The sequence below is a fragment of the Euprymna scolopes genome, chromosome 13, assembly GCF_053919585.1.
Source record: "Euprymna scolopes isolate OS-2025 chromosome 13, ASM5391958v1, whole genome shotgun sequence".
NCBI classification, from domain to species: domain Eukaryota; kingdom Metazoa; phylum Mollusca; class Cephalopoda; order Sepiida; family Sepiolidae; genus Euprymna; species Euprymna scolopes.
The window spans coordinates 21,184,019-21,328,197 of NC_136494.1; positions in this window are offsets into that span (position 1 = coordinate 21,184,019).

Here is a 144,179-nt window from a genome sequence, read left to right on the forward strand (position 1 = left end):
TTAATCCAATTGAAAATTTATGGAGAACATTAAAATTGAGGGTAATGCAAAGGAAGCCTAAGAATCTTATTCAATTGGAGGATTATTGTCAGGAAGAGTGGGCTAAAATTATTACTGAAGAGTGCAACAACTTGGTTGTAAACTATGAAAAGCGACTGAGGAAGGTAATCAAGGCCAAAGGCTATACAATTGATTATTAAATAAATCGTGCCAATAATTTTGAACAAGGGTTTTTTGCAATTATGTTTGTTGTTTCTTTGTTATTTATTTTTTTTAAATCCGATTGCTGCATCGGAAAGGCCAGTTAAAAATACATAATATATTTTGTTATTTTCTTTAATTTAATCCCTTTTTTAGAATTTATTAGACAAAATTTAACTTTTATTTTACCGTGCCAATAAATATGATCATCACTGTATATATATATATATATATATATATATATATATATATATATATATATATATATATATATATATTATGGAAAAATGCGCGCATGAAAAGTAATATTCTTAAGTAAAGAACAATATATTCTAGTAAAGTAAAAAATAAGAGTTCTTTAGACTTAAAATATTGCAGCTAAAAAGTAAAATTTGAATATTGATAAATATTTTATTTATTATTTGCATATGTTGTTGTTTATTGTTGAGTTAGAAAGGGTGTCAGTCGCTTGATTGAACTTATTTTCCCCTATTATTTGCATATATTTATGTAGTGAAAATGGTTTGAATAAAATTAATTCATTAGTTAGTTAGTTAGTAGATGGAATTAATAATTTTATAATTTACATAAAAATTAATAATTTTATTATATCATAATTAGGATCATTTAATTCTTTCTAACTCTGACTGTTCATTTATAAAGCGTAGAAATGTATTCCAGATTGTGAGAATTATATGACCTCAGCAAACCAGTTTTGCAATTTAAAAATAGAAAACTGTAAATATTATTTTAGGTATGTGTATTTTTAAGCCATTTACGGGCGGATAAATCACAGAATATGTGGAAAATTTAGAATTCTATTACGTGAAAACTGATAGTAGTCGTAGGACTAAATATTTTGAGAGACACACAGGGATTCTTCCCTATAAAAATGTAGCGATTGTGATAATGTTGCTCTTAGGATGCAATGTAGTATTTTTATATCACGGCGAAATGTGGAGAAAATGATGTTCGAAAGCTACATAATATAGTGGCTAATAGTCTATATATATTGAATTTTCAAGTGGCATTATTTGTTGCAAACCTATGATATTTAATCAAGAGAGTAATTTCTGCGGTCATTTCATATATATATATATATATATATATATATATATATATATATATATATATATATATGTATACAAGTAAAACGGTAGCTAAACACATTTAGAATAAATTTATTTTGATTAGAATTTAAAGGTACATTAGAAAATCTTTTATGTCAGGAAAAAGATAAAATCATTTTTATTTGCTTTTGTTGGAGTTATAAGTCCAGTATTTCGCTAAAAATAACTGCATCAGGGTAATAAGTGCTTCCGTATTATTTTCATATATTTATATATATATAATAAGGGAATAATAGGGTCATTGATTGATATAATAATGAAATCATTGATTTTGCGCTACGAAACAGATATAGTTAAGAATTATATAAGTCAACTGAGTTAAAGGAATAAATTATAAGAGGGTCAACATCATGAATTATTTAATATAACGTTTTGTCATTTATTCTCTTCTTTCCTCTTCTCTCTCTCTCTCTCTCTCTCTCTCTCTCTCTATCCATCTCTCTATCTATCTGACTATCTGACTACGCCCCAAAACATTATTTTTGCTCCAAACTAATGAATAAAAACTTCGGTGAGTATATAGGCTGAAACTGTCCTCACTTTCACATTCTTTGTTGTATGGATATATAGATGTATAAAACAAAGTGAGTGAGAATGTGAAGTATATGTCTGTAATGTTCAGCTAAAGATACACATAGATAGAAAGAGCGAAAGACGTGAGTGTTAGATGTCGACATGTGAATAAAATTTGGCGCACCTGTTCTTACATGAATGATCGCCGCAGGCGAACGCATCTCTTTTCAAAATGGCAGACATCACGAAAATCGTGTCGATTCCCTTGGCGAACATTCGCAGACAAGTATTCCTCGTCGTCGTTAATGAGTGTATCATTTCCGGTGAGATCTACGAATTCAGTCAACGGAAATCTCAGATTATCTACCATGTAAATATGATTTACAAACCGTCCTCCCCGCTACATCAACATATTCGAGAAGGTTACCAAATTATCTCGGGAAACAAAGTTTTCTATACTTACACTGTTTTAATTAGATAAAGCCTCGCCAAATACCATCAGTTTTCCATTAACTGAGTTAGATCGTGTTTCAATTCATATATATATATATATATATATATATATATATATATATATATATGTATATATATGTATATATATATACATATATATATGTATATATATATGTATATATAGTCGGTCGGCCTGCTAGTATATATATATATATATATATATATATATATATATATATATATATATATATATATATATATACTAGCAGGCCGACCGACCTTGCCTGGTCGATAATACGGTTAGATATGTTCTGATTCATGCATATTTCGTAGTTATTATTCTATTATATTTAACCAAATATATTAATGATTAAAACAGTAAAAAAAAACAACTCGTGCTTCACTGCCAAGAATCAGAACCAACACGTTTAACTTGCAATTTATTTTTCCTTTGTCTTTAACTATGAAGTCATGTTTGCTGCGAAGCTTAAAATTAAAACATGAACCAATAGCTATTATGTTATGCCTGCATATTCGTAATGCCGTCGTTCGACCTTCACCTGTCAAGTTCCACTTTTTTATATTTCTACACGTTTGCATAGATATATGATTGGACAAACTTCTTCACAATCTAACACATCTCCGTAAAAGTGCCGTAGAGCATTCCCGAATTATTAAATTCCAACTGCCCATCCGAACATACGTTTTGTGTTTACCTCTTCCTCCTCTCGTAACGATTTGCGAGGTTATAAAAAAGGAAACAACGCAAACTGGCAGGTAGAATATCAGCACATCTTGTATGAACCAACTCTGCCAAGAATGTAAGTGATAAAAGCTACCCAAACGTTTACGCCATCATTTTACTTAAGGTTCTGTGTATCAAATAATACCCAGTTCAGATTATGTGTTTGTGAGGGCCATCACTGTAGTACAGCGAAATTATCTCATATTTTGTTTTAATAACTTCTGACCGATCTTTTGCGAGCCGTAGACACACGCCAATCGTCGTAAACCGGAGATTATCGAAGCAAACTCACAAATATATGTTACTCATGATCGGAAATCTCATGTGCGATTTTATTTTTAGTCACTGGCATATATGGTTAATAGAAACCGACACCCATTCACAGCATTGCAGTCGCTTTTGATTGATTATTCATCTTCCCTCAGGATATTCATTCAATTTCTTATGTAAGCGTTGGAAACTCATTTCAGATCATGTCTTTCTTTCTCTCAACAATAAATCACTTCCTGACATTCCACAACGTCCCGGCTCTAGAAGATCGCGTACAAAGTATCACAACTGCAGCAGTCGTAAAATCTTACTGAAAAATCAAGGCATCTTATGGTAGGTGGTTCAATAAGTATATGTGAGGCATCGTCAGGAAAGCCTCTAACGGTAAGAACACAAGTGCGTATGAATATAAATATTTGTCTCTCTGTTCATGCGCTACAATTCGTCTATTGCCAGAGTTAGTTAACACGTATGAAGTGAATTACAGAATTTGTTCTAAAAAAGCAAATTAGATAGACTATAACTTTTTGGGAGAAATGGTAAATATTGCATTAATAGTATTGAATAAAAATACGCAGATTGCATGACATGAAATCGAAACATAATATTTTATATCTTCACACTATTAGTAATTTCTTATGAATATAACTTAGTATTGCGTTATAGACTCATAATTGTAGTGTATTGTAAACCATGATGCAAACGATAAATGTAAACAATGCTACTACTACTAGTACAACTAATATAGCCAATATATATATATATATATATTATATACATATTTATATATATATATATACATATATATATATACATATATATATATATATATATATATATATATATATATATATATTATAACATTTTCACCCCAAATAAGGAACATTGTCATTTTGGTGTAAAGGGGCTACTATCAGGGGCATTAGCAACTGGGACACTGTGTAGGGAGTTGGGCAGCATGATGTTGGTTCAGGTAACACTTGCACTACTGCATGTAAGTACAGTTCGGGAAGCAGGGACCCGGAATGGAATTCCAAAGGCTAGCGGTTCTGGGGAAGAAACTACTGGAGTAGAAGGCTCTCTTACATCTAGGGACCTCTACTGTGTAGGGGTGGGATTTAAGTGCTTTTCAGGTTTATTAAGGATATTTACGTCGTGGGGGAACAGAGCATTCACCATTAAAATACTTGTAGAACCGGCAGAGGGGTACAATATTTTGTAAGTATTACAGAGGCTTAAGCTTAGATGTATACTCTTATTTTGACCTTGTCTAGGAGCGGGAGACTAGTAGCAGATTCACCAGCCTAAATATGACAATAATACTACATACATGAGCGAATGGTGGCCTTATAGAGATGCAGGATACTTTCGGGCGTTAGTTGCTTTTTAGCACGGTAGAGTGAGCCTACCTTCCTCGCAGCGGTCCGGCAATGCTTTCAATGTAATTGGTCAAACTCATGTTTCCTGTGAACATTAGGTCGAGGAGTTGAAAAGAAGTACTTTCAGATAATTAATCCTTGGCCATTGCTATTTGTGTTATAGAAAGTTTCTTGTAATTATTGACAGAAACAAGTTTATTCTTGACAGCATTTAACCCATTCCACTACAGTTAGAGGTCACCCTCTAGCGTGCCTGCCATTTCTTTAGATATGTGTTCAATTGTTTTCCTGTCGTTTCTGTCATAGAGCGTAGTGTCGTCAGCATATATATCCATCACAGAGGCAATTTTGTCGGGGAGGTCATTTTTTTAATATTAGGAATAATAAAAGTTCAAGGATGTACCCCTGAGGCACTCCCGCATTTATATCATATTGTTTATATGTACGATCGTCAGGAACAACCTGTATTTTTCTCTTAACTAAGAAGGATTTAATTATGTTAAGCATTCGTCTAGTGATACCGCATGGTCTAATATTCCTGAGAAGACCTTCACTCCATACCCTGCTTAGATATATCAAGATATACCGCTCTACCATCGTCTGCTTTGTCCAGTGAATGGTATATACAGAGATTACAGTTCGGCTGTCTGCTGCGGAACGGGCTTGCCTAAATTCATATTATTGGTCAGTAAGACGTTTTGCATCTGTAAGGTGATGGACTAGAGCTTGATTAATTATGGACTCAGATGGTTTAACGAAAAGTTAAAGGAGGCTAATTTGTCGATAATTAAATGGGTCTATTCTTTCGCCAGAATTCTTGAAAAGTGGTACCAGACAAGCAGTTCTCCAGCAGCCCAGAAAGCAAGATACATTTAGGCATTTATCGTAAAGCTTGGAGAAAATTGGAGTTAATTTGTCGAAGCATTTTTTTAATAGCACAGCCGGGATGAGATCAGGTCCACATGGTTTTGAAGTGTCAAGTGGTTTATGATAGCATGTACCTGGAAGGGGTGATTTTCAAACCATCTACCATGGCGTCTGCCCGCAAGGAAAGTCAAGGAGGGGGTGGTTAGCAGGTTTCCCTATGGAGTTGGGGAAAACCGAGTGGCGAGCATGTTAGCCTTCCCCCTAGTGAGCAAACAACCTCGTCATTGCTGATTAGTGGGGGAATTGTTGATTGCCCATAATTTACTATACTATTGTAGATTTTTCAGAAATCACGGGATCCTAATTTTTGTGTTTCGATGCGTTTTTTGGTGGTTTCAGTAAATTCTCTCTTAGCTGTCACTATTTGTTTCTTACAGTTAATTCTAGCTTCTATATACTTCTGTCTGTTTGAACTGCATTTATGTCGGTTAAATTTGCGGTACGCATGATGTATTTTCTCAATGGCAGTTGCACAAGTATAAATAAACCATTGGGGAGAATGGGTTGTCTATAAAATTTCCGCGTGGGAACATGTGCTTCAATTGCCGTTTTGAACCATTCAGTGGTTCTCATTTGCGCACTGTTCAGCAGGAAGTAAAGATATTCCCCGATACGGCATCTCTGATGAGAGACCTGATGGCTTCCCAGTCAGCCTTTTTATAGTATCTCGTTGTTTTGACCAATGGCTATTCAGTTTATGTTCTAGAGTTTATGGTGATTCCGACCATTATCACTGCATGGTCAGCGTTCCCAAGTGGGCGGTTCGCATTCGTTATGCAATCATTGGGAACTGTGATCAGAAACAAATCTAGAAGTAATGTGTGTTGTTCCTGTTGGCTTGGGAAACGGATTGGAAACGTGATATGGACTGAGATGTAGAGAAGCTGTGTTGTGTTATCAGCGGCGTCTGTGTGCGTAGAGAATCCACGCCAGAATCTGTGGTGGACAGTAAAGTCACCAAATATATGTACTTGTGCACTAGTGTCGAGGGAGAGGGCTGTATCTATACTTTCAGAGACTTTGTTTATTAGAGTGCCGAACTAAGCTGAGGGAGAGGAGATCGGTAGAGAAAATAAAAGTAGCAAATGTTATGTTATATGTTAAGTCTAAAGTATATAAAAGCTTGATCGTCCGATACTAGTTTTTTTGGGAGGAAGATGAATATAGACTCCAAGTCCGTTATATGTCTGTCAGCGTCGTTCCGGCAGAGGGAGAGATATCCAGGCATGTTAAAGTAATTAAGGGGGATGGAGGAGTGTAGGTTAGTCTCACTTGAGGCTAAGATATCCGGGGTGTTTTTTTAGGAGAAACGCTTCAACATCATCTAATGTGTTCTAAGCCCACGGATATTCGTAAATGCAAGTCTCAAGGGAGAAGGCAAGTTGGTTTTGTTTGAGTTTGGACCTGGTTTTAGCGTAAATTTTATTGTACTGTAATTTTTAGAGAGATCCAGTTTAGGTAAGGGACGCTGAACAAGTGGATATGCAGAATACGAGACATGCAACACAAGCAGACCATCAGTTGTCCTGCCATCTACTAGGATTGTGGCCTCGGGATAGCCCACCAGAGATGAGTGCAGAGTCCTTTCCCATGCGATACGTGGTACTACAAACAACCCGATATTATACAACTGTTAATGAAGCAGCCGCTTTCAGCGCTACCAACGAGTTAGGGCACCTGTACTACCAGTCGGAGACAGCAGTCAGGAACTGTCTATCCGGTACCCTCAACCCATCAGACGAAGGCCAACTCAATCTAATTACACTGGCATATGTGGCACTCAAGCATTCGCAAGTGCCCAGTTTAGAGGGATGGGATGTGTCTAGAGTGGGGAAACGGCGTTCATTGCCCTATCAAGGAAACAAGATCTACCACTGAATGTTTCAGCCGAATTCCTATGATAGGACCTCTGCGTCTGGCTAATAGGCAAAGAAGGAGTATAGAAACCGGGCGATATACAGAGCTTGTCTCCCCCTTAAGCAGTTTAGGTTTGCAAATCGGTAATTTGTTTGAGTCACCAAATCTAGGAAGGGTGCCATCCAAGACATGAGATGCCTCCCTCTCCTTAGGTTTAGTCTCAGAGTTTTCCTTCTCCTAGACAGATGATATCGGAAGATCTACTGGATCCATCAGCACCAAGAGGGTTTCTCCGCGCCTGGTTTCTAATCCGTGGCTAGTTAATGTTTCTGGGTTAGTTTGTAATTGTTATATATCTACTAAATTGTTATACTCCTCAAAGTTATTAAGGGACATTGCTATTTCTTTGTTACTAGAAGAAAGGTGAGCAAAGTTCATGCAGTGGAATCAAGTATATTTGCAAGCAGGCTTGTTTTAAAAGTGTTAATATGTGGGGGAAGATTGTTTTCTTTAGATTTAGTATTTTTCTATATATTTATATGTTAGCTTAGGAATAGGATAACGTTACCGTAAGACTAACTATTAAGAATTAAAAGATAAAAAATTGCCCAGACTCTGTATATTTTAAATTAAGAGTTAAGATGTAAGTGCGATGTAGTACGGGTATAACTGGAGGTAAATTATGAGTTATGGTGTATTTCATATGTAAGTAAATAGATATATGTGCAAATTTTCAGTAGATGCGAATAAATAGAAGTCGTAGGTATTAAGTATGTTTCCACTTCTAATAAATGACGATAATATCAGCTTTCATTTAAGAGTCAGGGAGTATTTTGTATAACAAAGAGTATCGGTTCAGTGTTGTATGTATCGTTGCAAGACTATCTAAGAAAGAGACATATTGTTATGTACTGTAGATCGCTTTAAATTAGTACAGATTATGACTATTAAGTACCTAACAGGATAAGAATGACCTCTAATGCATTTCTTAGAGGTAGAAGTATATATATGCTTAGTGATGATTTTCTAAGTAGTCAGCATGCGAAGGTTAAGGGCAGGAAACTAAAGACCACATTACAAAGGCGTGTGTAATGTAGTAGTTTTAGTGGCAGCTTGGGGAAAATGGCACTCAAGATGAGGACAGCAGTTCAAAGATCAAAATAATACAACTGACAGTCACCGGATTTTGAACAACGTAACCACTTTTAAACGCATATTGAAATCCCGATTTATTTCAAAAGTCTATTTTCTCTAAGATTTTACTTTACTGGAATCTTGCATATATTTAAAACTGATCTTTATTCTTCAATCAAATAAAGCCAAGTATTCATAAAAATGTACGTAAATTCTACTAGTGTGCGATTCAAAGTACGTTGATTTCCTCATTTCCGATATTTCAGACAGTCAGTGGATTGTCGGAAATGGCTTTTGCTTTCTGGTGTTAGTGGATGACTCGCTTCTGACAAATATCAACTCTCTGCCGCGCAAATAGGTTTTGCCATAATGCTCTCAAGTAAAACGATTTAGCATCATTCAAAACGCATCAAACGTTGTCCTCGTCCAACGGTGTCTCTCTGGAGACGCGTGTTATTGACTTTCTTGAGAAATGGTTCTTTAAGTCAATTTGAGAAATTGTTGTGGAATCGAACATCTAAGGTTGGCTGACACGGCAGGCGGAATGCATCATATGCTTCTGGGGCGTTTCTTAGTAAAAAGTACTATAAGCCAACCCACTTTTTCTTGATGAATAATTCTATGGACGTAACAGCGTTACAGTAATGTGAAAATCTGAAAGCAAATCACCGTAGAAAAAAAGAAATAGGTCGACATTTTAAATCTTAATTAAATAGTTAAATCAAAACACACCCTCACAATGCTTTTAAAATGTCAAATAAAATAAACAAAATAAATATTTTTAATGATCTAAAATATAAATTATGTTAGCCAAGAGTTGGTTTGGCGAGAAGACGTATTGTATATTCGTAAATTGGAGAATTAATAAAGTTATATACGTTTATATTATATAGGTAAATTATTTTACTAGTATATAGTAATATTTATATATCACTTTATTAGTAAATTAATATATTAGTATACTACTATGCGTTATCAGCTAGCGGAGAAAATTTCTTCATAAGTTATCTTGCGTGCGTTTACTCGTGTGATTGCGTAAGTATGATAATTAAATTGGTGCATTAGTAAATAGTATATTTATGAATTGTTTTACAGTTGTATTGACATATAAGGAAATTGGTATATTAATAACTGATTATATTAGTAAATAGATGCACTAGTATATTCCTACGTACTAAATTGTTATATTTCATAGTAGCACATTAGTTTATTAATATATTAGTAAATTTATATTTTATTTTAATATGATTGAAATTATTTTTTCTCCCAGGATGGAATTCCTATTACTAAGATAATGTTCTATAAATATATAACTACTACACTACTTAGTAAGTTATTATCAGTAAAATAATATAATGAAAAAATTGAACATTAAGCGAGTCTGAAATTAAAAGTGGTAAAATCTTAAAATAATATATATATATATATATATATATATATATATATGTGTGTGTGTGTGTGTGTGTGTATGTGTGTGTGTCTGTGGGTGGGGGAGTGGGCGTGTGTATATATGCCCAGGAAAACACAAAATGTATATCTATATTTGTAGCTATATATATATAAATATATATATGTGTGTGTGTTTGTGTGTGTGTGGGTGGGGAAGAGGGCGTGTGCATATATGCCCAGGAAAACACAAAATGTATATCCATATTTGAAACTAGCTTAATGCCTAAGAGGAAAACAGAGAGAGTCCATTACCACAAGAGTAGACTTATCTGGATAATGTCAAGCTCAACAATTATCATTGGAGCTTATACAATAGAACAACAAGAGTATCAAATGAAATCACAAAATTATATATTGGTTGATATAGATTGGTCCATTTATTGAATAATGGAATACAAGCAAAATGTGGGGGATATAAGGAACTCTTTATGCCAAGGCAAAATTATACGCGGTTTTATAGCTGCTATTGCCGTATCGGTTGCACCTGTACAAAATACCACTCCATAGAGAATAAACACCCCACACACCGTTAAAATAGAATCAACACGCAGCCACAGTATACCTTCAATTAAACACTAAAACATATACCCCTTAAATTTAAAAATAAACTCAAACTGTTAAAGACCATATACACTTTTTTTTTACATAATACTATGTATTTACATAATACTATATATAACAGGCTTCTCCTTTATTTAGAATTCAATAAACCTCCCCCAAACATTCTATAATTCCACTTAGTCTTGTTCGCTCCTAATGAATACTACGCTAGACGCTGTATCTCCACCATGCTACCTAGGACCTTCTATACTCTTCTGATGAGAAGCCTTAGGCTTCGAAATGCCTTGGCATAAAGACTCCCTTCTATCCCCCAAATTTTGCTTGTATTCAATTATTCATTAAATGAACCAATCTATATCCACCACTATATAGTTTTGTGACTTCATTTCATACTCCTGTTGTTATATATATATATATATATATATATATATATATATATATATATATATATATATATATATATATATATATATATTCAAGCACATCTGATTGAACATGGCATAGTTATTTTTCCGACGTTTATTTTGGATATCTTTTCGATTCGCCGAGCGGTCTTTTTTTAATTCAGTCGGCATGTTGTACAAAATAGCACCGAAAAGTTATTGTTCAGCCATATTGTACCCAAGCGCTTTTTGTCAGTGCGTCCCATTATCACCGGGAGCGGTTGTTGTTTTGTATTGTTTTTGTTTTTTGTTTTTCCTTTTAGGCTTAGTGTATTTGGAGTTTTTTAAAAATTATTTTTTATTGGTTGAAGTTCGCTACAGGAGACGTATTATGTATATTTTTAATTTCTTTTTTTACAGTTTATTCATTTAGTTTCTTGTTATTTATTAAATACTGTTAACTGAGATCCGATTAAAAAGGGGTGTAGTTTTTCTATAAGTTTGTCTTCTTGTAATTTTAGTTGTCGTGTGCAATTGTTAAGATATCGAATTTTAGTATTGTTAGTAAAGATATTGATAATTTTGATGGCTGTAAGGTTTTATCATGCGATCTTATTGTCAGTTAAATGATAGGTTAATCATCGGGAGAGTGTTTTTTTGGTGTGGCCTAATATGTGTTGTATGAATTTTAAGAATGGGTTCGGAGAAATTCTTTGAAAAGAAAAATAAATTCATACGCTACATTAGTTTAGTCTAGTGTGGTCATATTATTATTATTATTATTATTATTATTATTATTATTATTATTATTATTATTGTTTATAATTATTGAATTGGAGGTTTTCAATTTCGTATAATATGTTATTAGTTTGATATTTTTGTTATGGTCAGTAAGTCTCGTGTATTTCCTTATTAGGATTGTTATTATTTTTTAATTTGTTTTGTAATTAGTGTGTAGTTTGTTTTTATAGTATACTTGATAGAGTCGTTTTTGTTGTTGGGTGAGTTTAACTAGAGTTTTATGGTCTTTTCAATGATTTTCTTGGGGAACTTATTTTTTATAAGGGTTTATTTTATATTTGCTCTTTGTAAAATATTTGTCGGGTTGATATTATATTGTGTGAGCGGTAAATCAAATTTTTTACACGGGCAGTTTTATATTTTTCTGGGCATTCTCTATGATAATTAAAGAGCATTGCATTTTTGCTGGTAGGTTTTTATACGTCGATGTTATGCATTCGGTGGGGTCCCTTAAATCTACAAATACGTCAGTTAATGGTATTATATTTTTTATGTTAAGTTCGTGTGAAAATTTGAGGAATGGGTGTGTTTCTGGGTATAGTCTGAGTTTTTTAAATATTTACATAGATTCGGCTGCAATTAATATGCCGACAACATATCGGGCATAGACAGTAAATTTATTTTTTTAACTCAGAAAACTGTGTTTTCGAAGTGTCTTAGATAGTATTCTGCGAGTGCAAGCCTAGATCTTATCCCATTGAAACACCATCACTTGTTGATGTATGTTTTCCCACAGTGTAGTGAAGGGGACTTGTGTTGTTTATGTTAATATTAACTTTTTTAAGGGTTTGTGTTTTATAGCAGAAGAGGATATTGTATTGTAGTTGCATACTTAATTAAGAATTATCATCATTGTGTCATTTATATAGACATCGGTAAAAAGATTTTTCGCGTCGAGGATGCGGTTTGCATTTGTAGTGGGAAGTTTAGTTTTAGGAGGTCGATGAAGTCAGTGGAAGATTTTCTGCAGACTTAAAACAGTGTCCAATGAAGAGTGCTTGAATAATGACTTGCTGCCAACAATATATATATATATATATATATATATATATATATATATATATATATATATACACTTACGAAAATTAAGAAAAAAATCCGGAAAGCTGACCTCAAATAAAATAATTTTTACTTGTGGTTTAAGTCTCTCTGACTATTGACTGCACATGCCTGCTGACTAAACATATATAGATAAAATCTTTTTGTAAAATTGAGCTCAAATTCCTAAAAATCCAGGTTAACTGCTTGCCTGTTTTAGAATCTCTCGATTAACAATGTTACATCTACAAAATTATTTAATGAGAAGAAACCATTACCTAATTCACGTATATGGTGATATTAAAAATAATACTTTTCCCCCTCTCACTCTCTCTCTCTCTCTATTTCGGTCTCTCTCTTTATCTCTATCTCTATCTCTCTCTATCTCTCTCTCTCTGTATATATATATATATATATATATATGCATATATATGTATATATATATGTGTGTGTATATATATAAATATAAATATATATATAAATACATATATATATATATTTACATATATATATTTTTATATATATATTCATATACATATTTATATATATATATAAGTATTAATATATATTTATACAAATATTTATATATATATACATACTTATATATATATATATATATTTATACATATTTATATATATATGTACACATATATATTCATAGACATATACATATATATATATATTTATATACATTTATATATATTTATATATAAAATCAAATATATATTTCTATATATTTGTATATATATATGCATATATAATTATGTATATATATTCATATATATATATATTAATATATATATATATATATATATATATATATATATATATATACGAGATGCCTTCAATAATGGTCCTGACTTTTAAAATGGCCGCAGACTTTTGAAACTTCAGTATGTTAGAGCTATACACCTTAAGAGATGGCTGGCCCATTTCTGCGATTCAATGTTAAAATATACAGCCACATGAGATTTTTGAATACACCCTACTAAAGCCTGATTCTTACCGTTGATGATTTTCAAAAACGCAATCTGAACGTGAAAACACTTTCGAAGAACGATAAGTAATTATATATATATATATATATGTATATATATAAATATATACATATATATATATAAATACATCAGATAAAACTTACTGTAGGATAGCGATACAAAATAGTATTACAACTAACAAAAATGATAGAAAATAACCAAATAAATTAATCAAATAAATATGAATATACATAAACGATTCACACATATTTGTATGTGTGTATATATATATTTATTTATGTATATATATATATATATATATATAAACATATATGTATGTACATATATATGTTTTTATATAAACTAACATAAAAATCAAAAAAATCAAAAAAACAACCCTAACCTAGATTTAAATAGATCAAGAAACTAGATATCCAGACTAAATAGAGCACACACAAAATACAAGTCAACCAGAGGTCAAATAGGCCTTTGTCCGATAAGTGCATACCCATTGGCTTATAGGAAGGGCGCGGTGGGGACTAGATAGCTGATTGGCTAACTAAAATCTCAATAGAAGGTGCGTATATAAAAACGACAGACAACCACAGAATTCGCGCGTGAGTCTGAAGAGTTCTAGAGTGGATGAAACGCGGAATATTCAGTGCAGCTTAATTGTCATATATATTTTATAACTTACTACTATCGGTACACACATATTATATACATATATATATAAATACATACACACATAAATATATATATATATATATATATATTGTGTACAGAAAGTTGTTAGCTGAGACAGGTCATTGGTACCGTCGGTTTCAAGCCCGATAATAAGGCCCGTTTAAGGTATCCTTATCAAACTCTCTTCATATTGGCTGAAGAGAGCTTGATAAGGATACCTTAAACGTACACAAAATATAAGTACGCTCTTAAAATTTGGATTCCTTTTAATTGATCACTCTGCTGGAATTCTTTTTCCAAAAAAAAAACTAATCAAAATTATATATATATATATATATATATATATATATAACACAGAAACCTATTGTTTGCTTCAGACTGCTTGGAACCATTTTGCATTAATCGAGCATAAGTTGTTGAGTGACGTAAGTGATTCAAGGTAGGCAGTATGTTTGTAAGGAAAAATGAGATGTTTGGTAAGACAACAGAAGTCAGAACACCAGAGTTGATTTGTCAAATAATGAACTTTATGGTTAAGAGCAGTCGTGTGTCTGTAGAGACAATAAGTGCACAGTTTGGTTTCGCTTATTTTTGAGAAAGTAAAGATGCGAAAGATTTGTTCGCACGCACCCTTACAACTACATCATTTTAACAGACTATTTGTCCAAGTTGTGCATCAGGTGCTTCCATCTCCTTATAGTCCAAATCTTGCTCCATGAGACTTTTGGTTATTAAATCTTAAAGGCTGTGCATCTAAGACAATTGCGGAGATGAAAGAGACTGTAACGACACGTTTAGAAAAGAAAACTTTCATGGTATCTTCCAGAAGTTGTTGGAATGGTGTAACAAGTACATTTCAATCAGAGGGGCAAGAGTTTTATATGTGTACAAACTAAAAGAGTGCCCATACGAAAAAACCCTAGAAATTAATTGGATTCACCTCGTATATATATATATATATATATATATATATATATATATATATATATATATATATATATATATATATATATATAGTACCGCCTAATAAAACTGGCGAAAATCTGGCTGCCTAGAGGTTAAGGTTGAAAGAGTTAACTTTTGAAGACTCTACTAATATCCTCCGCCAATTGTGGGTCGACGCACTTGAAATTCTGATGATGAAATGCAAGCTTTCCTCGTTTTGACACAGCGCAATTAGTAAAGCCCTTGTCGGGAAAATCTTATAGTATCCGAGATCATCTCGGGAGAGCTTCTCAGAATAAGTGACACTGCAAAATTTATGATCAGGAGATAGAAAAAGGGTAATAAATGGGAGAAAATCTAGAGCGGATGATTATTTTATTATAAGCGAAAAACTGAAGTAGGCGAAATCATGTGTTCGATATTCCTCCATCAGTTATAATTTATTATTCGGTTTACACGCCACACTGATCAGATTCTCATGTTCGACAGTTTTCCGAGTTTGACAGATTTAAGAGTTCAACGGAATACCCAGTTCGACGAGATCCGCCTTCAAACGTCGAAACTTTGAGGAAATAATAAAATATATATGAACAATAATCTTCAAAATCCGAAGAATACAAATAATTCCTCCTTATCTTTATTTAAAGGCATAAAATATCGCAATTTGATGTTTAATGTATTTGTTCTCTGTATTATTATAAAAACATATTTTGGTTTTACATATCTTTCCCTGGGATGTTGAAACATTTATCTCTTGATAATAATTTGTCGCTGGAATTACATGAGAGAGGTGGAAATATATACTAGCAAAATACCCGGTGTCGCACGGGATTGGATGAGATAGGTTGGAATATATACTAGCGGAATATCCGGCATCGTTCGGGATTAAATTAGATACGTGGAAATATATACTAGTAGAATATCCTACTTCACGCTTGTTTGAACGAGATTGATAGTAAAATATACTATCAGAATACTATACAAAATGTCACTGCATATTTGCTCACCAAATACCTTTATTACTCTCACTGCTGGATAATTCGTGATTACTAAGATATATTGCATTAAATTTTTATGCATACGTTTTCTTCGTAGTGGCTTTAAACATGTTAGCGAATGTCTTTTGAATAACGATATTACCCCTATGGAGCAGGTAAATTGATCTTTGTACAAATACTAAATTAAATAGGCTAAAGTAGTCCAATATGTCCAGAGAGAGAGAGAGAGAGAGAGAGAAACAGAGAGAGAGAGAGGTTTGTCTTATATGGGCATGGCTTATTTATACTTTATTTCGGCTAACGTATAAACATTTAATTCTTATGCGGGCTTCCAGCGAAAGACCATCGATTGGAGATTGTTTATTTTTGTTTTTATATCTTTGAACGGACGGAACAGCCGCCTAATTTATCACCTTTTGCTTTAAAGGTTTTCCAGTATTTTTCGCAGAAGGGTACATTTGGACCATTGTATGCGCTCCGTATACATCACATCCTGTTTACATCAAGTCGATCAGAGAAAATCGTTTATAATAAAGTCCATTTATTATATATATCACTAAATATGTTGACAAAGCTATATACTATTCAATTGTTTAAACCACATTAAATCAACTGCAACAGTGATGATAAAAAAATCCAATTTATATTACAGTATAATTTTATGTTATTTTATAAGGACGAGTCAACAGAAACTTATTCACGTTAGACTTTTAAAAGGGGCATATTTAAGTAAGTTGCGAAACAGTGCTGCAGAATTGAGTTTCACAAAAGAGCTGTTAAATGTTGCAATATTGTTGAAGAAGGTAATGTATGAACATTGATAATTATAACAATAAGGTATTGTCGATGCAAAATATTTTACCCGTTATACCTAATCAAAAAATGAAATCCTAGATGCAACTGATGAGCTGAAATGAAGATAGAATGAAAGATATATGTAATAGGGTGATTAAAGATATATGCCATTATAATATAAAAATGCATTGCAAGCAAATTGTGTTTTCTATTGATTAAAATGAGATCAATGTATGTCTGTGTTTATATGTATCAAGGTACTCTACGTTTCAGCGGATATGTGCAATACGTGATGCGCCTGACCCGCTTCCCATAGCAGTAGAGCAACAAAAAGCTATAGAGTTACGAAAATGGAGGTGGTATATTTAAAATCAGCATTATTTTCTGCTCCAGAATTTATTTTTCAATGACACATCATTGTTTCGACGCGTGTCGCTGGCAAAGTTGCTTTATTTAAGTCTCACGTCGCCAATATCTTCAACAGAGACATAAAACTTTTGGTTATGAATACGTAAGTTTACTAGTCAAAACAATGCGATTTGCAGTACGTGTGATCCATTTAGGTGGAAATAATATATAGGTGACATTACTTTTAGAACACTCCTCATCTCTTAATTATTATAAGACATATTACTCTATATAAAATAAATTTAATGAGTAGCAAATTAAAAAATGCTTTCATATTTAGACGTTTAAAAAACTCTAACATTGGTTAGTTTGACAATAATCTCAGGTCCATTATCGGCCAAACTTTAAAGAAGTATCGTACAACTCTTAAAGAATCTATTAAGAATCCAATATGCGCCTTAAATATATCCTGCGGCTAGTCTTTCCCTACATAGGAACCAGCCAGAGTTATGCATTTCAATATATAAAAAAACTAACACGATATATGATCAATGTTTATTCTCATTAAAGGTGGGCTGTTGATCCTATGAAAACCCTACTTAAATTATCAAAGCATTATTTATTTATATTTCACTGTATTCGTTAATACTTGATTGCGTAGAGTATGAGTTACTTCCCTGCGATCACCTATTCAAACCTTCAAAAAATAATACTCGCGTAGTTGAAACCACTAGAAACTAATTCCCCTGCACTCCACATGCGTTAAATGTAAATGTGGGTTCAATGAACAATGCTATGACCCAAGACTGCTAGCCTGTGCAACTTGGCTTCGCTGGCTATTATGCATTCCCAAGTAACAGTGAGCCATTCTGCTATGTCGTTAAATAGAATATACAAAAAAAAACTAATACGATATATGATCAATGTTTATTCTCATTAAAGATGGACTATTGATCTTATGAAAACCCTGTTCCCCGTAAAACTACTGGGAAATATCCGCTTCTCCCAGCTGAATCAAGGTGCGCTTTTTCACAACTACCTTTAAATAAGTTATTCGCTTTTTTTTTAACAGGTTCGATGGATAGTTGTTTGTTTTATACAATTTGTAATGATCGCAGAAAAATAAATAACTGACGTGTTTCTTATATGAGTACATGTGATTGATGAGAGGTTCAAAAGAGAGTCCCCAACCTGATAGGTCCTGAACTGTCATCTAAGCTTCAGCCTCTGTCCCATCGACGAAATGTTGCATCCCTCTGCCTGGTTTACAAGTAATTTAACGGTGAATGCTCCGACGAACTGAAAAAACTTGTACCCCTCGACGTAAATACCCCCGACAAACCCAACAAGCAGCAAAATCCCACCCGTTCACAGTTGAGATCCCTAAATGTAAAAGCGACTTTTACTTCAGTAGTTTCTTCCCTATAACCGCTAGATTTTGAAATTCCCTTGCGGGTTCCTGCTTCCCCAACTGTACTCACATGCAGAAGTTCAAGAGTAACGTGTTCCGACATCTTGCTGCACAACTCCCCACATAGTACCTATGTAGTGTTTGTCCTTGGTAGTAGCCCCCTACATCAAAGTGGCAATGTGTCTTGTTTGGGGTGGAAATGTAATTTAAAAAAAAAACAAAAAAAAAACTAATGCTATGTGCAATCAAGAATTAGTGACTACTGTGGAAAATAACTAACTAACGCTTTACTAATTTAAATATTATTAATTCGAAGGAGGAAACCCCATGTCTTACTTACGCAAGTAGTTGTAATCGCAGAGGGGGATACCTACTGCTATATAAATTACCGTGGCATGTCTGCTATCCCATCTCTCTTTTTCATGGGCTTTATGCCATTTCATCTTCTAAGGATAAGCTGCTCTCTGTTCTCGTCTTTTTGCTAACACTTTTTCAATTGATATTTCTGAGGCTGTTCTCCTATATTTTCATTGCGATTTCCTTATACAGATAAAGATTAATAAGTGTTAGGTAGCAATTCGGACAACAGCGTAGTACTCGGTAGTAGTACAGATTTTATATAATCTGATTATTTAAGGGAACGGCTCAGCAAGAACTGGTTTTCATTGGACGAAATGCTGCCCATATTGTAGTCAGCCGGAATGCATGTTAGTGGAACAGATTTCCGCAGGCTGGCAATTCTATGAAAGATGCCTTTTTCGGTGATTGTGCGTTTAGATTTATGCAAAGATAGATAGATAGATAGATAGAGAGAGAGAGAGAGAGAGAGAGAGAAAGAGGGAACATGTTGATAGTGGTGCTAGACGAGTGTATTTTTTGTGAAAGTTTCGCAAGGTGATCGCCGTGAGGTAACACATACACAACTTAATCTGGTGCTCGCGATTACATCGAAAAATAATAAACTTTTTACTAATTTAAGTAATTCTGAAGTAAAAGAGGATAACTCATGTCTTCCCAATAATAATAAAAGTAGTTCTAGGTATAGTGGAAAGTAGCTAATGCTTTTAAAATTTATGTAGTTCCTATCGATCGCAGGTAGAAATTTCTAACACTTTATGAATTAAAAAAGTAATTATCTATTCTTGGAAGAAATAAATTAAGTTTACTTATTACAGTAGCTGTTATAACAGGGGAATATATTATGATTCACTAATCTAAGTAGTAATGATTGCAGGGGAGATAATTCATGTTATACTATTCTAAACAGCCATAATCACAGGCGTTATACATCAAGTTATAATTATTCAAGTAATAGTGATCGCAGATGTACTTAATTTACGTTTTACTTAATTAAGTAATAGTGTGTGCAGGGGAATATAAGTTAATATCTATTTCTCCAATACTAGTGACAAGGTAGGTGTACTTATGCTTTATTCATTAAAAAAAGGTGAACGAACACCATACTTCTAGATACTTTTGCTTTTCTATTTTCAGCTAATGGGTGAGTGATGCTTTGCTATAGACTCCACGACACGGACGCGCAAGCAGAGGACGACCTAGATTCACGTACATCCAACAAATAGCACACGACGCCAACTGTGAACCTGAAGATCTGAGGCAACTGATTGAAGACAGGAAACTCTGGAGAGGAAGAGTCACATTGGTCCGGGCAAGGAGCCCGTCATGATGATGATGATGATGATGATGATGATTTCAAGCTATGGACGCTTTAAACTTGGCTATGACGCACATGTTCTTAACGCACGGACTAAATCAACAGATATTGTTTAGGATAAGTTTTAGTGTTTCTATGAATCTATCTCTCCATCGGTTCGCCCTTACTAATCTCGCGAATAAAAGGTTTGCTCATTTTCATCATATACAGATATATGGCATTCTTCATTATAAATGCAGGTTCTCGTTATATCATTGAGTCCAGCAATAATCATTATGAGAGCACAAAACTGTTTAAATAATAACAAACGTTGCATAAGCAATGATAAATGTCTATCATTTCTCGCAACATTCGTATACCCTGTTGATACACATGTATTCACCCAATAAAAAACTACATATGTTGATATATTATTTTAAAGAACATGTAGCGAAGCTCGTAAACGAGAGCATGTACTTGTCTATATTTATTTTGCTCTATAATTCAATAGATGCAAATACGTAACATCCTGTTTTCTTCTGCGTGTGCACCGGGAGAGAACATACGGCATACTCACGCTGACACACCGGTTCCTGTCAGATCAGCGAAGTTAAGCAACGTTGGTCATTACTAAAATGGGTGACCAATTTGGGAAGTCCAGGTGCTGTATGAAGGGGGACACCTCCCTGCAAAAAGTTGTAAAAACGTAACGTCATCAACTCTCCTAACGGGGATATACATGCGACTGGGGACCGCTTGTGAATTTCATAATCCCATGAAACTTCCTCCGAAGGAGGAAGCCGTGTAAAACCTGAATAGGGTTGGTGCTGACTGCACAAACACTATGAGGACGCTTTACATAGCAGCTCACAATGGTTTAGTCCACAATATATAGTAATCTAACCTGTGGATTTTATGAATTTATTTTAATACATTATTGCTTAATTAAAGTTTAAAATACAAATCCAAGTACCATGCTTCAATTGTGTTATGAACAGAAACTTTCATTTCGAACGTGTCGCTGTCATATAAAAGAACCTACAATTCATCTTATATGTCTGGTCTTACTGCCTTTTCAATGATAATGACTTGAATTTACGTTTAAAATGAAAAAAGTCAAGTATAATGGCACTATTATGATTTAAACAAAACATTTATTTCGACCGCACCTCTGCCATATCAATGAACCTACTGTGGATATTATATGTTTCACCTTTGGGCTTGTGAACCAATAAAGCTTCCGAAATTCAAGTGTGATGTAAGGCTGTATAGGGTTTTAACTTTGGTCAAAACTGCCTGCTCCTTATTTCATCGGATTATTTCGATTATCGAATTATATAGAAAATATTCGGATCCCAGCCATATCTAAAAGCACTGCTAGGCGTATAATAATATGTCCAGTCATTTTCCAGCCTATGGGTAACGAACTCACACACACAGACACACCACAAATATAGACAACATTACTCTGATATAATAACACACATATATATATATATATATTGTTGCACATACATCATTTTAACTTTAAATTTTCGATCAGATTTTATACGATGGAAAAAGAGTTTACATGTAACAAAACCATAATGTATTGTATTATCTGTCTTATCTATAGAGGTCTTAGAAAATATCCTTTTATCAAATAGGTTACGATTGAATGCGTTTTGAAACATATTTTTTCTTGTTTCCATGCTTTTTCTGCATCTTTTTTAACAATTATTCTTAAATGTAAAACAGGGTGTATTGAGCGTTCTTTATATATTTACGCCTAACCTGTAAACTCATGCACATTTCATTTCCTGTTTTTAATCAGGAATATTTTTTACAAAACCAAATTAATTAGTCTTTAAATCTATTCTTCGTAGCCGCAGCATATCTTTAAGCCGCATATTGGATTCTTAATAGATTCTTTAAGAGTTGTACGATATTTCTTTAAAGTTTGGCCGATAATGGACCTGAGATTATTGTCAAACTAACCAATGTTAGAGTTTTTTAAACGTCTAAATATGAAAGCATTTTTTTATTTGCTACTCATTAAATTTATTTTATATAGAGTAATATGTCTTATAATAATTAAGAGATGAGGAGTGTTCTAAAAGTAATGTCACCTATATATTATTTCCACGTAAATGGATCACACGTATTGCAACTTGCATTGTTTTGATTAGTAAACTTACGTATTCATAACCAAAAGTTTCATCTCTCTGTTGAAGATATTGGCGACGTGAGACTTAAATAAAGCAACTTTGCCAGCGACACTCGTCGAAAGCAATGATGTGTCATTGAAAAATAAATTCTGGAGCAGAAAATAATGCTGATTTTAAATATACCATCTCCATTTTCGTAACTCTATAGCATTGTTAGTTCAAACAATAGGAAACTTACCTGCAAAATACCGCAATCCGCATCCCCATGCAAGGTCATCGTTTACATCTCAGCAATAAAAAATGGAAATTAGTTGTTGCTTTGTAGAAAAAGAAATTGTGGCACAAAAAGTCCTACTGAGGTCTTCATGAATCTAATTTTTTGTAGGTACCCTGTAGGTGGCTTTATCTTATAGATACCTTAGTATTCATCAATTATATATATATATATATATATATATATATATATATATATATATATATATGATTGCAGCATCTTCACAGACGGTTGCCTTCTCAATTTAATGTACTGTATTACGTATCCTCTCCTTTGCCTGGGTCCTGAGGTGACTTTAAAGGACTGTTGTTGAGTTACAGGGACGATAACACACTAAGTTCGATGTCTTAACGAGGTTAATTGGATCCGTATGATGAATATTGTCTTTGTGCATAACACTGTGCTTCTCAGTCCAGGCGTCGAGCTGCATATCTTACTGCATATTACACGTACTGCGCTGTGGAACATTGAACGGCGAGGGTCAGTGTTGTAGGACTATAGGTAGGTCACATACTAGGATTTTGAAAGAGAACGCGACTACATGTTTCACATATCCAATTTGCATGGTTGTCTGGTCCAAAATTCTAGATCTCCCCTTCGAAGTGCCCTTTTCAGTTTTACACGCTCTATCATCTACACATGAAGAGAACCACATCCGTTCTTTTACCAATTTCCGCCAACCGTTACGATCAACTACATTTTCGTCCCAGGTGTCAGTATCAATATCTATATGCCTTAGAATGCTTTTGAGGCCATCCTTGTAGCGCTTTCTTGGCTTGTGTTGTGGACGCTTACCACTGGCACGTTCTCCAAGGAAAAGTCGCTTTCGGAGACTATAATCATCCATACATACAATTTTACCTGCCCAGCGCAAATGCGCATTATTAACCATTATTTCAAGACTCGGGAACCGTGCTTATTCTAGTACCTCTGTGTCCGGTATGTGCACTTGCCACTTGATATTCAAGATTCTTCCAAGTCAATCTATATCGAAAAGTTCTAGAACCGTAATTTGTCTCTTGTGGTTCGTCCAATTTTCTGCAGCATATAAAAGCACTGTGACAACATACGGCATATACATATTGACCTTGACCTTTATGGTGAGTCCACGATCATTCCACATCCTTTTCTCACAAATGCAACAGAAGCCTTTTGAATGCGGGCCTATATCTCAACATCCAAGGAGCAAGCCCCGGATAATACACTTCAATTATAGACAAAAAGATCCACCAGTTCAACCCTACTTCAATTACCCAAGATATTTGACTCAATGTACTCCTCTAAATGAGGGAGGCGTGTACATCATCTTATTTTTCTTCAAGCTAATTTTGAGCCCGAATGTTCTACAGGTTTGTGAAAAGCCGTCCATAATCATCTGCATGTCATACTTAGTGTGAGCGAGAAAATTTGCATCGTTTGCATTACGAAGTTCCCTGGTCTTGGAACACTTTTAATCTTGCATTGAATCTTCTAATGTTAAAAACCGTTGCAGATATCCTGAAGCGCCGTAACTTGAGAATGTATACTTCAACAGAACAGCAAAAAAGGTAGAAAACGTGTCGCGGCAGGAATATCTCCTTGCTTTAAACAATTGTTAACTCTAGCTTTCATATCTCGATGACATTCCCTAAACATATGCACAAATGTCGGTGGACGAACAAGCTTACCTACACAAGCATCTCTATTAAGTGTGTTGAACGATTTTTGTCGATTTACAAAGAACGTTGCTCAACACGTTTCTCTCGTATCTGGCGAGCGAAAAATATATCCACACAGCCTTTTCCTTATCTAAAGCCGCACTGACTTCCAGACCTTTTGTAATCGGTTCAATAAAATTCGTGCAAGAACTTTACCAACAGACACAAGAAAAGTAATTCCAATGTGATTATAACATACTGTTTTTTTCTCCTTTTTTCTTGTATATAAAAATCAGAATTCCATTGATCCAGTCTTGTGGAATGATGACACACAAGTTTCTCACATTAGATAAAAACTCGCCCGACGCACATTCTTATTACCAGTTTTTATGTGTAGTGGTGCTTTTCGCGTTTTGATTTGTGTCACAACTTTATCAACTTCCTTCATTGTTGAAATATAATCCATTGATTGCTTCATCACTAATTAGGTGAAACCTTCAACCACAACCTCATCAACAAAAGATGGATTATAGAAGAGGTCACGGAAGCGCTCCAAAATGTTGAAAATGTATTTGATGAGTGCCATATAATTTTTATTTTTATTTTCTACGTTTATTCATCTGTAAAATAATTTGTGAAATACATCATCATCGTCTTCAGCAAATGCCTGAGTCTTGTAAACAAACAGTTTATTTCTAAGAGCTTCACATTATAAATGACATTATAGATATATGAAGAAAAAAAAACTATATTTATAAATACTAGCAGGACACTCATCATTCCCCGGTCGTAAAATACGCTTAAATATATTTGCTTTAATGCGGATTTCCTATAGCATATTATATTATATTAGCCCCATTAGATAGTTATGATTTAAAATGTGTTTAAACAATGAAGCTTGCGCCACCACCGAGAATTGAAAACTAATCGCTTAGCTTACGATTTACTTCATCCTTTGATGTTGATACGTGAGCTATGAAGACATGTTTGCTGCAAGGATAACATTAAAACATTAACCAATAGCTATTACGTTAAGCATGCATGTTGGTAATGCCGTCGTCTAACGTTAACCAGCCAAATTCTATTTGTTTTTTTATACACTTTTGCACAGATTTTCCCTGGCTAAAACCCGAAATAAAGTTTTGCATGGGTGTACATACCCTATATATTATGTGTTGTGTATGTAGACACATAAAAATAGGTTTCTGTTTAATATAACATTTCAAGCACATATTACACGAGTATAAATCATGTAGAATACTTGCATGAATTATTATCATTGCATGTAATAGTGAACTAAAGGTTATCATCCCATAGGAAAACCGAAAAATTAATAGGAGTATATGCAAATTAGTAAGATCATTTGCTAGTGAATGCAATTCCACGACTCATATATAACAAAGTAGCATTTTATTTTTTTATAAATAGCAAAAAATGTTTTTATTATGAATATCAATACACACACAAAAATAGGATTACATATTTGAGTCGATTCCCATATTACTTTTAGAGAAGGCAATCTTTGTTATGTATAATCTTTGTTACTCAAGCGTATTCATTTAATTTCCTGTTACTGCAAGCACATCTACCAAATATCCGTCGTCTGCTAAGAACATTTTGCGTGTATTGAACTTCATAATAATATACTTTGAACAATGTGAGATCGGATTCGATTCACAGTGGAGAGTTCTATACGCCACAAAAATGTGATCATTCGGATCTTTTCTAATATGAAACGGTAAAACACACTCTACATGCTTTTTACATAAAATTCGTCAGTATTATACTACAAATGCCTATAAAATTATAGATTCTATGAAACAGTATATAGACGAACAGAAAACGAATTGAATCTTGAGATGAAGTAAATATGTAAAAGTTCAATTGATATTAAGATTTAAAAACAAAACATTTACAAGACTGGACATTATTTCAATATTTCTTGACGAATTAAAAAAAATAATTAGATTCATTTAATGTAACTTTACTGCTCTTTTGTGAACAAAAGCTAATAGATTCAATACTATTTAAGAAATGTGTATGTATATGTGTGTGTAGGAGTTTATTATTCGATAGACTCCACAACGACTGGTCTTACTTTTAACGCATTTCGCACAAATATACATTATATGCTTAGCAGTGTTCTCAGATCCTAAATAGGACCTGTTGGAAATCCATTTTAATGCAATTCTGTGTCCAAGCAATATGTATTTCCCTATGTTGTTTGCTCAATGGAGGCATTGGAAGAGGTTTGATGTTCCTTGCAATCTCATTCCACACATAATATCGGGCATGCCTAGATCTTGGAACGATTCCAGCTTTTTCAAAAACGAAAGCACTGATGCTGTTTGTGTTTAGGTTGACTCCCCTACGAATTTTTCGAATATCACGATCTGAAAAGTTTTTCCCGCTACCCTTATTTTTCTGGATTTGGTGTTCGGGTTGTTTAAGAATGAGGCCAACGTCGTTGGATCTCTTTCCAGCTCCCTGGCTTAATATTTGATGGACAATCCTTCTGCAATCTGGCAACTATCCTTTGCTTTTCACTAACCTTTGAAACATCTGTCGCCTGTTTTTTTGGCATTTTAAGAGATCTACAATAAAGCGATGGACAGTATAATTTTCGTTGAGTATCAATAAAATGTCCTAACTTCGTGAATATAGTATACATTTGAATAAAATGTTGGGAAATCACTAACCTTAAAGCAGCCATTGGATGGTACGATTTTCGTTTTTTCTGACGTATATTTACTAAAATATTGATAGTGTATAAATATGCAATAAGGAGATTGACACATTTTATATGTTTATATATATATATATATATATATATATATATATATATAAGAGCATAGAGTTAATAAAACATGTTAAAACCCTTTGAAAACGATTTAAAAACATATTTAATCTGAAAAGGAAACACTTGATAAGTGGGTAGTCCTTAATCCGCGAAGTTTCGAAGAAATACTTTTCCTTCTCATCATACGGGATCGGATTTTGCATACAAAAGTATTTGATTAAATTGCAAGTAAGTCAAAGATCTTACTTGACAACAAAAAGTGAAGCAGAGGGAATATGGTGAAGAAAAATGTGATTACACGTGATTGATAATCTGGTGAAAGGTAAATAATCCAATGACATTAAAATCCAAAAATATGACCCCCAAAAAGTAAATTGAGTTTTCATTTGCACAAGTAAAATCCAAATTAATTGATATTAATTGATTTTTTTAAATTATATATATATATATATATATATATATATATATATATATATATATATATATTTATATATGTATATAGTAAATGTATCTGATTAGGATTTAATTTTTAACAAAACAATTTTATCAAGATACTAACAGCTATACACAGGTGAGAGGAGCAATACATATAAAAAATAAAAGGTTACAAACAATGTTTATATTATTTAGCTTCGAATATATGAATTGAAATGTTTTTTGTGTTTCTTCCTTTCTTTTTTATTGATCGATTTCCATACAATCGTAAAAAATGTTCTGATTGGTCTATTACAAAATAATTTAAAACTGTTCTTGATTTGAAAAAGAAAACATTAATCTAAAGAAAACAAACATAAAAATAATGGACTTTGTTAGATGCTATCACCTCCTTCTTATTCAAATAATATCTATTCACAACATTGTCTTTACAATTAATAAGATTTTCATGATTTTAATCATAATTAACTCAGTTTCGTAAACTTTTTCTAATAATTTTTCAACAATATTTATATTATATTTTAATTAATTTGACATTGCATTTTTTTCTATTTTACTGTTAAGATTTTATTTAATAAGCTTCGTATGGAGAGAAAGAATGTATTAATCATTGACCCAAAAAATTACCAGAGATTGCGCTAAAAAAATCTACGAAACTTTTGGCCGGTACTTTTCGGCATTGTTCGATACTCGCCATTATAGGCGTCCTTATATAAGTATTCAAAAGTAATCAAACGTTTATCAGCGGCACATCTGCGAACTCGCTAACTGAACATTGTGCCGAATTTATTAATAAAGACCCAATTTATATATATATATATATATATATATATATATATATATAAGTAGTTTTTTTTTACTTACAAAACTTTTATAACTACCATAATCAAAAATTGCGCTACCCATTAAAATTAGATGTTTATCCATCTATTCCTTTGTCTAACGCTTCTCTCCTCTGACGAGAGGAGCCTATCTTGAAAACTCCAAGAAATATGGAATATTTCTCACTTTTCCTCGTATTCGTTTTTTCGAATAAAATATTGTGAATTTAATTCTGAAATATCGTTACATCTATTACTTATCTCTTTCTCTCTCTCTCTATATATATATATATATATATATACATATATATATATATATATATATATATATATATATATGTAATTATATATATAATTATATATATATGTGGGTGTGTGCGCGTGCACGCTCGCGCGCGCGTGTGTGTTTAATAGTGACGCGCGGCGTTTTCGGTCGTAAAGTACGCATAAAAATTCTATTTTTTATTCATGAAGTTTACTTATTTATTATAAAAAATATCGTGGTAATTTAACGTAACCTTAAATTCCTTTAACATTATGAAGCCAAGAACAAAGAAGAAAAAAACCTCATGTGCAATCGGTAATTATGTTTTTTTAAACGATTTTTTTTTTGCAAGTAAAAAAAATGATACCGAAACTAAATTTGAAGACAGCGTGTAAAATATCTATGAAACAAGCTTGCTCCTACTTAAAAAAAAGTATTTTAAAACGTATTGATTCTTTATATAAGGAAGCTGCTATGTTTTACGACTGCGCATGCACACCCGTGAAATATTTGATAAACATAAATCAGAGAACTCCAACGTATCAATTTTTTCTTAAGTATTTACACCTTAGCAAACGTTTGTTCCTGATAAAAACCGATTAAAAGTTTTCTACATGTCTGAATATCCTACATTTCAAATTTTTTGTGGATCAAAATTGTTTAACTATACCTCTAGAGAGTGTCATCACACACAACTTCTCATTTCTAAAGATACATTAATATATATATATATATATATATATATATATATATATATATATATATATACATATAACTACTTAATTTGCTCACATAAAATTAATATACGAACATATAGATTTATGTGTAAATTTGAAGTATTTACTTCCAAAGTGCTCAATACCTAGGTAGAGCTAGTTAGTGATTTATAAAATATATATGGTGATTAAGCTACACTGAATATTCCGCGTTTCATCCACTCTAGGACTCTTCAGGCTTATGCTTATTCAGTGTAGCTTAATCGCCATATATATTTTATTAATTACTATATACATATACATATACACACATATATATATACACAATTATATGTATAATTGGCCTAACGGAATGAAATGAGAGAGAGACGTGACGGCAGGCAGAAAGAGTGCATAAGGCAATATACTTTTCGTTAACAGTTGACAGCTCTGTCAAAAAGGTATGTAATATTCAAAGAACGGACAGGAAATAAAAGTCTCTCTGAAAAAGTGAGTTCAAAGTATTTCCCGTATTTGTTTGGAACATGGAATTGACAAACGAGAGGAAGAACGAAATCACTACGCAAGTTACAATGTAAACAGGAGTTTAAAGTTCATAGGTTAAATATTTTCACAAAAACACACACAACTCCATATATATGGCCCAACGACGTGAACACCCTCGACAGACCCGACAAGCTGCAAAATCCCACCCCACACTGTAGAGATCCCTAGATGTAAAAGATCTTTCTACTCCAGTAGTTTCTTCCCCAGAACTGCTAGACTTTGGAATTCCATTCCAGGTCACTGCTTCCCCAACTGTACTGGCATGCATAAGTTCAAGTGCAACGTGAACCAACATCTCGCTGCCCTAATCCCTACATAGTACCCCAGTAGATGTTTCCCCTAATAGTAGCCCCCTACACCAAAGTGGCAATGTGCCTTGTTTGGGGTGAAAATGTAATTAAAAAAAATATTCGCTTGTATTTATATATATGAATTTATGCATAATAAAGGTGGGTTCGTATACCAAGATCAATACGTTTTAACATATGTAAATTAATATAATAAAAATATTAGGTGGTTATACAAAAATTGCTTTTCATAATTAAAATACACACACCATATATTTTCCTAATACACTTTGTTACCGTTAAACCTTTGCTTTTTACTCTTATCGTCACACCCATCCATCATCATTTTACTCTAAATGACATGAATAGAAAATACATTATCGAAGGATAAAATACCTACATAGTTTTAATTATACGCTCGTCACAAGCTAGCATCCATACGTATCCCACATTTTGTCCTTTCATCTCGGCAGGGAGTGACGCTTGCGTGTCGTTACGAAATTGTTGTTTTGTCAACCAGAACTAATCAGGCATTAGGCGAGTCGATTTGAACTAATACGGTGCAGGGTTATCCCTTTTAATTAAATGTTTTTGTCGCATTCTTTATAAAGAGGGGTGGGACCTCGTTAAAGCCATGCAGAATAAATGTTTTCTTTTGAGTGTAGCTTTTTATCTCCATTTTATGAGGTGACAATTCGACTGTGACTTTTTCAGTTACTTCCTATTTTGTGCACTTATTCACTGAAGACTCCCCTGCAATTGGCATGGGAATAAGCCGGATCATATTAGCGTTAAATAACTTTACAGCTACAATCCACTGCAGACTTTATCGGAGTTTTTTGAAACCGCCTTGAATATGTATATGTTCAACACACTCTCGTTGTGTCATCGGTAAATATGCCCATATTGAAAACAATTTTCTCCGAGAGATCGTAAATGAGTGTCAGAAATAATAAACGACCAATAATCGATCATAGAGTAAGACACCATGAATATCTTATTTGGACGTGCATATATCAAGGAGAACTTGAATTTTACTCTTGTCTACAAGAGCGCATGTGAAACACAGAACCGTGTGCGAATTGACGCCACGGTAAAGAAAAAGGAAAAAAAAAACTATAAAAAGAAGTGTTCACGGAGAGGAGACCGTTCGAAAGAACAGAGGTCAGAGAGAAGTAGCACGGTCACGTATTATGCGGAAAATTAACCAGAAATAAATGCCGTTGTTAAGAATACGGAGTGGAGTTATTACTTGCCGTATGTTTGTTGCGACGGAGGCTACAATATCGTGTTGGGTACCGATTGTCTACGTGTGTAAACGTGTACAGCGTTACATGCTGCCGATCGTTTCATGGGACAAATGTTTCTACACATGAATTCTGGTTGTCATAATGAACTAGTTAATATCTGTATTAAGACGGGTGAATTTTATTTACTGAACAGACCACTTTGGCACCATGTTCATGATTGATTGTCTACTTAGTTCGTTTTTAAATGGATATCAATCGCATTAGGGTATTGATGCTATGCAGGTTATTTATTATTCACTGTTAAGTATCGGTTATTTAAAGTAGTATGTGGTGGTATGTTTTTGTAACGTACAGTATTAGAATTATTTTTGTCTCCCTGAGACAATTAAGGTAGATATATAATTAAACATAATCTTCTGACAGTAATCGTTTGACAACCCATAACATTACCATTATTCTATAATATGTAAAAACTATAACGATTAATCTTGAGAAGTCTTCAGAAAAATGAAACGGTACGAGCTTATTAAGCCGACGTCTAATAAGGATGGATCTAATACTTCAGTATTAAATATTTGAATGGACAGTTTAGAAATCCAGTAAAAGTCAGACTTTTTCTTAATTTTTTTTTATAATCTAAGGGTGTACTCGACGATGCCTGGGTGTGCATAGGTGGTGTAGTAAGGAGTCTATACAACAAGTAAAAAACTAAACGCCGTCTAGATGGAGAGAGGTGTGAAAAATGTTTAAGTGGACGATTAAATGATTCAGTTTTTGTTTTAAAAAGTAAAGTTCCCATTACGTAAACCTTGAAATAAAAAAAAATGAAGGAGGCGATTAGGTAGGCTCGAACCTGTAACGCGAAGGAAGAAGACAAAGTACAGAAAAGCAAACCCCTGATCCCCCCTACAACCATGACATACGACTTCGCTACCGTTCAAATTAGGGCCAGTCATTTCAAGCGCGTATGATGATTTAACAAAAATGTTGACGAAAACGTGACACCCTCTTGTTCAAAACTGCCGAGTTGAGGGTGAAGAAATGAATGTTTTGGGCCAATTTCTCGATTTTTCTGGTTCGCCCGATCGAGGTTTAAATCGATACCCATCCTGTGAGGATTTTCCAGTTGGTGGAAAGTTTTTTTTGCGAGACATACACACGCACACTTTGCATTTTATATATTAGATTAAATTTCGTCGATATAACGCCTCTATCAGAAAAATCAATATGTACATAGACTTTGTTTTTCTAGTGATAACATATAACGGAAAAATAAAAAGAAAGCCACAAATAACACAAACTTATTGTCATAATTACGATGATATATCGCCGACAATTTTATTATAATTATAATAGCGTTGTAATTGTTTTCTAAACTGTATAATTGTAAGTTGCACCACGATTATACCGAGAAAAACATCACTAAATCATTTTACTTGAGCCACGCATTTCTCCTGATGAGAACATATGAAAATATCATCGTTAAAAACACACGGGTATGACTTTTCAAGTGACAACATTTTTTGAGGAATGGAAAAGCTATGAGAAAAGACGAACTGAATATATTCCAGATGATACCGTAATATCGCCTGAAATTATCGATTATAAAAAAATATATGTAAAAATATATGCGTTGTATTTGAAAATATCGACTCAACTTTAAATAATGCATACAGCAAGAAAAATTAATAGTCCCATTCAATATGGACATTTTCAAATTAAAAAATGTGTTATTTATATGTACCCTAAAACAATACTTATTACTGTAATGAAGTAGAAATTAATTAGTTTCTAATAAAAGCTGTATAATTTCCCCCCCAAGTCATACACATGGAAATTTATAAAGATGTACAGAAACTTTACTTTAAATAAACACGATGTATATTCGATAATTGCATACCAAATTTCTACTTTTCATACTTAAACAGAATACCATATTAAATGTTAAAAATAGAGAAATATTGCATAAAAGTATATTAAAAATAATATACAAAGATAAATATTATAATTGTCTAAAAGAGGATTATACTAAAGTGGTAACACGATTATGTACGGGGAGAGAAGACTCCATTGTAATGGAGTAAAACTATTACCTCTTTTCTTTTTTGCCCGCGCCAAATTCGGCTTTTTAAAAGATACAGAAAGGGTGTGACAATTTATTTATTTAAATATGGCAATGCCAGAATATAAAGGTCTAAAAATCCTTTATTAAATCTGTCAACATAAAACAGATCCTAAGTATGAGATAAAAGGATGAGAAAAAAGATAGTTTAAGCAGCAAGATCATGATTGTAAAAGGACACATAACATTTCTAAATAATTGGAGCTAAAAGTAATGGAAAAAAGAAAAATACAGAATTAGAGAAGGCAGACTTAGGACGCAATGAACGATCGAGCAATACTATAAAAAAGTGAGTTTTGGTGGACAATATACCGACCCCATTGACTGAGTAATTCACAGTGATTTAGATCGCGAGTTTTTTTGAAGTTCGGTATACAAACGAATTATGCACGGAAATACACATTGTAATAAATCTCTAACCATCTAGAATAAAGTAAATATTAGCTGTCAATAACACTTATATATATATATATATATATATATATATATATGTGTGTGTGTGTGTGTGTGTGTGTGTGTGCGTGTGTCTGTGTAAAAATCTAGTATTTAACATGGTGATTATCTATATATACAGGGTGTTTCAAAAGTCTTGGGAACATAACGATTTTTAATAACTCAAAAGGTTCCCAAGACTTTTGAAACACCCTGTATAAAAGCGAAAATGTATATATGTATGTTTGTGTGTATGTTTGGATGTCTACTAAAAACTTTCGACCGACGCGACCAAAATTCAGAAACTCGGTATTACATCAAAGCTCCATCCTTTGCTCGAAAAATACGAAAAATTGGCCAAAAAAGTTAACTTTTTCACCATGAAATCGACAACTTTCGACAGGGGGGGGAGTCAACAAAGACGGCCCTCTCGAGACAATGGCCGATTCTACGCATGCGTCCTGGCTATGATGAAAAAAAAAAACAGAAACGGAGACAAAGGAGCGGAAATGAATCGCAAGAAGTTGCGTCGAACGCAGAGATAAAGTGAGAATTATAGGTCGGAAATAACACATAAAATCAAACCTAAAATGCATATAAAAGACAACAAAAGAAACAAATTAAAATCATCCGTATTCGTATTTACGTCTGCTACTCATATGTTATTTATAAGAACATATTATGCGTCAAGCATTGATTTTTGGGGATTAAGGTTGTCAACTTGGATCGTGTTTGTACAATATTTCGGCCGATGTAACCTCCGAATTTCTTCAGCTGCATCTTGTCGAGCTGGGGTGTTTTTTTTAAAACGTACACTTCCGAAACTTTAACTTATTTAACGTTTTACTGTGTTAACTGCACGATAATTTCCGATAATCATCATTATCGTCAACATCATGCAGTCCGTCAGTCATGACAATGACTAGTCGGGGCCTCGCTGCTTCATACCTCGGTGTAGGCGTAGCCCTCTTTCACTGTGAAACGTCCTGTCACGTGCACCGCATATGTGGGTGCCGATGTTGTGTCGTCGATAGTGTCTTAGCTGTAAGTCTTCTCCAAACTTCCTCGCTATTTCTTCCTTCCCTTTGTGGAGACTGTTCCGCCAGCTACGTTTTGTGTTGGCTTATTCCTCCCAACTCTTGATATTCATGTTCATAGCCTTCAAGTATCGCATTTTTACATCTTTGTAGCGAAGCATCTGGCCTTCTATCTTATGGGTTCTATTTTCGCTCCCCGTAGAATATTATCTTTGGGGTTCGTGTATTCAATTCTGGTAATGTGACCGGTCCATCGTAGTTGCATAGTAGCGAAGGTAGCTTTCACACTGACGGGCGTTGGACTACTGAGAACATCCTCGTTTGATACGTACTCACTATGTTTGATCTTCAGGATCCTTCCCCGGTGTCTCTGCTGAACAGCTTCCAGTCTCCTTGTTTTTTCTCTATACAAGATGCCGTTCTATGCTGAATACAACAAGTCTGGCAGGACGACGGCTTTATAAACTGCATTTTGTCTCTAGTCGAATGCCGGTTCTTTTTCAGAGCCGATTTTCTAGCTTACCAAAGGAGGCACATGCGATTTTGATTCGGCAGCTTATTACTTTGTTAGCAGGCTTGTCAGTGTTTACAGAGCTTCCAAGATATTAGAAGTTTTACCACCTCGCTATTGATTGATTTTACTAAGCATTAATTTATTGTGCTGTGATGATTTACGATTTGCCTTCGCTAACCTTTATATAAGTTATTTAAGTGTTTATAATTTGCGAAATGGTATGTTCAACTTGAGAATATGCACGGTATTTGAAACGGAAGCCATTAATTTCATAATCCTTGTTGGATTCCTATTGTTCGCTAAATCTGACAGGATGGAATAGTAATTAAATAATGATTGTATCTGCAATTGCCCCTAGTTTATCGAATAAAAGGTCTAAGTATTAACAATCATCACTTTACAATCTCTGGATGGGTAAATAATCAATCTACCGTACCGTCGGTACAAAAATACGATACTAAAGAACCTACCCGAGTTTGGCTAACGAAACGAACACATTATCCTCCATTGCCTTAAATAAGTAAAAGTTCCGGAATTCGACGCTTAAAAAACAGACTGGGCTCGACAAGAAACGGCTGAAGAATTCGGAGGTTACATCGGCCGAAATATTGTACAAACACGATCCAAGTTGACAACATTAATCCCCAAAAATCAATGCTTGACGCATAATATGTTCTTATAAATAACATATGAGTAGCAGACGAAAATACGAATACGGATGATCTTAATTTGTTTCTTTTGATGACTTTTATATGGGTTTTAGGTTTGATTCTATGTGTTATTTTCGACCTAAAATTCTCATTTTATCTCTGCGTTCGACGCGACTTCTTGCGATTCTTTTCCGCTCCTTTGTCCACGTCTCTGATTTTTTTTATTATAGCCAGGATAGGTCACTATACAATTGTTTATTTCAATTCAACATGCTACGATTTCGTAGTTTCCTGCGATGAATATAATATAATAATATAATTTATTTCAGATGAAGTTTCCGCCTCTGACAATCTTATTCGTAATATTTTTTTTTCATTTTATTACTCATGGCGTACTTTAATTGTTACTGTACCAGATTCTGTAAACGTCTATATTAGATCTATTGTGCGCTTACCTATTAAAAGGAACTGTGTATTTAAAGTATATATATCCGGCAAGTTGTATTGGTCCCAACGTAAATAAATAATAGTAATAAGCAAGGAGAAAACTATAGAACAAAAAGTATTTAACAAAACATTCTGAAGTTTTTAAAAATTATTTTTATATTTTTCTTTTATAAAACTTTGTCAATGAACGTATTTTTAAACCCTATCAGATCAGATATAAAATGTGGGGAAAATACTAATTAAACTCATATATTTCTCATAAACCCATCATCTATATAGCTATAAAAGTGAAAGTGTCTGTCCATCTCTGTGTGTCTGTCTGTGCACATTTACCTACATGATATCTCTGTCAATTTTCAGTCTACTGACTCGAAATTCTATATACAGGGTACTGAGATTTGTAGAAAATCTTTGTAATCCATTTTCGGTCAGAGATGTGGCTGTTAAGGGGTCAAAGTTAAATGGTTTGACCTTTGAAAACTCTACCAACCTCCCCGACACTTGAGATTTTAGATATATGTTACTTGTACTGTGATCTAACTTGATTTGAGCCTAAAACAATAAATGTTCATTGGTCATAATAGGTGTCAAACGTACACCTCCAAACGCACGGGCACACCGTGCTCCCAGTCTAGTATTTTATAATACTACATATTCAGATTGCATTCAACTTTACTTTCGTCACGACCCTAACAATATATGTATCGTTAAAAATATGCCATTAATACCTCCTTTGTTCGATTTCAAAATTAATGTATATCTACATTAACATTATTCATTTCATAAAATACTTGCCAACATAAAAATCTGAATTTTATCTGCTGTAAGACATATATATGATTTACCTATGCCTGCCAGCTCTTCATATCATAATTGTTCTTATTTTATTTAAGTAAAAGTGTCATTTAAACAGGTTTTTATAAAAAAAACTGTTGGACTCATCCCAAGCCAAAATACCACATCTACTTTGTGCCTTATTTTACGTTGATGGATTTTCCTTAATTTCTTTCCAAAAGGATTCCTTTATAAAACAAAATGGTAGCATAGGGGCCAACATTTACAGATATCAAAAAGAGTGTTAAACTATTGTAAGGTAGTAAAGACATCTCAACCAGTAGTTAAGTATCAGACCACTCACTATTTTCTATGTGCTCCGATAGAGCAAGGAGTTGGTTTCTAGATTGGATGCTTTCAAAGCAAGACGTCAAACGGAAAACAAATTGTGAAAAATAGAGGAATACGTGTTATCAATTAAGAGAGCATGACACAGGTTAAGGGTGAACGCAGAGCAAAAATAAATGTTTTTGTGGATCTTTACTGCCAAAAACAATAAAGAAAAAATAATTCACCACGTGTCTCACAAATTATTCAGGTTGGTCTTCCACAGATACTTTTATTAAAAAAGCATATAATAACTTAAGGTATTACTATAAAAATCATAGAAGTGTTTAGTATTATCCTCACAACGTGCGACTACTGTAATCGTTTTAGACTAACTTCCAGTGAATTTCTTCAGTTTTTATTTGTCCTAATCAAATCAATAGTGCATATACATATTAAAGTTATAAAATAATGCGTGTATAAAGCTCTGGTATATAATTAGTTGGAAACTGTTATTTAGGTTGTATTTCTTTTTAAAAACCTGCGACTACTGTAATCAAGTAGATAGCGACACGCACTGATTACGTGGGCATTCCATTTTCTAATCTATTTCATTCAACAAATTCACTTTCACCAAAGATGTTGGTAATCTTCACGTGGTCCTTTCCGTTTGTGCTCAATGTTTTCTAAAAATAATTTTAACTAGAAAAATATCGAGAAAAGAAATGCAAACAGGAGAATCTTCGAATTCATACGATAAAATAATGATCTCCACAAGGTTTCGGCCGTTTTACTCTCCGCCCTACCCCAGGTCTTCATTGTTGTAGTCAATGCATAGCAAACACATTTACAGGGTGTCTGAAAATAAGCCATATTTTTTTTAATAAAATCCTTAATTATTTCAAATATTCGTTTTCGAAATTCGTTCACATTGTTAAAAAATGTTGTTTCCAAATGCTGTTATCTTTTATCCCAGGAAAGTGTTTAAACACATTAGAAAATGCAATTTATCCGACGTATGCACCGTTTGTTTTTCTAAAATTCTCTAATCTATCCTGAATAGTACTAAAAACACTAAGAAACATTTTCGGTGTAATTTCCTTTATGTGCTCATTTAGTTCAGGTAACTTATAATTTTATTTTTTGTATTTTAACTCTAAAACAATGACTGACATAACACCATTCAATGATTTATGTTATTATCTACATGTAATATTCAGCCATTTACGTACCTACTGTTTTTATATATATATATTCTGTTTTATTAAAAGTAAACATAATTAAATATGAGTGTTTACAATAAATCTAAAAAATAGGTTAGATAAATATATTTTAGTACAATAACCATGTTAATATAGTTGATGCTTAAAAGTTATCGTGGAATCAATGTAATTGCATAGTAAATGATAGCAAAGCGCACGTTAATTTCATGGCTGGGCCTGTTTATCGCCAAATGATTACAATGCTGATGACCGCTCTCTAGTTATATAGTTGTTGTTTAATTTTTCCCGTAAAGTGTATTGAATTATTGTCGTGTAGAAACTTAAATCGAACTCAAGACTATGATTTGCCAACTTCGCATGTGTATTCGGATTTTTTTTTCATCTGTGCCTAAATCATAACGTAAATTCCATGAACAAAGTTTCTTTCTTAGAAGTGCACGCCTGTGGAACTCTCTTTGGTTTGCCTGTTTCCCACCTAATTACAACTTGGATGTCTTCAAGTCATACATAAACAAATTCCTGATGAACTACCACCTTAAGTAACACACTTTATAAAATCTCCAATATTAGCGCTTACTACGATACTATCCAATTGAGTACTGTACACGTAATAACCCTTATCCCCGAGCGGCTTCCCGGTCTTGATATATGGTGATCTCCACGTAAAAAAAGATAAAAAGTCCGTTGAGTATATAGTTTTGGAATTATGCTCACACACACCTTTTCACGTTTATGCATGTATAGATTTGTGGTAATATATATTCAAGAAACGAAGGAAACACTTTTTCCGGGTGAAATAATTGGTATTTAATTGTTCGTATGAATACAGTCGTGTGCTTACGAAAGCCGGCGTATATTTCGATACAATACGATTTGGAGTCTATATGTTTCTTTCAAGAAGTCTTGACATTTAAAGGCAACATAAGTGCGGGATAAGATATACTTTCTTTTGACTCATACATGCCATCAATATTTGAATCGTTATAAGGAATAGCGTAAAAAATACGCACGTGCAGATGATTTTGTTTTCCTCTTCAAATTGCGATTCGTTTTATTAAGCACACGTTTATGGTATTTTCATGCTTAGCTAAATTGTCGCCGGTTTTTCGAAGGAACTTAACGCTTGACTAAAATGCAATGCGGAACATTTTGGAATGATGTTCTTTTAGTGAAGTGCTTTACAGCAATGACAATATAAAACCCAGTTACGGGATAAAAATACATATTCGAAATCAATTTGTCGCTTAACTTAGGGTGCATAGAATATTATCTGCATTATATAGCCTTTTATGCATGTGGAAAATAACCAAATGTATAATTTCATAAAGCAATACCAAAACCGCTAAAAATAACAAAAAAACAAGAAGTCGGATCATAAGTAGCGTAAAATATTTATATACGCTATCAGTGTTGTCCGGAAGAATTGAATAACCCGAGAAACTAGTACTCACTGTCAAAACGCAATACATATATGTTAATTTAATCTTGTTAATTAGCTATAATAATATTGCGGTTGTCAATTTAATGGCGTATTATTGCCACATCTTTGTTGGCGCATTGACTACTCGTATGCCCTTCTTAGAATAGGATGTTAAAAAAGCACCCCCTATTTTTAGGTAAAACGTTCCAAATAAGATATGAAGTAAGGAACTAAGAAATGCTATTTCTCAGTCATAAACACGCCAACAATAAAGAACTAAGCAACACTACCTCAAGTTTATAAAGAAGCCAATCATAAGAAACTAACCAATACTACCTCAAGTTCATGACAATAAGGAACTAAGCAATACTACCACAAGTTCATGAACAAGCCAACGATAAGGGGCTAAGCAATGCTTTCTCAAGTTCATAAACAAATCAACGATAAAGAACTTAGCAATACTACCTAAATTCATTAATAAGCCAAGGATAACGAACTAGGCAATACTACTTCAAGTACATGAAAAAGTCAATGATAAGGAACTAAGCAATCCTTCCTAAATTCATCAGTAAGCAACCGATAAGGAACTAATTAATACTACCTCAAGTTCATAAACAAGCCAGCCATAAAGATCTAAGCAATACTACTTCAGGTTCATGAACAAGCCAACTAAAAGGAATTAAGCAGTATTTTTATTTTTTTTCTAAACAAATCCTAAATGTTTTGTTACATTGTCTTTAAATTTGCTTTTCGTGTTTTATGTATTTTGTCTGTATTTCTCCTGTCTTTTTGTCTGTATTCCGTCTTATCCGTCCCCTCCTCCTGCTACAAAGCTGAACGATAAAAACAAACAAAATGCCGGCAACTAACGATAAAAAAAACGCCGGAAATTATTCTCTAGAGTAGATAAACTTAGGACTTTATTTAAGTAGTATACTTAATATATACTATTACTTCAAGCTTGCCTGTATTGAAAATACTTCCTTCTTGCTGGCGAATCATACTATCTTATATAGTTAGCCTTATGTTCAAGTACGTTCCAAATATAATACAGTGCAAAGAAACAGTCACTCATGAAAACAAACCTCCTAAATTAAAACCTTGAATAATTATTTAAACTCTAATGTAAATTAATATTAAGCAGACTTTACAAATTGATAATAGTTAATTATTGGATTTTAATTAAGTATAAGATGAAACTTTAATGATTCAAACTAGATAGATAACGACAAACTTCCACCCATTACTATGGGAGGGGAGATTATCACCAAAAGTGTCATGAATTATTAACTTCGCACCGGACTTACTACTTAGATATAAATAAGTCACTTGTACCCATTCCCCTCCCCCCTTTTTTAATGGAGAGTAGATAATACAGTTGATGTGTTATCGGCAGCTCCAGTAACTCTCGCTTCTCCTATTTTGTCATTCAGTCCTCATTCAATGAGCGATTTTTCTGACAAAGGGTGAAGAAAAAGCTGCTTAAAGGTCGGTACTACTTGGTGACCAGTAGTCTGAGATGTCGGAAATTTTTCTATCTCTGCAATCCTTGTGGCCATATCACTAGTAAGGGTGCTGGAGGTAAACGTTTTGTCTGGGCTGACGTTATCCGCCTGATAGTCAGGGACCCGAACCTTGGATTAACCACTAAGGAGGTTGTCCTATCAACAGGCGCAAAGTACTGGGACTACTGTATTGCAATTCGGTGAGTGGATCTGGACCATTCAGTAGTCTCTGGTGGGGCCTCTCGATGCCATACTAGTGGGTAATTGTTACGGCTTTACCTTTTCCTGTGCTACAAATAAAAAAAATTTCCTGTCTTTTTCTCTCTTACTTTCCCTCTCTGTACTGCTCTAATCAAGTATGCCGACCTATTCCACAAATCCCAAAACCTCAACATGAAATATCTCCAGAATAAAAACTCGATTAAACCTAGAACCCCATCTTCCAGCGTAGACCCCTACTACCAGGTCTCCTTCTCTAATATCAGGGGTCTACGTTCCAACCTTCCAGAGGTTGAAACCCAATTACAGGAGACGAAACCGGACATATTATTTCTAAGTGAAACTGGAATAGGGCCGACCACTTGCCTAGATGAGTTCATAATTAATGGATCCTCTAATTTAACAGCTAAATCTGACACCCAAGATCGCCATGGGCATGGAATATGTGCCTACATTAAGGATGGCTTCCCATGTGGCAGGGATATCTCTAGAGAAGATCCTAATTTACCTTATATGTGCTTCAGGGTTGCACTTGCTAACACCACTGCATTTATATTTGCCCTCTATAGGCCCCACAGCAGCGGAGTTACTATGTTTAAAGCATATCTGAGAAAATAGACCACATACTGTCTTCACATCCCTCGGCTAACATCCACATCTGTGGTGACTTCAACGTCCATAACGTGGAATGGCTGACCCATTCAAATAAGACAGATGATGAGGGGAGGTTTTGTCATGATTTTGCCATTGCTTATGACCTCACTCAGATTGTTTGCGAACCCACCCGTGTGCCCGATCAACCCAATCAATATGCAAGCCTCTTAGACCTTTTTCTCTCAACTTCCCCTGAGCTATGTTAATGTACCGTTCATTCTCCTCTAGGATCCTCCGACCACTCCGTCGTATCAGTTAAGATAAAAACGAAATGTAAGAAGCCCCCAGACGTACCCATCCACCGTACTGTATACCGATACTCTATCGCTTACTGGGATAGCTTCCGTACATTCATATCTGATTTACCTCTGCACTCCATGTTTAAAAAGGAAGTGTCCTCTATAGTATCAGATCTGACTGAATGGTTAATTGTAGGCATAGACCAATTCATACCATCTAAAAAATTCCAACAAAAACCTAACAGCCAGCCATGGTTCTCCCCAGAATGTACTGCTGCTATCGCGCACAGAAATAACTTTTCCCATAGCTACCAACGTAATAGATGCACTGAGACTAAAGCTGCTTTCAGGACTGCCAGCAACCACTGTAAAAGAGTAATAAAAATGCAAGAGAGCTATATGCCCAGTCTGTTAAATATAAGGTAGCTGATCAGCGGCTTGGATCCCACCAGTTTTGGAAAATAACAAATAGGATCCTGAACAGAAGTGTGCGTTCTATCCCAACCATAATCAATGGACCAGAGGTCATCTCGTCAGCGTCAGACAAGGCCAAACTATTTGCAAAGAACTTTGCAGCTAATTCTACCCTATGCGACGAAGGCCATCAACTCCCCATAGTTCCTCCTATAACACAGAACAAGCTAGGTAACATACAAATATCCGTGCATGAGGTCACCAAGCTAATAAAAAACCTAGATTCCAGTAAAGCAACTGGCCCTGATGGCATCCCAATTATAGTGTTAAAAAAGCTTCAACCAGAATTTGCTCCCATACTTACGAAACTATTTAAGCGCTGCCTTAAGGAGAAGTGCTTTCCGACCCCCTGGAAGACCTCATCAGTTTGCCCTGTATTTAAGAATTCAGGTGATAAGTCATCTCGCTCTCAGTACAGACCAATAAGTCTTCTCAGTGTTATGAGTAAGTTGCTGGATTCAATATTAAATAGAGAAATAGTCAACCACCTCAGCAGGAATAACCTTCTTAGTGACACACAATATGGTTTCTGCTCTGCAAGATCTACCGCAGATGTGCTGACGGTTATATCCCACAGGATTAGTGAATCTCTTGACAAAGGCTTCCTTTCTAGGGCAATTGCTCTTGGCATATCAAATGCCTTCGACAAGGTATGGTATAAGGGTCTACTTCACAAGATTTCCAGCTACGGTATAACTGGAAATGTTTTATCAATCATTAAATCATTTCTCTCCTATAGGCTCATGAGAGTAGTGGTAGATGGACAAAAATCGGAGGCCTGCATTATAAATGCTGGAGTCCCTCAGGGGTCAATCCTGGGCCCAACTCTCTTCCTGATCTACATCAATGACCTCCCTAAACACATACTTAAATCATTCGTTGACATCTATGCTGATGACACGACCATCTACGGCAACACATCAAAGGCTGTAAATGACAAAGTTCTCTCTGATTCTCTCTCCTCTGATCTCGAGCGCGTGGTTCAGTGGGGGAAGATGTGGCTAGTTACCTTTAATGCATCCAAAACCAAACTCCTATCCTTACATCATCAACGCTCTGATCCCCAGCTGGCATCAATTGTGATGGATGGCTCTCGTCTGGGTGAGGCCCCGTGTTTTGACAAGCTTCTTGGTTTGACCTTTACTCCTGATCTGAAATGGAACACGTACATCAAGTCTGTTGCCAAGGTCGCTGGAAAGATGGTGGGATCCTTCTACCGCTCCAGAAGATATCTCACTACTGATGCAAATCTCTATCTATATAAAAGCCAAGTACGTCCAAGGATGGAATGCTGTTGCCATATCTTGCCAGGAGCTGCCAAAAACAGCCTTGACAGAGTACAAAATAGACTTCGTGGTTTAGTGGGGGTGCCCTTTTCTCTACCCTGCAACCCCTCTCCCACAGAAGAGACGTTGCGAGCCTATCCTTGTTTTATCGTTATTTTCATGGCAGGTGGTCGTCTGAACTCCAATCCCTGGTCCCCCTTCGCCAATCTTTCACGAAAAACGCCCGTCTAGCAAATCCACTGTGAACAATTTCCCCCACTCTATATCTGTGCCTAAATCAAAACGCGGATTCCATGAACAAAGCTTCTTTCTTAGAACTGCACGCCTGTGGAACTCTGTTCCGTCTGTCTGCTTCCCTCCGGACTACAACTTGGATGTCTTCAAGTCTAATGTTAACAAATTCCTAATAAACCTCCCCCTTTAGTAAACACTTCATCAAATCTCCACACTAACGTAATGTACTTGCAATAACTCTTATCCCTGAGTGGCTTCCGGGCCTTGATAAGTGGTGATCACTGTGTAAAAACAAAACAAAAAAACAAAGAAAAACTACCATAAGTTCATTAACAAGCCACCGATAAGGAACTAAGCTATATTACCTTCATGAACAAGTCAACAGGAAGTGTCTATTTGACAATGGTTCCATTTGATAGAAACAGTGCTATTGAGGACAAAATAAAGATACATAAGGTTACAATGACGTCAAAAGTAAACTCAACGTACGAAATTTACGCTCCTAGAGTACACATACAAATGGCTTATGTTTCAAATTCGCCAATATCACTTTTGTCATAATGGTATTGGTAATAATAGGTGTTGATTGCATTAAAAAACTGAATCAGGTGGTTATAATAAAACTCAATTTGGTGAAATACGGCATTTCTTCTTAATTAATGTTATGTTTTGATGATTCTAGAAACCTGTATTACCTTTACTTTGTTTGGAAACTAACGATTCTTGACACAGGTTTTATCGTTAATCAAATATTTACTTATACCTCTAGTATACATTTTAAATAAAGTATATAACATTTTCAATGTTGTATTTGTTTTTGCCCTTAAATTTACCTCCGCTTAATATTTGATGAAAATTATATAAAATAAAAGTTTACGTATTATCTTAAATTTATACAAGTTCGACGTCCGGCGTTATTGAGCTACAAAATACGCTAAAAATTATATTTTGAGTTATGCAGATTGCGTATCTGTTATTATAGAATCCAGTTGTATGTTAAATATTACGAAGAATAATGTTCCTGGTAAAATAATTCGCAAAATAAATTTAAAAATAATAATTAAAATGTTATTCATCAAATAATGCCCGTGTTTGTTTACAATATCACCTCAGTTTATATTTGGGCTTGACGATCAATGCCCTAGAAAAGTCACTTCTCATTAATGTTTTTATTAAAATATGCAAACGAACAAAATGATCTGCGGTTATTGCAAATGGTGCGTCTTCTTTTACCGTAAATTTAACTCATTAACGAATAAAGAAAATCATTTGGCGAACCGGGCTTGAACAAGGGATCTTTCGATCTGTAGTTGAATGTTCTACCACTTAGCTATACCTCCAGATGTCAATAATTCTGTTTTTTACGAATAAATGATTTGTTAACATGTTGTTATCTCGTTTTATGGCGTAACGTAAAATATTCCCCCGTAAAAATATTTTTTGGTTCATAAGAAAGAAAGTCTTTTTTAGAATTTAATTTTTCCAGTTTTCTAAACTTATCAGATGAAGCGCTGTTGAAAACATATCTAAGACCACTGCTAGACATAAACTACTTTGGAGTAAAGTTTGCAAAAGATGGGTTCAGCCGTCTCGAAACCTATTTCGAAGGAACTCACACAAAGTGACTTTTATATAATAGTAGCGATGTGTGTATCCTTAAGCTGAGTAGGATTAAATTTCATATGGATTTCTGTAGGAAACATATCTAAGAACACTGCCAGACATTAATTACCTTTGTGTGAAATTTGCAAAAGATAGGTTCAGCCATTTCAGAACCTTTTTGAAGTAGCTCACGCACACAATGACTTTTCTATAATAGTAGAGGTATATATATATCTATGATTCTTAAGTAAGGGAGCGGACTAAACTTATACCAGAAGGAGGACAGAAAGGATTCTCTTTCATTACTTGTTACATCGATGTGTAGGGGCGAACGCTACTCAATTTCGAGGAGTGTCCAATATGCCCTGGATGCTGCTTTATAGTGCTGCCTGTTTCGCAAAGGACCATCAAGTATAATTATTATATTTAATTTTACTCGAACAAGCTTTTAACAACTGCCTCGTAGCTCATTCGCGAACACTTTTACCACAAACGAATTGAGAAATACTATACAATTTAACTGAACATCTTAAACAGCTTACTAAATACTGGCAAGCACCGCTTGTTAATTCCAATTGTTTAATGTTCAAATCAAGAGTCCAAATTAGTTAAACCTCTTCACTGGGCATGTCTTTATATTTGCTATTTGCTGATGGTGCAATAAGAAATTATTCCTTTGAAGGGGCATATGTTGGCCTGTACTCCGGCGGCGCTACACTAGAAAGCATTTCATGCATCGATTTATCATTTGTCCATTTCACCGATATCCACACCCGCTATTATTCTTTGTTCAGTGGATTTCAGGTTGCGTAATTAATTTCCTATTGTTATTACAGTTGGTCAAAACTCTCCTCGAGCTTCTTTGAAACCAATTTCTTAAATGCACCATTTATTGTTTGAAGCGCGGGGTTTTCCGCTTAGTGACTGGAACAAATTCCTCTAATTGTTCCCTCTCAAGAGACAGTGCGCAGTAGTGTTTGTCTTCTTGGACAGCAATGGATAGAAAATGCTGTGAATAAGGCATGTAAATTTATTGCTAACGGTTAGTATATAATGCGAGATGATGATAGCTAAGTGGTAAAGGGCGTGGACTGACAACGTGTGAGTGTGCCATCTTTGATCCAGGCTGTTACCCGGAAATATTTTCGCAGTTTTGTTGCATTGTACTTTAGTTGCAGTTCTTACTAATCAAGGGATTCTGTTTAGTTTTCGTTTTATTTTTCTTCAATCGAAGTTCTTACTTTTCTCGCACTCCTAGACATAAGTCAAAAGGGAGTCGAACACCTGATAAGTCCTGAACTGCCATCTAGGCCCATCGACGAAATATGTCATTCCACTGCCGATTCTACAAGTGCTTTAATGGCGAATGCTCTGACGAACTACAAGCACTTGTACCCCCTCGATATGAATACCCCCGACAAATTTGACAAGCAGCTAAATCCCACCCCTACACAGTAGAGATCCCAAGGGTTAAGAAAACCTTCTTCTTCAATAGTGTCTTCCCCAGAACTGCTTTCCCAACTGTACTGTCATGCAGAAGTCCAAGTGTAATGTTAACAGACATCTTGCTACTCATCTCCCTTCATAATACTACCGCAAATTATCTCCCCCGATAGTAGCCCTCTATTTCAAAGTGGCACTGTGCCTTGTTTGGGGTGAACGTTGAAGAACATTATTTTTTTAATTCTTTATCTTTCAAACAAGACGTTAAGAAGTTAATTTCCTCCCCCTCCCCGAAATAACCATGTCATTATGTTATAGTGTATCTTTCTGTTTGGTCTCCGAGAATTCCTGATTTCCAGAACAAGCATTTATCTTGTCTGGAGTATCTAGCTTCGTGTGGTTACATGAGGTAGCGTCCCTTAGAGGGTGTGCACCATTTCTCGTAAAAGCTTGTATGGGCTAGGCATACAAAATAGGTCTTACTTAGGCTTATGCTGCGAGTATTATGTGATTTGGAACATTTGGTCACGATTTGCTAATAGGGAAAAGTATTCACGTTCGAATTGTGCAGAGAGGCCTCAAGCACTGGAGGACAATATCTACCTTGCATTACTTCGTAAAGTGATAAGTGCTAAAATAATCCGATTAAAAGAAATATGTTACCAAATCTGTGTGTGCTTATTTATAAATCATTTTTCATTTATTACTAATAACAATTTTGTAGGTGTTTGCCTGCATTGAATTACTATTGCTTCAACAATTATAATATAGTGATATGAAGGGTGACGCTAGCTCACTGTCTAACCAACTGTAGATTTGAATGAAATAAGTGAAGAAGAAACGCGCGCGTGTGTCTGTTCATATGTGGCTGTAGGATTTATCTTCAGGTGAGATCTGAGAGAGAGATTAAAGATGGCGGCCGTTGCTTTATAAGGTGTAGTCTCGTGGAATCGCACGAGATCACACCGCCCACTGCACACATATGTAAATGAAATGGGGGTAAGTTTTTTTAATAAAATGCCTGTTGGCAGAGGTTAGGAGGGGAACGCGTGTTGGAAGTTGAGAGAGAATGTTGTGAGTGACGAAGTTGACCGTGACGAATTCTAACTGAACGTTTTGTTTATTTTATCTATTTTTTGCTGTATACCAGCCCATTTAACAGCACCACCCAAACATTTCACCTGCGTTATCGAATCAGGGTCTTTCCATAGAAACATATTCATATTATATGCTCCCAGAATTCATATGGACTCTCTACAGTAAGTATTCAATGCATGTTAAAGAATGAATTGAAACTAGAAAGATATCAGTAAAATTAATGCCAATAGTAGAATGATCTAATAGATACGAAATGAGTGTATAAATGTCAGTAAGCCATAGAATTAAAATATGATAACTTTACAGCAAAAACAAATTTATTTTGCAGTAAAATTGCTTTAAAACTAAATTTATAATTGTAACGAAAAATGGAATGTTCCAGAAATCATATTGTTATTTTGCGGTGGTCAATGAAAACAAAGCCCACTTTTCTTCTTATTTCTCTATGGCTTATTATACTTGTTTCAATAAAATAGAAACAGCAATGCATCTGGTTAAAGCTATTTCGAATTCACGACAGTGACCCGACAAGCGATATTGGCTCAGTGGTTTAATTTCTTTTTTATATAGTAACTCCAATAGGAAGCGGCCAAACAGCTCAGGTAAATGTTTAGTTGAGAAGGAGATGAGAAAAATCCAAGTAATTTAAGAGTGAGTAACCCTTTAGGGACACAAACAATTGCGAGCTTCCCAAGTCGTAGGGCTAAAAAGTACTATTTTATTTGGCGGGAATTTTTTTGTGTTCTCCTAACAGCTTACACACTTAACGTTTATAACCGATGCTGGATTTCTCTAAAAATTGAGTGAACTACGGTCTCATAAGTTTTCAACTGGTCTCGCTTTAAAAAACTGTCCAAAAACAAGCCCCCGATTTATGAGACCCGCACTTTTAGCCAGCCACGAACCCCTGTCGCATCAGGCAATGCTGCACGTTTGTGCCTGTTTCGCAATCACTCAACTGGCCTGACGAACTGGTAACACTGGTGCCACCTCGACGTTAATAATTTAGACTAATATCGACAAGAAACAAATCCGAACTTTTTCACTCTAGACATCCCTGTATATCGTAACTCTGTCTAACTTAATAGTTTCTTTCTCACATTGTAACGTCTTGGAATTCACTGTCAGTTTTCTGCTTCAGTAACTGTACAAGCATGCAGAAATGTAATACTGTCAATAAAGATGTATCTGCTTAACTCTGTACACGTTTTTTATGTGGGAATAGTCTCAAATATTAAACTGCACGTTCAAGTATAATTGTGCGTTTCTTAGAGTAAATAGGAGGAAAAATAAAAACTAGTTCACGCTGAATGCTTTCCAGTATATATCCAGAATGTGCTCTCGGATTTTGGTCTTAATGCTCTAAATAGTCTAACGACCATGTTGTGTAAATCCAATCGATATTGATGCCATTGATTCTTTGTGTGTGTCTGAGTATATATTCATCTGGAATCTTACATATTCATCTTGAGGTTTCTTGAATACGTTAAACACACCTTATATATCAGTAATAATTAGGAAATTCAAGTTTATATAAACTGGTCTCCTGTTTTTCAGTGGCACGTGCATGTTTCTCTTATAAGACACGACATAAATGTGACAAACACTTCAACTATTTTATTTCAATCATGCGCATGCAGTTTTGCTTACCTTTTGTTAATTTGTAAGTGTGTAGACCGAATACATATTATAGATGTGCGTGTATAAAATAGGCTTTATATATTACGAGAAAAGGCTGTCCCCTTTTCCTGTAAATAAGAAAAACATTAGATAAGTGGTAAATGATTATAGGGTAAGCCGAGACTCGAACCGTGTAAGCAAGCTTCAGAAATAGGTTTAGAATTCGAATATTAGAATTTCGCTATTGTTAAATTTCATATAAAATAGTTTGATATTGTTTGCATTGTATGAAGAATTACTTGTTCATTCTTTTATGAAAACTGAATTAAAAAAAACGTCAGCTAAAAGAATGAACAATACAAATTAAAAATATATTGTAAAAAATAGGTTAGGTTGAAAAATAGGTTAGTTGAGCATTCTTTGTTTGCAGAAGCGTGTTTTGGACAAACATGTGGTTAGCCACGTGAGTTGGCCACGTTTGGAACCATGCATCTGACGTCAAAGCAAGAAGTAATTCTCAATAATAGGAGCTAGAATTAGCAAAGGAGAGAGAGTTGAGAGTCGACATTCGAGCAGAAGAGGCAGACCAGTTGAGTCTGCTAGGCAGAGAGAGAGAGAGAGAGAGAGAGCGAGAAATATATATATATAGAGAGAGAGAGTGAGAGAGAGAGTTGGAGTCAGAGTTCATTGGAATAGAAGGAACGAACATTAAACTATGTAGATCCCGAATTTGGAATCCTGACGTCATCAGCATTTCGACCGGTCAAATGAAATAAAGAACATAATCGATTTTTGTAACTGTTGTCTTCGTGTCGTCATTTAACAATTGAAGGTAATGTGTTAATCATCTTAATATGAACTTTGTATAAGCCCCTTCCGACTAATGTGCCCCCCCTCCTCCATCATAAGCAATTATTACCCTTCCTGGTTTTAAAGGACTGATCCCTCTCTCCTCGCTAATATATGTTATGAGAATCCACAGAACTGCAATATGTATGACTGTCTTCTTTCCCCTATCACCGTCGTTAGTCCCGTCATATATGAACCCCAATATGAATCCCCTGCTATGCACACATTTAGCTAGTTAGAAAACATGCGTAGTATTTCGATAAACTTACGTCTAGTAGTTTTGCTTTGTTTCCAGAGGCTGGTAATGAAAGAATTGTGCGCGTAGATCGGGTTTTAAAAAGGGAAATAGAAAAGACCCTGTATTTTTTTTTTAATTCGGAGCTAAAAGACAGCAAATAATATTATTGTGTGTGCAATTTGTTTAAATAAACTGATGATCTTATTTCTCCTTTGATAGCGAGCGAATATTTTAAAAGAAAAAAATCATTGCTTTCTAATTAACGTCCCTTTTGATAGTTAAATTATCATCGTGTGAATATTGGCGCGTTTATTTTAAAATAAATGCGATTTTACAAAGAAGTTTACAATGCCACATGGGGTAATGCAGGCTAGAAGAGAGCCTAGTTTTGTTTAACAGGTTAAATTCCAATAAAAGTAGTTGAGAGGAGGGAAGTCACGGGTATCTATCGCACTCTAACGGCATGCCTGTGATATTACCTTTTAGAGAATATTAGATAGACACCTTGTAAAACATATTCTCAAAAACGAAAAAAAATAAATAAAAGGCACATTTCAAGCAAACAGAACATAATATATTTAAAATGAATTATTTTTCATTGTGTGTTTTAGTTATCACGTAAATATGTACATTAGAATCGTTTAGCTCACTTGAACTTACGTTTCAAATGATAGGGAATACCGCTCATGGATCGAACATTTATAGTTTACACGTATATGTGAAATAAAAAAGTTTGATTGCTTGATGCGTCGTTGCGTACATCGGTGCAGGCAAATAAGTCGGAATGCTAATTTCTTCATAGTGAAATATAGGTGAGAATTATCGTGGGAAATAGAAAGGTGAAGGAATCGACCGGAAAAATTATTATTAGTTTATTTCCGCTAGTTTTATGTTTGTTGATATTACTTTTTTACATGCACTATATATATATATATATATATATATATATATATATATATATATATATATAATTACTTAATTTACTCACATAAAATTAAAATACGGAAGTATAGATTTATGCGTAAGCTTTCAGTATTTACGTCAAAAGTGCTCAATACGTAGGTATAGCTAGTTAGTAACTTATAAAATGTATATGGCGATTAAGCTACACTGAATATTCCGCGTTTCAACCACTTTAGGATTCTTCAGGCTTATGGCGATTAAGCTACACTGAATATTCCGCGTGTCATCCACTTTAGGATTCTTCAGGCTCATGCTTCTAAGCCTGAAGAATCCTAAAGTGGATGATACGCGGAATATTCAGTGTAGTTTAATCGCCATATACATTTTATAATTTACCATATATATATATATATATATATATATATATATATATATATATATATATATATATATATATATACCCACACATTCATATCTTGTATGTATATTTTAAATTCTACTATATGAATTTACTTTTTTTTCTTGAAATTGCAGATACCGGCCATCTCCTCCTCTTAAATAATTATTTTTTTTATTCTTATTTTATTTCATTTTATAATATATATTATATTTTATATTTTATTTTTTTATATTTTTTTTATTTATTTATTCTTTATTTTCTATTTATTTATTATATATTTATTTATCTATTTATTTTATTTTCCTTTTAATGTCGTTTAACAACTCTTGCTGACCTTTTTTTAAGTGATGACCTGTACATTTTAGTTGACCTATATTATTTTGCCCTATATATATTTTCACGCCTTTAACATTTCCTGTCTCGGGGTCATTTTGAGTTTTGTTTCCTTTTATTTTATATTTTAGATTAAACTTTATCATTTTTTCACTCCTTCCTCTTTCCATATCTTTTTTATTTATAGTTATGTCTCGGAAGTAGAGTGAACACCACATCTTATTTTTCTTTTATTAATATTATTTTTTCCTTGCACACATTTTTGTGAATTAGTCCATGGATTTCTGCCTTTGGATTATTATGGACCATCTTCTTCCAATTACGGGATTTCCTTGGATTTTACTTGTACAAATGGAAATGCTTTTAACTTTCTTGAAGTTTTACATTTTGATTTTAGCGCCACTGGATTTTTATCTTCCGCCAGACTATCCATTCATGTGTAATCACCTTTTTCTTTACCATATTCCCTCTGCTTTACTTTTTTTGTTTTCAAGTAAGATCTTTGACTTACTTGTTGTTTCATCAAATACTTCTGCATGCAAAATCCGATCCCGCATTTTGCTAATTCCTACCCTCTGATGAGAAGGAGAGTATTTCTTTGAAACTCCGCGGATTAAGGTCTATCCATTTATCTAGTGTTTCCTTTTCAGATTAAATATGTTTTTAACTCATTTCAAATTGTTTTTTAACATATTTTATTAATTGTTTGCTCATACACACACACACATATATATATATATATATATATATATATATATATATATATATATATATATATATATATATATATATATATATAGGGAAAGAGTGAGATAGATTTGTGTGTTTACACGTTGAAATTAAAGTATGTTCAATTTTACACGGGATTTTAAAGTCGACGATGTGTACGTAGTATTGATTGAATTGCTAAAACCACAGTTAGCATTTTCGATGTAATTTGTAACGGCCGATATAAATTTTGACCTTCCTCAGCGATATCATGTCGGCATCGTGATTTCTTGTGTCGAACTATATGAATTCTAACGCGTGTAGAACCTGTCTATGTTAAAAATGACGAAATAAAAGTCTAGAGTAATTCAGAATCATATCTCAGGATTTGTGAGCCGTGAAATTTACATTTTCAACCGCTAGGAAACGATCACTAGACTATTATTAAAACATATGCCCGTACATCACATGCCCTTGTTGATATTGTTAATATAAAATCTATGAGTCTTTTACTTATTCTTGATTTGAATATATTTTTATAACTCTTCATAATATATTGTTATCATAATATACTTATACATTTCACTACATGTTGATAGAAATTACTATACATGAATAGAAGATGTCCTCTCGCTTTACATCGCGACCAGATCGTTATTTGATTTTTATCCATCATCTTTTTATTTCCCCTCAAATGTGTTCGTAAGTGACTTTTCAGGCCAAGAAAACTGTAACATATGTTGGTTAAGAATTTCTTGTTTTTTTTTACTCTGGCATCATTGGGAAACAAGGTAGGTTTTACCAATTTACGCACATTGTTTTTAGGTCAACAACAAATAAGCACAGTTCCCACATATATAAAATTAGCCTTGTGATTCTGAGAACTTGCCGGTGGAGCTTGTTCGTTTTACGAATCAAATGTTTATATATATATATATATATATATATATATATATATATATATATATATATATATATAAATGAATATATATATATATGACTATATATAAAACTACTTAATTTACTCACATAAAATTAATATACGAAAGTATAGATTTATGTGGAAAGTGCTACATACGTTGGTAGAGCTAGTTAATAATTTATAAAATATATATGGCGATTAAGCTACACTGTATATTCCGCGTTTAATCCACTCGAAGCCTGAAGAGTCCTAGAGTGGATGAAACGCGGAATATTCAATGTAACTTAATCGGCATATATTTTATAAATTACTATATACATTTATATATATATATATATATATATATATATATATATATATATATATATACAAGCACTTCAGTCCATGTCAAATTTCTTTTAATCTTAACTCTTATTATGACCCCTTCACATCTCGGTGAAAAAAGCCACACCCCTCTTGAAAAGTGCGCAGTTGAAGGCGAAGAAATAAATGTTTTTAGTCAATTTGTTTGTATTTGTCGTCTGAATGGTAGTGCTTCAAAACGATACTAGTCTTGTGAAAATACGTTGCGTTTCTCGAAAGTTTTAGGCAGACATGCAAACATACATACATACACTTATATATTGGTAGCTCAAATTTTCGACCGAAACCGATTCAAAAAGCTTGCCCTTTCTCTGAATATCCTTTATGTAAACTTTCAAATGTTTAGACCAGGAATTGTCAGAGTAATTTGATAGAGACCGCAGATGTCATTTCTTTTTAAATTTTGACCCTTATTATGACCGTTTCACATTTACTGTTTTGGGCTCAAATCAAGGTATCAAGTCAGATCCCTGTCCAGGGAACGTATATCTTCAATTTCAAGTGTTTAGACCATATATTGCCGGAGGAGTGCTCAAAGGTGCTCGTTGAACTTCGACCCCTTTAAAAGACTTATTTCTGGCCGAAAACAGATTACAAAAATTGTCGAAAATCTCACTAGCCTTTATAAAAATTTCGAGTCTGTAGAGTAAAAATTGACAGAGTTATTTTGTAGGGAAATGTACACAGACAGACAGACACACACAGACATACACTTTCACACACACACACACACACATATATATATATATATATATATATTTATATATATATATATATTTGTTTACAGAACGTTTGTAGATGAGACAAGTCATTGGTACCGTCGGTTTCAAACCCGATAAGTAGGCCCGTTTTAGATAGCGATACCAAGCTCTCGTCAGCCAATAATCATCACTTGAAAAGTATTAACATACGATAATGATAATGATATGGATATCTTAAACGGTCCTACTTGTCAGGTTTGAAACCGACGGTATCAATGTCTTGTCTCCTCGAAAAACTTTCTGTAAACAAAGAAAATATATAAATACCCTCTTATATTCGGATTTTCTTCATAATTGAGCACTCTGCTGGATTGCTTTTTCTAAAAAGAACTATATATATATATATATATATATATGCACTTAAATATTATGTTGTAAGTCATGCAAAGTGCATATCTATTATTAAAGTTCATGTTCTCTGATAATTATTATTTGTTACCCGATATATAGAGTAATGATTTCGGCTTAAAACAAAATAAAATATTTCGGTGCCATCAACTGGAATCGAAACCAAAACTTTCAGCGTACTAGCTAGTATTTAGCGCTTAAGCGGTGATTGTTACCGGCTTTAGCTACTGCTAGACGTATGAAAAAGGCCGAAGATTAAGCGAGTTTTACTTAAAATGAGATATGTACGCATGCTCAGAAATTAATCCATTCAATCCTGCCAAGATCAACATTTTACTTTTCTTAAATTTTGATCTTTCAGAATTTTTACAGACGATAAAACAAATTTAAAGTGCTCTTGACTTCCAAATACACAATATATTAATTTTCAAGTCTGAAGACTTAATATTCAGAAAAGAGTTTGGTGAAGAAGTTACTCACACGGACAAGGCCATATTTTATATATTTATATATAGATATAGATGTATATAAAAGCGATATGTATGCGAAACCGTTTTAATACTAAGTTTTACGCTAATAGACAGAATGTAGAAGTTATGAATTGATAGAATTAAGCGTAATAGCTAAATGAAACCGCTCATCTACAGAGAAAACACCTGATGTTTTAAGTAATATGCAAATTAGTTAAAGTTCATAAACCCGCTGGCATATCAATGAATGGGTATATTAATAAGTTCATTTTAATAAAGTTTAAATAAAAAGTGAAATTTTTGTATCAATTTCAGAGTAAAGAACTAAAGTTTATATATATATATATATATATATATATATATATATATATATATATATATATATATATATATATATATATAATAGCAAAATGGGAGCATTGGAAGTAATATGGTTTAGCTTAAACGTGGAACAGTAAAGGACTAGTTGTTCAAACTGGAAAATAAAAGGGCAATATACTTTAGTAAAAAATACAACAAATTTATAACTTCAAATATTGCAACATTGATATATAATGTTATAAAAATAATTTAACAAATAAATATTTTACGATTTTAACACCAGTGAATGTAATACAGTTGTAAATGACTAAAACTGCCCCTTGATCATATATTCAAACACTACTGTGTTATAATTATATATATAGATATATACATATATATATATAAATATATATGTATATATATATATATATACACACATATATATAACGGAAAAATATGTATATCTTACATTTCTTTATTTTAATTTTCAGTTCATTGTTTATTTCCGCATATATTCAAACACTACCGTGTTATAAGTATACATATATATATATATATATATATATATATATATATATATATATATATATATATATGTATATATATGTATATGCATATTCATATATATATATATATATATATATATATATATAGAGAGAGAGAGAGAGAGAGAAAGGAACATTTATTTCTTATATTTCTTTTTTTTAATTTTCATTTCGTTGTTTATTTCCTCCCTGTTTTACCTGTTTTTACTCAACATTCAATTTCTGTTTAACGTCAACACCTTCTTTGTAATTTTCATACATATTTATTTTCATTATTCTCATATGATATATTCCCCTGTTTTAATCTGTTTCGTTGTTACTTCGTTTCTTAAAGAGACGCCTTCTTTAATTGTATGCTTGCCTGACCTTCAGTTGTTGTAGTTATCTTCGCCAATCCGTGTCTGTGAGCAGATTTTTATGCTGCTCTATAGACATGTCATTCTTTTACCTCATCTGACGAAGTTGTCTACTTTATTATTGTTTTTGTACGTGATTTGCTCCGTTCCAGCGACGTGACAACATACATGTCTGTAAAATAATACCAGAATGTCATTCCTCGTGTAAAGTATACGCTAGTTATCTAAAAACACAATAACCTTTGTGTCACCCCAAGTCTATCTCTCTCTATCTTTGCACACACACACACACACACACACACACACACACACACACACACACACACACACACACACACACACATATATATATATATTTATATGTATATTTTTTTTCAATATCTATCTATACAACTATGAATTTGCCTTTTTTTGTCTATTGATATTCACATGAAACACCGCTTTGTTCTATTTATTTAAAGATGCAATACAGTGTTGTTATATATGAGTCGTGGAATAGGATTTTATAAAAAAAGATCTAATTTGCAAATTCTCTTAGAATCAGTCTTCTGATTAGATGATTATTATTAGTTAATTATTAGTTACGTGTAATAATATTCATAGTAATATTCTTCATAATTTATATTTGCGTAAAAGGTTACGGTAAACACAAACCTTTTTCTACTTGTATTTATTATAATACTAGCGGGAGTAACCGGCGTTGCCCGAGTGTTTGTTTCCGGGACGGGGGGGAGTTTTTAAAAATGTTATCGTAGGTAAGTAGGAAGGATCAAACCTGGAGAAATGAGTAAAAGTAGGAAAATAAAGTGTTAAAAAAACAAAAAAAAAAACATCTGCAACATTAACAGTTCGGCCACCAAGAAAAGTCCATTCCAGTTGTTTACGAAAAAAAAACGACTACGGTAGGTCGGCGCGAACGTGGAAATATAATGTGAATTGTCCAGCACGCTAACCACTACACCACAGAGCACTGCATCTTAGTTTAGTGATTTTAAATAACTTCACATGAAAGAACTACGAAGCTAAACCGGTGTTCTCTTCTCAACTGTTCCTTGTGAACGATCCCCAAACGGTGTTAAGTGGTGGCAGGGGAAGGAGGAATTTATTAGAGAGAAAATATTTTACCACTTCCATTGATCTTAACCGATTTTGGCCGTGACTTCTCAGCAGAAAAAGTATAGAAATCTAAGATTATCGAGGAATTTGAGAAATAATAAGCCTATAACACACCTCAGATATTGTTCTGTCGTTTGTGCATATTATATTTGCATGAAATATCTTGATTTTTAATCCTATTAAGGTCAAAATCAGACGAGAATAAATGAGTTCATTTTATTTATATAGAGAAGAGATAAAGCTAAATGTCTGTGTGTCTGGTCACGAATAGGCTGCTATATGGTTTACTATTTAAAAAAAAAAACTGATCACATATAATGAGAGAAGATGTATCGAGACATAGGAATGGGTATGTTTGATCAGGCAGAACGCCGGTAATTAAAATTGTGGGGTCTGCGTTCGCACCTGGTCCACAAATTATGGAAATAAAAAATAAAAAAATAAAAAATAACGTTTACAACTGTTTTTCATATATATGTACATGAGAATACTTTGATAAGTATGTTTTAACTTAAATAGGGATATTAATAAAATTATAGGGTCTGCGTTCGCGTCTGGCCTCCATAGAATGGAAATAGGCACAAACTTTAATAAAGACTTTTCATATCTATCTGCGTAAGTATATTTGATAATTATGTTTCAGTTTAAAAAAAATATGATATAATAAAATTATGGGGTGTTCGTTCGCGCCTGACCTCCATAGAATGAAAATATGTCACAGAGTTTAACAAGGTTTTTTTATATAGATTCACAAAATATTGTGATAAGTGTTTCAGTGTGAACAAGTATAGGGTTTATGTATTTTATTTTTACTTTTATCATATTTTGCTTTGGTTTGATACCCCCGAATTTGAAGCTATCTCTTTACAATCCTTTGTTTTCATAACCTATCATACTTTAATAAATAAGAGTCTATTTTCTTTAGGCTGTTTTTTAACCCAGTCAACGATGGGTACTTTTGCTAGTATATATATATATATATATATATATATATATATATATATATGTGTGTGTGTGTGTGTGTGTGTGATTTTAGAATGTGAGAGATTGTATATAATAAATTTCACAGCCAAACAACGTCGCAGCCCACAAGAGCCATGACAGTCAAAGAACCGGAAGTCCAAGACTCGAGTTTCGCCCTCATTTGGGCTCATCAGTTAATAAGATCCGAACTAAGGATTCGAAACCCGAGCCTCTTGCATGCAAGGCAAGCACTGTACCAACTGAGCAAACGCCCTGCACACAAGAATTTCAATTAACCAACACAGATCAAGCAAACCGCGCCGAAATCCGACTGTGAAATACAGTATATACATATGTATATATATGTATATATATATATATATATATATATATATATATATATATATATATATATATATATAGGTATATATATGTATATATATATATGTGTGTATATATACGCATATATATATATACATATATATACATATATATACACATGTATATACATATATACAGTGATGATCATATTTATTGGCACGGTAAAATAAAAGTTAAATGTTGTCTAATAAATTCTAAAAAACGAATTAAATTAAAGAAAATAACAAAGTATATTATGTATTTTTAACTGGCCTTTCCGATGCAGCAATCGGATTTTAGAAAAAATAAATAACAAAGGAACAACAAACATAATTGCAAAAAACCCTTGTTCAAAATTATTGGCACGGCTTTGTTTTTCTTTTAGTATCAGTATAATATCAATCAATTTCCGGTTTACGTGCTCTCTGAACTTTTTTATAGCCATATTATGCTTGTTTAACGCTAATTCAGTGAATAATTTTTTTCAGATAATTTTTAGATAGCGATTTATTTAAACTATTATAAGTGACTAAATTATAATTTTCAATCGCCATGGTTAAAACTAAGGAACACAGCGAAGACGTCAGGAAGCTTGTTGTAGCATGCCATACCAATGGGGAGGGCTATGATAAGATTTCAAAGAAGCTAAACCTTCCCAAATCCACTGTTAGAGCCATAATAAACAAGTTCAAATCGCAAGGCCACGTTATGAGTTTAGAGGGTAGAGGGAGAAAAAGGATTCTTTCCCCAAGAGATGAACGGAAAATTGTTCGACAAGTAAAACAAAACCCAAGGATCTCTGTTGGGGAGATTGTTGATGAACAGAGCACACCTGGAGTGAATGTATCTCGACATACAGTTGGTAGTTTTGAAGAGAGCTGGTTTAAAAGCATGTCGTCCGAGAAAGACTCCCTTATTGAAGCCTATGCACCTGAAAGCAAGGCTAGCCTTTGCAAAACGTCATATTGATAAAGATGTTGCATTCTGGAAACGTGTTCTATGGACTGACGAAACGAAAATAGAGTTATTTGGCCATAATAAAGTGTCTTATATTTACAGAAAATCTGGCGAAGCTTTCCTGCCTAAGAACACCATACCCACAGTGAAGCACGGTGGAGGCAGTTTGATGTTTTGGGGATCCTTTGCTGCCTCTGGACCAGGGCGACTTGTTAAGGTCACAGGTAGCATAAAAAAGGAAGATTATATTAAAATATTGGATGAAAACCTGAAAGACTCTGCTAAAGAGCTCTCACTTGGTCGTCGTTGGTGGTTCATGCAAGATAATGACCCAAAGCATTCGGCTAAACTGACTAAGAAATGGCTTGAGGACAATCATATTAATGTTTTGGAGTGGCCATCACAAAGCCCAGACCTTAATCCAATTGAAAATTTATGGAGAACATTAAAATTGAGGGTAATGCAAAGGAAGCCTAAGAATCTTATTCAATTGGAGGATTATTGTCAGGAAGAGTGGGCTAAAATTACTACTGAAGAGTGCAACAACTTGGTTGTAAACTATGAAAAGCTGCTGAGGAAGGTAATCAAGGCCAAAGGGTATACAATTTATTATTAAATAAATCGTGCCAATAATTTTGAACAAGGGCTTTTTGCAATTATGTTTGTTGTTCATTTGTTATTTATTTTTTCTAAAAATCGGAAAGGCCAGTTAAAAATACATAATATACTTTGTTATTTTCTTTAATTTAATCCCTTTTTTAGAATTTATTAGACAAAATTTAACATTTATTTTACCGTGCCAATAAATATGATCATCACTGTATATATACATATATATATACACATATACATACACACACACACACACACACACATATATATATATATATATATATATATATATATATATATTTCTCTTTAAAAAACTTTGCCCACAAAAATCCTCTGTCAGTTTTTAGTCTACCGACATGAAATTTCATACATAAGATATTCGATCACATGCAAACATTTATATTTGGGTTTTAGCCGTGTAAAATCGGTGCAAAATTGTAAAAATGGATTTTGCCAGGTGAAGGTCAAACGATGACATTATGAATATGCATGCGTAACGTAATAGCTATTGGTTCATCTTTTAAGTTTGAGCATTATAGCAAAAATATCATCATAGCTCAGACATAAAAATCAAAGGAAAAAGTAAATCGTAAGCTCAACGTTTCGGTGTTTATTCTCTGTAGTGGTGCACCAGTCATTTTTTACACTTTTTAAAGCATTACTATAAATTGACGGGATGTGCATTCATAAAAAGCATCATATTTAAGCGTATTCTGTTAACAGACAATGTCGTGCCGCCTGTAAGATTATAAAGTCGTATTTCTGCGTGTTTGTTTTTTTTACTTGCCCACAATTTGATTAATAAATACAAAATCTACAGTGTCACAAATATTTTATATAATGAAAAAGGATAATACACACTTTTAATTCAATATAGCTTTCATATGTACTATTTATTCAAAGAGGTTCTATGACAACAACAAAAAAGAGGTACATATAATATTGAAATAATATTTTATTAATAGGATTTATTTTATCCGTGATTTTTAATAATATAACTTGGCAATTGATGTATTTTATTCATGTTAAGTTATATTTAACTCATTCTTTTAGAAGATTTAAATTTACTTTTCTTCTAGTTATATTTTCTTTATAACCTCGTGATTGAAGTTTATCTATTGCTAAAAGTAACAGTCCAAACGAATTTATTGATTTTTTTTAGGTTAATTAAATAAGTTCAGATCAATTTTACATTTTCCAGGATCCGTCTTTTTTTTCCAACAGAAATGTCTGCTAAAATCACTATTGTTAGGCGCTTTAAGAGTAATTTTTTGTAAAGACAGAGGTCATTACGTTGCCCAGTCGATAATAGTTATTAAAAGTTGTTTATTATCTTTTCATATAATACATTCGTTAAGTAGAAAACCTTTTTTATCAGCTCCATAATTAATTCTATTACTGCCGAAACAAAAAAATCTTGGAAGTATTTGTAGTGAACAATTTTAAAACTTAACAACACCTTCACTTTTCTTGGTGTTTTTTGTTTATAAACCGACTTTATATTTCACCTAAAGGGCATAAATTACAGAAAATATAAGATATCTATTATTAGCTTTAGCCTAATGTAAACATATTTATGGTCATTTGGAAACTGTGTTAACATTGCGAGATTACGTGTTGCATAAATTTATGGGTTCTGGGTAAGACCTCAAAGTACCCCCGACAGTCGAGTTTATTTAAAGGACAGAATGAGGATACTTCAGACAACTTTTACGTAGAGGTGTCCTATGACAAAGGCCTTGCACCTAATCATCGCCTGCCAGAGTTACGGTGAAAATCTTTATCAACGGTTTCCTTTTTTTCTCTCTGGGATTTGTTCTTTTTTTGTTTTCGTTTCTTTGGAGTATGTGTAAAAATAAGTAAAACAGCTCTCTTGAATGAATGAGGTCAGAATGTTGGAGGTTAAAAGAGAGTCGAGATCAATTTTGACTTTGAAAGATCTGCTGCGTGTTGGCTCTAGCTTATACCTGCGGTTGGCTAGAAGTGATTTGTTAAAGTAACTTAGTTGTTCTTGAAAAGCATTGCTTCCTTCCAGCCGAGGGCTGGCTTCGGCAGTCTTTGAGCGGCAGTCTTTGAGTGAGTCCGGTTGGGGTGTTTTGTCCGCCTGTAAATATCTAGGTGTACTTCTATTACATCTATACCGAACAATTTGAGGGCTGGATAAGGTGGTCCTTCCGTTGCTTCCTTATGGGGCTCTTTGTGAAATTTGGAAGACGGTTACTTCTACAGAATCTTCCTATTTGTTACCTTTACTACGGTTTCCTTTAGAGAACTTATATTTGTTACCTGCAGTAGAGATCAGACGCACAGCTTTATAATTTATAGTCCTGTGTAACTTGATTGCTAACAGAGCTGGGGATCACGATTTAGGAATATTTCAAAACCTTGACACCAGAATCACATTTGCTATTAATCTATAAGTTTGTGTCGAAGCAGTAATTGTCATTTTGATAATTATCAATTGTAAATTTCTGATCTCAAAACCGGATACTGGCAGCAAGTGGATTAGAGAAGTAACATTTACTATACATTCGGGAACGTTTATGTAAAAAGTTTATACAAGACGAGTTCTACGGAGTTTCTAAAACGTATTAAACAATTATGTAGAGCTTAACCCGGATATAAGATACTTTCAATTCAGTCCCTCCAACTATCTAATATCCGGGTTTCACTTAAATCTTAGGTTCCTGTATATTTACACTGTACATGAACGTAGGCTCTATTTTGGGACCAGAAAAAAATCTCTCGGATCCGTTTTTCTTATATTCGCGTCTCTTATATCCGGTTTTAACTACATAACATTTTAATGTACGTTTTAATTTGAAATTGAAAGGTGAATGATTTCACTTTCAAAAAGTACTGTATATATTTTGAAGAAAATCCATGAACTTTCATTATATTGGCAATGATTAAAAAAAGCTTCTTGCATTATTAATATTTTGCCAGATCGTAAAACACGCTAAATTTGATATTTGTATTTGTCCAGATTTCGTATATATTATAATAAGGTTGCGGTTTCAAAAGTAATGTATATATATATATATATATATATATATATATATATATATATATATATATATATATATATATATATTTCGGTGCCATCAGCTAGAATCGAAAACGAACGCAAAACTGTAGCATTTTAAGCTGGTAACGTTACCACTGCACTAACATGATACAGATGTAAATTGATGAAAAATAACCTAAGATGGATGTCTTAATTATATTAAGATTTTTTCTATTTTGGCCCATTTTTGACCCCTTAAAATTATTTTAACCGGCTAAAGACCCATGAATGAACGGTCCATAAAATAATCCAATCATTAAGTTAGATAGAGTTTGAAAATATAAAGACAAACGGAGTGACCGGCAGACAAATAGACAGAGATATAGCGGTTTATATATTAGATTATTATCCGATATCAGTTTGGTATAATAACGAAATTTGTGTTATTAATTCAAGCCACACTGACTATTTGGCGTTAACTTTAGAAGTTAGTTACTTGTTTGCTTAAACAATGTTCAATAAATTCAGTATGTGTCACAGTTTTAGGAAAATATTGACAACATTATACTGTACAATACATGTATACAATGGTAAAAAAACGTTACGGCTGAAATAATTATAATTTTGGTTACGATTTTTTATAGGTGTTTAACTGGTGAAAATCATTATTAAATGGTCAGAAAATCGATGAAAAAAGAGATAAATTAGTACTTCATAAGCATAAGTCAACAGATTGATTTTATACGCATTCATATATACATGTATATATATACACACTCACCTCTATATATATATATATATAAATATATATATAAATATATATATATATATATATATATATACGCACACACACACATACACACACATATATATATATATATATATATATATATATATATATATATACATACAGTAATTTATATTTAGCAATTTCATTTCCGACTAAGAAAGACCACGTCGTAACGTCTCAGGCTGGAACCCTACCCATGTTGCTTTCGGTTTCTGTTTCGATTCTAGCTGAGGTACATATGTCATGTTTTTTTTTTATTTTTTAAATAACAACTGTATATTGGGTAGAATATCATAAGAAATAACTCATAGAAACATTAATATAACCTAATATATAAGAAGTTTGGAAGAATAAAAATATACTGTAAGCGTCTTCTGGCAAATCTGGGTGCCCGTTGCAAGAATATTATTTTTATATTTGAATCATGAGATATCTGATAGCTGCGCTAAGAGTGTACAATAGAAATGCACTTGTTATTGATTTTGCGTAAGTTTGACTGCTTCAATTATTAATCATTAAAGGTTCCCATGAAACAGAGCTACGTATAATCATCTATAATATAAATATCACCTGTCTGTTTAAATGTATGCGTGCTTATACGTCTGCCTAAACTTTCGACAGAGACGACGGATTTTAACGTACTCGGTATTGTTTTGAAGCACGACCCTTCACACGACAAATATCGAAAATTAGCCAAAAACATTCATGCTGTCACCTTCAATCGGGCATTTTTCTACAGGGAGGGATCACATTTTAGGCCGATATTTTCGAAAGTTATCCACTCTTTCGTTTGGTTAGCCTTAATTTAAACCTACGCCCCTATCGGTTTGTTCATGCGCGCAACATTAAAGATGTCACGTTTTTCACGTTCTTTTCCTCCTTCGCGGTACGGTTTCGATCCTGCCTGTCTGCTAGCACTTTTTTTGCTCAACACCCCCCCAAACACCTGGGCAACGCCGGGCATCCACGCCTGTGTAATAATAAATGTTAACCTATTATGAGCATGCGTAGACGTTGCATCCTTGTGGAATCATCAGCATAGAGATAACTGTTTAAACCAGACCCATGTTTTGTAGGCATTTAACATAATATCGAGAGCCATAACTAATGCGGCTACCTTCAACGGCTACAAATGAGATTAAAAATAGATCTTATTTATTTTCCAAGGTAATTGGCAACTTATACTAATCTGTCATAATAATGTTAACCAGAAGCTTTGATCCGGCGGCTGCTATTTTTTACTAATAAAGAAACCTTATTATTCTTACTAATAAAGAAACCTTCTTATTCTTCTACGTATATCGCTAAAATTTCTCCATTCTCATTATTTGAATGCGACAGTTATAATCCAACTGATAAATTCTAGTTACGGATTTTTATATATTGATATTTTTGTATGTAGAGATTCACGGATGTAAAAACGCAGCATGGGTGGCTGAAGATCTGGTGTACGTTTACTTTAATATTATTGTATAGTACATGGATAAAGAAAAAGGCTGCAAACATTCATAAAAATTCAGGTACATTACGTTTCAATTCACTTAAACAGGGTTTCAATTTTCTCTTAAGGCATTTTAATCATTTTTTTTATACTAGGAATCCAGATCCGCTTTGCTCGAGCCCTATATACTGCTCATAACTCTCTTACGTGTGAATACACTTTATGTAAGATTTCAAATGTTTAGATCAACATTTGTCTGAGTAATTTCCAGACCGCAGAGCTATTTTTTTGTAATTTTTGACCCCTTTTTATAATTTTGGTCTCAAATCAAAATATAAAGTTTTACCCAAGTTCAAGTTTCCTACATCTAAAAATTCAAGTTTTAGACCCTAAATTCTACATTTGGCAGAATCTGTAAAAGTCAACTTTTTCAACTTGAACATCTTGCAGCAAAATGTTCAAGTTTTACCTTTTGGCGGCCGTATTTCGTCCCAAAACTGATTAAAATGCTCACTGCATGTCTGAATACCCCTTATGTTTAAATTTCAAATGTTTAGACCCAAAATTTGCTGAGTAGTTTGCTAGACACCGCAAAGGCCAAATCTTTTGAATTTTGACACCTTGGTAGTTAAAATTTTCGACACAAACCAGTTAAAAAGCTTGGCCTATTTCAGAATAAACTTTATGTAAAATTTAAAATGTTTAGACTAGAAATTGGCTGGTTAATTGGGAAGAGACCGCAGAGGTAAAACTTTTTTTACACTTTCACCCACATTTTTGAGACTTAACATTATTTTAGTGGGGCTTAAATCCAATTAAAAAGTTTGATCTATGTCCAAGTAACCTAAATTTAGAATTTTGTTGAGACGCAAAATTGACGAATGAGTTTGCAAAGGTCAAATCCTTGAATTTTAACCCCTTCACAGTCAAATTTCCGGCCGAAAACCGATTACAAATATGTCCCCAAATCTCAATACCCTTGTCAAATCTCGAGTCTCTAGACAGAAGATTGACGGAATTAGTTCGTAGAGAAATGTACGCACACACACACATACACGCACACAGACATTTTCACACACACACACACACACACACACACACATATATATATATATATGTTAACAAGAATGTTCTGGGGGATTTTACTTTTAATTTCAGATTAATATAATATGTTGGCTCCAAAAATATTTCATTGATCGAAATTAGCAACATCAGAATCAACACACAATTGACAACGCAAAACGACTGCCTTTGTGCCAGTAACGTGTACATCTTTTGTTCTGGTAGCGATTAAGTCGTTAAACGAGTTTTTGATAACGCTTACCTTATTGAAACATTTCGCACGAAGAGCGTTCTCGAGAAGCTTGAAAACGTGGTAGTTGGTAAGCGAGACATCTGCAGAGTATTGAAGATAAGACAGAGTTCTGTAGGCATATTCGTTTAACTTCTGCAAGGTCGGTTTAGCAGATTGCACTCGCGTGTTGTCGTAGAAGAGAATTAGGCCGTTTTTCTTTTCTAATCCTGGGTGGTGTTGTCGAAGTTGCTGGTGCATCCTATCCATTTGTTGACGGTACTACTTCGCTGCAATTGTTTCCTTTGCATTCAAAATCTGTAATGTATGACGCTTTTTGTTTGTGCAACTCTTAGTTCAGAAACTGTTTGTGGAGCTTCCTTAATATCTAACCACTAAGCAGACCGGCGGAAATAACCCATTTTCATCGTCAGTCACAAACTGGCTGATAAACGAGTCGTTCTTGTTTGCGTAAACAAGGAAGATGACAGTTCATAATGATGTTTCTTTGGTTGTCGTTAAATATACGTGGCATGCAGTTATCAATTATTTTGTCTTTTCAATATCTCTCAACTGATTCGAAATCGTCGAGAAACACATTCAAAGAGATTTGTGATTGAGTTAGCTTCAAGTAATGGACTGAATTGCTCATTATAAGCATTCGATGGGCGAGCACAATCTTACAGGATTCTCGACGCTATCACAATATTTCTCAAACTACTATTGTGCTGGGCGTACAGTAGTGGTTCCCTGGTCAAAAGCTTCGTTGATATCGCGAGTTTTCATTAGCTTTTCGGCTAAGTATGAATTGAAATACTAAAATTGTGTAAATTTTCTATTTCTATCTTGTATTCAACGTTCTTAAAAGATCGCATAATTGTTTTAAAACGATTGAAATTAAACCGGTAGATAGAAAGAAAAGTGCACTATAAAATAATATATGTAGTACGTCTATTATATTAAAAACTTATTTGAAAACGCACTATTTGAAATATAAATTTAAACACCCCGAAAGAACCTTTTTGCCAACCTTATATATATATATATATATATATATATATATATATATATATAACTACTTAATTTACTCACATAAAATTAATATGCAAAAGTATAGATTTATGCGTAAACTTAAAGTATTTACTTTAAAAAGTGCTCAATACGTAGGGAGAGCTAGTTAGTAATTTTTAAATATATATGGCGATTAAGCTACACTGAATATTCCGCGTTTCATCCACTCTAGGACTCCTCAAGCTTATTCCTATTTTACTTTTAAATTCAGATTAATAGATTGTGTCAGCTCCAAAAATAATTCATCGATCGAAATTAGCAACATCACAATCAACACACATAAGCATGAAGAATCCTAGAGTGGATGAAACACGGAATATTCAGTGTAGCTTAATCGCCATATATATTTTATAATTTACGATATATGTATATATATATATATATTTATATATATGCATATATATATATGTATATGTGTATAGATATGCATATATATATATATATATATATATATATATATATATATATATATATATATATACTGCTGTACCCGGTCACGCGTTGCTGTGTATCAGTTTGTTAAAATGGAACACATGTGAAAGTAGAGAAAAGTTTGATTCTTTTTTTCAAGAAAATGTACAAAATATTTTTAAACAGATGTTAAGAAAATAAACAGAAAATACTTCCATCATGCAAACAAATAAATAAAATGTTTATTTAGTGTTTCACTATGCTGCTTATAAATTACGATAAAACTTGTTGAGTATGCCCTGTTTTACAGCTGTTGCAAAAATTGAACGGAAACTTAAATTTTGCTTCTTTTAATCTTTCTTATTTTTTTAATTGTGCCCCCCAAACGAATATAATCAAAAGAGTAACATTCAACAATTGCACTTTATGTATATAAAACACAAAATATTTATTAAAAAAAAAGTTATTAACGAAAGGGAAATAATTCCATTTTTAAACGAAAAAGTCAGTTTGGTATATCTTTTTGTTATTTTTTACATAAGTTCAACTTACCATTCACATTGGAAATGCCGACATTTATAGGTTGTCGGGTACGTTTACACTCCAATCTACTAGATGTATCAGAATTTTTGTAGAAATTTTTTACAGCCCTATCACGAAACTGCGAATAAAATATACAAATCTCGTAATTTCTTTTTTAAAAGTGGGTTGTTTATTTTCTTTATGGGTTATACTTCCATAATAAACGACTAAAGTGGTTTTAAAAGTAATAGAAATATTTTTTTATTTTTTAAACAACAGTAATGAATTTAAGGAACTCAATATTTTCCAATTGTTAAACTTTAAAAAATCTATCAAAATTTATCTATTGATTCTATTTTTACGATATTTTCAGGGCCAATGTAAAAGCTTCTGCTCTTTCCAATAGCTTGAATATATTATTTTAGACAAACGTATTTTTAATTCACACCTCCCATTTTCAAGTGTCTAGTAAAAAGTAAATAATAAATTTACTCACCAAAGATTTACGTATGGAAAATTGAAGGGAAAAGGTCAATAAGTAACATATTCAAATTTAAAACAACAAAAGTAGTGTTTTTTAGAAATTTACCTGTAAAGTATGAAGTTTAAACCACGTTGTTTGTTTTTCCTTTTTTGTGTGAAACCTTGGTCCTTGCTCCTTTAATTGAAAAAAATAGGGCTTCAATTACATTTTTCGAGTAGTTATAAGCTTGGAAAGACAGAGGGTAGAATAATTCACGCCTCCCATTTTGTAATGTCTAATAAGAATTAAATAATTTATTCACCAAAGTGTAATATATCACAAATTGAAGAGAAAAGGTCAATAAATAATATATTCAAATTTATAAAAAAACAGTAGTGTTTTTTTTAGAATTTTATCTGTAAAGTCCGAAGTTAAACCCTTTTTTTAAACATGTCGTTTGTTTTTTGGGTTTTTTATTAAACCTTGGTTCTTGCTCGTTTAATTGGATAAAAAAATTAGGGCTTGAGTCACATTTTTCGAGGAGTTATAAGCTTGGAAAGACGGGGTGGACTTATTATCTATTTTTCACACAATTTCTGACACACCTACCAATCTACCCATGTTAAGAACAGCTTTCGGAATAGACACGCCAAACCTTGCCAGAATACCCGAAAAGCTATAAAAGTTTACGTGTCGAATGTGAACGATGAGTTGGACGTAATGTAAAAATGTACCGAATTTAAAAGGGAACGAAATTTAAATTTCCGTTCCATTTTACAACCGTAAAGCAGAGCATTCTATGCAAATTTTACCTAACTTACTGTATAAATGCTATTTTTAAAGCAAAAAACATAAGGTTTGGCTATAAATTCCTAAACTCATTTCACCCTAAATAATTTAGGTGAGTGAAATAGGAATCTAATTGAATTTTTAATTTCCTGAATAGTATGCGAGAATTCATTTTTCTTCGAGTTATATCGAATTCATTAATATTGACTTTAGGGGCTTTTTTCGTAATGTTACTGGAAAAATTATTTTTTATTGTTACAAACTACGATGCTTTATTTATATAAAAAAGTACAAATAAATTCTTGCGTTTTTTATTTACTACGGAAAACACTAACTTTAGTAAAGGTATTTTTTGTTTAAACAAAATAAAACCTTTTCAGTAAGAGTTAAGTAAAAATAATTAGTTCATTATATTCTGCGATCATTATTTGAAAAATACTGCAATTTTCATTAAAATTCGTTAATTTCCTGATTTTTGGTGAATTTTTAAGTAAAGGGAGGAGTACAAATGTTTATACACTTTGAGCGTCGGCATTCATTTTGTGTGTACCTACCATTTTTCGATGAATATTTGATAGCAAAGCGACCACGTGTGGTTAATTTAAATTGAATTTCAATCGCATGGTTACATTATAAATAATCATGTGATTAAACCCATTGAAAATTTACCGATATTGTAAACACATTCTGTTTACATTAAGCCTGTCGTGTTTTTTTTAGTGATGCAATGTTAGCAACTGAGATTTAAAAAAAAAAAAACGCAAGATCAGGAGAAAGAAATCTCCAAAAAATCGCTAGATTATAAACTTTTATCGTCTGAAATTTTCAAAAATCGCTAAGTCCCCCCCCCAACTCCATATTTTAACTTCCTACCATAAAAAAATGATAAATATAGTATATTCAATATATCAAATGTTCCGTGTTTTCTCACTATATATTTCTGGAATTATATTAAAGCGGTTAGCTCCCCAGAAGGCTTACATATTTTATCAGCTAGTTTTGCCTATTTTTTTCAGAGAGGGTATGTTTTGAAGGAAACAAATCATAAACTCAAACTTTTTATAATAAAAGTTAAATTGAAATATACTGCAAATTAAACATCACAATAATGGTGCAACATTGAAATTAGAAAAATAGAAAAAAAAACTTTGTTTTAGTATATTAAAAGTATTTAGGTTGGTAGATACTTAAATTCTACTGAATTGGTATGAGTTGTTTTTTTCCGTTGTTTCTTGCTTTTTACAATTTTCGACTAAATACTTCTAAATAAAGCAGGGTTGCTTAGATCGTATTGTAAACTAAACTTCGGAGGTTGGAATGCCCCCCACACCTAAAATGTACTTGGGAAAATTGATTTTATAGCGAGATTAAAGAATGGTTTGCCGAAAAAAGGTGAAACACAAAACAAATAATCAATAAATAATTGTTACCGAAAGCAATAAATGCTACTTTTTTTATTTACTTGAATGAGTTGGTTTAAAGTATTTTCAAGCGCTCTTCTTTATTTTGTTAATCTAAAGTTGCGGTGTGTGGGTGCCAAATATCTCGAGATTTTCTAGAATTCCCCGCTAGATTGAAAACGAAATCTCAAGATCTAGCAGGAAAATCGCTAAATTGTAACACTGGTCACGTGTCAGGAAGCGGTAATAAATAATTGTCCCTAAATAAAAAATGGCGTATCGGTACAAAGGAAACACCTATTTATCATAGAAAAATTTAGTATAATTTTATAATAAAAAAGAAATATATAAAAACACACATGGATATAGTAAACATATTATACCAAAACGTGGAAGCCATCCGTCCAGTGTTTTTTTAGACTATTAATTGCGAACGAACCAAGAGTTACATTTTTATATATATAGATAGTAGTTCAGAATAATGAAATACAATAAATCTACTGGATTTGCCAATAGTTTCCACGGAGATGTACAACCATCGAAAACTCATAAATTAAGGAAATATATTTTACTATGATGTATTCTTTCCCTTGCATACAATAACATTTCTATTTGCAATTTAACTTTTTTAAATAAAAAATTTTAATTCCTAAATTATGATATTTATATATAAATATATGCATATATACATATATATATACATATAAATACATATATATATATATATATGAGTGCATATTAAACAGCGAAACAGTATTGTATGCTGATGACTATATATCTATATATCTATCTATCTATCTATATATATATATATATATATATATATATATATATATATATATCCCACAGGTTAGAGGCGAAAATACATGTTGTTCTAGATTACCATATCAGTCCAAATTGAAAAGTTCTTCTCATTGATAATAGTCTCATATTTCCATCGTTATTTAATCTGCTATTGTTACGTCTATTCTATTTGTGGTGCGCCATGTTGATATGATGTTCGCCGTATTCGGATACTCTTGAAATAATGAAACGTCGCACCTTGCTAACCATCATGCTTATGCGAGGTGTGGCGCATACATTCCTAATCTGTTTCACCTCTTTGTCCTCAATGTAATAAAACTTATGTGTGAGTGACTTGAGCGAACATACATCTGAGATTACTAATTAACTGAGGTTTGTTCGCTGCCATTTTTATGAATAAATTATACATATCGGAAAACTTATGATATCGTTGGCGCCACTTGAACATAAGAGTTATTAGAACATTGTTATTATTATTGGCTCACAAGGGGCTTTCACGCAGGTCTTCAGAGATCTTTCCCTGATGTTCACTGAAATCCGAGTGACAAAAAGTCTCCCCAGGTTTCAAGTACACCCCTCCTCTTTCAATACCATTTGCAAATAAATTTGTATTATCACAACAGCTGCTTGCCATTGATTTCTCGTTGGCAGCAGCTATTGGTCTTTGTTAGGATTTGAGTGACACTAATCTTCCCGAAGTTCCGAGTTCTCTTCGCACTTAATAGGCTCAGGTCTGGTTAGTTCATCGGCCCTCCGTTCTTAACTATTTGGTTATTTGGTCTCGCTATTGTTTTGTGGGAGAGTGGTGATGTGGCGATGGACTGGGGGTAGTGGGGGAGTATTATGACTATTATTATTATTATCATTATTTTTGGTCCCCCTACGAACGGAGGGTTGATTTGTAAATTCACCCTTATCTGTTGTCCGTTTGTCCATTCGTCTGTTCTTCCGTTCGCACTTTTCTCAACAACTACGCCTTGAAAGTTTTTGAAATTTTGCACAAACGTTAAGCATGATATGACTAAAAAAGTAACGTAACCGACTTTCCGGGAAAAACTTGGGTGGCCCCTAGGGGTGCCTTTCGGCTTAAAATACTTAAAATGGAAACCTTTGTGATTATTAAAAAAAATCGTTGCCTTGGTTTTTTATTACATTTTCTGTAACTAACTAATTTCTATAAAACGTATAAAATATATACTTTGCGATAACTCTTGGGTGTGTCCCATGAGCATTTTTAGGACCAATAAACCCGCATTTTGGGGATTATTTTACCATATTTGTCAAGATTTTTGTGTATGCCTATTTAGCAATTTTGCATGGTGCTGAACTCAAATTTAAATATGTTAAGGCCTTGGAGAATTTTGTGAGCTAAATGGGGATGGACTTTGTCATTTTTGGTTTTACGCGGCGCAGAAGGCATCTTTACATGTTAAGGCCTAAGACTGCACCGTTATTAATTTTCTCCGTGATTTGACATCCCCTTGCCAATTTAAAGGCTAAATGCGAGGGGGAAATGCTGAACTTTGTCATTATTTAAGGCCTCATTCACCGTGCGCTCACGAAGGACCATGCATTCTTGACTTGTTGTTGTTATTATTATTATTATTATTATTATTATTATTATTATTATTATTATTAAGAGGACTCGTGGAAATTCCACGGAATAAGGAATATATTTGACAAGAAATGTTTTTTTCATAAATTTGATATTTTTTCCTGCAGAGCTTTAAAGTAGGGTGTTTTTTTCGGACAGAAAAAAAAAACTAATAACGCACAGCAAATCAGTTTATTAACATTCTATAAAATTATTATGCATCGTAATTTACTGATCGAATTGATTCAAATAAAGTGAATTCATAATTCTAATAAATATTCAGAATGTAATATTGTGTTACTTAATTCGATACATATAAAAAAATAACATTGTAAAAGACAATCTTCAATTTACTTGGTCACTCCTTCACCGCTTACCAGACAATATCTCTACCGTTGTTTTTTTTTTTTTCATATGTTCTCTGGTTTATGAAACGTTAGGTTAACATTTTTATTCTTCGATGAAGAACCGCTGCATGTACAAATTAATGCGAATTCCTTTCTCACACCACCAAAACAATTATCATATACCATATTCGAAAACGAGGGTTATTATAAAATTCCATTCCATATCCTTGTCTAGAATTGCCATAGTGATCTTTTTCTAGCAACATTTCGCGAATGCCTTCTTTTTTATGTAATTTGCATTTTTACAAATCGTATTAAGCTTTTTAAAGCGTAACCTACTGTCTAACTAATGCATGAATAAGCAGAATATTATATAGATCAGTAATATTAGTAGTAGTAGTATCAAAATATCAGTAGCAGTAGTATCAAAATATCAGTAGTAATAACTATAATAGCAATGAGCAAAATAATTATTTTATGTTAATATTAGCAAATATATACTAACTTGTTCGGATATTTTAGCTAGCCTTGGAGGATAACATACTGTCAAACTGACATATAATGTAATACCCACTCAGAAAAAGTGATTCAGCAAAACGGATTCTTTTAGAACGCTCCTTGTTCTCATTGAGTAAGAGATAAGGGGGAAGGGAGGTAGTTTTAAAACCTGCTTAAGATGCAGCTTCGTTTGGTGTTATTGTTTATCTTTTACATTAAATTTTGTATTAGTTAGTTATTGATTTGGAATTTCTTTTCTTTTCAATGCATAGCCTTCATGCTACCGTACAGCCGTGATCACCGTGTGTTTGCTTATGACATTTACCTGAAAAATGGTTAATCATTGACAAAACCCCAACGTCTTTATAGCGAAGATTCAACATCAGTCGTCACGGTAATGTACAAAGCCGCGACACCATTCTTATGTGGGTTAGTGCACTAAGAAATACTAGGTCCTTAATATAAACCAAATAAGCCGGCCCTGGCAGAACAGCCAGCACAGCAGGAAATATGGATTGAGTCAGAAGGGCAATAACTCCAATTTCATGCGCTCTGCTAGGCGACGCTCTGCAGAACTGAGAATTATTCAGAGCACTGGTCAGCAGATCTTACATAAAGTCTTAGCCTATCAACCATACAAAATCAAGACTATCCAACAATTGAACCCGCGGGATTACCAACAGGGTTTGTTTTTTGATAAGTAACATGCTCGACATGTTTGAAGAAAACAAGGACTTAACTCAAGCAATAAGTGATAAATCCCCATTTTTATTTCAATAGTATAGCTAACAAGCAAAAGTTTCGATATTGGGATTCAGATAATCATCGTGATTTACATCAGCAACTACTACACAGCCCAAAAGTGACTGGTTGGTGTCGTTTGGGATTTTTCGTCTATTATTTTTTGAAGAAGGTGAAGAGACAACAAGGGTTACTTCGGACTGCTATATTCAAATGTGTGGAAACAGTTTCTCTCCTGAGATTCGCGGGCGAGGAGCCAACACGGCATTAAAGTAGTTTCAGCAAGATGGAGCAACTGCTCATGAATGCTAAGCGAAAAGCCACATAAATATTTCCAGGAGAAATAATAAAAAAAATTATATACACCAGAGCTTTCATTTATAAACAGACTTCTTCTGTTAATTACACACACCAATAATACAATATTTTCCAACACACTAACTAGGAATTCCAATCATACAAACTACATCACCAACTATACGACAGATATTAAAAATTCTAACCATCTCAAAAAGTTTCCAATGTAGGCATGTACGCTATTCCTTGCAAATATTGCAACCATAGATACATTGGTGAAACCTAGCGTAAGTTCGAAAAAGGCTCAATGAACATAAAAGAGATATAAAACGCAGCCATTGTCTCAGCATGTTATTCTCTCATTCATTGCAGGATAATCACACCTTTTGACTTTAAACAAGCAAAAGATAGTTAAATTCATTCCAATTAACGGCGCTGGAGACTTCAGGGATCAGCACTTATCTCAAATTCGAGCACAATTAAACCACGTGCAGGTTTCTATAATGTAGCACCATTAATAAGAAACGTTCATTAAAAGAACATAATTTAATTGTAGACACAGAATAACCTTCTATCACCATAAGAAAAACTCCCTGTAATAAGTAACGCATAACAATCTCAATCAATAAATTACATTAAAAACACACACTCATTTCATTTCGGTTACACCACGATATTAAAATTAAAACATACATATTCTCTCATGAAAGAATATTATCTGCGTTCATATCTTTCAAAAAAACATATTAACGACTACATGACAGTGTTAAAAAATCCCTCTCTAAAACAACGCAAGCTACCCTCCTTTTAAGTTATATACAACGTCTTCTTTGAACGTGAAACATTTTCAAATATTTGTACTGTTGTTTCTGTTTTCTTGATCTCATTCATTCAGAGGAAGTCTCGAAATAAAGACGAAGCCTTCGATGAGGATATAAGCTGGTTTGATCTTTTTTATTTCTCTATTTTGTCGGAATATTATTTTAATTATTCTCATCATATATATATATATATATATATATATATATATATATATATGCCGATATATATATGCCGATATATGTGGTTATTAAAATGGATAAAATCCGACGATATGAAAATGGATAAAATGCGACGATATGAAAATGGAAAAAATTCAACGATATGAAGAGGCGGATGGACCTAGAGGCTGGACGTTTCGGTCGTTTGAAGAGGGCTTTCTCAAAGGGGATGGTCAATGGCTAGAGGGTCGAATAATAGGTCTAAATATATTCTAGTAGGAGTGAGTCATTACGTAAATTAAACATTTGAATACGTATATACTGTTTATAATGGTTTTAATATGTATATATATATATATGATTGATATGTATTTTGCTTTTACACACACACACACGCATATATATATATATATATATATATATATATATATATATATAAGACAAAGCCCGCATAAGACGGGCGAAACGCCGAGACTCTTGGTCTGTCTGCCTCTATTTTAAATTTAACCTGCACACACACCTATATATATATATATATATATATATATGTGTGTGTGTGTGTGTATATATATATATATATGTAGTTTAAATTTAACGTTTTAATCAAACGTATTCTAACCGATATAAATATTCCATTAGTGCTCTTTTTGAAAATTTATCATTTAATCAGTGGAAAAGCTATAATAAACATCCACATGAATGCTTTGATCTTAGTGGCTGATTTCAAAATGCGGAGAATTAAAAGGTAAATATTTATATATAGTTTTATATATATATATATATATGCATGTGTGTATGTATATATATGTATATATATATATTTATGTATATATGTATATGCGTATGTATATATATATATATATATATATGCATATATATATGTGTGTATGGGTCTATGAATTTTATTAGAAATATATTATTATAATATTATGTTTAAACCAAAATCAGATTTATAATTTTATTCTATTTTATTTCTCTCTTTAACCCATATTAATTTTCTTATCAAGTAAATTCATACCTTTATTTTTATTTTGTCCAGATACATCTGCCTTACTTTTAATGCTAGGTTTATTTATGTTGTATTTTACATATATTAAACACCTTTCCCAATACTTTCTTATGAGGAAACTTTGTTTGTTAAAAACACAATTTGTAAAAATTATTCCGTGGCTTAATGTCTACCACAATAAAAACATTGTTTTCCGAAACAAATTATTGATTTTGTTGTTGTTCCGTCGTGTGAAACGGATTTTTAATTTAATTCTAATTTGAATTTTAAATTATCAATCACATTACTGAATATATATATATATATATATATATATATATATATATATATATATATATAAACAAATGTTGTAAAAGACTATAAAGAGTTTCCGTTTAATTGGAAATTTGATTTATTTTATTGGAATTTTGCTGATGATATTTTAGTGCGTTGATCGAGAGAATTTATATATGTGACACGTGTAGTTTAAAGTTGGTTGCGGTAGTACTTTCCTATTTTTTCACATATGGTCAGGAAGCGTGAAAAGAGTTTATATATATATATATATACATATATATATATGTTTATATATATATATATATATATATATATATATATATATATATATATATATATAGTAGCATCATTAAATAAGGGTGAGCGCTCCAGTGGGCCAATGCGGAGATAGGAGTTCGTAGCATTTTACTAGTACTGGCTCACTCATGAGTTTTCTTACGGGTACGCCAATCATTTAAGTGTGTTTGGGCTAGTATTAAATAAGAACAAGGTTTGGCGTTTTTACGCTTATAGCTCAAGTATTTTTAACTTCTTAACGTTGGTTTCCTTGTGTATTATTTGTGTGTTACTAACTAGAAATTTTCTAAATTCAGAGGTAAGCAGTTATTTATTAGTAAATGTTATTATTTAGCGTTTTATTGTGTATTTTTCATTGTAACGCGGCATGATATAGTGGTAGGCGAATATACATATATGCAGTACTGATTTCAAATATTCAAAAATAACTTTATTGTTATCAGCTAGTGGAAAGTGCAATATATTTAGTTTTCCAGCCGAGTTGTCTACCGTTTGAGCTATAGCGAGATAGGTAAAAAATAGGTTAAAAATTGAACTGCCTTAAGCTATTCATGATTTTGCGCATCCCCTAATAATAGAAATACGTCGGCAAGTTAAAATGTATATTTTGCGATTCGACTTGCCGACGTATTTTTGTACACGTTATTTATCATACTAAACAAATAGTTTTATTCGTTATACATAATATTTGGTGTATGACTTCTTTTATTTAATTTACACAAATATTCGATGGTGTGTTGTTCATTAGTTTCCCATTTTTTAGCCATGTCACGATTAACAGGTACGCTTCCTCTTTTTACTTGGTTAAATCATAGAAATATAGTGGAGTGAAAATAAATAAACATCCGGGGTATCTCAGGTAGACTAATTGTAAATATAACGTCTCAGGGTGTCGCCCAGTCTTAAATGACACGTCTGGTTCGAAATTATTTTTCTCTCATCTTTTTATCATGTAAATGGTATTTAAATACATTCTAGATAACAGGAAGAAGACACTCCTGATTGTGATGTATTGTTTTCGTAAGTGTTTTGAAATCTGATTATTTTCTAATCTATTTCATGAATTCTTTAAATGATGAACAGAAAACGACAAAAAAAAAAACAACTGAGACTTAAGTGTGATAAAAAAACACAACTAATACTTACATGTGATACCCCCCTAAAAAAACAACTAAAACTTCAGTGTGATGAAAAAAAAAACAATAATAAAATAGAGGCAGTGAGTAAAACATTTACCAAAAGCATACATTACAATTATGTACCGCAAACTCACGTCGACACACCGGTTTTCAACATATCACCGAAGTGAATCAACTGTAGCCTGGCCAGTACCAGTTCGGTGACCATTTGAGAAGGCTAGGCGTTTTATGCACCGCGCCGAGTCAGAGAAAGTTCCAGGTTGGTGTCCGTAGTTGCGTTTAATTCCCTGGGAGATATGCACCTGTCAATTTTCCTTAGGAGAACAAATACCTCAGAAACAAAATTTGAAGTCTACTGTATGTTCTGTCTTACCATTTGGAAAGGCTTGGCGCTGTATGTACCTTCTTGGAAAGTCGGGTGTAAGGACAGCACTCTCACCCCGAAAAAAGAACTCCTCGATACAATAGGGTATCCAAAGTTTTAGATGGCCTATGCCACTCTAGGATCTCAAGGTTATAGATGAACGGAAGTAAATTATAAGTGATAAATTATTTTTAAAAACATGTGTTTTTAGTGATTACTAAATACTTTTTAGCAAGATGACTAGAAGAATTAAGTATTAGCATCAAGTTCCCGTATGTTAATATTGATATTAATGAGCATCTAGGTGGTAACACTAGCCGAAATAGACACCAGCGGATAGTAAGCTCCACTAAACCTTTATCTTATCTGTCTGATCGTTTTGGCTAAAATATATATATCTTACACCTCATCCGTGTTCTGCGAATTCCTTCCTTGCGCCCAACCTTTGATCGGTATCACTAAGGATGGTATAAAACTTTCACTTGGTACATCCATAAGTGTCTTCCAAGAAGGAATATGAATCAGAGCGATATCGGGGAGAATCAATACCAATCATAGAATCATTTGTGTCATGCGAAATGAAATAATGAACGTTAGAAATGGTATAAATCTTAGTAAACTAAAACAGGGAAAAATACATATTTCATCTAAAAGGCTACGCAGAATCGCAATTATCTTGAATTTGCCATGTCTATTCTCCAGTTGGTGTTAACAGAGAAACATTACCTGCAAAAACAAAAGTAAAAAAAAGCGAAATCTTTGACGTTGCTTAGGTAAGTCAAACATAAACTAATCAGAACTCCCTCTTTTAGCGTAATCCTTTTTTATCTGAGAGCAATTAAAATGACTACAAGATAGTATGTACAAATAAATTAGTTATGGCGGTGTGTTAGTGTGATAACGAGATGACAGCTGCCCGCGTTTCGGTTTTATAAAAAACTAAAATAAACGAAGCTATTTAAACATATGATAAATTATAATAGCCATTCTTCTAAAAAGTTGAGCACGAAGTTACAAATACCAATTATTTTATGAATTTATTAACTATTGAGTGTAGATACTTTTTCAAGATGAGAACGGATGAAACCAAGAATTTCTGATTTCATGTAGTGTTGATGCTTTTATAATCTAAAGAACACTTCGCTTGTAATAATCCATATATATATATATATATATATATATATATATATATATATATATATATATATGTGTGGGTGTATATATATATATAAGAAACTCATTTTCCCCTATGATTTTGACCTTAATAGGATAAACTCGAGACATTTCATGTGAATGTACGAATAAGCACAAATTGCAGCACAATATCTGAGGTGTGTTATAGGCATATTACGTCTCCACATCCTCGATAATCGTAGATTCCTATATTTTTTCTGCTGAGAGTTTACTGCCACAATCGGTTTTAATCAATGGAAGTAGTAAACTATTTTCTCTCTAATTAATTTCTCCTTCTCCCGCCACCCATTATAGCGTTTTCAGATCGTTTACAGTTACGACGGAACACCTGTTTGGGTTTTCTTTACTTCGTAGTTGCTTGCAAAAACTAAAATGGACTTAACCGAATCAAAGTGATTTATGCCATATTTTCACTTTATTTCGTTTTCTAGTTGCTTAAAAAACTGGAATGGAATTTTAACGTTTCTTTTCGTTCTATGCTTTCTACTGGGTGAAACGCACGATAGACTTCACCGAATCGAAGGGTTATTTACACCATTTTTTTAGCTTTACTTCGCTTTGTAGTTGCTTAAAAAACTGGTATGGAATTTTAACGTTCCTTTTTGTTCTATGCTTTCTACTGGTTGAAACGCACCATGAACTTAACAAAATCGGAGGGTTATTTATGCGATTTTTCGCTTTTCGCAGTGTTTGTTTTTGTTTTTTCCGAACACGTTCATCATTTCCCCCCTTATTTTTACTTTTTGTTCTTAAGTTTTACGTTTTTCGCTTTTTTTTTCTTGGTTTGGTTTTTTCAGATTTTTTAAATAAGTTTAACAACGTTCTTTTTTATAATATTTCGCTAATTTATTACTTTACCCTCCCCCATTACATACACCCCTCCAAACACCCGGGCAACGACGGGTACCCCCGCTAGTAAGTAATAAGATAACTACTTCCCATACATCAAGTTAAAAAGGATGTTTTCCGGGAGTAATAAGGATGCGGTCGCTAGATATATTTTAGTATAGATACTATAAAGAAATACAAACATATTTAGGATGCAAATGTAATAGTGTGCCAATACAGGCTGGTCACTAGAGTTGCGGGGACTTTGTCAAACAACGATTCATTTTTACAAAAAATAATTTTTACAATTTTTTTCAAAGAAAATTGTTATATTATACTCAAGATACTCACATTGCCGCGCGTTCAATTCACTGCAGCGTCAATCAACAATTTATTTTTACAACACTCACACGGCACCAATCAAAAAATAGCAATGCCATATTTTAATTATGATCTAAGCTGACCTTCAAATTTCCAGCTTTTCTAGTTTACCCCCTGTATAAAATAATAAGAACTTGAAATGCATAACACACTTTTTCGAAAAAAAATTATATTAAGTACACCATGTCACTTACTGTTGATGTTCAGTATAATAGGGAACTTATTTAAAATAAAAAAAAATGTAATTTAGTTTTATCTGTGTGTTTAATTTTTATTCAATTTTTTATATTTTATCCGTTTTCTCACGTTTTTGTTGCTTGACTTTTTCTCCGTCTGAGCTTTTATTAAAAAAAAAATCATAGCTTAAACTCCAAACTAAATGAATGCCGTTTTTTTCCGAAACTGATTGCTAGTTGACTTTTGTAAATATGAAGAAAAACAATATTTAAGAAACATTTCTATTACAAAGTTTACCCCTTTGTCGTAAAGCCACTTTGCGGATTTTTAAGGGCCATCACTTATTAGCAGATTACAATGCAAGGGCAACCGCTTTTTAATTTTTGATACTTTATACGATCAAGAATACTTAACATATCAACTCTAAACAAGAAGAATTGACACCTTTTATAGAAATAGCGCAGACAAGGCATCTAGACACTAGAAGGTAAAAAATATATTTCTGCAAGATCGAAAATATACCAAGCATAAATGTTAGAAAGATCGTATGTAAAATGTGAGAAGTAAAGGACGAAATAAGGGAAACAAGAGTTAGGAGACAGCCAAAAGTAAAAGGAATATCAACAATCCCCTCTCCTTTAACATAAAGGACTACTAAATAAGATTATTTCTACATGGATAGAGAATATTGGTAACATGTCTGCTCGTGTTACATTCAAGCTTATGCATCTTAGTACAATCAGTGAAACAATCGACATCAAGAGTGTTCCAGCGTCTAGCTGTCCGTAGTGGGAAATTATTAGAAAAGAAGCATTTCCGACGACTAGTTATGTCCTGTTCTGTTATGTCTGTCTCTGGATGTTATATACATGTGGTAGTACACAGCTTTCGCAGCTAAAGTCCGCCGGAGACTGGCATGGAATTAGATAAAATGAAAAGTAATCGAACGCAGAATGTTATGAGAGCAAGTTCTCTTGGTAACGTTACCCCCTTTAATTTCTGAGACAAAACGACTATTGACAAAATCAGGTAAATAGTATTTATAATTGCACATACTATATCAATAATAGCACATATGACTAATGCAAGAATTAAACAACAACAACACTATGTACGTATGTTAAAGATTAAAGCTTTTTGCGTGTCCTTATTTATTTACTATTATTAAACGTTTCTTTACGTTTACTTGTACTTATACGGGTGTGTGTGTGCGTGCGTGTGTGTGTGTATGTGTGTGTATGTTCTATCCTTACACAGTTTCTTGCCTTGAAGTGTCTCGACGTGTATGTGCAAATATATAATGTGTACATACCTGCTTGCCTTGTCCAGCGGATGATATCTTCTTGTCGCTGGGCTGCCATCTCATGGGGAGTGGTCACTGCTGCAGACAGACGCATTGATAACACAACATAGATTTGAAGCTTCAATTCTTTTATTAAAAGGCAACCCTATATCTGGAACCCCTGGTTGTCGAAGACCCAAGATTTCCCGTCTACATTGCCTGCTGCTCAACAGCCAACTCCAGCCCACGTGGTCGCCAACCGGAAACCTACGACCACAATTCCCCTGCCCCCTAATTTCCGGTGCACGCCACCCTTAATTTCCGGTGTATTCAATCTAGGTTGACAAGAGGTGACCTGAGTTTGATGAGTCTCAAACTTAACCTCCTGTGATCCCACTAAACTCGCTGATGGGAATCGAAAATATACTTACATAACTTGCTATTTTTACAACTACCTAGATTGCATTTAAGCTGGGATTCCCAATACTACACGTATATCTTTATAAAGAAGACTATATATTGATAATTGAATGTTGCTTTTTTGTGTCCCACAACAATGAGGTATTCAGAAGAAGCAATCGAAAACTGTAGGCGGCATGTCTTCAAATCAACAGGTAACTGAACAAAGAGCAGAAGATGCATTATGAAATATTTTCCAGAGAAAACAGTAGTCAAAACTAAAAATATTCGTTATGAAAAAATAATTTACACTCTGACGTATCTTTCAACGCCACCTAGTTAAATACCCAAAATAGAAGACTAGCCAAACATATATTAATAAAAGTTAATTGTTTATTGTGGTGATAATGTAGAAAAATAAATTCGAAAACCTAAAAGGTCGCTGGAAATACGTAACAAGTAAACACCTCGGATGTAAGTGGGACACCGAAAATAACACACACGCTATCGGGTTAACATATAGATCAAAACAGCATTTATTAAAAAAATTAGAACATGTTTGATAAAGACAAATATAAAATTAGAAAAACGCACACACTTTCAAAATGTTTTCATTTTTTTCGATGGCAAACTCTTTGATGTTCATTAGGAAATTAACAGCTCATAATTCTTTGCATTTCATTATTTTAGCCAATGTTAGTTTGTAACTAGAAGATAACAGCTGAAATTACAGGACCTCTTAGGGTTTTAACTCTCTTTTGAACACTATCTAAGTGAGAGAGGGGGAGTAGTTGCATATGCATCGGCCCAAATGGATGAATGGTGGCTCAGTAAAGGTACAGGATACTATTAAGCGTAAGTAACTTTGTAGCACGGTAGAGAGAGAGAGAGATAGAGAGAGAAAGAAAGAAAGAGAGAGAGAGTGAGACCACGATCACTTTCTTTGCAGCAGCCTTAGTAATGTTCTTAATGTATTTGTTCCAACTCATGTTCCCCGTGAATGTCAAGCTGAGGAATTTGAACGAAATCTTGCCAACAATGAACGTAAGCATCCATTATTGTCTCCATTTCAATACAGACTGGTGGTCTTCCTTTAGCGTTTATATCATTGGCTTGGATAAATGTTCATTCATCATCCCGTCATGTCTGTTATTGACCATGCTTACATCAGCAAATACACCCATCTGTGAGACAATGTTATCAGGGCTAGAATGAGCCTATTAGAAAAAAAAGAAAGCAAAATTAAGAAGAGGAAATCGCAACCAATAAATTTCAACTAACATTATGGCAGACATAAGAGTGCAGCCACCAAAGTAGTAAACGCAGAAAATAAACTGAGACGAAACTTCTTTAAATAATTGAAAGACAAAGCCTGGATGGAAAACCGGACATGAAATCCAGATGACGACGCTATATATCTATAAAAGTGAAAGTGGACGCCTGTCTTTGTACATTTCTCTACACAATGTATCTGTCAATTTTCAATCTACAGACTTGAAATTTGATATACAGTGTACTGAGATTTGGGAACATCTTTGTAATCGGTTTTCAACCAGAAATTCGGTTGTTAAGGGTTAAAGTTCAACGATTTAGCTTTTGAAGCTTCTATCAAATCACTCCGACAATTTTGGGTCTAAACACTGGAAATTTTAGATATAGGTTGTTTGGTTATGGGTTTTACATAATAACTTGATTTGAGGCCCAAACCATAACTGTTAAGGGGTCATAATAGGGGTCAATTTTTTAAAAATTGACCGTTTTTTCTTTTGCTCAACATACACCTCCAAATACTTGGGAAACGCTGGACTGGAATGCTAGTGTTCTCTATAAATATTAAAGCTAAATATAGAATAAAAAGCGTAAATAGTTGGAATAGAGGAAACATAAAACATAAAAAAATATAAATATGGAAATATGATAAAGATATATATTAAAAACACAGACAACCGAAAGAGTACATAGATAAACCGAAATCGTACGAAAATAACAGGGGTTTTGACAAAGTAAATAAATACAGAAATCGAATCCCTTCTGTATACTGCAAAAAAGGAATGCGACTCGAAATAACCACGTTAAAGCTAAAATAAACAAAACCCAGGAAAAAAAAATCAATAAGTTGGACCTCGGTTTGCAAAGATATTAATCAGAAAATCACATTATAAATAAGTGCAGCAAACAAAGGTCAAAGAGATACAAGGACAGTCAAAACTTTGTAGGGAAAGTTTGACGAGTTAAACTGTGATAAGGACGGGATATTGAGCGGACACTAATATGTCACAGATCGGAAACAGTGTTAAGAAATCGAAAACCATAAACGTATTCGGCATATAGAGATATACAGATAAACTCAACCAAAAACTGAGATGTGATCTCGTCAGTTCACAAGAATGAAACACCTGCCAAATTGTAGATTTTATATCCCCACCTTACTAAAGCGTAAAGACCGAAGAGACAGAAAAAATTAACTTGCAAGCGAACTTTAATTAATATAGCACCCCAGAAAAATTATTATATGTTTAATACAAGCTTTAAAAAGAGTCCTGAGAAACCTACATAAACGAACAGCAGAAATTTAAATCAAAGTAAAAGCCTGAGACTATGTATCAAAGGAACACGAAGTCTAAAACAAAATTCCCGAGAGCAGAAACCAACGGACCTGAGCTGCGACCACTTGCCTGCTACAACGTGGTTGCTAAAAAAGAATGTAAACAACGATCTACATGAATCTAATGGAAATAAAACTGAAGAAATCCCATAGAATCTCATGATTTGCCACACTCCAGTGATATCATCAAACCTGATTGATACGACATGGAATAACACTGCAAGTAGAGAGAGAAAAGACTGAGTATTGATAGCTTTAAGCGTACCGATATTAGAAGAGTAGTGAGAGTACTATTGTATCTAGGAAGTTTATGGTAAGTAGCCGCTCCAGTAAGGCACAATAATTTTCATTGGTTTTCGTACATATAGAGATTTCTGGAAATATAAGTAGAGTTATTGTCACTAACATTCAGTTAGCATTACAGTTTAATGAAAGGGTATAGTGAATGATGATAACATGTGTAAGAACTCCTAGAGAGTCAATAATAATAATAATACTACTACTACTACTACTACTAATAATAATAATAATAATAATAATGATAATGATCATAATATTGATAATAATAATAATGATAATAATAATGATAAGCAAAAAAAACTAAAATGTGTGAAAAGGTTATAAACTGCCCCAGTTTTAATTGTAAATAACCATGATTCCAAACTGATACTACAAACATTAATTTTGAAATTCGAGAAAGAGAGATACTACTAACCAGAGCATCACTTGAGAAATTGCTGGTTAGCGGCTGTTGGACCTCTATTGTTCCTAATATTCATTAATGAACTCCCCGACAAAATTGCCTCAGAGATGGGTATATATGCTGATGAAAACACACTCTATAACAGGCACGACAGGAAATCAAATGAACACATATCTAAAGAAATGGCAAAAACACTAGAATATGACCTTTAATCTGTAGTGGAATGGATGGTCACATTCACTGCTGCCAAGACGTAACTGGTTTCCTTCAATAATTACAAGAAACCTTCTCTGCCACCAATAGCAATGGCCAGTGACTATTTATCTGAGAGTACATCTTTGAAACTGCTTGGCCAAATGATCACAGGAAACATGAGGTGGAACAATTACATTGAAAGTATTGCAAGGGCCGCTGCAAATAAGGTAGGCTCTCTCTCTACCGTGCTAGAAAACTACTAACACGCGAAAGTATCCTGTACCTCTATAAGGCCACCATTCGCCCATGTATGGAGTATTGCTGTCAAATTTGGGCTGGTGCATCTGCTACTAGTCTCCCACTCCTAGACAAGGTTCAAACAAGAGTCGCCAATCTGATAGACCCAAATCTGGCATCTGAGCTTCAGCCTCTGCCCCATCGACGAAATGTTGCATCCCTCTGCATGTTCTACAAGTATTTTAATGGGGAATGCTCTGACAAACTGCAGCCACTTGTGCCCCCACGACGTAGACACCCTCGACAAACCCGGCAGGCAGCTAAATCCCACTCCTACACAATAGAGATCCCTAGATGTAAAATATCTTTCTACTCCAGTAGTTTATTCCCCAGAACCGCTAGACTATGCTATTCCATTCCGGGTCCCTGCTTCCTCAACTGTACTGACATGCAAAAGTTCAAATGTAACGTGAACCGACATCTTGCTGCCCAAATCCCAACATAGTACCCCAGTAGGTGTAGTCCCTGATAGTAGCCCCTACACCAAAGCGATTCGCCTTCTTTAGGGTGAAAATGTAATTTACAATAAATGTTTGATTCCCGGTAAATGCTAGATAGTGTTTCCTAGCTTCTTTTAAAATGTACTGTGTTAATTTATCTATAATTGGAAAGTGAGTCCAGTAGAAATGTAGACACTAATTTTGTGACGCAGTCTTGCGTTAAATACATTTTGCAAGTTGGTGCTATTAACTTACACATTATCAAGCATTTCATATTAAATTTTGGCAGAAAGAGAAAAAATACAAATTATAAAACAAAATGCGAGACGCTTCTTTTGAAAAGAATTTCCAATTTCTAGTTCGAATGTAATTTGTCGCACACCTAGTTTTAATTGACAATCCTATTTTTGTAAACTGTTTTTTCGTATTTGCGGGAAGATTGCAGATTTTCTTTTCACAACTACAAAACTATGTAGTTAAAAGACAATAACGACAAGAAGTATACTTCCATACTTTACTTTCTCCCTTTTAAAGAGTATTAGTTTATTGCAAACAGCTCGAGGTTCCCCTCATATGGATTATACTTACGCCCCAAACAAAGAAAATACCTACTACGAATCTACTAGCTAACAGGAAAACAACGCTTCACCTGAATATCGGGCATTTTCAACTGTAATAGGTTATTTTTCTGGACAGCTTGCCCCTGGAATTCTTCTTTTTTACCTATTTCCTCTACCGTATATTAAGCATAAATGTGAATACACTCTTGCTGCTCAACTTACTATTTAGATCAATCCAGTATAAAGTTGGAATCTTTCACAGTAGCCCCTTACTTTTCAGTTAAAATATGTCTAGTTTAGATGAATACGTTTTTGAAAAAAATTGTGTATGGGTTCGCTTAAGCGTTTTCGTAAGTTTGAGTTCAACCTTCCTACTATGCTGACCTTTTAAATCACAGATTTGCTTAACATATTGGCAAGAAGGTAAATAAAACAGTTAATATCTACGAGCAGGAAATGATAAATAAAATGTGCAGGTATATTTACAAGACTTTTTTCCCCTAGAAATTTCAAACGTAGTACATCTCAAACTTAACATATTATTCCGTAACTGTTGATTATATTTCGCCCCGTATACATATATGAAAGAATGTTCCCTATATACATATGGCAAAGGAGTGTCTTTATATACATATATCAAAGCATCAGTCCTACTCTCAGATGACCTCTCAATCGTGTGATTCCTAGCCAGATCTGAATTTATTTTTTCAAATATATGTCAGAGTGATGATATCCAACTTTCTGACGTCTTCTAATGTAAGAAGCTAAAATACTAGTTCATAGACAAAAAGTATCTAATATTTATATCTCAGTTTGTATAGTTGCCGACTCCGAAGCAACAAGACTTTTCCTTTGTCAAAAAAGAAACGATTATGGAATGTGGGGACTAAAAAATAAAATGCGTAAAGCGAGAGTTATTAAGAAAAATTAAATTATAACATTACACTGGTAATGCGATTCAAAAACAACTTTGTACTAACATCAGAAAAAAGCCTTGCTATTTTTATGTAGGTGGAGGATCGGTGAACTTTTAAGCATTTTTTAATCCCCCGACAAAAGAAAGGTTGACCTGTAAACTCACCCTTGTCCGTTCGTCCGTTCGTCTGTTCGTCCGTTAGTTTGTCCGTAATTTTTCAATAACTACGCTTTGAAATTATTTGAAATTTTGCACAAACATTAAACATGATATGAGTAAAATAGCAACAGAATGGGGTTTCCGGGAAAACTCCGGTTGCTCCCTTAGGGGTGCTTTTTGCGTTAAAATGACTAAAATTAACACATTTTTGCTTATTGAAATATTGATTCCTTGGATTTTATAAAACTTTTTTTAAAGTCGTAACTTACTGGTGTCAATATAATTTTGTTTATCTATCCTTCACAACTCTTCGGTGTACCCCCTAGGGGCTCTTGTAAGGCTTATAAAAATACTCCATTTTTTTTTTTTTTACTATTTTACCAGGTTTGTCTAAAATTTTCTGTGTATGTCTATTTAGCAGTTTTGCATGGAGCTGACCTAAAATTTAAATATGTTAAGGCCTTGGGGACTTTTGGGGCTTAATTGCGTGGAGGAAAACGGTGGACTTAGTTACTTATTTTACATAAGTTAAGGCCTAAAATGCACTGGTTGTTCATTTTCACAAGGATTTAACGTCCCCTGGGAAATTTTGGGGCAAAATGGGGGAAGACAATGCTGAACTTAGTCATTTTGTTTGGCATCGTTCACTGTGCACTCACGGAGGACAATGCATATTCACCTGTTTTCAATTAATATTAAATCAAATAGCTACTCTATCAACAACAGCCGCTATGAACTGTCGTTGCGTCGTTATATACTAAACTTCAAACCGAATTTCTTCAACTATTTTTTTCCCCGAAAACATTCAATCGTGTGAATAAATTTCACGAAAATATTCCCTGTTTACTGCAGCATAGTCGTCTTCAAGCGTAATGTAAACTTAGTTATAGTTTAGTCCTTCTCCTGGACAATAAATACTTCTTTATATTCTGCCATTCGTTTTCCACACAAAATCTCTTTTCCAGTTTCGAATGCATTTTGTTCCCATGAAATACTTTATTTTAGGATTTTGTCAACTTTACTCTTGAGTAAAGAATAGTTTTCTAGAAATAATTCTAACTAGAAATATATAGGATAATCGACGCTTACGTATAAACGACATGATTTATACAGAATGAATAAATGAGGAAGTCGGTGTGTAATGGTCTATGGTGGAGAAGGTCTTCCGATACAGTTAACTTCTTTGTCTTTATTTATAGTCCTTAACGAAATAGACATCAGCTAATCAGTTTTTTCCCCTCTAGAAAGTTAATAAATTGCCACATTTAAAGGAAACGTTCGCTTGTATTCCTTGAAAATAAAGTCGTTTACAAAGACAGAGCACAGGTTAATAAATAAGTAATTCATCATGTGTGAATAGAATGATAAATGACTGATGAATTATACACTTTAACCTATGCAAAGGACTGCCATTATCATCTTCGACTGACACTTAAACATAAGGATCAGAAACGGTTTTGTTCGGACATTTAAACGTTATTATTATACTGTCATTTTTATTTAAGCAAGGATGGTGCACTTTTCTGCGATGATATTCTTATCTGATTTTTTATATATAAAGGTTTAGAATTATAAGTATGTAACGTTGTCCGGACACCAACATGTATACTCCGTCAACAACGATACCCAGAATAGGAAATAAGTTTAACTTGGTTTTTTTATGTGCACAGCGATATTTCTTTCCTCATTCCTTCGTTACTGTTGTGACGTCCCTTACAGGATCGTCTTCTCGGGCATCATTCACGAATCAACCATGATCTCGAGCGTTATCGCGTTCCATGCTCCGAGTCTTTCACATGATCTTCGTTTTTCTCTTTTCATGCTTTTCTTTTTCTTTTCTTTATAGGTGACACCATTTGACCGTGGCCTTCGTTATAAAGATGGCCGGCCAGCTGAAAAAATGACGTCATCGCCGAGGTCACAACAAGCAAGATATGTTGAACTCTTGACTGTCAATAATGAACAGTAATTTTTACAGACAGCGTTACAAAACTTCTAAATTGGATTAAAATAAAGAAATAAAGAAAGAACACGATGAGTTATACTGAAACTCATCTAATATTAATAATAAAAAAATAATAAAAAAAACAAGTTGTTTGTTTAAGTATTATAAGCAATTGAATATATTGTTGTATTATAGATTTTAAAGATTAGAATGAGTTCTTTAATTACTTATAAATTACATTTTAAAAAAATGAAGGAACACGATTTGATTTGTAGTAAACTTGAAGTTTATTTGATATAATTAAATGAAAATTATGCATGTAAGATTATGAATATTTGAAGCAGAACACAAGCAAAATATTTGATATGAGTTAAGACAATAAACAAATCTTAAAATTAAACTATTTTTTTCATCAAAATGAATTTTTTTTTATCAAAATGATTTTTTTTAATCAACATGAATTTTTTTTAATCAAAATGAACCACAATCAAAAAAACAATATTTTTAAAAATCGAAATGAATATTTTTTAAATCATTTGAACAATATTTTTTTAAATCAAAACTGAAAAACGAACGATGAATTAGTTTAACTGAAAAACGAACGATGAATTAGTTTAACTGAAAAACGAACGATGAATTAGTTTAACTGAAAAACGAACGATGAATTAGTTTAACTGAAAAACGAACGATGAATTAGATTAACTGAAAAACGAACGATGAATTAGTTTAACTGAAAAACGAACAATAAATTAGTTTAACTGAAGAACAAACGATAAGTTAAAATTAAAATCAAACAAATAATGTTAGTATAAACAAAGTTACTAATGCAGAAATATTTCAAATAGTAAATACATCAGACATTATAAAAATCCATTGTGGAATTTAATTAAAGGTTTGAATTTTTCTGAATTTTTTTTTTATTAATGTTGTCATTCTCCTTGCGACAAAAATTATTTATGAGGGAATTCGAAGAACTCCATATGAGCATTTTTTCAATTTGTTGTATAGGGTGACCCTCATCACACGAGTCAACATTAAATAAAAGATGTTGATCAGCCAAAATATTTAAGGTTATATACATGGCTAATTTTCTTTGATAAATAGAATGAAAGAAAGAATCGCATTTAGTAAGTTTATTTATGACTATATAATTATATAACACAAAATTATTAGTTGTATCATTTGGGTATAACAGAGAACCTCTGTTAATACCCTGAAAGTAGCTGTTTATTTCAGCTATTTATTCAATAGTATCTCTCCCAGATATTAAGTTTTTGCAACTATTGCATTTCAATTTTTTTTAAACTGCATGACAACAATAGCCTGCTAAGTATAATATAACAGGAAGTACTGCTTTGCACCGATTAATATCATATTCTGTTACATCTATGTTAAATTTATTCTGTTGTCATTTCATCCCAGTTAGTTTCTTGTAAATTCTTCAAATCAATAGTTTGGTTATTAAGTGGTAAACTCAATTTTAAAACTGATAACATTCTAAGTTTTTTTTTCACATTCATACACTTGACGTATCGATATATTATACTGATCCCCGCTAAGTATATGTTTCCTTTGTTAACTTACCAGTTCTTCCAGGTATGCTATTCCAAGTTTCTAACCAGTCACAGAACATAGAGATAAATCTGTAATTATCACCATTTAATGTAAGTGGATGTGCATATTTATTACGAAGCTGAAAACCTTTATTTGGTGTTTTCACATTCAGTATTGTCCACCAAATATAAAATATTTGTATGTATTCTGCGATTTCTGCATAATTTGGCAAGCATTCCTGTTTGCCTAAGGTTAGCAAACCTTGAATAGTATATTCGTTGAAAATTTGCAAAACCAAATTAACATTTTGCCTTTCAAAAGTAGTGGGAGAAAGGGCCTTTGCAGTCAACTTATAACAATATTTTAAAAGCGATTGAGATTCTATCGCATAAAGTTTATGCAAACTAGAAAATGGAGCATTTTGGATGTCATCCAATTCATGATTTCCATTATAACAAAACTTTGGGAACATCATGCATTTACTTTCATCTTTTTGGCTAAGCCAATTGTTTCTAATGCATTTTAGTATATGTACTGAGTCGACTAAGAAAAAAAGAGGTCTAGACGTTATAAATGGATGTGGATAGACAATTGAAAGCTTTGCTGGGCTACAAAAGAAAGGCATGGCTTTTTTATTTATTGCATTATTATCTGTTATAACATATAATACTCTAAAGCCTATCTCCTCTAAGCCAATTATTAAACGTTTGATTATGTCAAATAAGTTCTCAGCTCGAAGGCATTTAGTTGGCATAACATGCACAACATCCTTATATTGTGAGAATACACTGCTAAGCATAAAAGCAAATGCACTTGTGGCAGGTTCATTGCTGTTGTTAGCTAAACCAACAATATTACCACCTTTATAATCAAGATAAGGTTTGAGATGTATTTCATCAATAAGTAAAGATACTGTGGTGTCTTTCGGCATTAGTAACTTGAATTTATTTTTAATATACATGAGGAAATTGTTATGTTGTTCAATTACAGGATTCATAGACATTGATAAGGTTAATCTCCTGATAGTTGAATAACATGGTAAAATCACATTTTTAGTGTCTCTTAACAGTCTGTACCCTCTAGGGGAGCAGTTATATAATAAAGAAGATAATATCATCATTTCACTTGAATAATTAACCTTATTCAGTGTCATTATATTTATTTTTTCATAAATGAATTTAATTGAATTGACATATTTGAATGACTCATCTTGTACTAATAACAAAAATGACAAGATTAATTTTAATAAAGAAATTGTATTTGACGTTTTGGTTTGCTGTTCTTCGATGTCCATTTTTTTCATGTTTTCCATCAAAATCTGTAGAGTATTTTTATCGGTTACATGTTTAGGAACCTTATACTCTCCTATAGAACTCATTTTAACATCATTGCAGAATACTGCAACGGCCAAGTCCGATTCAATCACAAGGGGTATTTTTATCTTTGGGCAGTGGCATCTGTATATATGATATATCATAATAGTATTTTCCTGCCTAATAAAAGTCCAATAATTTTTATTTAGGAAGTTCAATTTTGTTTCCAAATCATCGATGCTATGGAAAGTGTTACGTTTTTGTAACTCTAACTCGTCAGCAACACTTTCACATAAGGCACGCTTAAGGGCAGAGTTTTCTAAACGCATTTTCTTTGCGTTAGGGGACTCTCTAAAAGTGGTTGATGATGATAAATAGGAGGGACAGTTTGATAGTATTCTAGGAATAGCACTATCTCTAAGACATGCATTTTTTAATTTAGCAGTGATTGACTTTCCGGTTTTTTCATCAAATGCTGTAGTCTCTCGCCGTATGTCTTCAGGTCGAAAATGAAGTTCACATACCTAAAGAAATAATTTAAAAGAAAACCGTACCATATGTTTGTACTTTTACAAAAATTACGGGGTTGTATTATTGTACACATAGATTATAAAAAGTTGCCCAAAAACAAATATATAACAAATAAATGTTATCAAAGGCAAGATAAGTTACTTTTCTACAAAACTGGACATAATATTGGTGTTTTTATTCAGTGTAACATGTTTATTCAGCTCCAAAAACATGTAGTGTTTACCGATGTATTGGAAAATTCAAAATGGCGGCCGACTCTTAAGCACGGTAAGTTCGGGAAAAGGTGTTATAAATAATAAACTAGACAAAATACTGTTAGAAATTCGCTCAATATATATTACCGTGACATAGGTTGACATATATTCGGTGTTTTTTTTAATAGTATTTTGTCTAGTTTATTATTTATAACACCTTTTCTCGAACTTACCGTGTTTAAGAGAGAGTCGGTCGCCATTTTGAATTGTCCAATACATCGGTAAACACTGCATGTTTTTCGAGCTGAATAAACATGTTACATCGAATAAAAACACAAAAATATATCCAGTTTGGTAGAAAAGTAACTTATCTTGCCTTTGATAACATTTATTTGTTATATATTTGTTTTTTGAGAACTTTTTCGAATCTATGTGTACAGTAATACAAACCCAAAATTACATGACAAAAAAAAAAACGATAAGATAGAAAAATAATTATTAATGAACTTTTTTCTGTTGTTGTTGACTAAAATAGTCATAAACAGTTTTTGGTAAATATGAAGAATTACTTCACCTTGGAAAATTCCTTTATAATTCCTAATTTTATAGATTTTTGAGGTAGCTGTAAACGAAAATAACATTTAAAATTAAGGCACACAAGTAGTTTCCAATAAATGTTAGTTAAAAAAGTGGGGGATCACTTTTCTATAATAATTTAACGTAAACTGACCATCTACTTTGTGGCCACTGTTTACCCTCGGAAAATCCTTTAAAATTCCAGGAAACAAGTAGTTTTTTTCTTTTTAAAAATATATTAGAAAATACTCGTTTGCCTTAATTTTAAATATTATTTGCGTTTTCAGCGCGCCCGAAAACTTATAAAAGTGGTAATTTTAAAGGAATTCTCGAAGGTGGAGTTATTCTTCATATTTAACCATTTTTTTAAAACATTAATAAATTCATGAAGTATTGCTCATTAAAAATTAATTAACCTAAAGAAAAAATCATGTTTCTTATTTAAGATTATTTCACCACGTAACAAAAATAACATGCAAAATCATTTTTTTATATCCATATTTTCAGTTTGTTAAAATACGTTAATAATATAAGTTGTAACACCACGAGTGAATGCGCGTTTTTTTTAGTTTAGTTTCATATATATATATATATATATATATATATATATATATATATATATATATATATATATATATATATATAAAAGTATTTTTTAAATTTTATCTTTCTAGCTTTAAAAAAAGTTGTAAAATTTTATCAGCCGGCATAATTTATTTTTAAATATTGAAAAATTTCAGGAAAATTAATTTTTGCTAGAATTTTAAAACGTGTGTCAACAGCTTAAAAAAATCGTCTCTTCAAAAGAACGTGGTATGTCTCGCATTTTCCTTAGTTTTGCATGCTGTAAAAATTTTTTTTTTTAATATTAGCAATTTTATTTGAAGCTTCTTCTTTTGAATGGTAAAAAACTTAGGATGATAATCTTGAATTTAATTATAGTTACACCGTGTTAAATACAGGGGGGGGCACGTTAAAACTCACTTTGCTGAATGGAGATGGTGTAAAATCTTTTCTTTTTACTGCATTAATCCATAGACAAGATAATTCTTTATTTTTCGGAAATGAAAATACTTGAACTTTCGGTCCTTTACGATAATTTCCTCTGCAATTCGGAACGATGCACCGTGAAGGCATTTTAATAAAAAAAAGAAATATTACAATACGTTACGATATCTACCGGTGACAACAGTTGGTTGCTTGAGTCAAGCAATGCTTGACACCGGTAAAGGGACTATCCGTGATTACGTCAGCAGATTAAATTATTTTTGCCAACCGGCCATCTTGTCTTTTAAGACGGTCTTGATTTGACACACATATAAATACACGCATAAACGCAATGTTACAGGTAGAATTATTTATACGTGCGTATACCGACTTCCAAACAGAAGAGCTATGCGTAAACATGAAATGTTCGTTTGTAGGAAACTGTACCACAGAGCCAATGCTCAGATGGCTGCAACATGTTTTTTCTTCTTTTTTTGTTGAGAAGAAAGTTTGCTAAGATGATGTAAAAATCATAAGCGAGGTCACGTCGTGTTTAGTGGTCCAATCTGGGGTCATCTCAAAACGAGCTCCGGATCTGTATTACGAGACCCGAAGTATGCTAATCTCTAGTAACTCTGTAAAGTTACGTTACAATACTTGTCTAAACAAAACAAAATTCACAAGGCGCATTACTTACTGAACACCCCAACAAACACACAAACACACGCCCATTCACACACACACTCACACGAACGCACACACACACACACGCATATATATATATATATATATATATATATATATATATGTATGTATGTATGTATGTATGTAGTATTAATGGGCGAAGACATTTAGTTGAAAGTGAATGACGTTACCTGAGACGATTTTTAAATTTTTTTATTAGCTAAAAAATTACTTGAGATATAACTGACGTTATTCATATTTTATTGTTCCTATATATATATATATATATATATATATATATATATATATATATATATATATATATATATATATATGTGTGTGTGTGTGTGTAGTAGTAGTAGTAGTAGTAGTAGACATTTAGAAGGCTATCACAATGCGAGGAATGAAATATAGTCATTGTTGGTAAAAGAAGACGAGAACAAGTGCGATTTACAAATCAACAAGTACATACATATATATATATATATATATATATATATATATATATATATATATATATATATATATAGATATATGTATATATATTCAGATGTATTTGGAAAAAATGGCTTACTTGTTATCTCTGCGACAATATCCATTATTAATTTCGAAAAATATCCCTTTTCAAATGGTCACGTAAGTGGCTAGTAGGCTGCGTCCGGTTAGTTTTGAAGGATGCAAGTAGGGGTGGGATGTGAGAGAGGAGGGGAATGGGTGGGGGTGGTGCGATCTCAGTCTGCTGCTGGGTGTGTTTCGTTTTGTGTTGGCAGGAGTATGAAGATAGGTGGGAAGGGGGCACTGAGATGACAACACTCATCTCAAAGTATTCCGATTCAAAATAAATAAATATAAGATTTTATTTGTTCTACTATTTTTTAAATAAAATTATGCTTTTATAACATTCTAAATTCAGAAGAACGTGTTATCAATCTATTCTTATATAAATTAATGGATTAAATCTAATTATCGGATCGAAGTATGAAGAATAATTTAATAAGAATCGGAAATGTATCTGATTTTTTTTTCATATAATAAAGCTAATGCAGTTATGCATAGTATTTGTCACTATGAAGGTCGTTTCAAAAGTAACGCCTATATATATTTTTTTTAATTCAAAAACTAAAATGTTAACGATCTACGAAAACAAGAATACTGGCATTAAAAAGAGCGATCTTTCCGTACCCCAACATTTATTTTCTACACAGTCCCTAGAATTTTCCATGCACTTTTCTAAGCCTGTGTTGATGCTTGTTCATAAAAGTTTGGAGTGTGCTTTGTTATTCATATCTTTGTTTGAACTCTGAAATCGACGGGCCCATCTCCTTAATGGGTTGATATGCACTGCACCGGTTTTGTAAATATTCAACAGACGCGGTGATTGCTGATTGATCTAATTTATCAGTATGGATTAATTCAATTATATATCTCTGCTTCTGACGCACGTCTATGATAGGGGTGGACTTCTTAAAACCTCACGCGGTCAATATCTGCAATAGATACATGGAACTTTCGTGTAACTCATACATCAGTTCAGTAGTTATACACATAATATTTGTAACCCCCTCTTATAATTTTGGGCTAAATAAATATAATAAGTTTCATTACTTATGTAACCTCACACGTATTCCGTTGTAGTTTTGTATGTAAATATTAACACCCGTAAATTAAATAAAGGTTCTGTTCGAAGTTCGGAGCTGACTCCCGAATTCGACAGAGAGATAACCAAGAACGCAATGACACGCCTACAAAAAGGTTGGAGGTTACATCGGCCGAAAAAGTGGGCGAAAAACATTGGAAATTAGAGATCGACCGAATAATAGAAATAATACGTATTTAATTTTCCTACATTTTATATTGAGCTCTAAATTCAGATTTTTACGAGGATCAACCCAAAATTGCAGAGGGATAGGTTACCTTACTAGTTCGTCACTTGCTGTAGAAGAGCGTGCACACACGTAAGCAAATGAGTACGAAATGATTACGGTACGTAACTTTCAGGAAAAAAAAAGCTATAAAATAAAATAGCACGGTACAGAATACGATCACGCCAAAGACGTGCGTGACATCACGGCCTTAACGAGAATCTAAGTGCGGCGAGAGAATGCGGAATTATATGTTGTTGTTACAAAAACAAGAAGTTGAGTTATTACTTGTTCTATGTTCCTTGCGACGTACTCTACAACAACGTGTGAGTACTGTGCATAAATATGTGTCTAACGTTACATAGATAATATACAGCTGCATTTATACGGCATAATCCCGTTGACACACCGGTTTTCGCTGAAGCACCGAAGGTTTGCAACTTTGTAACGGATCAGTACTAAATGGGTGGCCATTTAGAACTTCCATGTGATGTATGTGCTCCCTGCTTATCCCAGAATTGTTTCTAGTGGTCCTAGATTCTCATTGCCACTGGTCTCAAACGATGCCGATTAAGGACTGATGTGGCTGGGGATAACGCAATTCTTTTCTAGCAGTTACACGCGCAGCTACTCATACAGGGGGTATCTTTTGTCTTTCGAGCCTAAACGGAGGCATCGACGCGTCTGCATAAATGAACACAAACCTCTATTCACAGTCAATGTTTCTACAAACCGTTCGCATAACCATTGATCTAAACAATATAAGATCTCCTCACTTGACTGAAATCTTAAGTTTTGTAGCTTCAACTAACATTTGATAAATATACAACAATTTTCTTTTTGTTTTCGTAGCTTAACTTCAAATAGTTGGTATGAATTCAACTCGCGTTATTTACCCCCCCCCACCACCAGAAAAAGAACACAAACACACACACATACACACATACACACATACACACACATACACACCCACACATACACACACATACACACATACACACAACTAAACTAAAAATAATAAAAGGCAAAATACGGATTACAGATAAAGTAAGTAAGATAAGAAGGCTAGTGGCTCTCCATTGCTCTTAAGTAGGCGTTTAATGCTTACAAGAAATTGATAGTGTTGATATGTCGGCGCAAACTTATCCAAATCCAGCCTGTTCGCAAGTCAGCTGATAATAAATAAGTATTGCTGCGGGGTTGGTGTTGAATATAAATTACTATACATTCCAGTAAAATCTTTTTTTTTTATCTGCAAAAGGAGTGACACACTTCACTGACTCGTAATCGCTTTGGAAATTTACTTTCTTATGAATATTTTAATTATATATTGAAAATTGTTTTGCCAGTAATTGTTAAGCGGTTGTTTACTTGGCGGCATGCCAACCTTTATTGCCTTATTGTTTATTGTCTTATATGTTTCAAGCTCTTTATATATTTTATTATCTATTTCGTAGTGTTTAGTTTGAATGTTTAATTTTACTGCATATCAACTCTTTTCAGGATATTAAATACCGAATAGAGTAAAAATTAAAAAAAAAAACAATTGAAGCACGCATAGTCCCTCTGAGAGGACAATGAACGAAGCAACAACAAATGACTAAGTTCAGCATTTGCCCCGCCCTCATTTAGCCCCAAATATTCCCAGAGGACGTCAAATCCTTGTAAAAATGAACAAACTATGTTGTTTCAGGCCTATACATATGTAAATTTGAATTCTTCACCAGCCAAAAAAAAAAAAAAGAAAGGATTAAGTCCATCAATTGCCCCAGCTATTTAGCCGCAAAAGTTCGCAAAGCTGTAAGATATTACAAGTTGACTTCAGCACCATGCAAGACAGCTAAATAGAGATACACAAAAAATCTTGGACAAATATGGTAGAATAGACCCAAAAATCGAGTGTTAACCCTAATCTGAAAGTACGTCTTTCAAGCTCCTTGACCTAACGTTCACAGGAAACATGAGTTGGAACAATTATATCGAGGGCATTTCCAGGGCCGCTGCGAGGAAGGTGGGCTCTCTCTACCGTGCCAGAAAACTACTAACACCCGAAAGTATCCTGCACCTCTATAAGGAAACCATTCGCCCATGTATGGAGTATTGCTGTCATATTTGGGCTGGTGCATCGGCTACTAGTCTCTCGCCCCTTGACAAGGTTCAAAAGAGAGTCGCAAATTTGATCAGCCCTGAACTGTCATCTAAGCTTCAGCCTCTGTGTCATCGACGAAATATTGCATCCCTCTGCCTGTTCTACAAGTATTTTAATGGTGAATGATCTAACGAACTGCATGCATTTGTGCCACACGACGTGAACACCCTCGACAGACCCGACAGGCTGCAAAATATCACCCTCACACTGTAGAGATCCCTAGATGTAAAAGATCGTTCTACTCCAGTAGGTTCTTTCCCAGAACCGCTAGACTTTGGAATTCCATTCCAGGTCCCTGCTTCCCCAACTGTACTAACGTGCAGAAGTTCAAGTGCAACCTGAACAGATATCTTGCTGCCCAAATCCCTACATAGTGCCCCAGTAGTTGTTACCCTTGATAGTAGCCTTGTTTGGGGTGAAAATATAATTAAAAAAAATAAATAACAAAGAGCCCCTTGGGCAGACGCAAGATATATCACGAAGTATAGATAAACAAAAGTATATAGAAACCGGTTAGTTACAACATTTCACAAAATTTTTATAAAAAGCCAAGGCATCAATTCATTTTTTTAATAAGCACAAAAGTGTCAGTTTTAGCCGTTTCTTCATACATTCACACATAATTTATGGCTTGTTGTTTAGTTGTTTTCGGGAGTAAATTGTTGCTTTTGTTTGTGGTTTTGCAGAACATGATTGTGTTTTGACATAAGAAAGATAAACATAGAGTAAATGAATACTTTGCGCATTAAAATCAGACATCTTCAAACCACCTGATCATGTGAATCCCCATTAGACCAGCTTTCCAAAATCTTTAAAAAGTGTTTTCGAACCGCCTGAAACATTTGACAAACAGATAAATATCCGATCACGCCCGTTAGAAGATTTTTTTTTTTTCGGATTAAAACCAACTATAAAGTTTTCCACGTGTCTGATTAAAGTATTTACTATATTTCAAGTGTGTAGATAAACAATTAACAGAGTATATAATTTAAGCATTGGTCTTACACACACACATTCTCGCTTTCATAAATATACTAGCAGGTACTCAGTGTTGCCCGGTCGTAAAATACTCATAGATATATTTTAATTCATACAGAATCTGAAATACGAGTATTAGAGTATTATGTTCTATCTAATCAGTTCTCATTTTGTAAAAAAAATAAATAAATAAAAATAATCGCATTGAGATAAAAATCTAAAGACAGTGAATTAGTTACACCAACCATTAATCAAACTTGACACGGTCTTTAAAAGGGGTTTTCAAACCTAATTTAAGACACGATAAGTAATCCGTTATGCAAGCGTAAGAATTAAACCTAAACTTTGCAAAACTAACCTGCTTAAGGAGTAGATAGACTCTGCTTATCGCCCAGCTTTCATACTCTTTCTTTGCCTAATAGCCAGGCGCAGATGTGCGTCTACACTGATTGGATAGAAACATGTAATGGTTGAACTTGTTTCCTGACTAGGGCAATGAACGCCGTTCCCCACTCCTGCCATATTCTTATATACCCAAAATGTGACTTTTGCCGGTGCTTGAGTGCCACATATACCGATGCAATTAAATTGGGTTGATATTTGTCTAATGTGTAGGGTATTAGTCTGACAATTGTGCTTAGAACGGTTGTTCAATCATGAGTTATAAAATATCGGGATGGTTGTAGTGCAATGTCGTGTAGGGAATGGTACCTTACACCCATGTCCGGTGAGCTTTTCCCAAACAACAATCCTGTAAGTGAAGCGTCAGCTGATGGTCTACTTGTGTTGCCTCATTAGTATACTACACATTCACTTTATCCAGCACCACTAACCCCTAAACTAAAACTTTCAAATAACATTTTTAAAAACACTTACAATCAAACCAGGCGTAAGCGCAAACAAAACCAATTTGGTTCCTCACTTGATTATGATTACAATATTTGTCCCGATTCCGATAAAATTACTGATTTTGTACTAAATTCCCGAATCTTATACAATTTTCGATTTTGATCTATTATACATCTCTAAATAATTAACTATAAAATGGTTATTAAAAGTTATTACAGGCAGAGATATGAACGGACTTGAAGTCTATATTTGAAACACGATCCTCTACAGAAACAAAATTTGAGTCAGACGACCAGGCGTTTATGTGCTTTAGACTTTACATGCAATATTAGCTTTTCATATGTTCTCTATCGCTCTTCCTCGACCCTGGACGGTACGCTAACAAACCAAGTCTCTGGCCGCATATAGATGCAGCATCATCATCAATACTAGCACACAAGTACATGTATTTGCTAACTTCAATCTCTACTACTCACACACGCTGCTGGTTGCATAGCACATTGCTTGTCTATATCTTATTCCCTATCACAGACTGTTTGGTTTCCGGCACGTTTCCCAGAACAGCAAGGTCAACGTGCTTCACTTCTAGATATATTTCTAAGCACAGTTCTTAAGGATTTTGCCCATAGCTTACTCGGAAATGCTGATCACGCTGTGGTTATGGTAGAAATCGCCCTAAACTCTCGTCCAAAAGCTGGAGAGCTCAAAAGAACAAGGTATTATAAAAAAGCTGACACGGAAGCCAGCAGGAATCTTTGAAAAAATGATCCATGTTGAAATAGCTTTTCTCCTTCTGCAGAACAATGTGCAAATGAGACCACCGAATGGTTCAAAGTTGCAATTGAAGCACGTTACCCCATATGGAAGTTCTATAGTAAACCCGACTCTCCACAATGGTTTACGTTCACTTGCGCAGCTGATATTGCTGAAAGGCAGAACACCAACCGCATGTTTATCCGATATAAGTCTAGTAAAACAGAGACACGTTTACAAAAGTTAGAAGTATTTAGAGGAAAGAAATAGCGAATGTTAAGAAACACTACACCGAAATCAAGGGAAAAGGCATTGAATCGCAGAAATTAGGAACCCGTGATTTCTGGAAAATCTACAACTATGTAGTAAATAATGGGCAATACACAATTCCTCCTACTATCCAACAATAACGAACTTGTTTGCACGACAACCGAGAAGCCTTCGTACTTGCCAGTCGAATTCCCTTAAACTCCACATTAGGCCACGAAAAATATTCACTTTCTTATCTTTCTTTGCCGATAGACACCACACTAGATGAACTAAATTACGCCTTCTAAATAGCATGACATCATTAAAACCATGCTCTCATTCCGGCTGTAGCATTGCATTTTTCCCAGACTACTGAAAAACTGCTTCTGCTGTACCAGTTTAGAAGAATTCTTGTGAAAGCATTGACCCATTAAATTATCGCCCAATTAGCATCCTCCCTCTTTTCGCAAAACTATTTGAGTTCACGATTAACCACGCTCTAATCCATCACCTTAAAGTTGCTAAATTTCTGTCTGAACAACAATATGGATTTAGAAATGCCCGTTCTACAGTGTATTTCTTAACTGTAATCTCTGACCATATATACCATACACTGTATGTCTCCCCTAGGCAGTACGCCATATCCGCCCCCCTTAGACACATTGATTTCTACGAACGAATGGGTCTAAGCCACATACCACTCCGCCGTTCTTACTACCATCCTTATCAGGAGCGTTTCCTCTGTTTCATCTCTCCATTGTTGGCTTACCTGTCAAGGAGGATAGCATATACAAAGTCTGACAGTCACCTTACAGACGAAGGTCCTCCCTTAACTCGCCACGCGAGATATTCCCCTTTTTAGCTATACAAAAGTTAAGAAAATAAAAGAAAAGAAAGAAATATAAGAAAGTTCAGAGTCTCAAAATTGACAGTCCTTCTTCGTAATTATACAGAATCATTAAAAAAAAAACATGTTTTCGTACATGTTTAAATGCCCCCTGTTCTCTTTACAAGTTCCAAAAATAACTGAAGATTTTTCAATCAATATTTATAATTGTCACTCAGTTTTTTCAGTTCGTGATTCCCATTAATTAATTTTAATTCACAAAAGTTATTTAAAAAATCTCAATTCAATTCCCAAGATTATGAAAAAGTCGTTTTTTCTACAAATTACTCCGATAGTTTTTTCAATCAAGGGCTTGCAAAAATTGTCTCGCTTTTTCAATATTTTTCACAGAATTTCACGAAATAACTCAGATTATTTTTTTTACAAGAATTGTTTTTCCTTTCTTATTAACAAGTACAATTTCACAATAGAATGTGTACAATCCTAATCTGGGTAACGGAGTACCCACTTTTTTAGTGGACTTCCTGTCATTTTAACGGGTTACAGTTGTGATTTCCTTCGGCAAGCACATCAAGCCCTGCAAGAATGCCACTAAAACAGAAATAAAAGAAAAGAAAGAGAAAACTAAAGAATATCCAAGTCATTCTTTAATGCATCTGTATTTCGGCGTCCGGAAGGTTTTCGGCACGCGTACTGTTCTCTCCTAGTTGGGCATCAGGAACTGCGTTTTATTCCACGACTGTAGGCGGTTCCTGACAAGAGTTTCTCTTGCTATTCGGGCAACCATCCTCGAGACGCTTGCCCCCTCGTTTTTTTCATTACAGCAGTCCCTTTTACACACAATATTATCGCAGCAAGCAGCACACATACCATTATTAGTGTGCTCACCCCCGTTCCCGTAACCCCAGACATGACCACTCCCACATTGGCAACAGTGTACCGGAGGGAGGTACCTCTGGAGTCGATCTTTGTACCTTTATTATTACTGATATTCATATTTGAACTACTGATAAACTTTTTTTAGATGAGTATATTTGTTTATGACACTACGTTCTATAACCCATCTAAGACAATGAAAAAAAAAAGACCACTAATCTATAATAGAATGGGGACCCATGTAGCTGGGCACATTCAATGCTGCTAAGACTATGCTTTTTCTCCTTTACTACTTACAAATGACCTTCTTAAGCACCGATAGCTATCGCTAATAATACATTACCTGAAAATACATCTTTCAAACTCCTCGGCTTAACGTTTACATGCAACAGGAGTTGTAACAAATATATTGAGGGCAAAGTCTACTATTCGAAACTATATTAAGTATTGTTGTCGCATTTTGACTGGTAAACCTGTCATAAGTTTCTCACCCTTGGAAGGGGTTAAAAAGAGAGTTGCTTACCTAATTGGCCCTGACCTGTAAGCTAGGCTTCAGCTTCTGTCCCATCGACGAAATGTTGCAGCAATCTTCCTATCTTACATGTATTTTAATGGTAGATTCTCCGATGAACTACACTCCTCTGTACGGTCTCGACATTAAGACCCCTAGAATCCCGACAAGCAGCAAAATCTCACCCATACACAGTAGAGATAGTAAGATGTCAGAAAGCCTTCATCTTTAATAGTTTCTTTACGAAAATTGCTAGATTTTTGGAATTCACTTCCGGGTTCCTATTTCCCCGATTGTATTGTCATGCCGAAGCGCAAGCGAATTGTTAACAGGCATCTTGCTAGTAAACTCCTTACACGGTAACACAACAATTATGTCTCAAAGAGTAATTCTGTGCAACCTTTGGGGTGAAAATACAATTTAAAAAAGAACATTGGAAGACAAATTAAAATCCAATGATACCACATCTGTTTACGTACCATTTATTTTCCATTTTGATCCATATGCACTGCTTCGGATTGTAACGAAGTAAACAGTTTTCCACTTTTCTGAATATCTTATATACCAAATTTCAAGTGTGCAGATCGAAAATTCGCTGACGATCTTGGCTGAGAGTTGCCCTAATACTCACACACATTCCCACTTTTAGTACTCTGCTAGCGTTGCCTGGTCGTAAAATACTCATATATATTATCTATATATTAACGTCGTAGTACAGTTTTACGGACAGACGTACTTAGATACATTCGTGTGTCATCGTTTATTGATTACTTCTGATGAAAACGGATTAAATATGTTCTACATGTCTGATACCATGTACCAGATCTCAACTCTGTAGATGTAATATTCGTGGAATATAAACGTTTAGAAATGTCTTAACGCACACACATTTTCACTTATATTGATATAATAGATATATTTATTTTTGTTTATGTACATATGAATATTTATCTAAACGCGTAGCAACAAAAATAGACTCATGTATTTATATAGATTATTAAAATATATGGAAACAAATTACATGAAATTTAATCCCCGTAAGCAATAATTAAGTTTTATTATATGGTGTTGTGTAATTCCACAAAAATGTTTACTTCAGGTAACTAACCAATCATATCAATTTGAATTTCTGCCGCCTATTCAAAATATGATTATAAGAACTTTTATAAGGAAAAATAAACATTTAGTAAGCAAACGCTTATTTAATTTTCAAGTCAACGATTTAATAAGTTTATAGGCGCCTTTCGTTCGGACAAAGGTTTTACAATTTCTATCTTATTATTCGCTTCTGTATAGTGTTGCGTGCTCTTATCATTTATTAGCTTTTTTTATTTATAGTTCAGCTTATCTCAACGCGATTGTTGAGATATATGTCATATATATATATATATATATATATATATATATATATATATATAAGAGCAAACAGTTAATAACACATGTTAAAAACACTTTGCAAAAAGGTTAAAATAATATTTAATCTGAAAAGGGAACACTTGATAAGTGGATAGTTCTTAATCCGCTGAGTTTCGAAGAAATACTTTCCTTCTTATGAGAGGTTAGTAATTAGCAAAATGTGGGATCGGATTTTGCATACAAAAGTATTTGATGAAACTGCAAGGAAGTCCACTATCTTACTTGAAAAAAAAGTGAAACAGAGGAAATATTGTGAAGAAAAATGTGATTACACGTGAATGGATAGTCTTGTGGAAGGGAAATACTCTAATGACGGTAAAATCTTAAAATATAACTCCCAGAAAGTTCATTGAATTTCCATTTTCACAAGTAACATCCAAGAAAATCAGGTAATTGAAAGATGGTTCAAAATAATCCAAAAGCTGAAATCCATGGAATAATTCACAAATATGTACAAGGAAAAGGGGGAAAATTCCAATACTTTTTATAAAAGATAAATAGGACATGCTTTTCACACGACTGCCGAGATATAATATAAATAAGAAAGATCAGGGAAGAAGAGAAAAACTAAAATAGTGATAGAATTAAATATAAAATAGAAACCTAATGTCAAAATGACTCAGAGAAAATCACGTTAACAGTCGCGAAAAATATAGGGCAAAAAAATAGGTCAACTGAAATGTACAGGTAATTACTTAAGAGAATCTCTGCAAGAGTTGTAAAAAGACACTAAATGGAATAAATAAATAAATAGATAAATAAAAAATAAATAAATAATAAATAAAAAAATAAATAAATAAAAAGTAAAATATAAAATAAAAAAAATAAAAGTTTAATCGATGAAGATGGCCGGTATCTGTCAATTCAGGATAAAGCAAGTAAGTATGTAAGTAAATGCATATAGTAAAATATAAGTAAATATACATACAATATATGAATGTGTGAGTAGATTGATATATTAGATAGATAGGAATATTTAAAGACTAAAATGGAAATTGCAGATGAAAAACCGGACAAGCAAAGAATAAATATAGAATTATAATAAAGGATAATTAAGTCATATAGAAACTATGTAGAAAAAACGATAAAGTTAAAGAAAAATTATATATCTCTCTAAAACGTTGTAATTTAAAAATTATCATAATTAAATTTGGCCTTATGTTTACAGAAATAGATCAGTTGTTTTTTTGTTTTAATTTATTATATTGTTATTTTGAGAGGAGGTAATTATAATTATAGCTTTGGTTGTGCAGATGCGACATGACTTAGCTCCTGGAGCAAAAGACTTACCTTTTTATGATAGTCTATTTGATTGGGAAGGGGGTATCATTAGAGTTATTTTTTTTAATTAAATGGCTAGAGAAGTTTCTTGGTTATTATTAGAATTATGGTTGTTAAAAGAAGAAATGTGGTTTGATATTCTTTTCTTAATTAATGTCGAAGTAGCGCCGGTATATGTATGCACTTTATTAAAAGCTCGGAGTCTGATATTAATATTTATTTGCTGATTTGTATTAGTTAAATAGTTTGAATTTTATTTATAGTGTTCAACAAATGGTGGGACAATGTCTGTATGATGACTAGGGATAATGAGTGTTGTTAGTGTTAGGATGGCTGTTAGGAGAAATATTATTATTCTCATTATTATTATTATTATTATTATTATTATTATTGTTATTATTGTTATTATTGCTAGTTGCATGATTGCAGATGGAGAGGCTGCTCGAGTTGTATGTTGGATTAGAAACTATATCAGATTGAGGATGGGAAGAAGGATAACTTGAAGATGAAATGTTAGTGTCTGTTTTGGGAGGATTACGTGGGAGCTCAGTAATTGTGCATTAATATATAACATCTTTATGGATGCAATCATTATTGAGTGGGCAAAGAGGTTTGTTATTTCAAGTACAGTTAGTTTTGGGTTTAATTAGGAAAGGGAATTTTTGGGTTGATTTGATATTTTGGTTATTAGATGTTAAGATTCTTTGTGCTAAATTATGCATTGTTTAATAAAAAAATCCTGATTGATTTTTATTGCAAATATAACTATATATGTGTGTACAATTGAAAGAGTTTGTACAGTTTGGAAATTCAAAAAGGAGAAGGAGGGATGGCGGTGTTAAAGAGAAGGGAATTTTAGTGACGTCATATAGTCGTTAATGTAATTTAAAAACTATGAAACGCAGTTAATATTCTTATTGGAAAAAAGATATATCCGTTGAAATTAAAATATAGGTTTGTAACAGTAATGAAATGAGTGTTTCTTTATGTAATTTATAGATTGAGATTATGTGTTAATTATTACAGAGGGTGTTTGAATGGTGTGGGAAAGTTAACCTGTGTCTACAGTTAAATAATTTTCTTTTAATAAAAGTTTACTTATTAATGGCACTATGTTACAGAAACCTCCACGTTGTTTAATAGTGCTTGGAATTGCGATAAGCGCAGATTTAAGAAGTCTCCGGCTCGGTTTATTTGAAATAAATTTAACTATTTTGCTTGTTTAAAATCAAAAGTGTGATTATGTTGCAATGAATGAGAGAATAATGCACTAAGAGAATTGCTATCTTTTATATCTCTTTTATGTTCATTCAGCCTTTTTTCCAATTTCTTGAATCTGCGCTTATGACCCCTTACTTTGAGCCCTATTATGATCCTTACTTTTGGGTTGAAATCGAGTTATTAAGTTAGACCCATGTCTAAGCAACCTATATCTAAATTTCAAGTGCTTAGACCCAAAATTGTCGGAGGAGTTTGGTAGATTTCTCAAAGGTCCAATCGTTGAACTTTGACTCTTTAACAGGCAAATTTCTGGCGGAAAACCGACCCCATCGATTTTCCAAAAACTCAGTACCCTGTATATCTAATTTCGAGTATGTAGACTAAAAATTGACAGAGTTAAATCGTAGGGAAATGTAAACAGACAGACACACACACAAACAGACACACACGCACGTTCACTTTTAAAGATATACTAGCATTTCAGCACGGCGTTGCCTGTGTGTTTGGATGTGTCTTTTGAACAAAAAAAAATAACAAAAAAATGTGGTAGTAGGAAGGAAGGCTCGAACCCGTACCGTAAAGGAGGAAAAGAACGGGGTAAAAACCTAATGTGTATGTTATTACGACGACCGCCAAACTGGAAGTGACATTACTTAAAATTAAGGCTAGACAATCTAAAGGACAAGAGACCAGAAATCGTCTGAGTAATTTGGAAGAGACAGCAGGGGTAATTTTTTTAACTTGACCTCTAATATGCCCCATTATAAATTATTGTTTTGGGCTCAAATCAGGTTATTAAGTTAGATCCCTGTCCAAGGAACCCATATCTAAAATTTCAAGTGCGTAGACCAAAAATTGTCGGAGGAGTTTGGTAGAGTTCTCAAAGATCAAAACTTTGAACTTTGACCCCTTAATTGCAAATAAAATAGAGGATAACTTGCCAACTATCGGCGAAAAAAGTGACCTCCCCGTAGGAAAGTGCCTAGTTAAAGGGGAAGATATTAATGTTTTTAGCCAATTTGTCGATATTTGTCGTATAAAATGTCGAGCTTAAATACGATACTAATTTTGGTAAATTTCGTAGCCTCTATTGAAAGTTTAAGGAAGACATGCAAACCGACATACCTACATACATTTCTATATTGGTAACTAAAAATGTTCGACCCAAACTGAAAAAAAAGCTTGCCCTATCTCTGAATACCCTTTATGTAAAATTTCAAATATTTCGACCAGAAATTGTCTGAGTAATTTGGAAGAGACGGCAGAGGTAAATTTTTAAAAACTTTGACCCCTAACATCTATTGTTTTGGGCTAAAATTCAGTTATTAACTAAGATCCTTGTCCAAGGAACCTATGTCTAAAATGTCAAGTCTTTAAACCCAAAATGGTCGGAGGTGTTTGGTAGAGTTCTCATAGGTCAAATCGTTGAATGTTGCCCACTTAATCGCTAATTTCTGGCCAAAAACAGATCACATCGATTTCCCCAAATCTCAGTACCCTGGATATCAAATTTTGAGTCTGTAGACTAAAACTTTACAGAATTATTGTGTAGGGAAATGTACACACACAGACACACACACACACACACGCGGACATACAGACATTCTTACTTTTATGTATATATATATATATATATATATATATATATATATATATATATATATATATATATATATATATATACTAGCATTTCAGCCCGGCGGTCTCCGGGTGTTTGGAGGTGTTTCCTGAGAAAAAAAGGTAATTTTTGCCCCCTATTATGACCCTTTTACATTTATTGTTTTCGACTAAAATCACTTTATTAATTTAGATCCATGTCTAAAGAAGCTTTATCTAAAATTTCAAGAGTTTAAACCCCAAATTGTGGGAGGAGTTTGGTACAGTTCTCAAAGGTAAAATCGTTGACCTTTGACCCCTTAATAGAAAAATGTCTGGGTGAAAACCAATCACGTCGATTTTTCCAAATCCTAGTACCCTGTGTATCAAATTTCGAGTCTGTAGACTCAAAATTGACAGAGTTATTGCGTAAGGAAATATACACAGACAGGCAGACATACACTTTCACTTATATATATATATATATATATATATATATATATATATATATATATATATATATATATATATATATACAACCACACTCACACACACGTATCTAAATACATGCGAATGTCTGCTGTGACCGGTGGGAATAAAACACTATAAAAAAAACGATCACGAGTGAAACGAGATACCGTTATAGATCACGTTATGCACGTACATAACGTTCTCGATAACGTGGACTACATCACGACCGTACTAACGAAGCAATAATGTATTTGCTACAAGGAAGAAGATAGTTGGAGTTATTTTTTGTTCTTTGTCTTTGCTACTTTGCGACGGGAACTGCGCACAAGGAGTGCTGATTCCTGGACAGGGTTACATATGTTTGACAAATATAAATAATTTACGAAAAACATCTTGTCTATCTACAATCAATATAAATGATGCTCTTTCTTTCCTCTGTATACTTAAAAGTAAACGGAGCTTCTATGGATCAGACTGTTTTTAGAACTACTTGTTTATTGGGCAAAATACCGCAGGACTGCATGCTAGGCACTTGTTTAGTTGAATCATCAAATTTATTATTTTTACGTTTGTTATCAATAAGCATCGTTTTATATCACTATTCACATGCCTTGATTGGTTTGTTGACCTCCATAAAATTTCCTTTCTTAGTAAAGCATTACGTTTCTGGTTCATTATTTCATAGCTGTCCTAGTAAAAAAAGGTATTCTACCAAGACTAAAAAACATCTATTTCTTCATACGTATGGGTAACATAAAATGTCATTTCCATGGACAGAGTTTCGTTTCAAATATGTTCTCCATCACGAAAACCTTACCAGTGCATTTTTTGCATGTTTAATACCTCGTTCTCTCCACATCCATCAATTAATATAACGAAACCGTCTCACAATGAACCAGTATTATCTTCAAGTGTCGCGTGATAAGCCGTAACCAATAATTAAACAAAAAAAAAAGTTTAAATGTTGAGGGTCTTCGAAAATATGAGTAATTGTAGGCACGTGGCTATAGTCTATTTTCCCTGCACGTACAAGTAAGTTTTTTATGTTGTGATGCACTTGTACTAATAAAGGTTTATTAAAATTAACGTAAGACGTAGGATAACGAGTACATCATTGAACATGCGCGCAACTTAACATGTTACTATGTCGTTCAGCATATTCTCGGTCCGAATTCATATTCAACTGACATGTACAGCTGACACGAAACTTTTATTTTGAACAGGAATTGACGGGAGACGAAGTACAAATAATAGGCAGTATACATCATCACATTTAAGTTAAGACATTTCGATTCTAATACACAGCAAAGACAAAACTATGGAACACCTATAAAAAACTGAAATACTAATTAAAACCTAGCAATGTAAATGTTTAGAACCGTACACTGAGACATTGAGAGCAAATTAAAAATATTTCACAATAGAATTAAATAATTCTTTGCTTTATATCCACTTGCAACCTTTTCAGCTAAGTGTGATATGAAATTCGTTTTAGTGTTAAAAATTATCCATTATCATACTAACGGTTTTTTTCTCATTTTTCAGGTAATACTTGATTCCTACTAGTACTATAATCGTATAATTAATTGAGAATGCCTACAAAGAAGAAACTTTCAGAAATTAAAAGGAACATCTTACTACTTTATCTTGGGAAAGATATTCTCGAGTATCGAGTAGAAATTGCCAAGAAGGGGCAATGTTTCAGGAAGGGAGTTCAGAAAACTGTCAGAAGTACAAGGAAAAAGTCATTCAGAAACAGGAAAAAGCATCGCCGTAAAACGTCTACAACTGTCAAGGATAGCCGATCTTCGAAAAAGCAAACCTTGTAGATATGAAGAAAAGTTATTCGAGACTTCTGTAAACTTATGGAGGCTACACATACAAATATACCAGCTCGACCAGTTATTAAAAGTGATATTAAAACGATACAAAGCAAGGAAGACTACATACTTGCCCCAGGCCACTAAGAACAAAACGACTAGAATTTAAAAAAGGAAAGAAACGTGAAAATTTGACACCTGATGATTGGTAAAAAATTGTTCGATCTTACGCAAGTATCTTTGGAGTAAGTTAACAGCTGTTATTTCCTAAACTTTGGAAGGAACAATTAAACCTGCTATGTGGATACACATCCATAACATTCATTCTAAATTTGTAAGAAATTCGTTTTTTTCTATCATAATTTTGGCGCTCGTGGAGTGGATATTGTTTGTGGACGGAAGAAGCATTTCATCCGTATTTTGTCATTCCGACTATAAAAATCTGGAGAAGGTAACGTAATAATTTTGGGATGCATGGCGTCTTCAGGTACTGGGATGCTCTACTAGGTGTATCAGAATTTTTGACAGCCCTAATACGAAACTGCGAATAAAATATAAAAAAAAACTCGTAATTTCTCTTTTGAAAGTTGGTTGTGTATCTTCTGTATGGATTATACTTCCAAAATAAACTATTAAAGTTGTATAAAAAGTAATAGAAATATTATTTTTTATTTAAAAAAAAAGTAATGAAATTAATTGAATTTTACGAGTTCAGTATTTTTCAATTTTAAAACTTTAAAAAACTATAAAATTTTTCTATTGATTCTATATTTACAATATTTTCAGGGTCAATGTGAATTTTTTATGCTCTTTCCAATAAATCGAATATAATATTTTAGACAAACGTTCTTTTTTTAAATTCACGACCCCACATTTTGAAATGTTTTTTAAAAAAGTAAATTAATTTACTCACCAAAGTTTTATATATCACAAATTGAAGATAAAACATCAATAAATAATATATTCAAATTTAAAACAAAAGAAGAGAAGTGTTTTTTTTTTAGAAATTTACGTGTAAAGTCCAAAGTTTAACACCTTTTTTTTTAAATCACGTTTTTTTTTGTTTTTTCAAAAAGGAAACTTGGGTCCTTCTTCTTTTAATTGAAAAAATTTATTAGGGTTTGAATTACATTTTTCGAATAGTTATAAGCTTGGAAAGACAAGTGGTCGAATTATTCAAGTTTCTGACACACCTAATGCTGTACACATGTAAGGGACGAACCCAGTACTTTATATTATAATGCTGGACCAGGTTTACAAAAGTTTTTTTGTCTAACAATATTTAATTATAACTTTCCATCTGATTTAATCTTCTAGCAAGAGAATTCCTCATACTCTACGTCAAAATTGTTAATGGGTTTGTTCGGAAAAAAAGATTATATTAATGAAGTTATCTCCTAAACTACAGACTAAAATCCCATTGAATCTTTGTGGCCCCATCAAGGACAATAAGTGAGAATTCACAAATGTTCACCAAAAAGGAATTATAGGTCAAACTTCATGAAAAGTGTCAGAAAATATATCCTACCACCTGCAAAAATTTGGTCAATATTATTCACAAACAGATGAGTCTCTGATAAAGACAAAAAGGAGGAAATACAAAATATTGATCGGTGGTAGAATAGTGTGTTTTTTTCATGTTTGATCTCCTATTCTTAACCTATTATTATATAAGTTTGAATTATGATTTCAATTTTTCTTTAGTTCTCAGATAATTTTCGTCAATGCTGTCCAATTGTCCTACGTTATTCTTTTCTCGTCGATTATACTCGTTATTCTTTTTTTTTCGGCATATTAACAATATTTACAGATAATTTTTTATAAGTCTATTATTTTGTTGCAATATTTTATACTTCAACTTCTTTAGAGCTAGAGGATAGAAACGACAAAGTTGTCGCCCTAATAAAAATTCACTACGGTTTTAATTTTAAACTTTTATTTAAGAAACCTATTAAGGTAACTTAATTATATAATAGAGGTGACAGCTATTCAATTTAGCCGCCCTCAGCCTCCATAACTGCTTCAATACGTGTCTGGAACTGGGTGCATTTCATTTTCACAAGCGCCGGCGTGATCTCGGCAAATACTCGGCAGATGGTGGAGATAAATCGGTCTTGATGTTGCGGAAGAGTATGTTATTTATGTGTTCGACATGATACCAATAGCAATATTCCAGCGAATCCATGTCGAGGGAGGATGAGTGGGTTAGAGAGGAGGGTAAAAGTCATAACACTCCTCCTGCAACCAAGTCTGGGTCTCTTTGGATTTGTGGATCAGCTCCGAATCCTGTTGCCACACCCAGGGTCCACTTGAAGTCATCTGGCGTCAATTCACACTTCAGCGCATCCAGATATACTTTGGTGTAGACTTTCAAGTCGACTTCAATGATGTAACGTGGCCTTCTCTCGAAACTACACCTAGGCCCTTAACCGTGGCCGCAAACTGTGTTTTCGTCACCTCGAACACGTCCCTGTTATTCCTGGCAATCCAGCTTGCATTTTACGGTGCTGGAAATAATCCTATTGTCATGAGATGGATCAGTATAGAGAGGATGAGCTGTACAGCGGCGCATCTTCGATCACGTTCGTTTAACATTGGGCCGCTTTCAGAATGATAAAATACTCCTTTCGCAATTGGGAATTGTACAGAACTGGAAAACTAGTGGAGATTCTGCACACAAAAAAAAACGGTTTTCTTCAAACGGAAGTCAAATTATTTCTGTCTTTTTAAGGGCAACAATTTTAGCGATCCATCTTGTACAAATGAATAGTGTTAGTGTTTAGTTGGATTATTTTGTTTTAGATCATATCACGCCTTTTTACGAATAACGCTGGGGAACAAATATTCAGTAAATTTGAGTGGCATTGGATCTGATTTCAAATCTAAATTTAGTTTTTCTCTAGAAGCTTTAGTTTGTATGGAATTTGAGGTTAACGAAATTGCACAAATGTAAACTTGCGTAAACACTGTATAATATTTTTCACATTCACGTAAAAATACCCCTCTAAACAGGTTCACACACAAATACTTCTCACTCACTTTCTCTCTCTCTCTCTCTCTCTCTCTCTCTCTCAGTACAGAAATAAATCGTTCAGATATTCATGAAACAGATATTTCCTAGAATAGAATAAAGCATCAGACTGCGTAGGAAGAGACAATAAGTTTGGATTAAACAAGAAAGGAAATCCAGAGGTTTAGAATGAAACTCCCCTAAAGTTGATATTGACTAAATATTGTGGCTTGTTTAAACGTCTTAAAAAAGCATTTGCTCAGAAGTGTAAACAAGAATAAAGGTGTCATAAAAGATTTGGAAGGTAACTATATGACGGAATTAATGGAAGTGCTTTTTTACCCACAATCGTTTTGCGTATTTTTCGGGGGCTATAATTGTTCTTTTAGTTCAGTTCAAATATGCGTTTCATATGAATACATCATTGCAGAAATAAGCCTGGTGCCTTCCACTACAGAAACGTGGTATATCCTTGTTCGTCAAGCATGCCTACAATACATATTTTAAAGTTTATCTTGCTGATCAATACAAGCAATAGACTCCTTATGTGTGTGCCACAAGTGTGAAGAAATACTTTGAAACTGGACCAAATGTCTGTTTTCCGGTGCTTACTAATTTGGCGCGAACCCACTCACCATGTGACTACCTGTGAGTTTCGCATGGTAAACACATCGGATTTTCGCATGGTAAACACATCAAATTTGAGGAAGAAAACCTGACATAATATTAGGTATCCGAACATTCCCTAACCTATTCAGCCTGCTCCACGCTCTAAAGTAGTCCCTGTTCCAGTTTTCAAAGTCTAGCCTTCATTGAACATTAAGCAAATTGGGCATGATACAAACGAGCGAGACAGTTCTGACAATGAATAGTCAGCAAAGTTTTTTTATTGTCGGAGAACTGTTCTTCAGACACTGAAACATTACCCATCCCCGTCCCACTTTCCCAGGCTGAAGAGAATGATGTAGGTAAAATTTTGAAAAAAATCAGCAGAAGTTTTAGTATTAACATTACAAGTCAGAAATCTTAAAGTGTCATATTGCAAAAATCGTGACTAGCTTTTTGTGACCTTCTTTTCTGAAGACAGGAAGTTTTTTTACTACCATGGACTCCCCTTGCTTCCCAAAGAACTTGGGTACCTTTCTTTTTTCCTGCTAAATGGAGACTTTTTAGGCTGTTCAAAACGTAGTCTAAAGTTTGTTTTTTACACAATTGCAATGTTTATCGAGCAGTACGTGTAGACCACTCAGTGCATTTGCGGGAAGACTACGATGACATGAAAATGGTCATGGACCTATTATAAACACAATTGAATTATTTGTGTAGACTTAAACATAGTCAACTTTCTTCTTAAACAACAGAAAGTTTCGTCAAGTTTTCATGTTTCATATTCATGTGGGACACACGAGCACGAGACAGATATCGAGTTCAGAAGAACTGACCTATATGTGATGCCTTTAAGCAGGCAGGCAAAATATAATAAAAGACTTAATTGTAAACAGATATAAGATGATCTTTATTTTTTCAGTATAAATTATGTTTGATGAACCAATTTGTCACGGCACTGGAAACTGAAGGTGATTTTTTTCCAACACATCATCACAGCTTAACAGGGTTATCATTTAAGAAAATCAAAACAGATGTGTTTGATGGTCCACGGATTGGAAGTAGATGATCAATTTGTTGCAATAAGGTGACGGCTTTAGAGAAGGAAGCATGACTATCTTTTGTGGCAGTCGTTTAAAATTTCTTTGGGAAAAATAAGACGGAGAACTCATTTTTTGACTAGCCACTTTCATAGGACCCCTGACAACTAAAAGGGGTGAGTGATGAACAGGACGGACGATTTCACCAAGAGATAACGATTATGAAGGAACGATACCGAGGAACAATATGATGGCTGACTACCGCTGGAGCATTAGACGAGATTGCCAAGATGAAGTTTACAAACACAGAAGATACAAACGCGAATTTCTTCATGAATAAAACACTCAGTCAGATAGAAACCGATGTTTCCTAAGAAACGCTATCAGAAAATATAGCACCACCAACAAGAAAGCAATATATTCTATAATGCCATTTAATGTTATTTTGTTTTGCATTAATAAATATATTTTCTTACTGTTATAAATTCAATTGGACACAGCATGTGCGGCTGATATTGTAATTTACTACAAGAACGAACAATAAAAAAAACTATAACTAAAAATATCGAATGGCATAAACTGTGTATATAGCATGCAAAAGACGACTTCACATTTCAAATGTATACAGTCAAATTAAGTTTAGAGGGGTATTTTCTTTAAATGCAACAAAATGAGTGTTCTCTAGTATCTTTTATTTCCCAATTCGTTCATTTTGGTAAATAGTTTATACTTCCAGTTCTGTACAACGTTTCAATATTTATTCCTTGTGTGAGTTGGAGGTCGGAATTTGTTAATTGTAAGGGAAATCTGTGTTTGATCTAAGGGGGGGATCAAAACAATATTGAGTTTTGCAAAGGGAAAGGAAAACGTAAACAAGGCATCAATATTTGTATGAAAGCTAATTCTTTGCGCTATCAGCTTAATGAAAATGTATTTGTTTTTTCAATTTATTTCTTATTCTGTGAACGTTCCACGAGTTCTGTTATTAATTCGTCGAATAGAAAAAAATCAACAATCCTTAAACACTCCGTATAGCTCTTTTCATGAGAAGATAATTACTAGTAAGCATTCTATTCAGTCTAATCTAGTAAAAGTATCGTCGTAGGATGTGGTACATGTGGAACTCTGTTGATCGTTTCTTTTCGACGTCAGGTACATTCATGTAGACAAGGCCGAAAACAATACGCTTATCTCGCATCTCGACGATTAACTCACACAAACTCCACTCTCTAAATAATCTATCTAAAGTTTTACATCCTGAATATCCTCCTCAACCACCTAGGCTCGAATGTCAATAATACTGTAAAACTAATAGTTTACTAGAGAGGCAGTCTTAAAACAATAATGTTCGTGAATTGGGCGTAAATTCGAGTCGTAAAAAGAGTACAAAATATGTTTTACCTCAAATAAATCATCGTTTCAATGCAACTATTAGTAACGAGTTAGATAGTATTTTAAGGAGTTCAGCAATAAAATTACATGAACATCTGCCGAAAATAGATTTCAGTAACTCAAAAAGCTTCTAGACTCACCATAACGTTTCACTTCTCTTAAGCTGTCGGCGAATCTATTGATTTACGAAACTGCAGAATGAACTAGGTTTTGCAATTATACTTCTGAAATTTTAGAGGTTACACTGGTCGAAAAGTTCCGAGACTGACACTAATTACGAGAGCAGTAGTTCGAAAAATCTAAATAATACGATTTGGGTATTTTAAAATATTAAGAGAGAAATAAGATGTTTTAATAAAATGAACATTAAATCTGGACTTTTTTTACAAGGTGGTCACCACTTATCAAGGCCCGGAAGCCACTCAGGGATAAGGGTTATTGTAAGTACAGTACGTTATTGTGGATATTTGAAGTGTCCATTTATATGAGCGATTCATCAGGAATTTGTTTACTTTGGACTTGAACACATCCAAGTTGTAATCAGGAGGGACGCAGGCAGATGGAACAGAGTTCCACAGGCGTGCAGTTTTAAGTAAGAAGCTTTGTTCATGGAATCTACGTTTTGATTTAGGCATAGATAAACAGTGGGGAAAGTTTTTGACAGTGGATTCAGCTAGACGTTTTTGTTTTTTTGTTTTTTTTTAAAGATTGGCGAAAGGGGGCAGAAATTGGAGTTCAGACTAGCACTTGCCACGGAAATAACGATAAAACAATTGCCGTGTATTCACTCTAGACATATGCCATCGTGTATGTCCGTCACACGTAATAGGGAATAAAATAAAAATCAGAAAAGAAAATAAAGCTGAGCATCTATAGAGGTGCATCTTACAATTTTTTTACGGGTTGGTAATATTCATATTTTCTGGATCCGTGTAAAACATTGATTTTCGAGTTATCTTGCAATATCCGATTACTTATAAAAAGATAATTTAAGGCCGACAACCAGTGACATATGAATTTTTTTTCATTAAATTGTAAGCAGATGTTTGGTTTAAAATATTCAGAAAGTAAAATGCGCATGAAAAAGCAGTATCCTTCTTTCATTACACAAGAATCACCACTTATCAAGGAATGACATCCACTCTAGTATAACGGTTTATTGGTACACATTAGTCAATGTGATTATAGTGTAGTCAACGTAAGTAGTAGTTCATAGTGTTTACGTTGGACTTGAACACAATCAGATTGTAGTCAGCTGGAAAGCAGGCAATCGGAAGAGAGTTCCACGGGCGTGTAGTTATAAGAAAGAAGCTTTGTTCGTTGAATCAACTTTTAGATCTAGGCACTGATTCCGAGTGAGGGAAATTATTGATAGCGGTTTCGGTCAGGCGAGTATTATGCGTGAAAGTTTGGCCAGGGAAAAGCATAGATTGAAGCTCAGATGATCACTTGTCATGAAAATAACGATAAAGCAGAGACAGACTCGCAACGTCTCTTGGGAAAGAGGCTGCAGGGAAGACAAAAGGGCATTTTGAACCCTTATTTGAAATACACCCGAACTAGCCAGAGGGGATTGCAAATTGCATAGTTATTCGGATTGAAACCATACATTCATGGCCAAAAATGTCATATGCCTGTTTCGAATATTGTGTATAAGATTGTACGAACGTTACCCGTAATATATATTTTAAAAGAATATATATATATATATGTAAAGAAAAACAACTCAGACAGTTAGATACAAAAGAGATAAATAGACCGAAATGTTGATATAATAAGTGAATGTGTGCAATTATTTAAATTAAATAAAATGAAATATAATCACGTGCATACATATTGAGAATAACATAATAAATTTTCCCTTGACAGTTTTCACTGATGCATTGAATACAATTTAAGTTTTATAACCAACTGAGTGTCGACTTTATTAGTTTGTGCAAGAAATTACCTCTCCAGTTTAAAGCAACAGAGGTTTAAAAACAACGATAATTGATTTATCCAGATAAAATAATAAATATCAAAAGTAAGTTGGATATAAAAGACACAAACAAGTAATATATAAGACGCTAATATCAATATCGTTTAAAAATTAAAAACAAAAAATCTACGTAAATATTTAAACGATAAAAACTAGTCAGTTAATCCTCCATTGCATCATAGCGTAATGGCTAAGACGCTGGACTAAAATACATAAGATCCAGGGTTCGACTCCTAATAACTATCAAGCTACGCTGAAAAGGGATAGGGCCCGGGAACATGCATGTAAGGTTATTACCGTTTTAAAATAAATAAAAATATTATTTGTTTACGTCCAAAATAAAAAATGGGCAATTTCTAAAAAAACAACTCGGATCTTCAAGATGAAAACGCTAACATCAATATCGTTTTAACAAATCGGCAACAAAAAACTACTTAAATATATAAAATATACAAACAAAACAGTAAATCGGCTATGGCATCATAGCGTAATGAGTAAGACGCTGGACTGAAATACATAAGATCCAGGATTCGAGTCCTAATAACAGTCAAGTTACGGTGAAGAAGGGTCGGACCCCGAAACATGCATGTACGTAGATTACTGTTTTAATATATATATATATATATATATATATATATATATATATATATATATATATATTGGTGCGGTGTTGTATACATGTATGTAAATAAATACACATATATATCGAAGCGAATGTATATATATCAGAGAGGCGGTAGCACTCTCTATATAGGGAGGGCCCATATACGCCTACAAAACAAAACTATCCAAATCTCAACTAAAATCAACTTATAAGTTTCAAAAAGCACATATTCTTACAGAGAAGCGTCTTACGAATCCAGCGAGTGTCAGAACGTCGGTTAAAATGTCAAAAGAGAGCACAAAAAAGGGTACAAAAATGGCCAATTGTTCTTCTTTCTTCTTTCTTCTTCTTTCTTCTTTCTTTTGAGACGATGTATCTCGGTGTACGAACGGTCTCTGACAACAGTTCAAGCATCAATCGACTGCTCTTTACACGGAGAAGTGCAGTGACCCATCGCTTTTTAGATAACTCCATAATTAAACAGGATTACGTGTAATAACAAGTTTTAAACACTATATACCGAATGTAGACAGACCACTTCGAACACGGAACTTCTCTCAAAAGGGACAGCTCCAAATAATACACCGTATGTTCACAGACGTTCCAGTTTGCCAGTGGCCTATATTTCTTGGACGCTGAATATTTGAGGTGAACGTTAAGGCTTTTTCTTTAAACAGTAACCCACCAGCGTTAATAAAACCACGAAATCTTTATCTCAGTTGATCAAAATTGTTATAAGAGTAACCTATCAGCAAGTACGTCAAAAAACAATGTTATAAAAACAAATAATTCTTCAGATTTTGGACTGTAAAATATGTACAAAATGTCAATGCTGTGACCAGGATTCGAACCTAGGTTAGCACGGCCACAACGTGGGGGTGCTAACCTCTAGACGATCATGGCTAACACTGACGTATGTCGCTCTTGGCAGAAAGACACACGACTACTGTCAAACTATTGAAAAATAAGGAGGAAACTTGAAATTCTCACGCATGCGCAAAAATACACTATAGCAACCATTGTTAAATGCAGCTGAATCTCTTCGCTCGCTAAGAAAAGTAGATCAGACCAGTTCTTCTAAGAACTCACCAAACGCCAAAGGGAATAAGTTAAATTAACCGCAAAAGAATCTCCAAGCAAGTCATCTTCTAAGAACTCACTGGAAGCTGACCAAACAGAATCAAAATCCAAGCCCTAGCCAGAAAAATAACTAGATATTGTGGCTACTATACACAATCTACTAATAAAAACAAGTAAGTTTTCTAAAATAAACTACAATAAATTAACCAAGTAGCCTCACACTGTCAGTGATTAGGACTTCATATATAGATAACAACTACACTATTGGTGTATATACCGTTCCACACTTTAACTATTGGTGACGTGGCAGTATCTCAATTCTACGAGAGTTGTCTTGCTATAAGATAAGTGATATTATAAGAAGATACACATAAGTGTTATATGTTTACATTTAATAAAAAATGCCAATGAGCCGCCTCCTAAAAACAATACTATCATGAATGTAAGTTTAAAAATAAGACTGTAAGTAAAAATACTAATTAACAAGAATAAAAAAGAATTGGAAATGCAAAAGGATATAGGGATGGTATGCCAAAAAGTATACAAACAAGATAGCTATGAATGCCTAGGCACATGGAAATAGAATTGCATCCAAAGTATAGCCCTATAGCTTTTTACAACCGTAATGATGGCACGGAATGAAGATTGGAGAAAAGCTATAGGGCTATACTTTGGATGCAATTCTATTTCCATGTGCCTAGCCATTCATAGCTATCTTGTTTGTATACTTTTTGGCATACCATCCATATATCCTTTTGCATTTCCAATGCTTTTTTATTCTTGTATATATATATGTATGCACGAACACAATATTCAGTATCTAACGTATATATATATATATATATATATATATATATATATATATATATATATATATATATATATACATATATATATATACATGTTGGATTTTGGGAGCCGTTTCTTAGGGTGGGGATCTTGATAGCATTGTCCTCCGTTTTAGAAGTAACTCTAGTATGACCAGATTAAGGGGCATCACGAACACTGTCGGTGTTTTGGGGCGATTTTGCACAATCTTTCGTACCGTTTTATCGTGGCCTTTCAATTTGCGGCCGATTTCTCGATTGGATAAACCAGAAAAAGTGAGATTAATGAGGTTCTGGGGATCACTTAGAGAAATTCGTGACATGTCTACTAAATGTTACGTTGTATAACCTGTAATAACAACAATTACGATTAGAGATTCTTTGGGGGCGATAATTTAAGATGGTTTTAAGCGAATGTGTTGCTTATGATTTTCTGTTTGCCTCCTCAATTTAAAGTTATTTATTAATTTGAAGTAAACACTACAATCTTTTTAATTAACAGTCAAATATGGACAGGTAAAGTTATAGACGAATAAAAGTCGAATCAAATAAGGTATAGGTTGTTTAAACAGTTACATAAAATTTAGCTTAAATTTGCAAGTTTTGAAAAAATTGCAAGTGCGGATTTTCTTTTTGCCGCCACTGTATATGTATATGTACTTAAATATATATATATATATATATATATATATATATATACTTTTATTAATTATACTGAAGTTCAGAAAAAACATTGGTACCGTCGGTTTCAAGACCCAACACAACGGGAAACCGTTAATGGTAACACGTAAATAATGTTCAGCTCTCGTCAGCCATCTTGTTTTCTCCATTACATTGTTATTCGGATTGAAATCATACATTCATGGCCCAAAATCGTCAGAGAAAACAAGATGGCTGACGAGAGCTGAACATTATTTACGTGTTACCATTAACGGGTTCCTGTTATGTTGGGCTTAAAACCGACTGTACCAATGTTTTTCTGAAATTCTGTATTATTAATAAACAAATATTTAGCTCTTATATCGGAATAGTTTTTCTTTTTAATCGCGCCCTTTGTCGGAACTTTTTCCCCAAATTACAGGAAACAAATATATATATATATATATATATATATATATATATATATATATATATATATATATATATATATGTATATATATTTACATATCTATATTTCTATAAAAGTGAACGTGTTTCTGTCTGTGTGCCTGTCTGTCTGTGTGTCTGTGTGTACATTTCTTAACGCAATAACTCTGTCAATGTTTGGTCTACAGACTCGAAATTTGATAAAAAAGGGTACTGAGATTTGGTAAAATCTATGTGATCGGTCTTCGGCCAGAAATTTGGTTGTTAAGGGGTCCAAATTCAACGATTTGACCTTTGAGAATACGAAACTCCTCCGCCAATTTTGGGTCTATAGACTTGAAATTTCAGATATAGGTTCCTTGGAAAAGTTCTGGAAGACCTCATAAAAATCACCTTGTGTGAGCGTGTTAATGAACTTCGCCACAGCCTCCCTCATCTCCACAGTTTTCTTATAACGGCAGCCTTTGAGATTCTGCTTAATCTTATGGAATAACCAAAAGTTATAGGAAACAGGTCTTTGATTATACGGAGGCAGAGGAACTATCTATATTCCCATCTTAATTAGTTTTAGACAAGAATGAATTTGTAGTTTGATACATTGACCTAGTGGAAATTCCACTGACGTACTTCGAAGATGCTGACATCTTCCAACGGGATATTTTCCTCAACATACTTAAAACCCATATGCCTTTATGACTGTCTGTCCAGTGAGAAGCCAATGGCTCTTTAAAAAGGGGATGTCATAAGCTTTTGAATGTATTGCTCTCGCTGGCCTTCTTGGAGTTGGAAGAGCTTGCATGATTTCATTAAGACCTTTTTCTCCGTCTCTGCGTCACGAAAGTAGATCCAGCTTTCATCTCAGGTCAAAGAGCATTGAAAACTGCGGGATCATAATTAATCAGCTCGACTATTTTCCTAGTCCTGAAATGATCAGTAATTGATTCTTTTATACACACATTAAATTACAGTAGAATATATATATATATATATATATATATATATATATATAGAGAGAGAGAGAGAGAGAGAGAGAGAAACAGGGAGAGAGCGAGAATGATCGATGAAAGAATTCGTTTTATTTCTGTTTTTGTTTCCATCTGTATGAAGTGCTAAAAATGTATCTGGCAAGATTTTGAAACATGCCAGCATGCACCGCACGGATCCAGTAGAGTAACTGACATATATACAACCTAAATGCACTTTTCGATGTAAATTATTGATATCCGCCTTTGTTGAAAGAAGCTTACGCGATGAAGATGATGACATGTACAGGTCATCTCATAAAACATAGATGCATCTGCAATTCGACGTTATTAGAATAGATGTACATTGCTCGCAAAAATGCATTTGCCAATAGCGATCGTATTTACTGGAATAAAATATAACTTATTTATTTATTGTGGATTATTATCCTCATCTTTTAAAAATTATGTTTCACAACGTTTCGACGAACTATTACGACTAACGGGTAGTGCAATGAGACGTTGAATCTACACGGTTCCAGGTAAGAATTGCCTGAAAATAGCTGTGCCAATCCTACCCAAAGCCGGCCAGAGGCTTACTTGGCAAAAAACGTGGTGACACAACAACACTTATGGAAGGCAGTAATTGCCAAAGATGCAGTGAAAAGATTCAGAGTTTCTATCCCGTTGCGGTTACCACATGACGAAGGCCAGAGTAGTATTTGGCCGAAACGTCGTGAAACACCATCTAAAAAAGATGAGGATGATAGTAATGAATAAACGAATTATTAATTAATCTCAGTGAATTTACAATTAAATATAATGTATGGAATGCAGCAGTTTTAAAGTAGGAGGTCATTTATTGAAACTGTATGCCGTTAAGGAATACGTGCATTTTTCATATTTTTTATATTAATCAAATAAAATTACGTGCAATTAGACAGTCGTTATTTTTAATAGTTAAATGAACATGGTGTAGAAAGATGAGACAAACATTCAGTTGAGCATTATGTGCACTCTGCCACGTTTCGAACTTGCGCAGAAAACGAAGATTTACTATCCAGTTGGCGAAAAATATGTTTCGATTTGTCCGATGAGAATTTTAAACTATGTATTTATTTTTTGTTTTTTATGACTTTAACATACCCGGCCCTGTCGATGGGGCATTAGAATACACGGACTGCCCCCTGCAGAGGGTAAAAGTCCATCAATAGAGCTCATGGATATGACCTTAAACTATATTCAGTGGTGAGGCCCCAGATTGTGGGCTTTGGGGAGTGTGGAGTCACCCTTTATTTACCATTGCTCCCAGATCCACTCAGACCCGAAGTGGTAGTACCTCTTTGGGTCTCAACTATGGGTTGAATAGAAACCGACGTGAAAACAACAAATATATTCTATTAAAAAAAATTTCATCCGAATCTTTGGATTCGGCATTAAATAACCCGAAAAGGGTTGATATGCTGTAAAACAAAAACAACCAACCAACCAACATATCACCTTATTAGATGAGATGTTTTTGTTTCAAATTATTAAAGCATTCTTCATATTTTCCTGGCATATTCTCATCGATGTTTCTCCGTAAAGAAACTTGCTTTAATCAGCGAAAAGGGAGTTATTTAATGCTTGACACATATCACGACAGAAATCTCGCAATGAAATTCATAAGAATGTCTTGCATTATTTAGTATATTATCCTCACTCTAGGTTTATCCAATATTATGAGAATTACAAAACAATTAAAATGGCATTAGGTTTAAATTACTAGAAGAGATTAAATAGAAATAAGATTCATATTTCACATCAGGCCCTAAAGAAATTTCAAACAGGGCATTTATAACTTCGTTGGAATTAAGTTAAAAGAGTAAACGTTGTTATTGCAATGAATATTATTTTCGAAAATACACACTTTTTGATGTTTAAGTTGAAATTTACAATCGACAAAGACATTTGCACAGACAAAATATATAAATGTACGTGTGGCGAAAAATGTAAATGTGGATTGCATAAAGTGTCAACTTATATGTCATTTATCAACCCGTGGCTTAAATATAGCGTGCCCACAAAAATATCACATATGTAGAACACTCTTTGCATAACATAATTTATCACTTAGTTTATTGTAAGGGGAAGATGAAATCGACGAAAGAGAAACGACATCTTAGACTAAAGACTGCAATCCATAAATCTGCCGTAAACTGCAACCTCTCCCGTTAGGTAATTAAGGGTCGAATGCAGACAGTAATAATGTTCTTAGCAACCCTCACGGTCGCGGAGCCCCAATAAAACTCTAATGGAACGACCCAGGCAATTCCGAGTGAAATCTGGTTAGCGTCTAGTGCCCCCCAACACGCGTCTGCAGTAGAAGAGAATGGATCAACCTTGGCTTAGTTTGGTAGCGCCTTTGCTGTACAAAAGTGTACAATGACCATCGCTTTGATTTGCGAAGTGTCGACTGTATAAAAGAGTGGATTAATTTTCGTTTGGTTTAACTGTTCGATTTTACGCTGTAAAATGAACTTTTATCCAAATGAACAAAACACATTGATACGACTTGTAATTAGAGTATGCAATGCAAATATATTCTTGAAATCGCGAGGAAATTGATATTATTCCACTAAAAAGAACAAATCATCGGTTATAAGATCGTAGTTGTATACAAACATCTGTACATTATTTGTTTCTTCTTTCGATTACATTTTTTTCGGGGTTCCAACATGCTAACGACCGCCTTTCGCAGCATTTGTCGTTTTCATTATCAGGAAAGCTGGGGTGGTAAACAATGGAGACAGACTCTAAACTTCATTTGTACTAATGTTCGCGTCCTCGCATTTAAAGTTGCGAGTTGGGCTGTGAACGTCGCTTCGGTAAACTCTTTCCTTTTATTACAAAGATATCTTAGCGAGAGTAAACGGTTTCTATTGCATACAATCGCGATTCGATTAGGAGGGGGTTTAGTTAATCGGTCTGCATATTCAGACGTGTTGGTTATCTTGTGAGGATAGAATCGTAACTAGACGCTTCGAACCTCTCACGTGTTCTTTCGTCACCGTCTACTTCACGACCTATTCTATACTCTCCTCTTATCGGTCCTGTCGTCTCGTGATCTTTGGCGTCCTTGCACTTTTTATACCGAGTGGGTTGGGATGGTTTGAGCGAACACTACTTTATCAGAACCAATAAAATAATTCGAGTTCTCATCCGGTCCTCAAATATTCATCGATCCTAATCGAATAGGTTCATATACATTCGCTATGGAATTCCTCGATTCTCACGGTAAAGAGTATAGTTCAAATTTGGAATCAAGCTTGATGCAACCCCATTGGTGTCACCCTGTCAGTACAACTGGTTTTCACAATAGTAATTTTATATGCACCTATATTTATAATTTGGCTTAGCCCAAAATAACTCCAGTTGTCATCCACGGTGCGTGGAAACATTCAACCGACTCAGGATGTATATAAAAATAAAAGAAAAATGGCCGAAAGGTATACACCGGTAGATTGAGGGCAGACTCTTAGGTACAACTTCCGACCAAATAGGGTTGAGTCACCGTTAATTTTCACTTCAGCCCGTGAATTATTGGGCTCTTTAGCAGATAGCAAGGCGATTATGTCATAGCCACTCTAGAAGAGTTGTTAAGGCAGGATCTCTAATGGGTTAGGGAAATCCAACAGGTTAAGTAGAATATAGAGGGTACACATGCCAGAGGCTAGTACCAGATATATTGCAACTACACGTCGCCTCCACTTGTGTCGATCAAAAATAGTTTGGGCATTCTAACCATATATTACAATTTCCCAAATGATTAATCTGAGAGGGACAACTCAATCTTTCTTTAACGAGACGGGATGTTTACAGACACTATATTTACGATAACTTTACAGGTAACATTTTCGAGCAATGTATAAGACCTGGTGAGTAGGAAGCCCATTCACAATCGCACTTCCTACCGAATAATCCCTCCTGTATACTATTTAAAAGCTACGAAACAAAGGCCGTAGAACAAGCACGATTTAAACTTGGAGAACATGTCAGGCATGGATTGAAATATCTTCGATACAGATATAGTTAGATTGTAGAAATTACTGTTAACTTTTTAATGATTTACTGAATGTTGTTTTGAACTCTCTCTCTCTGACAATACAGAATTTATTCCCGAATTAATAGACTTGGCTATCAACAAATTACGAGAGTCTGTTCATCTGAAATGAAGGAAACAAGCATAATGTAATTAATTTCTTATTGTGCTATAGAATTTTAAATTAAAAAAGGGTGAGTGTTTTATTTTCCTATGGATACTTATCGCACGAAAACATAGAAACATTACTTAAAAGTATAATACGTTTAGCGTTTGTACTTCCTCAATATAATTTCCCACCGAACGAATCTCGTCTACTGTAACAATCAACAGAGGTAGGGAAACCTTTGTTTCTGTAATAATATTTCAACCCATTATTTAATCCCTTTGTCTATTTATCTGAATTTAATATCATCCAGAAATTAAATGACATGTGAAAAATATTTTGTTAAGTAACTCATCACTGAGGATACCCTTATTAATACGTATCTAATTACAGACGCATATTACATCTCAGTCGGAATGTGCGTTATTCAGTGTGAATGAAAGTATTAAAAAATAATCATATATTAGAAAATATGTCTGCATACTTTATAGAAAGCTTCAATTGGCAGAAAATGTTAACGTGTTGATTTATAACAAAAGGTTTTGATAGAGTTCTTATTTACTTTACCTACCCACCGAACAGAGTGAGACACAATAACGTGGGGGAAAGGAACAAAAAAAGATGGTCTCACGCGTAAAGGATTTCTCCTCCACTGACAGAGAACAAGAAATGAACGTGTGGCATCTGAGGAACAGATACTACACTTTGATCTTGCCCCGAAGTTTTGAACGAGTTAGTTATGCTTTAATGTGTTTAAAATTCTATTCCTCCTCTTAAAAATATAGTTGCATACTTTATAGAAAGCATTAATTAGTAAAAAAAATATGTAAACGAGTAAATTTATTACAATAACTGTTGAAAGAGTTAGTTATGTTTTATAGATGTTAGTTGACACAGCTATACACGTTGAAGGGAGGAACGCCTTCAACCATAGCCATTACGAACAGGTAAGAAAATATAAATAAATCTGGATATCCATGGCGCCAGAAACCTGATCAGGGAATATAAAGTGTACACATTAATATTGTGACAATTCTTATAGCATATTTGAATGTTCGTTTCTCTTTAATACGGAAAATAACTGAATTAAAGGATTCAAAACACGGCTGATAAATACGATCTAGGATAACTTATTTTTGCCACATTTCAACAGGGGCAGCTTGGAGCACCCTATTACACTTTTACACCGTGCAAATAAGCTGCGAAACCTAATAAGTTATGCGTTTTCTCTTCACTGCCACCTGTTTCCCACAAAAGAGTCGTTGCGAGCCTGTCTCTGCTATATCGTAATTTTTTGTCAAGTGCTCGTCTGAAATCAAATCTATTTTCCTCCTTTGAGAAACTTTCTTAAACAGCATTCTATTAACTACAAGCACTGTCAACAATTTTTCTCTGACTGTGCTATTTCTAACTGTACCTTAATTCAAAATCAGAGTACATGAGCAAATCCTCTCTTCTAAAGCTGCCCAACAGTGGAACGCTGTACTGCGGGCCTGATTTCCGAGTGACTACAACATGCTGTTTAAACTTTTATTTTAAATTAATTAAATTATACCCAATTTTCACCACTAACGCTTACTACGCTGTTCTTCCAGTGACCCTCGTCCCTTCTTACCCTCGAGCTTCTGTGGGGTTTGATAAGTGGTGACTCCTTGTAAACAAAATACATAGTCAAGGTATAGCGTAATTTATTTTCTAATATAAAAGTGAACTGAACTCATTCTACTTACGTCTAGGTTAAAACATTAAATAAAACTAAGGGTTTCGGACAAAAAAGTTGATTGCAGGATATAAGCCTATCTTTGTAATAACAAACAATATACAGCATTACTTCCTAAAACAAAAATGCATTTTTTTTCTTTTAGGTTTCGTCAGGGGAAGAAAGTTATGCAAAATCACGCTCAGAAAGTTGAACAAAATAAATTAAGGCATAAAAGTGTGCATAGTTACAATGGTATTTATATCCATAAAAGTAAGAATGTGTGAGAAGGAACTCCTCAACTTATATACTTAATGAATATTCGATGTGCAGAAATGAAATTTGGTATATAGGATATTCAGACACGTAGAAAAAATTCAATTCCTTTTCATCCAAAATAAAGTGCTTATTAGTCAAAATTGGAAAAGAAGTGCGTGGTAGTTACCGGATGTGTATCTCATCTTCAACTGTTTCATGAAAACGCACGTCTGAATGGTTCACACGGCAGATTACTTATCTTAAGCAAGGAGAGGATGTAACGCGTCTATAAGCAAATTGCAATCATTTATCGACTAATAAAAGTAAATCTGACAAATAAACTAAAAAAAAAGCCGTTTGAAAAATGGTTTAGTCTATCTTCTGCTTATAAAAATATATCGCCCAAGGCCTTATTCTCTACTAGTATCAGTCAAATACGTCAAACTATTGAGGACTCTTGAGGGTGCCGCTGAGAGCACACTTTTATTTCTTTTAATATACCCGGAAATCAACCCGTAACTGTAATAGGAAAAGTACTATCTCTATTTTGGAGCGTTTCCTTTTCCCGATCAGTAAATGAATCGGTAGTCTCCCTTACGGCTATGTTTGCTTTCATGAACGATACTCGCGCGAGCTTTATTCTATGAGATCTTTCCTGTCAAACATTCAGAACAACAAAAAAATACAACAAATGTATCGGCTTTATGTCAACTAAAACATCTAATAAAATTTTTAATGGTCTCTCCTTCAAAATAACTAATTTCGGCTCTAGTTTAATCTATCACTACAAATCTCATGGTTTAACCGTTCAGCTGCCCAGCTCAATTCCTCTTATACGTCTGGGCTTTGAAAAAGGATGTATCCTTTGTAAAAAAAAAAAAACTGCCATATTTACGCCTCCCATGAAACCTAAATATCAAGATTATATTCAGATTTCTAACGCAGCGCATTCCGTTGTTTACACATTATCGTTTTCCATCAAGGTATTTTGAAAGTTTTTAACCAACATGCATTATGTAATATTAATGAAAGACATAAAGCTGTGAAAGGCGGTTTTTATTTTGTTATCTATATGCGCATAAAGTATGAACCACGTATTTCGGATGATTCGGAAATATGTCAACAGCCACAGGCACTATAATATCCAGTAGAGTATCTGGCATAAAAAAAAAACAATTTTCGATACGCATGTTTGATACATAAGATCAACACAAGCAGTTTTCTCCAAAACTCGATAACATGCATAGGTTATACCTAAAATATGCATATATTCCTATCTTAGATAATAATAATTCATACATATACACACATATGTATATATACATACACACCCACCCCATATATACATATAAATATATATATATATATATATATATATATATATATATATATATATATATATATATATATATATATTTGAAAGAGTGTAGCCATCAACAATTGTGGGTTTTTTTTAGCCTTTTTTCATTTTTCTTTTTAATATTTTTATAACGCATTTCAAGCTTTGGTTCGCCTTCTTATATATATATATATATATATATATATATATATATATATATATATATATATATATATACATATATATATATATATATATATATACGCGTATTAATTTATAATTTGCTTTTTTTTGTACATTGATATCGATATAAACCTTTTTTCTTTTCTATTTATTTAAAAAGAAAATACAACTTTGGGTTTTTAAAAGGTAGCTGAAGGTTTTTTAACTTAAATAGATTTTTTTTAATTTTAATTTTTACTCTTCAATTTTAACCCCAAACAAAACACAATGGTACTTTGGAGTAAGGGGCTACTATCGTGGACATAATTGGCAGATATATCAAGGAAGATGTGCAGCAATATGTCTATTCACATTACCATTGAACTTCTGCATATCAGTCCAGTTGGGAAAGCAGAATCCCGGAAGGGAGGTACAAAGTATAGCACTTCTGGGGGAAGAAAATTTGGAGTACAAAATCACTACTGTGTGGAGATGAGATTTAACTGCTTGTCGTGTTTGTCGGGTGTATTTACGTCGAGGGGGTACAAGTGGATGTACTTCGTCAGAGCATTCACTTTTAATATACTTGTAGAACAATCAGAGGGATGCAACATCTCGTCGATGAAACAGAGGCGGAAGATTAGATGACTATTCAGGACATATCAGGTTTGCGACTCTGCTGAATCCTGTCCAGAAGTAAGAGATAAGTAGCAGATGCACCAGCCCAAATGTGGCAACGAATAGTGGACTTACAAAGGTGCAGGTTAATTTCAAACGTAAGTAGATTTCTAGCACGGAAGAGGCTTTCAATGTCTCTGCTCCAACTCATTTTCCTTGCGAACGTTAGGCCGAAGAGTTTTAATGAAGTACTTTAAAATAATGTGTTTTGGCCATTGCTTTTGGTGATAGAGAGAGTTCTTGTAATTATTGAAGAAAACAAGCTTAGTTTTTGAAACATTGAATGTGACCATTCATTTTTCGTCCCCCATTACACTACACAGTTAAGGTCTTCCTACAGTGTTTCTGCCATTTCCTTAGATATGGGTTCATTTGTATTCCCTTTGTCCTGTTATAGAGCGTGGTGTCATCAGCAAATACACCAATCGTAGAGACAATTTTATCAGGGATGACATTAATATATATTAGGAATAATAAAAGTATAAGGATAGACCCTTGTGGTACTCACATTTATATAATATTGTTCAAATTACGACCGGCGAGGACAACCTGTACTCTTCTCCTACTTAAAAGCATTTAATTACGTTATGTAATCTTCCAGTGATACATATGATCGGATTTTCCTGAGAAGACTATCGTGGCATACCCCATCAAAACACTTAAAGATATCTAGGGGTACGGCTTTGCCCAGCGAATGGTATATACGTTAAGAGATTACAGTTAGGATATCAGATGTGGATTTTTCGACCGGGCCATGCCAGGCAACATGCTAGTATACACACACACGCGCGCGCGTGCACACACACACACACACACACACATATATATATATATATATATAAATGTTACTTTGTGTAAGTGAGTTCCTTCCACATAAGTTTCAAAACGGCTGAACACATAATTGCAAATTCATCACAAAAGTCATTTTTATGTCTGGCAGTGTCTTTAACTATGTTTTGTACAGAAATCTATCAGATAAGTGGCGAAAATCGAAAAGTCCCATCGCAAAAATAGTCCGGCTAAGGGAGATGATTCTGATTCCAGCAAATAAAAGCAGCTTAAAATCTTAGCAAATCATTTTTTCTAAAAACAGAAATAGCTCATTCGCCTACAGATATAAATATTCCCTGTTTAAGGTGCTGGTCTACAACACTATTTTTATTTTTATTCTCTTACACATGACTTCAATACACGAGAAAAGAAGATGCAATGTGTAAAATCGCGCAAATCATTTCTCCGTTTTCATATTTTAAAAGTATTCCTTAATCACACATCACTTTTTCACGGTATTTATCGCCAAACCCAAATATCAGGTGAAATTCTATCGTAAACAAACACCGAAAGAATATGATGAACGACATTATCATAATTATTTTTCTCTTATTTATTTTGGTTTCGAATCAGTTCACCAGACAAATATTTTCTAGTAATATATAATATTAAATAGAGAGTTGATTCTATAATAAAACATACGCGATCTCCATAAATTAAACTATAATGTATTATCGTATTATACGATAATATATTATATGCTTGACGTATATATATATATATATATATATATATATATATATATATATATATATGTGTGTGTGTGTGTGTGTATATATCAGAAATTCAAGTTTAAAAACTGAAGAATTTGAGAACTTATAAGAGGAATATACTCGTAAGTACTACTACAAATAATAATATTTAAAAGAACAATAAAAACGATTAAAAAATGTATTTCATTCTGTATCCCTTATTTCGAACAATTTTCTAAATTCTATAAATATGCATTTTCCTGTAGCGTTTTTGTTGACAGATATGCAAGTTGTTCTTAACTACCTTGTCTGTTATTCCAGAATGAATAGCACTGATTATTTGGATTCATTGAAAATTACCACGTGACCATAAGGATGAATTACTATTTTAAAAATAACAAATAAAGATTACACATATTTACAAAAATTAAACGTGTGTTGATCATGGGGGTGCTCTTACCTATTGGTACTATGTAAAAAAATGGCTAAATATTTGTTCTAGTTTCGCAGGCCGGTAATGCTCTAGACAAACACAAGCTATTATTAACTAAAAGTCCATTAAAAATATATCATGGAAATGCAAGTCCTTAATGTATGAGCATATTGCCATAAATCGCAGTATTTACTTTCTTTACACTAGAGAAAGATTTGATAAAAAAATTGTAGGTTGGAAAAATCAAGCCAGCAGCTCGACAAAATAATCACTCTTGCCTTTTAAACTTTGACTGGCAAGCCTCCTCTGCATTTCTCGGTCGTGGAGCATTAGATAGTAAGCAATAAGCAGACTGCACGCCAAAGCGGGGAGGAAATTTCTGGGAGGATGAATCCGGAAGGAATGCCTTGGTCAGACATAAAAGATCATCCACTAGTTGTCGAGATTTGAGCCTCGACCGGTATATGTCTGTGGTCTTAAACTAACATCAAATTGTTCCAAAATAAAGCCTTCTAGTTTTAACATAAAATGTGTAAACACTATGAAGACTATAGTATTTATAAAAACGAGTGGCTTTTGAGCCCTCCCCCATTGTTTTACACAGTGAATTGAGAATAGTATTGACAATGTACAAAAAGTAATCATAGATAAATATCAAGTAATTATATATATACATATATATATATATATATATATATATACATATATATATATGTATATATATAATTACTTTATATTTTTTTTAGTAGCGCGCAAGCTACTCTATAAGTCACTCCGTCGGTCGGTCGGTCGGTCGGTCGGTCTGTTCGTAACACTTTTGTGCTTGGCCTTTTTGGTTAAGATCAAATGTCTATTGTTAATAGATAGTGTTCTTAGTTTTCTTGGTCTTTTGACCAAGATCAAAGTGTACTATCTGTTCCGGCAGATGCTGTAAGCAAAGACCCTATGTGCGGCCGACCCCACGGACAAGACCTTGGCCAATGTAGGGGAACCCCTTAATACCAATTGGCATTATTCAGCTCCCCTACTCCCCGGGTAGTTGGTCCCCATTTCTCCTTCACTCCTTTTGGCCAAGATCAAAATGTAGGATCTGTTCCGGTAGATACTGCAAGCAAATACCATATGTTTAAACTTCACTCCTAACTTTAAAATTCGGCCTCGTACCTAATTTGCTCGGTAGGGGAGCAAATAAATGAAGCTTTTCCTGGCCTTTTGGCTAAGAACAATTCTTATTACATGCTGTACTTATTGTGATATAACGCGGGAGCTCACTTTCTGTATTAATTTAATGTAAACTGATCACCCACTTCACAACCAGTCATTCTCAAATTCTCCAGATCATTCAAGTGTTTTTTAAAGGATTCCAGTTATTTTTTAAGCATTCAAGTCATTCTTAAGGTAATTCAATCCATCCTTAAGTTCATTAAAGTCATTCTAAGTCATTTACTTTTTATTTATTTAAGCCATTTCAGCCAATTGTTCGGTCATTTTAGTTTATCTTTAATAATTTCATGTCAATCCTACATTCACGCATTCATCCATGACACGCAAGCACGCGACTAATGGCTATCGGCCTTGTTTTTTTCTAACTACTCTTTTCAATCCCCTTTGGTAAGCGATTAAATGTGGCTCAGCAAGAATGTCCGGAGCGCGCACTGTCATGCGATTGTCTGCCAAAATGTAAAGCGTCCTATTTTTCATCGCTAAATGTTGACGAACTAGAAAAATGGGAGTGGAACTATTAAAACGGGCGATATTTTGTGTTTTCAAATTTATTTTTTCTGCATAGTCAGCACTATTCTTGATGCACGTTTGCCAGAAATGCAAGGACATAAGGCGCACATCTATGACAGTAATTGCTATTTTAGAATTTTTCGCTGTCATTATCTTCAACAGAGATGACAATGTCATATCATGAATGCGTGGTTCAATCAGCATTGTAATGTCAGATAATGATCACGTGGTTCAAGTAGCATTACAATGCAATCTTCAGTCCTCTTTGATCCATTCTGGTGGAAGAAAATTGGGAGCCTTACTTTCAGAAAGCCTCCTGTAATAGAAATTGTACACAGGTTTCAGCGTCTATGCTGCTAAACTGTCTGTTATGTTGATTAACTTGCTAAAAATGATATGTTTATATATATTAACATTGCTAGCATTGTTAGCAGTATTTATCGTTGTAATTATTAAAGCAGGATGCGCTACTGATGATCTGTTGGTTATTGAGCAAAAGGTGTAACTAGCTCGTAAATCAATAGAAGTAGGTAGATGATATACTCAGATGTGAATGACAACCCGGGAAATTTATGGTTTAAACTGAAACATTTTTTTTAACATTGAAAAATGCTTCAACCATGTAAAATGATGAAATAAATCAATGTCCCATGCTTCCGTTCAGTCTTGAAAGACAAAGGATACAGGATACTTATTAAGGGCAGTAGCGAGTGTAATTGTGAGGCAAGGGTTGCGCAATCTGCAACCACACCTCTCCTGAATCGGCACTGTATGGGTCCAGTGGCAAGGAGAAGACCAGAATGACTGGAAACAATGCCTAGATAAGCGGAGAGCACATACAGCAGCTGGATATCCCAAATGGTCACCCATTTAGTACTGATTAAGTTCAACGTTGCTTAACTTCGATGAGCCAGCGGGAACCGGTGTGTCAACGTGATTATGCCGTATACATCAATGCACATAACACATAATTACCCTCCTCTCTCTCTTTCTCTCTCCCTCTTCCTCGCTTCGTCTCTAGCAAACTTCCTGTTAACTTTTCAATCTTGATGATTTTGTCCCTATATATATATTTTTTCACCTTCGATGCAAAGTAAATTCTTACTTAGTTATGCGTGTGGTAAATACATCTATGATCTTAGAAAAACGTGTTGTTAAAAAAAAGATATGATTATCACAAAAAGATGCAGCGGTTGCCTTTTGTTTAACTCCTAAAATGAACAACAAATGGATGCTTGTGTGACGCCCAGTAAATTCGACAACTTGTATTCAATAATTAATACAAATAAATATACATATAGCTATATTACACAAACTGATTTCAAACATCACCGATACAAGACGTATTTCCTTTTCGGGAAATGCCGACCTCTTATAATAACATTATGAAGAAAAAGAAAAAAAATCTTAATCGGACTGACCTCTCATTGATGAAGCCTGGCCATTGGCGAAAACAACAACAACAACAACAACATTTAATAAAACTGAGTTAATCATTTCCCAACATTTTCAGGTATTCAAATTTTCTTATTTAAATTCATATTAAAAATATTTTCTAAAATGTGTGACTTTCCATTTCTTATATATGTATTTATTTATGTTTCCCATTAATTATATTTGTTTTGAGCAAGAAAGGTTTTCCTATAAAAAGAATATGCCTATACGTATTAACATCCATGCTCACATTCCGCTTGTTATCTAACGCGATTACACTAGTGATTGATTATAGAGCAATTACTAGTCCTACGTTAAACAAAATGAATCCACTAAGTGAAATAAATAATGTTCAATATGCACAGCTTACCGATTCTCGGTTATTCTTGAACTTATGTAAGAAGCAGTACATGTTGTTTTTTGCCTTCGGGTCAAGATCAAAGTGTAGTATCTGTTCCGGCAGATGCTGCACTTAAGATACTTTGTTCCAGTCAATGGAGGGGAAACCCTCTATACTGGGACAATTATTATTTTTGGTAACCAGAGTGACCCCTTTTAGGGGAGCTGGTTTTTACCTCACATTAAAAACGGCCTTGTGCCTAATTTGCTCAGTGGGGGAGCAAATAAATACCATCTGTTCCGGCAGATGCTGCAAGCTATGATTAGCTATGACTAGCAAAGACCAGATGTGGGGGCAACCCCACATGCCTGACCTTTAACCAGCTCCCATTTCTCACCTCTCGGGAGCTGGTCCCCTTTTTCCCTTCCCCCTCCCTTCACTCCTCACATTAAAAATTGGCCTTGTGCCTAATTTGCTCGGTGGAGGAGCAAATAAATACCATCTGTTCCGGCAGATACTGCTAGCAAAGACCGTATGTGGGGGCAACCCTATATATAAGACCTGGTCAATGTAGGGGCAACCTTTCATACCAATTGTCACTATTCCGCTCCCCTACTCCCCGGGGAGGTGGTCTCCATTTCCCCTTCACTACTCACGTTTAAAATAGGCCTTGTACCTAATTTGCTCAGTGGAGGAGCAAATAAATACTTCAAAGTGTAGTATCTGCCGGAACAGATACTGCAGGCAAAGGCCATATGTGGGGGCAGCCCCAAATATAAGGCCTTGGTCAATGTAGGGGAACCTCTTCATACCAAT